Source organism: Hippoglossus stenolepis, chromosome 1 (genome assembly GCF_022539355.2).
Source record: "Hippoglossus stenolepis isolate QCI-W04-F060 chromosome 1, HSTE1.2, whole genome shotgun sequence".
NCBI classification, from domain to species: Eukaryota; Metazoa; Chordata; class Actinopteri; order Pleuronectiformes; family Pleuronectidae; genus Hippoglossus; species Hippoglossus stenolepis.
In genome coordinates, this window is record NC_061483.1 from 16,899,681 (window position 1) to 17,043,859 (window position 144,179).

General features: G+C 40.0%; 3 protein-coding genes across 3 annotated transcripts in view; all 3 read right to left on the minus strand.

Annotated features, from left to right (window-relative positions):
• The window catches only part of syt9a (synaptotagmin IXa), a 19,397-nt gene extending 14,666 nt beyond the window's left edge, over positions 1–4,731 (minus strand). The window contains exon 1 of the mRNA XM_035161766.2: positions 4,059–4,731. Within this exon, the coding sequence (XP_035017657.1) occupies positions 4,059–4,206 (148 nt within the window). The 5' untranslated portion in view covers positions 4,207–4,731. The remainder of the gene's footprint in view (positions 1–4,058) is intronic.
• Positions 4,732–9,777: 5,046 nt separating this feature from the next.
• Positions 9,778–21,354, minus strand: LOC124851957. Its single transcript, XM_047340212.1, has 4 exons — positions 21,159–21,354; positions 20,143–20,664; positions 19,327–19,356; positions 9,778–9,813 (listed from the first exon to the last, which is right to left on the minus strand). Exons 1-4 carry the CDS (start codon positions 21,186–21,188, stop codon positions 9,778–9,780), a joined length of 618 nt encoding a protein of 205 aa, XP_047196168.1. The 5' UTR covers positions 21,189–21,354.
• A 16,980-nt stretch (positions 21,355–38,334) lies between these two features.
• On the minus strand, positions 38,335–103,390 carry spon1a (spondin 1a). The gene is made up of 16 exons (XM_035151232.2): positions 102,745–103,390; positions 101,736–101,842; positions 97,167–97,300; positions 88,953–89,026; positions 88,361–88,483; positions 83,678–83,826; positions 56,105–56,169; positions 49,886–50,087; positions 47,040–47,180; positions 45,699–45,774; positions 45,225–45,407; positions 41,187–41,357; positions 40,925–41,092; positions 40,474–40,638; positions 39,342–39,608; positions 38,335–39,232 (listed from the first exon to the last, which is right to left on the minus strand). The coding sequence occupies exons 1-16, from the start codon at positions 102,974–102,976 to the stop codon at positions 39,069–39,071; spliced, it is 2,421 nt and encodes an 806-aa protein (XP_035007123.1). The 5' UTR covers positions 102,977–103,390; the 3' UTR covers positions 38,335–39,068.
• Between the last annotated feature and the right edge of the window lie 40,789 nt (positions 103,391–144,179).

A 144,179-nucleotide genomic window follows, 5' to 3' on the forward strand; every position in this document is an offset into this window, starting at 1 on the left:
AGCCATCAGGAGCAAAGGGCACAGGTCTTGATATCCATCACTAATTCAGTAAATGACATGTTATTAGAGCTGCTGATGTATCATGAGAGTCATACCTTGCATCCATCATGATGCTGTTTTCAAGTCGATCTCAATAATGATGATTCAGATACCTATATATTGACAGCATTACTGGTCCCCTCTGAACTGGCTGTTAACTGACTGCTAACCTTTCATTACTGGAACTGATGAGGGAGAAACAGTCGTCATTCTATGCAAAAATGCATACAAAATTTTGATAATTAAATTAGTATGATAAAGCGTTTTAGTGTTAAATATTTGGGACCAAATTTTGTTCTAAAAATAAATTTGGAAAGCAGCCACTCGCTTTGTCAAACTCCGATAATTAAAACATCACAGTTCTGAAAGATGTGATGCAGTTAATCCAGTTTAGATCCGATTTTTTTTAATGAAATCACATCATTGACCTTTCATAAAAATGTTGCTTCTTGTCTTACATACTGACTGTTTTTAATGAGGCAAAATAAACGTGTGTGTATTTTGAGGCAGCTGAATATGGTTTTACTATAATGTTAATCTGCATGTGCCGGAGTGAACTGTTGCCCAGCAACAACTGTTGTAGGAGAAGCTGGTTTGAAGGTGGGAGGACAGACATTGTAGGTGAAGATTATCCTGTTTTATTTGTAGAAAACCATGTCCACTGATGGTTTATACATGTTCATCTACTGAACCACCTCTTTAATTATTTCATATATTAGCTGTTGATTCAGTATATTTTCAGCTACAAGCCTCTGCTTAATGATCTGTGTCTAATACTGTGCTGATTAACTTCCATCCAGCTGCTGCACTGTTTACTTTCATTTGTTGTTTTGAAATATCTTCTGAGGTAAAACAAGTCCAGGCTCCTGCACAGTGTTGTTTTAACAGCATCGGCTTTATCCTCCTGACCATGGCATTTTGTGGCCGTACCTCATCCTCTGCAAGGGCAGTGATACCGACTTATCCAGTTTATGTGCTGACAGTGCAACATGCTATTAGGTGCCTATAGGATTAAAAAAAAAAATCTAAAGAAAAATGATTAGTGTATAATTAGTGCAATTACCTAATAATTGTAATGGGTAACATTATGCCATTTTGTTTTTTGAGACAGTAATAATTGCTCTTCTTGACTAACCTATCATTGTTGAGCACATTGCTGCTCTATGAGCCAAAACTCTTTGATTAGAAAAGAAAAGAATGTTGATGTGGTTCAAAGAAGAATTTCTCATAATGAATATCATAATAATAATCCTTAAATACACATTTCCTGATGAACTTCTTTCTTTTTGTTTGAGCTATTAAGCTTGTTGTGTATCTTTATTGTGACAGGTCGACTTAATGAAGAGCTTTGACTATTACGCAAAACAATCAGTGGCTCGAAGAAACAGCAGCAGTAGCCGATATTATGTATTTTGACAGTGTTTATTACTGCAGCAATAACACATACTGTATGTGTATAATTTGTAAATATGGTGAACATAGTAACAGTTTGATGCTATAGTCTAAATGTTGCATGGTTTTACTTGGCAATGCACAGGATTGCTTTGTGACAGAATATAAGTATTTAGTTTGTTACATAAAGACAATATTATCATCATGTGCTGTGGAGCTGCATGCTTGCATTTTAAATAATAATGTTTAATCCTTACATCTTTGTTTTATTGCATACATCAATGGAAAATCATGGTTATTGAGATATGCCATTTAAAGAGTTCTTTTGAGTTATGTTATTTAGTATTTACACATTTCTTAAAATATTCCAGAGCAGTTTGCTGGTATTTCTGTTTTCGGTCTTTGGTTGTGCCTCATTTAAATTATATGACAGACACAGGATTTCTCTTCTCTGAGAAATCCTGTGTCTGCCATATAAGAGAAGAAATCTTAAAAGAGAAAAATGTTTTTAAGAACTAAGAAACTAAAACATCTCAGAACTTCTCATGCAACCATGAATCATTTTGAACTGAATTCCATCAAGCAACACATCATATTTAAAGCTTTAACTTTTTGAAATATTTACTATTAGTAATGCTGTAAAACTTAAGTTTTTGATTTGGCTTAGATGTTTATGTGCATTTTAGAGTTAATGAGACAATACAGCTTATCACACCACTATTTTTTTTCAATACGTGGTGTGGGTAAGGTAACCCAACCTCCAAATTCAGCAGTACTGGCTAATACTAGACAGACTGTGTGTGTGTCTGGTGTGTGTGTGTGTGTGTGTGTGTGTGTGTGTGTGTGTGTGTGTGTGTGTGTGTGTGTGTGTGTGTGTGTGTGTGTGGGTGCTGTCAAGAGAGCGAGCACAGTAACTCAGACAAAGTGTCCTGATAACCAGAGTATGTGTGATTTGGGAGAATAATCTGGAGAAACCGAGGGACTTGCGATCTGAGGACACTGAGCCCACAGTCAACTTGGCAGGAGGCCTGAGCGCTGCCTGGTGGAGAGGACAGACATCTGGAAGGATCCAGAGACTGCATCACTACAAAGAGGCTGGACCACATTTAGAGTACAGGACCTTCAAAGGATCTGTAGTGTAGGAGGCAAGTAAAGTGCTGAAAAAGCTAAACATGGAACTACCTACGTACTGAGAGGTTGTTATTCATCTTAAATAGAACTAGTGTAAACTGTGAGTACAATTAATATCAATACAAATTACAGAACAGGGGGGGTGTGGCTCAAGAGGTAGAGTGGGTTGTCCACTACCCGGAGAGTCTGCGGTTCGATCGCTGTCACCCCCATTCCAAAGCTGGGCAACATACTGAACCCCAAACTGCCCCTGACAGCTGTGCCGGCAGTATATGATTGATCTATGATAGAGAAAGCATCCAGCACCCAGTTATACAGCTAGCCTAACCAAGGCTGGAAACAATGGGAAACAATTAGATTTCCTCTGTCCACAAGCACTATAATCAATTTTGTCATCGCTAATCAGTCATCTGTCATCCGGATTCTAGAAAGTCTGGCCAAGACATAATCCAGCAAATAATTGATCAGTTGATATATATAACCTTATATAGGCGAGCCATCCCAGCAGCTATAACCTCACTACAGCACTGTAACAATCCCACTTTTGAAACTGATAGAGTGCAATGGAAATAACAAGACAGGATCGGCCTCTGTGATGAATGAGGGGGGTGAGAAGAGAGCTGTGAGATTAGGGAACAGAGGGAGGGAGGAGGATGGATGGGAAAGGAGTGGAAATTCAAAAAAAGGGCTTTCATGTGGTGAATACTGATTATCAGTAGTAACGCAAACTAATGGGAGTGAATCGTGCAGGAATGTGGAGTAGTGCAGTTACTGTGCTTTCTCAAATGATCGTACACACACACACACACACACACACACACACACACACACACACACACACACACACACACACACACAACTACACATGACATTCAGATAAAGATGATGTTGATGAACAGTGGTCACATTTCTTCCTCTGACTGAATTTGCAAAGGTCTTCTTTATGCATATAGCAAATGTTTAAAGCAGCAGCATGTACAGGCTGTACTGCATATAGTGAGATGAAGAATTAAATCTAGGGTAAACTTCAAAGGCAGTAGGATACAGTAAGTGTGCCACCATAGTAATACCGGCACAAGCCGAACTCATGCAGAAAAGAATTATAAAACAATAATTTTATATGATGTATCATTATGTGACTACACGATATCATTGCCTGTATATGTTGTTAAGAATGAATTTAAGATCACATATTTAGACCCATGCAGATTATGGATGCAATACTACAATTGGCTATGAGATTTTAAATGTTAGACACTCAACATTTAACATTTGTTAGGTGTATTGATATAATTGAATTTTATGATTAGTGAGCCAATCAAATGTAAAATAAAAATCCGTGTGTGAGTGTGAAAACGCTCAAATCAACACCTCCGCTCCACATTTTGGATTTTTGACGCAGAATGTTCAATGAAAAAAAGTCACATGCCCGTTCACTTAATTCAGTCCAATACGACCCTCTGCCAGAATCAGGCGCTCATGACCGTGCCCCTCACCTGAATCCGTGTAGCGTGGCCTGGCGAGGTCTCGGAAATAGTAGATAAAATTCAGGCAGTTCTCGTTCTGCACTTCCCCCTTCGAACAAAGATCTGACAGGAGTTCAAGCGCCTTTTGACAAATCTCGTCATCTCTGTCTCCAGGCATTTCCCACCAGCATCCTTATAAATGGAGGGTCTCTTTAGGCACCACCACACCACTCCACTCCACTCCGCCCGGCTGACAGTCACCTACACTCCACGCTGCTTAGCGAGTTTTTTTTAGAGTCATCCAGAGGGGCACGCCTACCCGCACGATGGAACCGTCGTGTGCTACAAAGAGCGGAAAAACCCCACTAGTCCAAGTTATCCAGAGAGCAGGTGCTCCTCCTCGCATGTGGACACATGAGGAGTTTTACGCATCATTCAGTGGACGGTCCTCTCGCGCTGCTGCTCCGGATCAAAGCCACCGGTTGAATCCACGCTCCGCCACTGCGGCGCCGTGCGCTGTCCGAGGTGCTGAAATGTGTGCGCGCCTCAGAGACACGAGGCTGCTGCTGCTGCTTCTGTCGTGTAATGTCTTCACGGCTTCAAGCGGCAACAAGCTCAGAAAAAGTTTAGAATGATTTTCTGATGAATGGAGAAAGAACTGTATCTGATCGCAGCACTACCTGTAGCCGGCGATCACTCCTCTGCCAAGACGAATCTGGTGTGGTTTTACGTGCCTGCAAGTGGCCAATCAGAGGATGGCATGGTGTTCTCCCCCTTGTGTGAGTCAAGGAATTGTCTTTATTTTTTAAATACAACATGGGATATATCACAAAAGCCCCTCGTGTATGCCTATCTTGCATTTGTTAGTTTTGTATAAGCCGCAGCTATGGACTCAGCTGCAGTGACACCCATGATTGTGTTGCCATTCACAGTTAGAAATTAGAAACACGTGCACGCATACACAGAGAGGGTGTTTATTTGTCTTCCTGTCTTTATTTTTCTATTGTTCATTATCGTTTCTGGAGTGCTCAGGGCATAATTATAATCAACACCACCTCCATATATTTCTCGTGGGACAATCAATTTCAATACTCTAGATTGTGCCTTGTTTTGCTGCCATTCTTTCTATAAAGTAGTCTTTCCAAAGGCCCCACAGTCAATTTCACATTCACTGAGTTCATTTCAGTGATTGACACGGCCAGTAATTATGACAAAGATTCTCTGTGGTGATGAATACCATTGCTCTTGAGTGGAAAAAGTAATGGCCTGAGTGTGTGTTTCACGCCACAAGTAAAACCGGGCTCTCTGTGACATGCATCATACAAAGACACCTGCTGTAGGCTTAACTATGTAACTGAGAAAGAATCTGTGATGTAATGTGGTGATGTAATGGGGGAAGCATAGAAGCCCTTAATGAGGTTACTGGGGAAATATCAGTTCAAAGAAGAAGCCAAAAGAGGAAACAGAGTAACAAAATCCCCCTGTTTTTAATCAATATAACAGCTTCACATTTATCGGCAATTTCCAAAGGGACACACAGACCATAGGTGCTAAAAGAAAGAGATTAGGGAGATGAAAAAAGCGACAGATAAATGGGTTTGCTGTGTTCTGGGTGAGTTTCATGCTTATTCCAACAAGAACAAAGAGCCCAGCATTCCTCTCCCATCAGAGATAAACACAATTTCTAATGAGCTCTGCCCTGTGTGTTTTTATCTTGCTGCTCCTCTGTCTTACAAATGGTGTGTTGCAGCTACTCTCCTGCTATGTGATAATAAGAACCTATCAGTTACCTGAACGACTCTGTCTCCACACAGGGGAAGAACATGTGATCGTGGTTAGAATGTGATTAATTTGAGCAGTTATAGATGTAGCAGTTTGTGAGCCCAGAGATTAGATAATGGTAACTATAATGGTGGCTGTGTGTGTGTGTGTGTGTGTGTGTGTGTGTGTGTGTGTGTGTGTGTGAATTTTCCATTCAAAAATTGTTCACTTAGCAGTAAGTCAGCTTTCTTGGTGTCCATGGCAACTACCAAAGACAGAAGGCACACTTCACCTATTTCTTCTCTTCAACTCTCATTCTTTCAGCCTTTCTCCTCCACTATCAACTCTTCAGCATTTTTCTACTTCCCTCTTCTCTTTTTTAATGTGTTTTTCTTCTCTCATCTTTGTTGTGTGGTCCCTTATTGTGCTTCAAGGCTTCAGAGTGATAAAGGATCAATATGCAGAATACCTGCAGACACTCATATTTCTGAACTGCTACAACTCTTAACTCTATACGCTATTGTGATGAGGATGATGATTCACATGAGATGAAGGAAAAACAAAATGATCCTTTATACATTTTCATCAAACACTAATCACCAATTCCTGGTGTGCACAGAATTGCATTGAAAGAGTTCGTTCTTACTACGACAACAAGTCAGTCAATCAATATGTCATATTTAATCTATCAATACATCTCATCTGCTTTGCAGAACAAGGCTGTGGTTTCCTGAACTGAGATGGAGAGTTTATTGAAAGAACAGCCCTTTCTGGGGATAGGAAATAAATGCAGAGCCATCATCCAGTAATCAATCAACCTGTTAGCATCACAGGCACTTGCGATGCCTCTTGAGTTTCAAAATAAACTGTTTGAGCTTTATCGGTGTAAGGGTGGTCACATGGAAAGTCCCGTGACAGGATTACATCACCTAGAGATCTAAGCACTGAGCCCTGACACCAGCAGTGAGGTTGCACTGGGACTTTGTTTCCATATTACTTGTTATAAGCAACAAATGATGGAGTCTTTGTCCATTTCTGCCAGTACAGACAGGAAAAGTGCTTCAAAGGCTGCAGCGAGTTCAGGACAAGGGCCGAGAACAAGGCCAGCTGTTCCAAGGGGGGGAAGTATCTTAGTGACTGGCTGCTTCTATGAGTTTGCTGTTTTCAACTGGGATTGGTTTGGACCCCTGAGACTGGGGACTCAATATACAAAACACAAAAACAGAAGGAAGAGCCACTGAGACTACTGTGTATGTAAGACAGTTTGTAAGAGAGGCAGATTGGATTAAACTAAACACAACTCTTTGTTTAAATAGGGATTCAGTGACTTCTCCTCCACTTTACAATAGTGTTTGTTTCAATGCAAATGGTCCAGTTCCTTGGTTTATTACTACATAAATTCCAATTGATTTTTTGTTGGGTGAGGAGCTTCTGTAATGAGGGCTATTTATTGTTTTATGGATCAGTCTTTCATCCTGTGTTTCCTGTGGCCACAGAGGTGGTAAGAGATTACTTTGTATTACGGAGCAGATTATCGCAATAAAACTTTGACTTCCTCTATCGCTGCAGAGTTCGATTCATTTATTTCCAGGTCTTGGTGCCTTTGTCGTGATGATCCTTTGAACATGTGTTTCACACTGAGATGAAGATCTCAAAAATGTTTCATCTGGTTCTAATATGTTTTCAACATAAAGAGGATCATCATCAAGCTAAGAACAAAAAAAATCTCCCTGCACCACTATAATTACAGGCTTGTAAGCGAATGTGTGAAGAATAATTTTAGAAGACAACGTCAATAGTTTCCTAAGTGTGAGGAACACAGAGTTTCCTGAATGTTCTTTATAGCACAGATAAAAAAGAGCGAGAGCAGGAAGCTCTGCTTTGACAAACAGATCCATCAGCCACAGGAGAGCAGCGTATATGTGACTAGATGAGTCCCAAGGAGAATCAGTACTAGTTGTTTTCCGTGAAATCTCACATCTGCTGCCGAAGCCTCTCAGCATTCTTTGAGTCAAACAAAGTGTGGTTCGTAGCGGAGCTGTGCACAGAGGAGACGGGATGGAATTCTCTGTCTCTATTTTTCTCTCTATGGCTAAAAGAGATGCCTTGAGGGTTTGAAGAATGGGTCTCAAAAAACAAAGGCACAAAGCAAAGCCAATTCAAGATATTTCAGAGTGTGTGTGAAAAGGAGATAGACTGAGGGAGATGCTGTGTATATGAAGAACAGAATAACATAGGGTGTTAGGGGGGAAGGGAAAAGAAGGAAAACTGTAAGTAAGAGAAAAAAAACACTCAGGCAATACAGAGACGTCTTCACCATAAGACCACTAGAGGTTTTTCACGCTCGGATTTGTGTGCCATACATTTATCATCCATTGACGACATGGAGTTAAGTGGCAGAGTTTCCTTTATGAAATCAGCTCTTAAACCTCTAAGACTGAAATAATTTTTTTTAATTTCAGCACAAACTTTGTTGCTTGTGCAACAACTGATAATAATGTTTACCAGGTGTACTGAATGGGATATGGGAGGTTTCTAAGGGTCTGGAACTAGCAGGCAGCGATTGACTGATAATCATTTATCAACTATAACCTATCATCATTAATAGAATCCTTTATTTTCAATGTGCTAATAAGACGAGCAGATTTTCACTTGTTGTTTTAGGCAAAAGTTAAACACCCAGAGAGTCTGTGTAGACCTGACAGATGCAGCTTCAGACGCAGCAGGCCTGTCTCCCTGTCTCACTCCAAACACCTATCAGATGAACCAGCTGCATAATCTCATGGGTGCAATGGGAATACATTTTTTATATTATGAAAACAGAAATAATAATAAATTGATTCACAGTCATTATTTTCAACATATTGCTCACTATATTAACATAGTCTGTATTTGATGCGGGAGTTGGGGACCACTTCATCTTCTACATCTAGCGCCACCATCAGGACGTTTTATTTCCATTTTCAATTTTTACAACTGCTTATATTTTAAATGTTGCTATTATTATTCTTTTGTCTCTCATAACATTCCATAGATTATAATGTTAATTTATTTTAATTGAAGGGATATTATGTATATCTAAGTTACCAGATCGTTTGAGCTTATTTAGTAATGTTGAGGGAATTTTTTGTTGACTTTAAACTGTGAAGGATTGACTTTAGCATGTTTCTTTGAGAGGGTTTTAGGTCTGCATTAAATAGTGAAATCCACCATACGCAGAATGTTGCATGCATGTCTGCACAGTGTTGTATTATCAGGATTGGAATAGCTTGATAGCTGGGTGGTGGGACCCAATGTGATTGATAGCTCAGCACAGTTGCTCACTTTATATGGTGAAATCTGATTTATAAGACCATATGTAATGAAGGAAGTCCATTATTAAAGGAGAACCATTGTTGTCCTATTAAAAACCATAGGGCTGTATAGTAACAGTTATATATGCTGCATGCCTTCTCTCAATGGTTCAGTCAGATCAGAGGCCTTCTCTTGCACAGCTTCATTGACGTTTATATATTTGCATTTATATCTAGATGCAGTCTGACAGAAGAGGTTTGTTCACCTTCCAGAGTAACAAAAGATCCCAGCTGGGATTATGCCTGTGCTGTCTTCACTCCGTCCATTTTACAACCTTATTACACTATATCTTCACAAAAAATGTAGATCGTATTGACTGAGCAAATACACCAGAATCATAGTGCATTTTCTCACATGTACACAACTTATGTTAGAGCTGCTAAAGTGCTAAAGGGTCAGAACACAGGAATGTCTATCAACACAGGAAGCAAGCACTTGCATCCAGAAGCAGATTTACGAGACATGACAGATACAGAGCACTTTACTCGACTGTTAGTCACGCTCGTAGTGGGAAGGTTTTCAATCGATGGGTGGGCAGCATCAGACAAACAAATCGCATGAAAGCTGGACATGGACAACATACAATCACATTCGGTGATTACATATGAGGTAATGACAATGGCTCAGTAACCTCTTAGATGATGTGACACGTCCCTGCAGACGGCGATGCCTGTATATGGGCACAGGTGACATAATGAGCAGGTGAGGGCCGGCTGAGCAGGAAGGGAGCGGGTCACATGGGGAATCAGTGAATGGAAAGCAGGTGGGCAGGGGGTGGAAAAAACTTTCCAGAGGGACCTAGCGGGCAGATGAGATGTAGCCACGATAACACGAAATAACACACATCACAGACCTCAGCAAAGCAAAGTGGTTTTACGTGCCTGCAAGTGGCCAATCAGAGGATGGCATGGTGTTCTCCCCCTTGTGTGAATCAAGGAATTGTCTTTATTTTTTAAATACAATATGGGATATATCACAAAAGCCCCTCGTGTATGCCTATCTTGCATTTGTGAGTTTTGTATAAATGAACTTAAAGGAGCACAGCCAGTTAAACCAGTGTCGCCCTCCAATGGTCTTTTTGTCAGTGAGCTCTTCTGGTCTTGCCAAGACAGCCGCAGCTATGGACTCAGCTGCAGTGACACCCATGATTGTGTTGCCATTCACAGTTAGAAATTAGAAACACGTGCACGCACACACAGAGAGGGTGTTTATTTGTCTTCCTGTCTTTATTTTTCTATTGTTCATTATCATTTCTGGAGTGCTCAGGGCATAATTATAATTATATAATTATAATCACGATAACACAAAATAACACACATCACAGACCTCAGCAAAGCAAGTGTGTGCGCAGGTGTTGTCATAACATCCTGATATTTTGAACCTCAGCTAAATGGCAAGTGTCATTTCTCCTTTGTAACACAAGGAGTTCACAAATCAAGAGAAGCTGTGTAGTATTTGTCAACCTACAGTAAATTTGATCATCCCCAACTTACCTTTATTCCTGTAGAGTTCAACATCGTGTTTCCAGAAGTAAAAATCCGGTTCATTTTCTCACTAGAGATGTTGATAATCTACTGGGATATTTTAAACATCCGAGGTAGATTTACCAAAAGCTACGAGATTGTGAAACAGTGTTATAAGCTACTGTTGAAGCCACAAGTCCGTATGACATCAATTGCGTTTTAAAAACATCTTTTATTTGCAATGTGATGGAGAAGTACTTCACACTTTCATCTGTTTTCAATCAAATGTCTTGATTCATCTCGTATCTGGTTGTCTGAATTTTCTCTGCAACGTCAATTGAGAAATGGGAAATTTACTTCTGGCTGTTCTGAAAATGGGCAGACACTTCTACGCTATATAGCATTTCAATACTTTAGTTAAATTACGTACGGAAGTTATTCACATGTGTTCATTAGTGAGCTTTAGTAGCAGGCACAGTCTTTTACCTTAAATCATAGCCATGTTAGCTGTGCTAAGTTAACTAACCCGCTGGTTAGCCGGTGGCCTCATATTCACCATACAGTCATGACTGGTGGACAGAGTTTTTAACATCCTTAGTGTCTTCCCTTTTTAGTTTGACTGAGACCAGTCTATTTAAGCATTGCGGCTGTTTTCAAAGCGATTATTTCTTTTCTGTGCAGTTCAGACAACTTGTTCTGCAAATGCTAATAAATTCAGTCACACTTCAGCAGGAGCAGGTAGAAAAGCCCTGAACCATTTTTCTTTGTTAGAGAACAATTCACTCCATATCACTGGTTTATCTTCCCCTAACTCCAAATGTGAATTTAGGCATTGTAGAGAGAGGGGAAGAAGAACGTTTGAGGATATTGTAGGTCAACATTCAGTATTGATTATTAACTGGTTGTATTTAGCATTCTTTAAGTTCTGTGTTTAGCATGTGGCATGCACAGGTTTCATTGCTTTTGACCCAGTGTAAAATACATACCAGGCAAGGATCCATTGTGAGGAAGTCAAAGGCAACATGTTGAAAAGGTAATGCAAGAATTTAAGTTGTTCACCCTGATTATCTTGTTTGTCAGAAACTGATCGACATGTAATAATCACATTTTGATTTGGTGATATCTCTCAGTGGTATGTCGTGGCTGTATTGCTAGTTGCTTTGCAAATATACAGTATAACCCCACTTAAACTGTATTCTTAACAAGCCCTCCATCATCTGCTGTTAAATGATATGATCCCCCTGCCCTCAGCCCCCAGGTATGACTTACTATCCCGTGGCTTTGTTGCTGAGCTAAGACAAAAAGTCTGTGTTTCTCTCCTTATGTTTAGTGCCTCTCTCTGCCTGCAGAGAAAAAGAAAAAAATATAATGCTGAGCTCAGCTTCTTCCAGGTACTAACCCACTGTTAGTTGGTAATTATGCAGCTTACTTGTAAAGGTCAGAACACAAAGCCATACAGTTCTCTTTGAGGATTAAGTGTTGGAGCAGAGCACACTGTGCTGTGCCATATTAAAGTGACTCCTGTCAGGCATGAGCTTATTATGCTGCAGTGTTTGCCAAGTAAAATGAAGTGAATTTCAGTCCATTTCCTATCACTTATTCAGAGTCAGGTCACGGTGGCAGCAGGTTAAGCAGTGGGGTCCAGATGTCTTCTCTCTACAGCATCGAACACACCCTCCAGTTCCCCTTTTTTTAATATGGGAACCACAACCGCTCCACAGGCACTGATCCCTACCCACATGAGGCACTGAAGAAGCATGTCAGCAAAGAGAGAGAGAGAGAGAGAGAGATATCCTGAGCCTTCAGCATCTCAGGGCAAATCTTGAACATAGCCCACACAGAATCCATGTCCTCCCTATTTTAGGACAAAGGAGATCTTCCAGAGGTGTGAGTTGAAGACCTTGTTGACATGGGCCTCAGCTTACAGGTGTCCCCACGTCACCCTCACTAGATGATTTGTTTTGTCAGGTCAGCCGAGCAGCCTCCCCCACCAACAAAGCCTGCACCTCTCTTCAGGTCTGATAATACACACACCCACTCATCACACAATTGACATATGTAGAAAAGGAGAGTCCATCTCCTCTTCTGGAGTTTGGCTCCAGAGCCAGCGCCGTGCGAAGAGTTTAGTCCAACGATATCTAGTTGATGCTGCTCCACCTCATGCACCCAATACAGCTCCCTTACCCCAAAAGGTTCCTGAAAATGTGTCTACAATACCAGAAAATGTCCGACACAGGTCCCTATCCTTGCCTGCTGCCCACCTAGCATCACTCACATCCCCAATTTACTTGCCTTTACTTAGTTTGCCTTGGGAGACCCTACTGAGCACACAGCTCCCTGCAGGATCATGAGGACACACTAAGCTCCCCACCAAGTTAAGATGGCGACTCTCAATGGGAAAGTACATTGATTTAAATTTGGATTATTATGAGCAATAAATACAAATTTCAGCTGTGAGTTGTAGACAACTACTGTTTACTGTCATGAGACAGGTAGATTTATTCAAGTGATTTGAGTCTAGTCTATGAAAAGGATCAAAATAAATCGTAAAAAAAGAAGAAGTCCTTCTAGGAATTTGAATAAGCAAATATAACAGCAGTACAACTGATAGTTCAATACGTGGAAAATGCAGAGTAGTCAAAATGGCACCTACCACACCACTGATTCACGTCCCACCATTTCCACAGCTCTGAGCCATTATGTGAACAGCTATCAGACCTGTGTATTCCCAAGCGTGCAGCAAATTGCCCATTAAAAATTAAAAAAGAACAATCCAATCATCTGATCTGAGGATAAGTGGGGTCGGAGGGTGAAAGAATGTACAAAACAACTGCTAATTAAAAATATAGGCAATTAATATTAGCTACAAAGGCATTGAATATGAAACGTTAAATGTCACGAAACCTCTCTGCGGGGAATGAATATAAAATAATGTGTTACTGAAAAAAGCAACACATGCTAGACTCAGTAACTACACTGGATTTAATAGAATTAGATATTATTCTCACTCCATCTATATCTATTCTTCTTCTTCTGCTGAACAACCGCAGCCTCTGCAGCTACTAGTAGTCATTTATTCTGTTGGTTCCACATCCGAGCGGTGAAGCTGTTTTAATGCACAGTAAACAAAGCTTATCAATTGCTTCAAATGCATAGTCCCACCCACTGAAACACATTCGAACTGTGTATTCCTCATAACCCCCAGCTTTTCAAACCTAAAGTGCTGTTGTGTAACACACATGCCAAATTCTGTTTGGTATTCTTGATCAATTAAAGACACATACAGTGTTGTTCTTTCTGATTGGAGTTTGCATGTTCTCTCTGTGTTTGAGTTGGTTTTCTCTGGGTACATCAGCTTTCCACCACAGTCCAAAGACATGCAGGCTTAGGTTAATTGGAGACTTTAAATTGTCTGTAGATGTTAATGTGAATAGTTGTGTCTCTGTATGGACTGGCGACCTGCTCAGGGTGCACCCTGCCTCTCCCCTAATGTCAGCTGGGATCGGCTCCACCTCCCCAGGGACCCTAAAAAGGATAAAGCGGTATAGATAATGGATGGATATATGAATGATTTCCTTCTAAACACATTTAGTTTTTAATAACTTAACATCTGGGGCACAGACGAGGATTTAAACACACCTCTCTCCCTAATACAAGTCAGTGTGTCATTAAAGGTATAGTAGTCGTATAATGCTTTAACTGCTTGTGATCCATACTATCCATGCACACTAAGATTTGTTTTTGTTCTTTACTTCCAATAGGTTAATAATGTGACATTCACTAAGTTCAACAATATGTTGGCCCATGGTTTATGTCATCCACGTCAACAATATAGCTGATAATGAACACATTTATATGGCTCATGCTATAAATGTCTCACTGCATCGAGACAGAAGACATTCAGAAAGATGAATTGTATCTCAGGGACAGTCTGACTTCCCCTGGCTCTAGAATCTGAACTTCTTCCTCTAGTTCACATCTACTGCAGCCATTTTGATTCGTTCTTTATTACACTAAGGTATCACAGCAGCATGTATAGTGTGTGGGATGAGACATGCTTTGGGGCTTCATATTCTGCTCTCCAGCTCCCAAAGCAAATATTGTACCACTGCACGTTATCTGAACATAATGTCCCTCAACATATTTTTCCCTGTATGATGAAATGAGATCAGCTAATAAACTGAGAGAAAAGATGTTTCTTGGCTCTCCAGCAATGCTTCACAACATAACACAACATAGCACAATATTCCTTTAGTAAACTCGTCAAACCCTAAGAGACAAACAATTAAACATTCCATCAACACAGTAAATTAAGGCCTCAAATATGAATCTTGTCTTGTAAATATTTGGCCAAGAAGTTACAGCTTGTTTGAATAAAAAGCATCTCAATTAAAATGTTCCTCAATGGATCACACAGTGGCCTCTTTATTACAGCTGCAGAAATATGCACGCACTGTTTATAAGGCAATCTGCATGGGTCCGAATTTTGAACAAAATTTAACTGGCAATTGCCGGCAAAACTTTTCAATGATTACAAAACCCTTTTTATATGTTAATCAAGCTTTTTAAGTTCTGAACGTGCGAGAGAAGAGAAAAGAATCGAAAGCACGTCTGCAGCTGAATTATCTTCTGAATAAGTGAAGCTGTCGTGTAAAGTGAATGTGCATTTGTTTCCTGATTGGGAGCAGGAAGTGATATTACTTAGGGACTGAGGGAGACTCATCTGCCTGTCCATCATCGCTACCTGTGAGATTGGCAGACTGCAAACTGCTGCGCCACAAGACAGTGTTGCCTCAGGAGGGAGCCTCCCAGAGAGAGGTTAACACCTGGTAAACCCGCTGTGGCTCGTGGGAAGATGCTCCTATAAAAAGGATCCAGTTGGCAGAGAGAAAGATCAACACAGTAACACTCAGCTCCAGTTGATGTGTCGTCCATGTGGGAATGAAAATCTGGACACAGTTGTGTTTTGTGCCATAAGGTGTCTTTATTAGGGCCCGAGCACCGAACGGTGGGAGGCCCTATTGAAATTGTAAGGATTATTAGGGCCCGAGCACCTCTGGTGGGAGGCCCTATAGTATTTCGAAGGATTTGTATTTCCCTTTTGGGCTTTTTCAGGGCCTAGACATGCTCAAATTCATACCAAAGTTTGCAGGGAATTCAAAACCCCAAAAAGTAATTGTATTCTGGAGTAATTTGAAATGGGCGTGGAAAAATGGCTCAACAGCGCCATCTAAGGAAAAGCCCCTCAGTTAGCTTTCACCGATCTTCACAAAAATCGTAGCCCAGGTGTATCATGACAAGACAAACAAAAAAGGTCGGAGGTGCAATGGGAAAAAAGCAACAGGAAGCCCACCATTTTGACTTTAGTGGCCATATTGGCCATTTTCCACATTTTTACTTTGATGTACTTGTCCCAGGGCTTTCATCAGATCAACTTCATATGGAGATGCGTGTCATCACAACAAGATGGAGATAAAAACTAACTCAAAGATCGATTTTTCGTCACACGGTGTGACCGTGGCGTGGCATCAAAGTTTGATTACACGCCATCAAAACACGAGGTTCTGTATCTCTGACATATTTGTTCCAATCGAGTTCCAAACTAGACATGTAAGACAAGAGTCCCAGCCTGATGACATCTACACAGAAATCTTGACTTAAAATCACAGCGCCACCTGCTGGCTACAGGAAGTGACATGTTTTTACTTTGATGAACTGCTCCTGGCTGCTTTACAATATACAGCTCAAAAGAGCTCAGTCAAGTCATTGGATCATGGTCAGAATTGTGACATTTCCTCAAACCGTGTAAACATTGAGGTGCGGCGAAGGTTCATCCTTCGCCAAAGGAGACGATGTTGTCATAACTCCAGTGTGCATTGTCCTATCACCGCCAAACTGATGTCTCATGATCAGAGACCAAGCCTGAACAGCTCTATGTGTCAATATTTCCTCAGTGTCATAGCGCCACCTACTGATTCGCCATGAAACAGGAAGTACTTTGTAAATCCACTCTGCATTATCCAACCGGCTCCGAACTACTGACCTATGATCACAATCCTGACCTGAACACATCCATATATTAATATTAGTTCAGGGTCATAGCGCCACCTACGTTACGTTACTTTTCGTTACTTTTAGTTACTTTGTAACTTTTCGTTACTGTTAGTTACTTTTCGTTACTTTTAGTTACTTTGTAACTTTTCGTTACTTTGTTACTTTTAGTTACTTTCATACTTTTAATTACTTTCGTACTTTTAGTTACTTTTTAGTTACTTTCGTACTTTTTAGTTACTTTCGTACTTTTTAGTTACTTTCGTACTTTTAGTTACTTTTTAGTTACTTTTGTACTTTTAGTTACAAATATTGCTTTCACTCCGTTTTTATGGCATCAGCTGACTAAGACCAAACTTAAAGAAAAAAATGAACATTCGAAGATACATCAGTGGGATAAGAAATACCCAAAATTATGATCTTTGAGAAAAAAGAATTTTAACGTTTAATTTGACCTTTTAGTTTGGCCCATGTCCCATCCACTAACACGGAGGAAACAGTGTTTATCCCCTATTCTGCTGCTAGCCACCAGATGGCGGTTGAGATAATTTGGCTTCACTCTTGGAGAGCCGTCATGTCGTCCATGTTTATTTACAGTCTGTACTTTAGGCACAGTGGAGTTCAGCATCATTAGTGATTAAAGCTGGAGCTGTCTGGTTTTATTCTGTGTTTCAGGAGAGAAGTGGCTGGGACCTGTGCCTCACAAGTCTGCTGCCAAGCTGTGAGATGGAAACTGTCTTCAAACATGTGCTCGAAGATTCTTGAATTCTATCTGTCTTTAATGATGCCTTTAAACTTCAAAATTCACATTTTGTAAGCGGTGCCTTTTTAAACCAATCAGCAGATTTCCAATAACCAATAAATAGTGTGAATGATGTAACACACCATTGTGCTGTTTAATATGTGACAGTTAAAAAAGGGTGACTTCTCCTGGTGTTCTTCTCGCTGTGACCCTTCAGGGGCTCCGTACGTGAATGGGTTGTGTGGCTGAACACACACAAGAAACAAAACTCCCCGTAGGTATGAATGTTTGTGTGTGTTTGGTTTTCAGTTTGTCTGCCGGCCGGCCCCCTGGTCACTGTTATTTATTTTGCCCAGAGGTGACGGATCCGTCCACAGTCGTCAAAGTCGACCTCCAGGGGAGCACAAACATATCGTTTTTGTGGCAAGATTGCTTTTTTTGATTTGCACATTTTTGTTGCTATTCTCCAACACTATTAACACACAAGGATTTCTTATTATTTTATATTATATATTATAAATGGTTAACAATGCAGTGTGAATAAAATATGTGTTGTAATATTACAAATTATGTCTTTAAAGGAGAATTTAAAATTGTTGACAAATATGAGCACTTAAAATAGCTTTACAACGGCATCATAGCTTGACATAAACCATTTATTAATTTTTCTTATAAAGGATAAATATGGTGAATAGAATTAAACTAATTAGGGCCCGAGCACCGACAGTGGGAGGCCCTATTGAAATTGTAAGGATTATTAGGGCCCGAGCACCGACGGTGGGAGGCCCTATTGAAATTGTAAGGATTATTCTTTTTTATTTTACTTTTTTTTTTTTTTCAGGCAAATGAATTGGCTTTTTGAGGGCTTTAACATGCTCAAATCGTTACCAAAGTTTGCAAAAAATTAGAAAGTGGTGAAAATTTAAGTATTCTGGAGTAATTTTAAATTTGACGTTGTTACTTTTGTTTGTCCACGTTTTTACCCCTCTATTTTGAATGTAATAGTTTTAATAGATTAAAGTAGGCTTACCTTATGCTGCCACCAAATCAATCAATCAATCAATCAAATTGTATTTGTATAGCCCATATTCACAAATCACAATTTGTCTCATAGGGCTTTAACATGGTGTGACATCCTCTGCCCTTAACCCAGATGGCAGTCATAAACACCTCTTGACTCCATAAATAACTATGTTTCTCAACCATTGGGTTCAGACCCTCCAGAGGGTCACATGGTCAATCTGAGGGTCTGTGATATGAGACATTGAAACATATTTTCTGTGTTTGCAAATGAAGTATGAGGAGATGGTGTTAATTGGTAAATTTCCAGGTATCTGATGTGTTACATTTAGGATCAATATACTGTTTGTGTTTAGTGAAATGCAGTTTTGCATCGTGTTGCAGTGTTTTTCCATGTTGCTCTTTGTTGCTGCATATTGAAAAGCCAACTCACAGTGTGTGCTTGTCACCTGGAGTCAGAGCTTTCACTGTGGGCTCAAGTGTTTGTGGTAAGATTGATTAAAGAAATGCTTTATGAGTTGAATGGCAGATCTCTGTAAATGGCTATTTCAGTTGATCAGTTGAGTCGTCCTTGGCTTTGGCCCCAGCTGTTAAAAGGGATGGGCGATTCATTGCATTTCAATTACTGCTTCCAATGATTATGAAAACAAAGTAGTCAACATAAAACAATCATTTATTTCCAGCAGGGGAATATCTTCCAACTCACTCTCCCTTCCCCCTCCTCCTTCTCCTCCTTCTCCTTCTTCTTTCTCTCCATTTGCTCTTTCTTTTCCTGCTTATTCTTCTCTTTCTTCTCCCTCTTCTTCAGTTCTTTGCTCTCCTTCTTCTCCTTCTCTCTCTCCAGTTGCTCTTTCTTTTCCTGCTTCTTCTTCTCTTTCTTCTCCTTTTTCTCCTTTTTGACCTTCACCTTGTCCGAGTCGGTCTCAAAGGTGAGTTCCTGAAAAGACAGAGACAACATAAGTGTCAACACTTTCTTCCTCAAAGTCTAAACATGAAACAAACTTACAATCCATATAATTCAAATCTAAAATGATCTGATTTAACGTACCTGAAGCTCAATGTTCTTCAGTATCAGGGCCTCATGCTCCTTTATAGCTAGGTTCTCAGCAGCCAGCTTCTTCAGTGCAGTGTTTTCTTTGTCCAGAGCTGAGTTTTGAGCAGTCAGCTGCCTCTCTAGATCACCTTTCACTGCAGCCAGAGCAGCGTTCTCTGCAGCCACAGCAGTATTTTCGGCAGCCTGCTTCTTCAGAGCTGTATTCTCTTTGGCCAGAGCTGAGTTTTGAGCAGTCAGCTGCCTCTCTAGATCACCTTTCACTGCAGCCAGAGCAGCGTTCTCTGCAGCCACAGCAGTGTTTTCGGCAGCCTGCTTCTTCAGAGCTGTATTCTCTTTGGCCAGAGCTGAGTTTTCAGCAGTCAGCTGCCTCTCTAGAGCACCTTTCACTGCAGCCAGAGCAGCGTTCTCTGCAGCCACAGCAGTGTTTTCGGCAGCCTGCTTCTTCAGAGCTGTATTCTCTTTGACCAGAGCTGAGTTTTCAGCAGTCAGCTGCCTCTCTAGAGCACCTTTCACTGCAGCCAGAGCAGCGTTCTCTGCAGCCACAGCAGTGTTTTCGGCAGCCTGCTTCTTCAGAGCTGTATTCTCTTTGGCCAGAGCTGAGTTTTGAGCAGTCAGCTGCCTCTCTAGAGCACCTTTCACTGCAGCCAGAGCAGCGTTTTCTGCAGCCACAGCATTGTTTTCGGCAGCCTGCTTCTTCAGAGCTGTATTCTCTTTGGCCAGAGCTGAGTTTTGAGCAGTCAGCTGCCACTCTAGATCACTTTTCACTGCATCTTTTTCAGAGATGATGTGCTTCATCTTCTTGTCAAAGGAAAGCTCCATCGCCTTGACCTGGTTGCACTTGTCGCTCAGCTCCCTTTTCACCCTCTCGATCTGATCGTTTCTAGGACGAGAACTCAATTTATAGATGTACTTTTCTTTGTCCTTCAACACCAGCTTCAACTCCTTGAGCTCGTCCTCCAACTCTGTCTGCATGGCTCTTCCAGAGTCAAAGGCCTGCCCCTGTTTGGCGGAATCAATCTGATCCTGCATGGCCTGTTTGTCCCTCTTCCACCTAGCATCATTTGTGGACATCATGCACTTCAGTGCCGCATTTTCCTGAGCTAGCTCCATTCCCTCAAATTCCATTTCCTTGATCTCTCCATGGAGGAACTCAATTGTTTTGGTGGGAGATTCCACATGATGTACAACGGACTGAAAGACACAAACATACATATAACAGGTAAATACACAGTCCCATCATAAGTTTGGATACACAGAAAAAGACAAGAGGTCTTTCATCTTCATCTCTAATGATCCACACTGCTAAATGTAACTTTAACAGTTACATCACTTTCATCAATTCAGACGATTTCTCATCCATCCATTCATTATCTCTCTTAAAACATTGATCATCACATGAAATTGTTACGAGTTAATTTAAATGCAGTTTCTGCATTTCTCTTAAGTACAGTATCTCAACACTAAAGTGAAAGTGAATTATCCTAAACAGAAGCTGCATAATATCCACAGAGACTCATTTCATGGAAAGGACATACAGACACACTGTCAGTTCAGACTGAATGTCAGGTGACTGATGTGACGGGTTTATTGAAAATTCACAGACAAAACATGAAATAATGAAATAAAATGTAAGGTGGTCTGAATATGTGTAACACTAAAAGTGTCTCCTGATTAGAAAATCTTACCTCGTTTCTTAAGTTGTGTCCCTTCTTCATCTTGGCTGAACACAGGTACAGGGTAAGTGTTGTAGAGAAAAATGATCCGTTGTCTTCTAATAGTCTTGATGTTTCTTGGAGCTGTTGTCTTCTCCCTGTCTTGGACTGGTAGCAGTGTTGAATATGAAGGGTCAGGTTGGAGCTGTTATCCTGTCGCCGTCTCAAACTCAACTGACAAATTTCTCCTCCAGAGTTCAATAAATAGGATTTAAAGAGGGTTTCATACGTGACATCAAAGGAACAGTTGGCTACACAATACAGGCCCTCATGCCTGTGTTCAATAGGGCCTCCCACTGTCTCCTACTGTTCGGTGCTCGGGCCCTAACTAGAACACAGGCATGAGGGTTTCAAATGTGACATCAAAGGAACAGTTGGCTACATAAAAACAACATTGAATAAAATATCCGTAGGTCTTGAATTTCCTGCAAAGTTTCATGATCTTTTGAGTATGTCTAGTTAGGGCCCGAGCACCTCCGGTGGGAGGCCCTATTGTATTTCGAAGGATTTGTATTTCCCTTTTGGGGCTTTTTCAGGGCCTAGACATGCTCAAATTGTTACCAAAGTTTGCAGGGAATTCAAAACCCCAAAAAGTCATTGTATGCTGGAGTAATTTGAAATGGGCGTGGAAAAATGGCTCAACAGCGCCATCTAAGGAAAAGCCCCTCAGTTAGCTTTCACCGATCTTCACAAAAATCGTAGCCCAGGTGTATCATGACAAGACAAACAAAAATGGTCGGAGGTGCAATTGGAAAAAAGCAACAGGAAGCCCGCCATTTTGACTTTAGTGGCCATATTGGCCATTTTCCACATTTTTACTTTGACGAACTTGTCGTAGGACTTTCATCAGATCAACTTCATATTGAGATGAGTGTCATCACAACAAGATGGAGATAAAAACTAACTCAAAGATCGAAAAATCGATCTTTGAGTTAGTGTGACCGTGTTTGGTTACTTTCGTTACTTTTCGTTACTTTCGGTACTTTCGGTGCTTTTAGTTACTTTCGTACTTTTAGTTACTTTCGTACTTTTAGTTACTTTTTAGTTACTTTTGTACTTTTAGTTACTTTTGTACTTTTAGTTACTTTTGTACTTTTAGTTACTTTTTAGTTACTTTCGTACTTTTAGTTACTTTCGTACTTTTAGTTACTTTTTAGTTACTTTTGCACTTTTAGTTACTTTTTAGTTACTTTCGTACTTTTAGTTACTTTTTAGTTACTTTTGCACTTTTAGTTACTTTTGTACTTTTAGTTACTTTTTAGTTACTTTTGTACTTTTAGTTACTTTTTAGTTACTTTTGTACTTTTAGTTACTTTTTAGTTACTTTGTACTTTTAGTTACTTTTTAGTTACTTTTGCACTTTTAGTTACTTTTGTACTTTTAGTTACTTTTTAGTTACTTTTGTACTTTTAGTTACTTTTTAGTTACTTTCGTATTTTTAGTTACTTTTTAGTTACTTTTGTACTTTTAGTTACTTTTAGTTACTTTACTTTAGTTACTTTTAGTTACTTTTGCACTTTTAGGTTACTTTTGTACTTTTAGTTACTTTTAGTTACTTTTGTACTTTTAGTTACTTTTTAGTTACTTTTGCACTTTTAGTTACTTTTGTACTTTTAGTTACTTTTAGTTACTTTTGTACTTTTAGTTACTTTTGTACTTTGAGTTACTTTTGCACTTTTAGTTACTTTTGTTACTTTTCGCTACTTCACATTTTTCGGCACTTTACGCTACGCCACGTTACGCTACGTAACTTTACGCTACGCGTACTGCTACTGCTACTTATCGTTACTTAGTTACTTTTCGTCACTTTACGTAACTTTACGTGACGTAAGTTTACGTTACGTTACATTACGTTACATACTTTACATTACTTTTAGTTACTTTTCGTTACTCGGGGACTTGGAAGAAGCCAGAGAGAAACTGCCGCCTCCACTCAATGTTCCCTGTTTTTAATCTTCTGTCGTTACGTTACGTTACTTTTCGTTACTACGTCACTTTACGTTACTTTACGTTACTTTTCGTTACTTCGTCACTTTACGTTACTTTACGCTACGTTCTGTTACGTTACGTAACATTACGTTACGTTACTTTTCGTTACTTCGTCACTTTACGTTACTTTACGCTATGTTCTGTTACGTTACGTAACATTACGTTACGTTACGTAACATTACGTTACGTTACGTTACGTTACGTTACTGTAACGGATTTTCGTCCGTCTGTCTGTCCATATATATATTTGTTTTGGGACGGACAGACGGACAGAATTTTTTTTTTTACGTTACGTTACGTTACGTTACTCATTGAGGTGCGGCGAAGGTTCATCCTTCGCCAAAGGAGACGATGTTGTCATAAGTCCAGTGTGTTGTCATAAGTCCAGTGTGCATTGTCCTATTTTTTTTTGGGCGGACAGACGGACGGATTTTATTTAATTTTATAAATTTCAATTTCATTTTATTTAATTTTTTTTTTTTCGGACGGACAGACGGACACTCCATATATTAATATTAGTGCAGGGTCATAGCGCCACCTACTGATCAGTGTGATAATTATGTTGTTGTAACATTGTCCAATTGACACAAAATTGCTCACGCTACATCAGAGCCCCTACTTGAACAGATCTATTAGGCTGGCAACAGGAAGTAAGCTTTGTTTTACAACTATCATTCGATCTACATAAAATTTTCACAGTGTGATGTGCAATTGATAGCGTGGACCGTAATGAGCAATTAGCAGGCAAGGATCGACATCGCGTGACGGATGCAGGAAGTGAAGCGTTTGTCCTTGCCGCAGTGCGCAAAACGCATGCAACGCGGAGATGTGCGCTTGGTCATTGATCGCTCTCTCCACTAACCGCAACAGGCTTCAAAATGCGTGTGCTCGGGCCCGTTAGTGCTACAACGTAGCCCTAGTTATTATTATTATTATGACCCAAATGAATTGGCTTTTTGAGGGCTTTAACATGCTCAAATTCTTACCAAACTTTGCGTTGAAAATTTACGTATTCTGAAGTAATTTGAAATGGGCGTGGCAAAATGGCTCAACAGCGCCACCTGGAACGCAGCCCCTAGGTTTCCCTTTGACCGATCTTCACAAACATCTTAGCCCAGGTGTATCATGACCAGACAAATAAAAAAGTTTCAAGGGGCATTATGAAAAACGCAACAGGAAGCCCGCCATTTTGCATTTAGTGGCCATTTTGTCTGTATTATTATTATTTTCTTGGACGGACAGACGGACGGATTTTATTTTTGATTTAATTTTTTGTCTGTCTGTCCTTATTATTTTTGTTTTTGGACGGACAGATGGACGAACGGACGTCTGTCTGTCCGTATTATTTTTTTTTTGGACGGACAGACGGACGGATTTTATTTATTTTATTTTATTTTATTTCTTTTGGGACGTCCGTCTGTCCGTACAAAAAAATAATAATAATAATACGGACGTCTGTCCGTCTGTCTGTCCGTTGATTGCGTGGACCGTAATGCACAATTAGTAGACAAGGATCGACGTCGCGTGACAGACGCAGGAAGTGAAGCGTTTATCCTTCCCGCAGTGTGCAAAACACACCGTGTGCCCGGTCGCCGATCGCTCTCTCCACCAACCGCAACAGGTCCCGAGTTGCGTGTGCTCGGGCCCGTTCAGTGCTACAACGTAGCCCTAGTTATTAATGGTATTTAAGTTACTACCCTGATCACAGGGGTAACTAGTAAGAAATAAGTCTGGAAACCAGAACACATGTTGTTTTAGTGGATCTCTTGGCCTTAGTCTACAACATGTCTATGTATCATAGACTGTATATAAAGATGGACAAAGTGATGGCTCCACAAAAGTGAAGCCAAAGTATATTGTTCACCACCTGGTGGCTGGCTGCAGTATAGGTCATATATCCCACCCACTCTGTATTAGGAGCAAAGTCAAAAGTCAAAATACACATCAAACACATTTTTCTTTCATTTTAGGTAGTTGTTAATATACTGACAGGGGGGAAACATCCTGATTGACAGCTCAGACTGACTTACCTATGGTCAAGCACATCTTTCAGTGGAAGTGCACTTCTGAGGTTCCACCCCCGGACCACCACTGCGTAGACTCTTGCTCCAAATGCAGAAGATGGTGGCGTTGGGGTCAACATTGTTTTGGTTTCCTTTCTGGATAGTGGGAAGAAGTGGAGCTGCATCATTCATATACAGTCTTTCACCAGTGTATACACAGTATAAAAATCTGCACCTTGTTTTTCCATATGACAGCTGATGATTATAGAACAGAAAAATGTCTTTGCTCTGTCATCACCAAAGTATTTGATGCACACTCTGGCAAACAGTTTGTGTTGCTTCCACAGCTGAGCAGTAAAATGACTTGTAGACAATCGTTTGAATTAACATTTGAAAGGGGCCGTTTTGCAAAGCTCAGCTGCTCTCGGTTTCATTCAGCTACGAGGCGCTGGGGAACGTCGGTGCTCTGCTAATAATTATTGCAATTTGAATCACTTGAAAAATACGAGTCACAACAGTCTGTGGAAGACTCCCAGATGTCCCATATTTGGTCATGGAACATTATAGCAATTAGACAGAAAATAATTTGCCCAAACACAAGAAACAATGGAGCTGTCATGACCGCGGTTTGATGAAACAATCGAGGGATGATAAAAAGCTTCTCCATCAATATTTGAGAGAGAAGATGCTGACAGCTGTCATTTTATCTTGTTAATACCATATAAAACACACGATAATCCTATACAAGATATTTAAAATGCTGTAAAATGCAATGAAGGAGGATGGCTGCAAATCTCACTAGGGAGTACGGACAGTTGTTAACCACACATAATAATTTTGAAATGTTGTGTTTGTAGCAGCATTCCACTGATTGTCTCTGAGTGATATCGTTATCCTGAGGGCAGTTATCGGCATGAAAGATGTAACACCAATCTTCTCTGTTAGTCCGACATGTTCCCAGAGTGTCGGCAGGTCAACTACATCTTAGTGAGACAGTACTGCAAGTAGACTGAGGGGAGCAGAGACCAGCTAAGGTCCACAGTTGTGTGTGTGTGTGTGTGTGTGTGTGTGTGTGTGTGGTGTTTGTGTGTCCTAACATGTACTGTATAATGCATGTTTTTCTGAAATCAAATTATACAGAACATACAGTACTCACCTTGGGGACATTAAGACATCTCATTTTTGTGACTGTGTTACCGTGTCAGTAATAATTTATCAGATGGAATCTGTGAGGCAGGATGAGTGTAATTGCACATGTGTCCCCAAGATCCAGTGTGATGAGGGATACACGACAAACTGACTGAATGCTCCAGACACGACACTGGTGCTAATAAGGGACACACAATTCTCTGGAAGATGTGATGGTTATAAATATTTGATGTGTTCATCATCAAAAAAGATAAACTCAATCAGCTTTTCATGGGAAATTTACGCCAGAATGTGGTGAGATCCGAAGGTTTTATGCTGTACTAAATGAACAAGATGCTTCTTTAATGGTAAATTCTGTCACGGCTGTTGTGTAATGTTTGTTTCTTTTCAGGCTCAGTGTGATTATCCCAGGATTTCAAGAATCTGCTGCGGCTTCCACCAGATCAAGGTAGGGCTGAACTGCATCCAACTACCAATCTCAGGGAGTCAGTGATGATGCCCCCACCCCCAACTCTCTGTCTCCCCTCCACCCCACCCACCCCCACCCCCCTAAGATGGTTTGTTGCCTTGGTAACAGTGCAAGTACCTCCACAGCTCTTGTGTCTCCCGTTATGGCTGTCGGCTTCCATTCTTGGGTGGAGGGATTGATCACTATTCTGCTCACCAAGTGTCGAATCAGAGTGGCACTGGTGCAGAACAGCCGGTGATGGCCTGAACTGAGAGCGACTACCTGTTTCTGCTCTTGACACAACCACATATGAGGCAAAGCCTGATGAATCCACGGATTCTCACAGGGTGGAAAATGTGTTCCATCCACATGGAAATGGGCCGAGTGGACACGGGGGATACAGCTAACTGGTCTCTTTTACTGTTAAGTTAGAAATTCATGTTTTATTTTCTGTCCGAATATTTTGATATTAATTTTCCAGACGGAGAAAAACAGCATCTCAAATGAGCATGCTCCAGTGAGTTGATCTTTTGGAAAAGCTGCTGTCTTCTGTCGCCAAAAACTGTGCATGACTGAGGATCTACTGATTAACAGTGATTATTTTCTGGCTCCTGTAACTGCTGAATTGCTTAGCAACACAGAGGTAAGCTAATTAAGAAAGGCTGTGTTTGGGGTATGTCTATGAAACACAATGTTATCATATGATAACAGTGGTAGTAGAAGCTTAAAGATGCAAATAACCATGACAAACAGCACAACTGTGTTTACCAACAGGAAAAGAAAAGCTGCCACGATAAAGCATTTCATCACTGGGCTACATAAATAACATGATGTAAATACATCATGTTTTCTCTTTTACTTAAAGGGATAGTTCACCCAAAAATGAATATTCACTCATTATCTACTCACCACTATGGAGGGGTGGGTGACACTTTTGTAATTTCAGGGGTAAACAGCGTTGCAGCCAAATCCTATACAATTGAAGTAAATGGCAGCCACAAAACAACAGAAAAAAACAAACATTAAATGTCTCCATACTGCTCCTGTGGTGTCATCCAAGTGTCTGTAAGCACCGACATTCAAATTCAACTCGAAACTGTGTCATTTACACCATGTTTTTAGCCTAAATGTCTGCTGTGATCCTCCTCAGAGCGTGTGGATCACAGCAGACATTTAGGCTAGAAACACAAGTGTTTTGTGGACTCTTCCCCCAGACCTTCCCTCTGCATAGTGGTGAGTAGAAAATGAATGAAAATGAATTTTTATTTTTGGGTGAACTATCCCTTTAAGGTGGGCATATACTCACACCTCACACTGTACACGTTGCTGCTGTCTCCTCTGGACCAGCTCTTTACTGTTCTTGTGTAAGAAGAAGTCATCATTTGTTTGCTAACAAGGGAGAAATATGCGGCCTTGATCATCGTAGTCATTCTGTCTCAAAACCCCCAAAAAGCTACGGCATATGGACACACAGGTGGTTTGGAAGATGTGGACATTTTGGTTTTCACAGAAAAAAATCAAACTACACTCTGATTACTGCACTGTAAGAACCCCCTTCTCTTCCTCTTCCTATTTCTTGCAGTTCAATTGCTTCCAGCCATAAGGTACATTTAGTACCATTGTGTTTTGCCATTTCATGCATTTCGCAAAATCTGCTGCCCGGCTGTACAGCTTTATTTCACTCAATCCTCCTGCTTTGATGACTGCACATCAGCAAGGAGGTGTTATACATGCATCATCATGGAAGCCTCACTGTGGTGGTGATGATATTCAGAGACCACTCGCTGCTTCTGTTGATTACACTTGAAAATGCAGCTTTCAACACTATTTGTCATAAAGACAGAACGATCAGTTGTTGGAGTTGAGCCGCACGTTTCCAGCGAGCTCAGAAGATGCTACGTGTCTGAATAATTCATTCCATCAATTCTATGGAAACCGCTGGATCTGACACCGTGGTCTGTGACTACATTAAGTTCTCCTCACGCCTCATTTACATCTGCACACTCTAATTATCATCACAAAATACTTCCACGAGACAGAAAATTCAAAGCTACCCTTTGTGTGTGTGATATTTAACATAAATTGAACTTGCGTCCTTCTGTTTTTTTCTGCCACAGCATCATCCAAAGATCATCATATTGTTCAGTTAAAACGGTACGGCCATCAATAATGCAATGACCGGCATCGCTGTTTTGACATTTCTTATATTTTTCCGCTTTATTGAATATTGTGGGTTTGTGGTAATGCGTCTAGAATGTGCGTCTAGATTTACAGTCTCTTATTCACCCAGTTGCTGTATCTTTGAATCTGCTTACTCTGAATATGAAAAACTAAACAAACACTCGCTGTATAAACATGCATTTCATATGCAAGTCGACAATATCAAGTGATGACCAAGTCATAAAATAAAAATAGCCTGGATCTGTTTGGTTAAAGGGAATAACACTAGAGACAAACAAATAAGGAATAAACAGGATTTAAAGAAGTGAGAGTGATACTGCCTGCAATAAAGAAATCCTTTGGGGTGAGAGAGAGAGAGAGAGAGAGAGAGTGAGAGAGAGAGAGAGAGAGATTGAATGGTGTGATAAAACATTAGTAGGAACCATTACACGCTCTGCCGTTGCTCAGGGAGCCGTTAGCTTGTATAAACAGGTCATTCCTCCACTGAGCTTTGCTCATTGATTCACAGATATTCTGTCTCTGCTCCCACTGTTCACACTAACTGAGCACACAGTCCTGCCGGCTCCACAGTGCACGTCGGCACTGCCAAAAATATTGTGGCTGACCCTCTGTCGAATGATTTCAATCTTTGCACTGAATTCTTAGTGCTCCAGCATTGAGTGTGTTTTTATTTGCGAATGTTATAGCTATTGAAGACGATCAGTTCGGAAAATAAGTATCCCCTGGTGAGAATGATGTAAGCTGTTAAGAGCTTCCTCACTGCTGCAACCATAGCACCATCACAACACACCACTACATCTGAGGCCATTTCGTGAATGTTTCTTTACACCTCCAGGGCAGAAAAGCAAACAGGAAGATTAGATGATTTCAACATATTCCAAGATGCAGGTTATTGCAGGAGCTGGTTTAAAAACCATGGATGTTCTGATTGAGGTGATCCCCTCCCCCCCATACACACACATATGTTAGCTTATGTTCCTTTTACCGAGTGTAACCACAGATGGGAGCTTGAATTTTTGAAAGCGCCCGAGTAAGGAAGTGGGTTAGAGAGACAGCGAAACTTCACTTTGTCGCTATTTACAATACAATACAATACAACAATGCATGAAAAGACTACAGTGTCTTAAGATGCAGTTTCTGTACAAAATACACTTACAAGTATGTACTTTATTTATATTGCACTTTTCCAAAACAATAATGTCACAAAGGAGTATAAAAAATGTAAGAAATAAAAAGAATTAAAATGAAATATTGAAAAACAAGCCTAAATAAGCAGTTTCATCTCAAAAGTCCAGTCTCATATAGTTTTAAATCTCAGTCACAGAACAACCAAGAACACTCTAGAGACCTGAAGGTAAGTGGGTCTGGGTTAGAGCCCTAATGTCGGCAGGACCCTGACCATATAGGGCTCTATGGGTAAACACAATGGCTTTGAACTGGATTCTGATGAGCAATTAGAAACTGTAGCTGTGTCCTAATTCAGAGGCCGCCACCTTCACAGGCTGCATTTGAAGACTGATTGAATCACAGCAGCACAATTAGGCTGTCTCGTTTCTGGGGCACCTTCAGATGCCTCCGACAAACGCATCCTTTTATGTTTGAGTAACAAAGGCTCCAACAGGTGGATCCTTCTCACGCCGTTCCTATCCCAGCAACCATTGCGCTTCAGTTGAGAAATGTTTTTTTCAAAGAGATAAAAGGCAAGCGACGAAACTAAAACGTTACAATGCTAACACACGAAATGTATCAGGCTTCATCTCAATCGAACACTTAACTGTTCACATGTACAAAATGTACTCATCAAGTCCAACTGCAGCCCTGTTGCTAGGCGACAGTTGTAAGGGCGGGACAAGCTAGTGATGCCAATCATGGAAATCCTCCGTAGACCTGACCTTCTTATTTCAGTTCGGACTTCACGGTATATCTTAGTTAGGGTTAGCATGCTAGCGAAATTCGCGACGACTACTGCTGATGTATCAGCTTCTTGAAGGGCTGTTCCAATTCGTAGGGGAAGATTTCAACCACTACCTCTTGTGACTCCGTTTCAAGGGGCAAGATAACCCTCGAAAACAAGGGGAAGGGCCAAGGGGTGAAATGGGATTGGGCCTTAGAACCTTCAAACAGACAACATGGAATAAAACAATTTGGTCTACGCAAGTGTTTACATTGTGCTTTATAACCATATTTTCAGGGGTGTACAAAGTGAACACCATCTTGACTGGATACTTATTGTCCAAATACACTATTTAAATAAAATAACAGTAGCATTGACAGAATATATTTGGTAGTGGCTAGATGTTGCTGTATTGGAGAGCAGGTGTTTCTACATTATTGTAATATGTGTGCATGTCAACACCATTTTGACTAAAATGTGATGCAATTCTGTGTATTTCTGTTTTTAGCAGCTTGGAACTACAGAAGTGACAGCAGCCTCGCATACATGCCAGAGTGATACATCCTGAAGTGGTGCACACAGGGAGTCTGAACTGGATTTTTGGAGCATGTCGGTCTGGCATGTGCCAACATCTTTAGAAGAGGGAAGCAGAGCAGCTCTGACATAACCTTCGGGTCTCAGCTCTTGGCAACACTGAATCGAGCACCAGAGGATTACCGGCAGAATAAATTAGCTTACAATCAACCTTATAACTTCACAAATCCTTTTGTATCGCACGCACCCACCGAAATAATTAACTCTGCCGAGGAGGTCATGCTTTGTGTCTGATAGTCCGCGGAGTATCTCAAAAGTTGTGTACAGACTTCCATGAAATTCAGTAGACAGACAGTCCTCAGGCAAAAGAATAATTGATTCCATTTTGGTGTCGATCTGGATCTGGGATTTCTGTCTTAAGACAATTACCCTCTTTAGCCATGACTATCAAATCTGTTGTTTTCAGCCACAAAACTAACAGATATAGAGACATTAATCCAAATCCTGAGGGCACCAATCCAGGTTGAGCAAACTATTAAGGCCAATATTTTAAAAATAGGAATGCTCTCTATTAGTGCAGTCTTAAAGGGATAGTTCACAGAAAAATGAAAATTCCCTCATTATCTACTCACCACTATGTCGATGGAGGAGTCGGTGAAGTGTTTGAGTCCACAAAACTTCTGGACTCTTAGGGGTAAAAAGTGTTGCAGCCAAATCCAATACAATTGAAGTCAATTGTAACCTCTTCTTCAGACATAATAAAACAACAGAAAAAACACAACATGACTCCATACTGCTCGTGTGGTGTCATCCAAGTGTCCGTAAACCCCGACATTCATATAAGACTCGAAACGGCCTCATTTACACCATGTTTTTAGCCTCAATGTCCACTGATATCTTCCTACGAGATGCATTCACAGACCCTCAGACACACCATCGTGTGGCTACGTCCGCTAGCTTAGGAACTTCCAATGTACTTTTAGGCTTAAAACACGGTGAAAATTACCTAATTTTGAGTCTTATTTGAATGTCAGGGATTACAGACACTTGGATGACACCACAAGAGCAGTATGGAGGCATGTTAGGTTTTTCTGTTTTTTTATTACATCTGAAGAAGAGGTCGCATTTTACTTCAATTGTATCGAATTTGGCTGCAACCCCTGAGACTCCAGAAGTGTTTTGTTGACTCAAACACTTCACCCACCCTTCCATCAGCAAAGTGGTGACTATCCCTTTAAGTTAGAGAATTGTCCAGTGTTGGCTGAGTTCTTTTACTCTTGTTGTGTCTCGTAATTACCCAATTTTATGTTTGTAATACTTTGGCTGACAGCGATGAGAAAAGAGATGAGAACAAATGGAAGTGTGATGCTGGGTTTCTCTGTGATTCACTGCGACACAGAACAATCTGGATGGAGAGATTGAAGGAATCAAACCATCCTGTGAGAGCGGAGGGTTCACATTCTCTCTGAGTGTAGCCATAAAAACATTGTGTACACACACATATGGACACATATATAACAGTATGCTGCAGTGAGGATAAAGTCAAAACAAATATGGTCTGTTTAATTAGACACCACAGTGGATCACAGAGAGTCATCTCTAAAGAAAACAGCAGCGCTTTAATTACTGTGATGTAACACACAGCAGCAGTATATTTTAATGAACATTATACTGCACCATGATCTGCTGCTCAGTATATTCAGGGCTGATATTGCACATTTTTTAATTACCATAATAGAAATCCTGGTATCTTTTAGAGTCAATATATACAAGACTTTCAACATTCTTAATGTGGTTTGAGGCTCCAGGTCCAAATGCTTGGGAGCTTAATTTGAATTTGGAGTTGAAACTACACGGTTTGTTGTCAACCCCTTTACATCCTCTAACAGATTACGGACAGAAACACTAAACCCGACATTAAGCCCCCCGCAGAGAACACTGATCTTATTTTGAGGATGATTATCGACACTCAGCAGAGAAAATCCAGCGTTTGGCTCGAGGTCGTCTGTAGATGAGAGGAGGTCTGAACGGCAGAGGATTCATTGAGAAATGTGCGAGCTATGCCTTTAAAGATCATATGGTAATTTACAAGTTCGAACTATTGGGATGGCTGTGTTGTCATGGCAACAATGAGATCCTAAAGCAGGATTTTAACACTGCAACGCGCTCACAGTTGATATCTTGTGTGGCACGGGAGTACAAGCCCCTTGTAGCCCCTTAAAAATGTTATGAATATTTGATATATTGATTGATGTGTTTTAAACAGAAATAGAAGTAATTGGATGAGTGGGCAGTTGCTAATTTAAATGTAATCTGGCAGTTAACTTGAACAAAAAAATTAAATGTTCTACATAGTTTTATAGGATGTGTTTCTGGTTCACTGTCAAATGACAGTGACAGACGCGTTAGTAGGTGTGCCACCACAAAGTGTATTGTTTATACACAGGCCAAGTATGTGTGCATGGGTCAGGTGTAATGGGCAGTTATTGGTTGTGCTAAGTATGAGATTCCCATCAGTGCAGAAGAAATCTCAAAATCCACCACACTGAACCCGCAAGCTAATAAAGATTCTAGCAAGCAAAGTGTGAAAAACCATCCACTTACATGTGTTTTCAACACGACCCATCTTCAACCTGGATGAACTTATATCTCACAAAGACAAAGGTATTAGAGTAAATCCAGAGTAGCTGCAGGGATAAGTAATTTGGAATTAAAATGCCTCAACTATTTAGCATACTGTATATGATGACAATTTTACATAATTCAATGCTCTGTCTAGTCATTTGTTCTGTCACCAACTGCAGCTTAAATTCACAATGATAATTAGGCTCTGCAGAAGCCACATAGTGAGACATTATAGCCTTACCGTGGAATACCAGGCAATTTCAGATTACTGCTCCGCAAATCCCTGCAAAATGTGTTTCCCCAGCAACGGCAAGATAACATGACAGGAAAATCATCGTGTGCCATCACTGTGAAGAGGTTTTACCACTCTTTTACCGTCACTTGACAAGGAGGGTAAAATGAGATATAGAGAGAGAAATATGAGCAGGACAATGCAGAATTGCCATTTCAGTTTGAAAATTAAACATACACATAATGTAGGAGCCGGATAATGAGCTATACCCTCAGGGAGGCTGTCTCCACACAGAAAAACCCAGGGTCTGCTGTACACACTATAATTGTTTATTCGATGAAATATTCTGAATTTGCTTTAAAGCTAACTGTCGCTTCACAAATTCCTCCTGTTCCAAGTTGGTACAGGTTAAAAAGCGAGGACATTGATTGTTGCAGTGGTGTATAAATTTGTGGAAAATAGCCTTTGCTAGTCTGGCCACCATATTGATTTCCCCTCTGAGGTTTATTAGTTTATGAAATCCTATATTTCTTCTGTTTCTCTGTCCAAGTTGCAGAAGTGCCTGTGAGGCCAATAAAAAAGGAAGCTACATGTATTTTCTTCCTTGTTAAAAAAATTAAATAACAACCTGGATGGCTGCTCAAATTGTTTTTATTTGCCCCTTCTTTTTGTATGTTTGGTCAATTATATAGACTGACCCTTTCCCATTCAAAGAGCCCTCAGAGGAAAATCAAACCAGAGCAAGAAGGATTTGCCAACTCAATTACCCACCATCCTACTGTTACTGTGCATTTCCCTCTCATGCCTCACTGCCTTCACAAAGCTAAACAAAAAGTCAGCTGTCAAAATAACAGGTAGCAACAACTGTCCACTTTACATAACCAAACCCCCACGCTGTTATCCACAATCATCAAATGTGACAGATGATTGTTTAAACCAAGAATTACAGCTCGTCACATAATGAGACAGATGTCAAAGCAGTGTGGGACCTGTCATCAACAATATAGAGACTTTGTTTTTATAGACAAGGATTCAGGAGAAAAGTTGAGCGTCGTTTACATGTATATTATCATGTAGATTACCAAAGTGGGAAAGGGGCAATTATGCTAAACCTAAATTAAACCTTTTTATTTTTTAGATTTAGATTCAAGATGATCACAGAGTTCCTTCACCCTCCATGTTGTCACGTGAATTGAAAGCCCTACAGCAAAGTCTATGTAAGTGATAGCTGTAAAATACTATCTCAACATCTGATCAATGAATTTTCCTTATGTAACTATAACATTAGATAATGAACTTTTCACATATTGAAATAAAAGGAAGGCGCTACCTGCAGGGTAGGAAATTAAAATAATGGTCTCAGTAATGTGGGAATATAGATTTGTAGCTCCTGTAAAGGGTTAAAACATTCAGAAATCCGCTACAGTGTACTGGGGTGGGGGTGTTACACCCTGAGGTGGGGTACACCCTGGACAGGTCTAGTCTGTCACAAGCTAAAACCACAGTATGTTTCAGTGACAACATGCAATATGTTTCCTTCAGGGTTTACCTCAAACATCTCTGAGGACATAATGAAACTAGAATCACCGCCTTGTGGTTTTACACCTCTCAAATCTCCCCTTCTGTTACTGAGTTATGGCGTTGAATAGCAGCCACGGAAATATTTCTGCTGAACATTATGTCATAGTGAAGTTGAGCCTAAACAGTTTGGATATAATGTGTAATCACGTCATTATTTGTATCCAATTATATATTTGAGTTATATGTTTAGTGTAATGAAATAAATGTATATAAAGATGGTTGGTGAGGCTCCACTTACTCTTCAAAAATTAAGGCATATTGAAAGACTATCAAAGTGATAAGAGCAAGAAATACAGAAACCATGTTTGTGGAAAACTTGTTTGGCGTGTACTTTGACTTATAGGTTGGCCATTGTCCCGTCCCCTAACATGGAGGGGGCAAGGATTATGACCTATGCTGCAGCCAGCCACCAGGGGGTCCATCAATGGTCAGAGCCAAAAACATGTTTCCTTTCACCTTTGATCACTAAATTCTTATCAGTTCACCCTTGAGTCCATGTAAGTGTTTTGAGAAAATTGTAAAAGAAATGCAAGAGAAATTCCCTCAGCGTGTTCCTGAAATATCGTGTTTTAAAGAATGGGGGTCACTGAGAGACAATGCCTCCATACTGCTGCTGTGGTGTCATCCAAGTGTCCGTTAGCCCCGACATTCAAATTCAACTCAAAATGGCTTCATTTACACCACGTCTTTAGCCTAAATTACCTCTGTGATCCTCCTCTGGAACCACATAGGTGCGTGGATCACAGTGGACATTTATGCTAAAAACATTTAAGGTGTGTATATCATTTATGTATTTTATATATTATTGGAGGGTTGTAGTTGCCTAATAGCCTTTATTCGTTTTCAGGTGTATCCACTAAACTGGTCAGTATGGCTGTAGATTCTGAGTCTTGTCAAAGCTTATATAAAAATGTCTCAGGGCTCCAACCAGGTTCACGTGTGTTTCTTGTTCCCACCTTCTATCCATCATTACATCTGCACATAGACATTTATAGATGAAAAGCTTTGCTAACTCTCTGTTACAGTTACAGTTTCCTGTGTGGTCATCAGTGGTCTGATCAGTATTTGTGACTTGAAGGCAAGATGCAAAATCTGAATTCATACAAACATATTAGAGGGCGATGAGTGTTTGATGAGTTTACTCTAAAAGATTTCATACATAACCCCACCGTACACTGCCTCCACTGTACCGTGTTGTGCCAGGGGCTTTGTGTAGCACTAACCTACAGCACATGAAACGTATTGAGGTGATAAAATAAAACCAGTTTATTCAAAGTTGATGGATCAGCTGAGTAACACGAAAAGATGCTGCCTCTCTGTTGTATCAGAGATGCTCGAGTCACTTTATCCCCTTATCACAGACCTGATCTGTTTTTATTTCTCCCAGTAACCGAAACCTCGGTGAGAAACAGGCTCAATGAGGAATCTGAGGGTTCGGCCGAGTGGAATATAAATATTCATCACCGTGTCCACAGACAGAGGAAGCTCATTATAATATCACAGAGACATGGACGGTCTACTTGCATAACTGCATCTCTGAGATGTTTTTCCAGTCTGATCTTTAGAGCTGCAGCTGGTCTACACAACTGCTCTGCACTCGACTGGATGAGGTCCAGAGGGGCCTCCAGTCCGATTACACAGGAAGATAAACAAACACACGTCCTTCATCCATTCCTTTTCTATTTTAAAACCAATGCAGCTCTCATCCCAGTCTCCACAGATACTTGGAGTTTTAACTGCCCAGTCGAGCCTGTAATAACCACCCTCCTGCCATGTTTCCATCGCCTATGAGTGTGTTGTCAGCTTCCCCCATGTGTAGTTGTGTTGGCATGGAAACAGAAATGGCATTGTGACAAAATTATTGGATTTTTCACCCTTGTCCCATCAGCTCCACGGTGAGGAGAGAGTGACACTGACCCCTCCCCCACGTTTTACACCAGAGAGGAGTGGTGGTGGTGGTGGTGGGGGGTCAGAGTTAGATACTTTCATGCTTTCAGTCAGCGCATTAATAAAACCCTCAATGATCTGCAGACTGTGTGAATGAGAAGTGTGTTAATCAGCTCTGGCAGTTTTTTCAAGTATCATTAAAATCCCAGGTCATCACGAATCAATCTCATATTTCTGAATGTATCTTCCATTGGTCACACTGCCCCCTGGTGGCTGGTGTGTATCAATGGAGAGAGATACAGGAGCAAATGGAACAAGAAGGCAAAGGTTTGAAGGTCGTTACTGCCATCTAGTGGCAGTGAGAGTGAAAACCATCAACGTAATTTTATTTAATGTATTCTTTCATTTTTGTATGTTTTCTTGTTTTTACTCTCTCATCTTTAAAGGTTTTTTTATTCCTGTATCTCCATAGCTGTGGGATCTTTTCAAATGTTTCATATTCGGTCAAATTTTAATTTTTAACTTATAAAGCACCTTGTAACTGTGTTATGAAAGGTGCTATATAAATTGTAGTATTTGATTATCATTTTTATCCCCCCCGGAATAACAACGACAGATCCAGGTGACAAGTTGTCACGTTTACTTTTATTGTAAAGGTGATATTATTCCAAAATATGAATATGTTAGAGGAACAGAGATAAAGAAAAGGAAGGAAAGACATCTAGAAAACATCTACACGAGACTTTGGTAAGAATCTTGGGGCACATTCTTATCAAAAAATAACAACATTTTCTAATAGTGCTCCAAATCATATATCGGACAATTTGATCATGGTGAGTGTACTTGTACAACAGTATAGCTGGGTAGAAAGTCAACTGGGCGTTTTGTGTCCTAGAAACAACTGAACGATTGAAGGCATAGAAAACACTGGAATGGTCGGGCACCTGTGCTTTGAAAGTCTGGAAAATACTGTACTACTGAGGGATACCACGAGATATAGCAGTTCTTTATATTATCAATAAATCAATTTATAGTTCATAATCATATTGTTTAAGATATATTCATTTTACCACAACAAGTTTACAGTAATCTTGCAAAAGAGTTGTATGTGTATCAGAGCTCCTTTGAAAGCACAGAAGAATCAGCATAGTGTAAATCCAGAGGGATCTTTAAACTCATTTCTCTTGACGAGGACTAATCTGAGCTCTGGATTTAACCGATACAGATTGGAGTATGTGCCGTTTCAGCCCTAAGCAGAGTGCATTGGATCATTGTATAACGGTGTGCCATGCCCCACTCTGTAGCCAGCCTCCCCCAATCCCGCCCACCGTCCACATCAACCCTGATCCCCTACTCCTTCCTAGCAGGGGTGCACGTTACAAGCCCTGATCTCCTTCCTGTCCTTGCAGCTGGACAGCTGGGCCGTCTTAAACCTCTGCTTCACTGTCATGAGCCGTTCTTGAATACCGCCACCGCACAGCTTGGTGCATTCTGTCCAACTCGACCACGGCCTCATTTTACAACCTACACATGAATAACAGGAAAAAGGAAAGAGGAGAATGTCAGAATAATGTGTGCTTCTCTCTGATTTAAAAAAAAAAGAGTTCTGACTGAAATGAGAGTGGATGCCGACCTGGATGATCAGAGGTGGTCTCAACTCTGCCCTGTTTGCTCCTCCTCTTCTCACGCTGTTCCTTGCGTTGTTTCTTCTCGTCGCTGTTGGCTTGTCCTCGGCTGCACTTCCTGATCTTACACTTCTTCCTCTGGATAGTTTCCTGACACGAGTTTCCGCCAAACTGTGGCTCCAGCTTCAACATGCGTGTGCGGATCGTATGACCCTTCCCACAGGACTTGTTGCACTCAGACCACTCGGTCCACTCCGACATGACGCAGTCTATGGCTGAGGAGGCAGAAATGGACAGAAAGAGATTGTGGCAGGGTAGAAAACTGACATAAGGGCTGTAATTGATGAGATAGGAGGAGACACAGTGAAGAGAAAGTAATGTGTAAAATATTATGTATTATTATGATATATTATAATTGTTATATAATATTATATATGAATCCATGTGTAGGGAATATGCTGTGTTTTATCTTGAAGTATATTGTAGCACCACAGAGAAAACTACTTGTGTCAGTTCCACATAGTGCGACTTATTTACACATAACCACGAGCTTCACCAACTCAACTCATAAACACTGACATGAAGAAGAAAAGATTATATTCAGATTCTACGGATTGACACAGTTTATCATATAAATCCATTCTAGAGAAAAAAGAGATGGTGCATAAAAAGTATATCCAAACCAAAACTGGACTGAATTTGAGATGCAGTTTTAAAAAAAATCTTTTTTTAACAAAAGCATACAGAATCTTTTTTTTTTTTAATTAGATTTGATAAAAATGTGGGTGGATCATTTTACAGTTAAAGTTTTTTGATTATTTTAATATTTGATGCATTCCCTATCAGGCCTCTCACCTAAAATTATGTATATCTGTTGTGTTGTTTGCTGAATGCAACAGGAGTTTTAAATGGATCTAAAGACGTTAATTCTGCACATGGACTCACTGGTCAACAACAGCCATCTCTGCATCACTGTCATTTAGATACACAGCACAGTGGCTGTTTCTTCCTTTCCCTTACCTATATGTGTGTGTGCATCAAGACACCACTTTGCATAATGCAGCTGAAATTACCATTCATTTACATGCATTTACATACATACAGTATGAGGTTGTGTTGACTAGGACGTTTATTACTTACGACACTCTGGCAGCATGCACTTCTCCACCTGTTCTAAATCTTCCGTGCACTCTCCCAGTTCCACGGGGGACTTGAGCACGCGCTGTCTCGTCCTCATCCCCTTGCCGCACGTCACACTGCAGTCGCTCCAGTCAGACCATGGAGTCAGCATGCAGGGGATTGTGTCTGTAGAGCAGGAGTCACTCAGTGACACACACATACAGCCAATTACAGATAACATGAGGTGGTCATATCAAACTAACACATTTAGATTAACAGGAAATGGATCAGGTCAAGTTTGTGCTTAAATTTACTGCCGGAAAGAAGAATATGAAAAAAAAAAAAACATGTTCTCCTTGATTTTGGAGAGTTTACAATAACACAACTTTGCTTAAATGCTACTACTTTGCTTTACAGGACTATTGTCAGTAGTGTCAGGAGAGATGTGCTCCTGAAAAATGCTCCTACTCACGACATTCTGGCATCATGCAGTTCTCCACTTCTAGCACCTCTGCCCCACAAATGGAACCGTCTTGAGGAGGCATCTTCACCCTGCGCTCTCTTCTCTTCTTGCCGAGACCACAAGTGGCACTGCAGACGTCCCACTCTCCCCACTCTGTAACCAGGCAACTGCTGGGAGCTAAGGCCAAAAGGGAGAGGCGGGGTCAAGCCTCGGTGCCGTCTACATTAGATCTATAGCATTATACTGTGTCCATGCAGAAGAGACAACCTACAGCATTCCTCATTGACCACACAGTTGTCAGTTTCCTCTGTGGGCAGCGTGCAGAGTGAGCCGTCATCGGGAAACTGTTTGACGTAACGCTCCCTGGAACGTGTGCCCATTCCGCAGGACAAGCTGCACGGGGACCAGGTGAGCCACTCGGACATCATACAGGTGGAAGAATCTAAAGAGTCAAAGGGAATGATGTCGGCAAACGTCAGGAAACATTTGGTTGACTGACAAAGGGATTTAAAGGCACAGGGAACTCCTAATTGATTTGAACTTGTATCAAAACTACTCCACTGATTTTGATGACATTTTTTGCAGATGAGGGGGCAGATGAACATGATTTTTTTCAATTTTGCATTCAGGCATTTTTAACGATTTCTCAGAGAATAATTCATGAATCTTGATGAAAGAAATCAGGTATTTTAAGGGGACTGATATTTATGAGTGTGTGCAATTTGGTGCAGATCCCCCCAAAACTAGTACATTTGGTTAGTTATTACGATGAAGTCGATCCAGCTGCACTGGACTGATTTCAGTTCAGTTTGTTCAGAACTAACCAGAGTGTAATATTCAGTCAGTGGCTGTGAGACGTCTCTGTTACCTTTATAGTATGTGCCCATGTTGTGTATTACCATAGCAGCTTACAAAATGAAATGTTGCTTATTATTATTTGTCTTTTTAGTCGTTATTTAATGGTTTTCTCAAACGTGACATGCTTTTCACAGTAAACCACACAATTTTGAATCAAGAAACTATTAAATTTAAGATCCATATGAGAATGAATTACCTTGTGATTAATCGTTTTACACCAACGGCATTCATTTCTCTTCCAAAACCATAAAGGATGCCCCGCTTAATGTTATAGATATAGGTTTAGGCATAAACACACACCTCATTGACTAAGGTTTCTTGTGTCATTATATGGGCCTCTGCATTTTATTTGACTATATAATAAAATGTAGAGGCTCATTTGAAAAGGAGCAAAAGGTCAAGTAGGGACACAGGTTCTGCTCAATAAACTAAACTGAAAACAGTGGCTGTAGTGTTTGATCTAAGAGCACAAGGAATGAAACGTTATAATTAACAGGGAAATTAATTTTCTTAGTGAATTTTAAAAAGTACAGAAAAGAATTCTGGGTTCTATGATGCCGTTGATTCTGAGGAAACTTTTCTAGTTGTGCAGTAGGCATGAACATAAAACAACACAGTGTAAGTTTTAAACATACAATGGATTTGTCGACTGACTGCATGTGTTCCTGCTACAGGCTTCAGATCTTTCCTCGCACTGCTCAGTGTGTGACATCTACAGATCAGTATAGTAAACAACACCGTCATTCCAATCCACTGCCTTAATTATTCTACTACATTCCAAGTTACTAAGCACTTGCTTTATGCTGATATGATCATATATACTATGGACTGTTTAAGGTGTCTGTGATGCCTTATTGCAAATCTTTATTTGTTACTTTTCCCACTGTTCTTATCACCATATGTTTGATCATGATCAAAACAACTCTCACAGCTACAAGACGGCAGGAATGCAGTTAATGTAGGCTCATTAAAAATGCCCAGGTTCCGCAGCATAAAAACAAACAGATTTTCTTTCTTGTCAGCATAAATGTAGGGAACAGACGGGGAAGGGGAAAAAAAGAAAAAGTTTTAGATGTTGGGGGATTATCTGATTTCATTTACGCCTGTTATCTTAGATTAGAGAACACATGCAACTGATGAATCACTGCCAGCTCTTCTCCACATTCCTCTCTAGCTCCACCTGCAAGAATGATGATAGTGTAATCATAAATTATTATTCAAGCTTAGCTAACGAAACAGATTAAGTGATTTCTCTTTTTGGAAAGTTGTCATACTCACTAATGAAAAGTAAATTTAAATAGTAATGCAGGAAGTTGCTGCTGCTTTATCTAACCAATAATCAGTAGTTGTTTGAGGCTCAACAGTTACAGTTTAACAATTAACTTAATCATAAATAATTACAAACAAAACACAAATATATGGAAAGTGAATTTAACAAATAAACATTTATTTTATGTTAAACATAAATGCACATCTTTGCAATAATAATATCAGCGCATATTGTGAACATGAAGGCTGAAATCGATATGACTGTAAAAGGCTCATATTGACTATCAGCCGACTGATTTACAGTCAGGCACTAATATTATCATTAAAATGTTGCGGCTGTGGTTCACGAGCTACAGTGGTTGCTTACCTAATTGTAAGGTCGTACCTCAAAGAGCCTCTGATGGTTTGACAATCAGTGAGTGAGTGTGTGTGTGACTTTGAGCACAAAGCCCTTTGAGTGGTCGATTAGAGTGAAGTGCTGCATAACTGCCGTCCAGTTATCATTTTGAGACAAACTGTGATCTAACAGCACATCAAAAATATTGTCATGATTTTACCATCATTAAATCGGTCTAACAACATTCTGCAGACAGCAATCAAACAAATCAAACTTTCAAATGATTGTTGTAACCATCAACACCAAACAACAACAAATTGTGATGATGTGAGTATATAAACATCAGTGTGTCCAAATGATGTTCCTAATCCACCGACTGTGCTTACTGGTTACTGATTTATAAAGATCAATAAGCTCTATTTTTTGAGAATGTTATTCATGGTCTGGTAAGATTTGAGCTTGAGTATGCTCATAAATACGAAGACAGTGGCATTATTTGTTTTGTTGGCTCTTCACTCCAGCTCACTGAACTCATAATGAAACTTTAGAGACTGTTATGGTGAAGTTAAAATGCAAACAATCTTCTTTATTTTTATCCTTTTTGGGAGCATTCATTCATTGACAGGACAGTTCGAGCGTAAAATGGGGAGAGAGACTCGAGGAAGACGTGCAGCAAAGAGCCGGGTCAGAACCGAATTTAGAAATCAGATAAAATGAACCGTGTAGTAACTACAGCCCATTTTAGACACAGATATCAATAGCTGTGCCGAGGGGTGCTTTTAGTCCTGTTGATATGTGAGGGCAGTCTGCCAAACTACACTGAGCAAAGACACCAGTGTGCATGTGTTCTGCTCAGTAACTTTCTCAGCGAGTGTAATTGGAATCAATGAGCATTAGGGTTTGCAAATAGACAAATACATTGATCAATGAGACTGAATCTAAGGCCACGGTTATTTTTGGCTCATTCCAACACAGTTTATCCGACTCTTCCTTTAGTCAAATTTTATTGTGGTTGTTTATTCTAATTCATTTTCTGTACATTTATACGTCAGATTTTATTCTACTCTAGTGATGAAATGTTTGAAAAGATGCTGTATAGGCTAAAAAGTTATCATATAACTATATAAAGTTTTTTATGATTGTATTAATATTCCCGCATGATCAGCATTCAAAGTATAAACATGACCCAAATAATTAACCTCCAGGAAAAACAATCTGTGTGCCATTAAACAGGCGATAAAATTATTATTTCATTGACAGGATCATTTAATTTAATCATCTATTTTAAACGATTCCTATAAAACATTTATATTTGAGTCACAGACTGACTGACCCACACGGACGCCCAACACGCTGCCTCTGGCAAATATGTACGAGCCGAAAACATAGAGGAAATGAAAAAATTTAAAGAAAATAAACCTTGAACAAGCAGCAGACAACATTTCCTGAGTGAGTCACTCTCAGCATTTCCAAAAATATAATTAACAGCCTTAGGTAATTAAACCTGACCTGCTGTAATATTCAAAATGCTTTCATACAATCAGAACATCTTCTTCACCTCTATTCTGCTGCAGTTAAATTCTTGAAGGTGAACAGCACATTGAACGTTATCGATACAAAACAGGCTGGTTTTAAAACATGCCCTCATTTTTTAGGTTGTCATATTATGGACCTAATAACCCTAAAACTTTAAATGAAAATATGAAAGAGATTAAAAATTCTGATACAGGTCCTTCAGTTGATGCTGAGTCTTTAGGAAACTAAACTTATTGAGATCATTTTTTATAGAAGTTCATTGTTTTCATGGCGAACACAGCGACCTTTAGTCTTTGGAGCGATACTCACCCTCATCACTGCATCCAGGACCCATGCAAGGCTCAAAATCCTGAGTGTGTGGGCAGGAAACACTGAGGTCCAACTGGGCCTTCAGCATCCTCTGCCTCATCCGCTTGCCCTTTTCACAAGTAGCGGAGCTGCAGGCAGACCATGGAGACCAGTTGGAGTAGATGCACGTCTCAGGGGTATCATCTGCACAATGGTAAAGGGTAAAGCAAGGTTATTTATACTCAGACACAAGGCTATTCCGCTGCCCCTGAGTAAGTATGGAAATATATTATCAATCAGACTTAAGAAGACATCAAAATATAATTTAAGACAATTAAAACAAGAAAATAATAGATGGAATGATTAATGATACAATTACAATCTGCCTCTGTTAAATATGTTTAAATGTTGTGCAAGAGAGAGAGAGAGAGAGAGAGAGAGAGAGAGAGAGAGAGAGAGAGAGAGAGAGAGAGAAAAGTAAAACAGGATCCTGACCTTCCTCTTTCTCCTCCTGGGCAATATCTGCTACAATGTCGTCCACATTGTCCGGCACAATGTTGCACTGTTCACCCTGTGACACACATACACATACAGACAGTGATATTGCTGCAAACCTCCACCACTCTGCAGTTGTTTCAGTTTGCTCTGTCTGAATCCTTCTTCAGTGAAACAGATGCAACATGCAGGTAACGGGAGGTCAGCACAGAATAGAACTGAAAGTGTAAACTGAGTGTGTTAGTGTGTGTGTGCATATGTGGGTTATGTATAGTCCTGGAAATAGAAAAAGTAGAAACATGTTATATTTTATTTTTAAAAAAGAAAGCACCAAGCCCCGACATCTGCCTCTAGATGTCACTGAAGTACCGCTGACCTTTTATCCTTCTCTGGTTTACAGCCAGATTCCCCAGACAACATGTCTAACTTCCCATCAAACTAGATTTAGAGAAAAAATATCAGTGAAATATCATGACTTTTGAGTTTTGATAGAATACAATTTTCTTGATATTTGACTAGATTTGATCAAAATATTGCTCTTAAATAGTGATATATCATGTACGAATATATCTATCCGTCAGTCAGTCAGTCTGTCTGTCTGTCTGTCTGTCTGTCTGTCTGTCTGTCTGTCTGTCTGTCTATTCTTAAAACTGGACATATGATTTTAATAGTTTGGAAATCAGCATAATTGTTAAGAGTCCCAAAGGATGAGATCAGCAGTTTCTCCGTTGATGGAAAGGATTGAACTCATCGTCGTATCTGCTGAGCTGTGGCAAAGTGATAAAGATGTAGAGAATGTCTCACTCCCTCTGTTTCTACTTCTGAAAACATCTAAAGGCATCTATACTTCTCAATAACGGTGTGTGACATACTAAAAGATCTAGTACCGTTAAATGTATTCCGATTTTACGTCAGTCAAACTCGGCTTGTTCATCAGTGTAGCAGAGAATCAATAAAGACAGAGTGACTGCATAAACAGGAGGCTCAGAGCTGAGATGAAAGTAGACGAAGATCATTTCAAAACACAAATAAAGCCAGGGAATCTGTGACTGGTACCAGACAGAATAAAAAAAAAGGAAAAAATTGAACAGAAAATGAAACAGAAAATACTAACTAATTTTAAAGAATAGTTACAGGTCTGTGCTGTAATGTGCACAATACATGCAAAATCACATACAAGGGTTATACAGTACATTGTAAATACTGTACAGTCTGAAGATTTACCTCATCTGATGTAATTTGCTGCCATAACATCATCGCCTGCTTTTTAAATCATTATCCAATCAAATCTACCAAGTATTTTTATTTTCGCCAAGAGCTGACGGATGAAAACAGACTGACCTTTCTTGCAATGCGTTCCACCACCACCCTGGCCACAGGAGTGATAGCGCCCCCCTCAGGATCATAAAACGGGCTCTGTGGATGATCCAGACTGGTCAGGGGACGGATCTTATGTGGAGGCACAGTGAGCTTGTTGGGAGACTGAAAGAAGAACACAAAAATACAAAACAAGAGGTAAAAGCATGTGGGCCACAAAGCGGTGGATCTTTGGGGTCGAGATTCATTTGAAAAAGTACAATGAGTACAAAGTCGCTCAAAGTTACACAAGTCACACAGAGGACAAGACTCAAAGTCGGAAAGCAGCTGTGGAGAGGTGCTATGGTTTATATGGGAGACGCTCTTATTAGTCAACAGTAAAGGTCTGCCAGCATGTGGTTGATAAAGGCACCACCGCCAGAGGCTGTCTGGAGGCAGAAGACCAGATCATCCTTCACCCCCCCACTGTGGCCAGCCAGAAAACACAGAGAGAGAGCAGTGCTGCTTGTTTTTGTGAGAGCCAGAGGGAAATAGGGAGAGGAGTAATGAGTGGCCACTAATTAAAAGATACAGTAAAAGTAATGATACAAAGGACGGATCTCATTACTCTGTCACAGGCCTGTGCCTTTAACAACTTTGTAACAGGGAGCCAAAGTCCCACTCCACCACCAGAATAGCCACAGTTTCACCATCCTCTGCTGCACCATGTTTCCTTTTCTTTCACTGATCTTTCTCCAAAGCTTTAACGGGCTACTTGTGTGTTCTGTCCTCGTTCTCAGCTGGTTTGTGTCATTTGAGCAAGTCCTTCCAACATCTATACCGCTTATCATTTGAGGGTAATTGGGCTCCATGCAAACTCCACAGCAACTGTGCTAACCTTGAATTTACCTTCACTTTACTCATCGCTGTTGTTAAGGATTATGGATTTTATCCAAAAATGAATGCATCAGACTCCAGATGCTGTAGCACCACCCTTTCAGCAAGTTGTCATCTTATAAAGATTTGTCTATTTATTTAACCTCTTCATTTTACTAAAAATCGTGCATTTGGGAAAACTGAGCAATAGAGCTTTTACCTGGGATTTGGATTGACATATACCAGGTGTTACAGACAACTATCCCTGGATTAGGTTCATGTTGAAAAATACTTGCGATGAAAGTGATCATTCTCAGTTCACAGCGTTTCAAAGTGCTTCAATTAGCTGCGTCATGGCGACTGCTCCAACTGCTCACTGTGTTGATGAATGAGTCAAATTAATGTGTCAAAGGACAATAATTAACTTCCCGTTGATCACTTTCACCTCACGCAGTGTCTTTGCTCTACGTGACTTCTTGCGACTTGCCTCACAAACACCAGCTGTATACTGAACTTTCAATTACTAAGACTACCTGTAGTACATTTTTTCTGTTGTTAAGGATTAGGGAGTTATCCGAAAGTAAATGTATCAGACTACACAGTTGATGGGTTGAGAATAATACTAAAAATTCGAGATGGCTGGCAGAAGTAAGAACAGACACCAGTAGTTCTTAACAGTTTAATTTAGGTTTCTATTAGAAGACATAGTCAGTCTATTCATAATAGTCAGAGTTAAGGAGAACCAAATATATATATATATTCTAAATATCCCTGCTGCCCTAACAGCACAGCTTGATTTAATCCATGTAGGCCTCAAAGTGTCTGTAAGCAAAGACAGGTGTGCTGTAGAAAGGAGTGTAGCTGTGTGTGGGAGGGTGAAAGAGACAAAAAAAAAAAGAGGGAGAGAGGAAGAAAAAGGAGAGTGAAATTATTCCTGGAGCCAGCCAAACCAAGCAAGAGAGCACAGTTCATTGGGTTCATCTGGGAGCTCTGAGGGATCAGGCAGAGGTTCCACACATGGAGTCGACAGAGTTTGGTCAAACGCGCACACGCGCACAGCCTAATCTATTTGAGGCGACTGGAGACTCTTAGCACGCAGCAGACACCACCTCAGGGTGAGGGCGGGAGGGGACGAAGTTCGAGGCCTTTAAGGGAGAATTGGATGGCTGATGACACTTGAATTGTTGCAGACTGGCAGTGTGTGAAGAGGTGAGACAGGGAGCAAAAGTGAATGTAAGCAGACAGGCAGATGAAGATGTAGAGGTCGGTAAAATGACAAGATGAAAATGTGAGCGTGAAGAGTACACTCAGCTGAAGATGGGAGTGAAGAGAAAGGTTCTCCAGGGGTAAGAAGGTGGAGAGAATAACAATTTGCAAAAGTCTGTGATTGCTACGGGACTGTGGGGTTGTGCCCTGAGTCATCTTTCATGTTTATAACATGAGGGACACTGACGTTGTTTCTGCAGGATAATGACATAGAGTTCCTTTCCCCACCATTATAATGAATTATGAAAGTTGTTGACTTAATACTTTTAAGTCAGTTGATAATTGTAATGTGTAAAATCTACATTTCAGTAATTGAAGACAGTTTTAAGCTTTTCTAATGAGTCTACAGTTTTAAGTTTCCTGTTTTCATTAAATGGTAAAGGGATATTTCAGTGTTTGGATTATTGGATTATTATACCTTATTCACTAAGATGCACATTTAAGTCATTCCTTGTTTACTGTTAGCTCTATAGTTGTATAGCTTTGTGCAAAGCCACAAATCATTTAATATATTCGTGAAAATAGTTTCTTGTTTCCATCGTGTTCCTCAAAAAAGCGTAGAAAATGGAAATCCTTAACAAATTGTAATATGTATTGTTTGTATTGGTAAAAGAGAATGTAAATGCAATGCAATTACAATGCAATGTACATTTTTATAGTCAGTATGCATGCTGAGGAGCAAATTACAGAGGTGACATGAAGCTTTCATTTAGTAATAACATAAAAATGTGTGATGTTCTTATACTGACCTCATATGTCACCCCGCTGTCAGTGCCTGCATCCCAGGGGATCAGGTCCTGGACCACCCTCTGGGACCAACCACACTCCTTGGTGCACAAGTCCTCAGCAGACAGACCCACATTCCAGTCCGGACTGGGCCCCAGCATGGTCAGGAAGGACATGAGGTGACGGGTCCGGTCCACTGAGAATTCAGCTGAAGGAGCGGCCCGTCTGGGGGGAGAGCAAACAGTTCATAGGTGTGAGTGAAGATGAGAAATGGTGATAGATGAGTAGAAACACCTCAAGCATGTGACCCATAAAATGCAACACAGCACCTGCTCTTCCTTAAATGAGACATCCAGCCTGAATCAAACATATTGATGCATCTGGTCATTAGTCACATTAGTAATCACATATCCAATTTTGTCATTTATGAAATTGTTAATACACAAAAACTGTGGACATAAGTGGGAATTTAGGTCCCATTTCTGAGAACCATCTTTATGACATTTAGCGGGCAGTTTATCAGGTCAATGATAAAGGACAAGAAACCCAGGATGTTGAAATCCCATTCAGAGAGTGAATGCACAAGGGATATACAGATCAAGTATTTTGGAACCTATCCCAGTCAGAGTGCTTTAACACTGAGTGAATGCCAACACCAAGGCCAGTCCAGGAGTGCTGGTAAGTACTGTCCCCTCAGGTTCCTGGTTTGAATCCCAGTTTGGCCGGGGTCTTTTTGTGAGTTGATGTTCTCCCTGTGTTCGTGTGGGTTTTCTCTGGGTACTCTGGCCTCCTCCCACAGTTCAAACACATGCAGACTGGGTTTAGGTTAATTGGAGACTCTAAATTGATTGTAAGTGTCCATAGTGGTTTGTCTCTGTATGTTGGCCCTCCGATGCCCTGGTGACCTGTCTCCAGTGCACCCTGCCTTGCGCCCATGTCAGCTGGGATTGGCTCCCGCTTCCCCTGCTACTGTTAAGTGGTATAGAAAATGAATGGATGGGCGGATGGAAAGCCAGTTAAGTAATTACTGTATATGTACTGTTAAAAATACAGTAAAAAAAATAATCCAGGTACATTTTAGCCAATTTCATCCATTAAAACTGACATGGTCCAGCCCAGGTGTCGAACCTTGTTGTTTTTAGCAAAGATATAAGCGGTACTCATGTTAACGTCCAGCAACTACATTATAGCCTTAGACAGAGCAGCTGTGTCCCTGACTCAAGGGACCTGCAGTTGTGTAGTTGACGTCCAGTATTGAAGACAACATCACACTTGCTCAGTTCCAGCACACGAGACAAACACACCTCTGACCACCATCTGTCTCGACCAGTGACTGACAGCTTAACCAATTACTAGAACTTTCCCAGCCAATACGAGATTAATTGGGGGTGGAAAGATTCTTGTCGACGCGCCGACAATTAGCCAGTGATTCCTTTTCAGCTGTCATCATGCCCGTATGAATCCATTTGACTCCAGCCAACCCGGCCCCTCCACTAATGATGGACTCTGAGGATGTCAAAGTGGCCCTTATCCACTGGGAACACACAACTGGACTCTCACACACAACTCTCCTGGGCCTCTGCAGGTCTGGGGTTTATCTCACACAGCCACCTGGGCACTACACATAAGGAAAGCATAACTGACAGAAAAGGAGACACGAGCTAGACTGGTAAAAAAAAAGAAAATTAGAAAGATATTAAAAACTTTTAATACATTAACCCCGGTGAATATGTTTGTTATTCCAAAATGTCAATGAAATTAATGTAAGCAGGTGTCAGGATATTTGGCACTTTGACTGTTCCAAAAATAATTTGTGTGGCTGAAAAAATTACAGTGCTTGATTAACGTAAGAGCGAAATCAGTGGCTGTGGAGTGTCCATCTATTACCAAGACCTGGTTTATTTAAATAGTCAGCAAATATTTGAATTTAAATTTGTTTTAATTAATTGCCCATGAGGAAGACTTGCTAAGCAGTGCTTGGGATTGTTTGAGTGTTTCATTGTGTACTCAACAGTACTTTGTTTCTAGTATGCAAAATACTTGGCTGCACAATTGCTACTAGAACACAGGTTAGTCAAGATGAAGCAAGCCTGGTTACCACAATGTTAACTAATTTAAACCACTGCTATGGACCTCAAAACTAGTCGTGGGGAAGACAAAACTAAAGATGGCAGCTTATTAACAACAGTATTCATGTCTTCACACCACTTGCTTTATTTTATTTCATCATATTGCTCTGGAAATGGGAAGACAACAAGGAGTGAGCTGAGCGTTGTTGAAGCAACCATTTTAATCTGGTGTAAAGTGGGATGCAGAGGGGGGGAACTAATGAAGAGACATTTAGTGAGAGAGCTAAACAAGGAAGATACAGCAGTGTGGTGTATGTAGAGGGATCTGGTTGAGAGAGAAACAGAGTCAGAGGTAGAATCTGTGTGAATGCTAATGTTTGAAATAGATTGAGTAATTGCGGTGAATGTGTTTTTGTGTTTTGTTGCACTGTTGTTCGATGGGGAGAGGATGTTATTTGTATGTTAGAATAATGAGCAGCAGAGTAGAGTCTCTCTATTCGAGACAATGTTGAAAACAGAAGTGAAATGGTAAAAAAAAAAAAATAATAAAAGATTGCAGTATCCAGTGTTCACACCAAAGCTACAGCAGCTGAATTATTAGTCCGTACCTGCTGCCTCAGTGGCTTCCTGCTGATACTCTCATTCAGTCACAACTGTCAGGTTCTGAATAAAAAATTCTGTCCCCCTGTTTTTTGCTGCACGTCCAGGTCCTCTGTGTTCAGAGGATGAAGAAATGAATCCATGCCAGCCTCTCTTCATCTCCACAGATTCTAATTTAGACGGACTTAATAACACACCATGTGTTGTGTCCAATTAAGTGCAGGTTGTGTTGAGCTAAAGCCGAGTAACTGCACTGCCCTGACTTTCAATGAGGTTCCAACTGAGTCTGGTCAAAAAAAGGATGTATAATGTAATTCATCTGTGGTTCATTCATCTGAAGTTTTCCAGTTTTAATGACTTCTTAGTTGACATTTGTTTTCAGACACTTGTCTGTGGCATGATAAGTCAGTCCTTGTGCCTTAAAGTTTGAATTGCCCTGGGAATATTTTCTGTTACTTTCAGTGATAGATTCTATGAAAAGATGGACGACACGCCTCCACTTCCTCCCTCTATCATCCAGAATTGAAGCCAAAATATCTCAGATACAAACTCTGGCATCTCATGCAGTCTGCACAGTTATCGGGGGACAGAGTCGTAGTAGAAAGGTCCAAGTCAGTCTCAGCTGTCAACCATGACATTTCACCCATGTTTTTATAGCATCAAATAAACTTATTAAAACAAAACTTGCTGGAATAATTAACATTTGAACAAACAGTTTGATAAGAACTATATCTAAAATGACAAACCATCTTTGAGAAAAAAAACTACTTGACACGTCCTTGCCCCATCCCCTAACATGGAGGAGGCAGGATTTAATACAGCCAGTCACAAGGTGGCGATCGAGACGCTTTGGCTTTACTTTTCATGTCGTCCATCTTTATAACAGTAATTTCAGTAGAAATAACTTTAATATTTTTGCTACTTTAGTCAAACTGCCATTCCTGAGTCTGACTTAATCCCACATGTAGCCAAAAGCATTATTTTCAGTCCATGAGGAGATGGAAAGGAACAATGATCGCCACAGACACGTGTTTAGGAAGCTGTGACTGATCATGACATTTACTACTATTAACTATTTATTCTAGGATTACTGGCTTTTATAACACCAAAGGTTGAGCAATTTGTGTGGGACAGATATCACACAGAAAATAGAGTTTATAAAATACAGGAGTATGGCATCGGTTTTTAAATTCTGTGCATCTTTGCTGCCAAATGTAGTAAAAAAGTGCAAAATATAGTGAGAGGTCTATTAAGTCATGAACATGAAATGGATTTAGGTTTGTCAACAACTGGTCTGGTACAACTACACACTGTGCGACAGGATTGCCTAATAATAATAATAACAACAATAGTTCTGTCAATATGCAGCTTAATGCGAAAGTGTTAATAGTTTTAATGCACTATATGAAATCGTGACAGTTTGGAAAGACACAAGTAAAATGTTAATTAAAATGTACACAAAACCTCTTAAATTTAACATGTTGTCGTTCAGTTGTATTGATTGACTACAGACCATTTATTAAAATGTATTTATATTTGCAAGAAAAAGAACCGAACCTGAGGACTCAAGCCTTTGCATGTGGTGCGCCCCCATAGGTGAGCCAGCAGGGGCCCAAGTATAACATTTCTGTTCTTTTCTGGAAAATACATTCTTCCCCTTTCCTTGATCCTGTTACAGCATGTAAGGGGCCATGATAATGGACATCAGCCCTTCAGCTTCCTTCTTCTCTCGATCTCTCTGCTCTAGTCTCAGTCTTCATCTCTACTGCTTTACTATTTGTTCTAGAAATCAATATAGTCAAAGGAAACTGAAAGCTTGTTTTAAGAGGGGCAACTTCATTTTACAGAATAAAGCTGCAGTACATATACCTGCTCAATACCCTATGGTTGACCTAGAAATAGCCATCACAGATGTAATTGCACCCAAGTCCTCTGACTATTAAAGTGAGGAGCATGGAAACACATAAACATGCATATTTACATTGCATTACTGCAACTGTGACACACAAACACACATCTAGCTATGAAACATGCTGAAACTGCATTTTTCATGCTGCTCATATGTAAAGCTAATGAGCTCTCTGCAGACTCTTAAAGCTTAACAAGGTGCATCTTTCATTTGGTTGAGTAAAACCTACTTAATTCTAAACTTCCACAGTGAGGACACTTCTACGTTGCTACTTGCTATAAACACAAAACCTCCCCTTCCGTTTCTGCTGCAAACCAGTGTTGTTGCTGTGACACACCCGTGCATGTGCTGTACACAATCGGCATGTGAAACAATTAACTGGTTGGATCTACAGCACAGAACAAGCTAATTGGCCCTGGTGGATATCACAACTTTTTTCCCTGGCTGTGTTCTCCCTCTTTGGAGATTGAACGTGGCCCTCGATCGAGGCCTGTGGTTGAGAAAACAACACAGAACTGGACTTTACGACTGAATTTCTTCTGTACAAACTTGTTGTTCTCATGAATAAGAGATGAGATGGCCCCTGTGAATTTAGCGGTAAATGAGCATTCACACTGTAAGCATGGTCGAGCTGGCAGTTTCAGGGCACCTTTGAGCTGAGTTTTCACTGATCAGCAGACTCTGAAACCAACTTTGGAAATTAACATCCTGCTGCATGTTCTGACATCGTAAGCTTTAAAGCTTTAAAGCTTTGGAGCCTGTGGTATCATATATATATGTGAGTTAATTCCTTTTAAGTGGTCCTACTGGTGGCTGAAGATGTTTCAGCTCCTTCACTACAATTTGTGGATGCTTAACATGCACCACTTTTAAAGGCCATAATATTGATTTCCCGCCTTGCAGGGAAAGGTTCCTTCACCATTATTTTAATTCGTTATAAAAATCAGCTTGCAGAGAAAATTTCTCGAAAGAGGTAATCCATCACAGTAGACATGTAGTATAGTGTGTTGCAATTAGAAGAGCACATCATCTTGATGATAAGTGACAGTGGAGACATGTATATACCAGTGATCCATTACAGACCCTACAGAGATCTTGAGAATTATCAAAGTTTAGCCTCATACAAAATCTGCTGCAGGGGTTAGAAAAGTACAGCGAGTACACATTCTGGTACAGCCAGGTGATGGAGGAGAAGAGGTTGTAATCTACTCATCTACTCTTTACTTTATTATTCACATGATGCTTCTACAAAGATGAGTGTTTTACCTTTAAAAAGCTTTTGATGCATTTGGAGCTATAGAGTCTGCACAGTATTGATAGTGAGATGAAGCCACGGTATCAAAAGGCCCCCTGATTGGTTCTTTCCATATTCAATTGAGATGCAAAATCAGAAAATGAAAAAAAAAGATTTGTTAATTCGTTATTAGTTTATTATTCCGACACCAAAAAACAAATACCGGTTTGTGACTTTGTGACTCCTGGCTCTCAGGGGGCAATCAAGAGGATTTGCCCTAACTTTTGGGGGAGCTGGCATATTGTCCATCTTCACAGGGTGTACACACTATACAAAGCTGGAACATTTCTCATTATATCTCAAAATACTTGAACAGATGGTGAGATGAACTATTTCTTAGGCATTTATTTAGATATTTCATATTACTTACATATTTAATGGTTGCCAGGCCGGCCACTGTGCTTTCATTTTAATGACTGTCAGGACATCATCACCCTACAGGACAGAGAGAGACAAAAAGACAAAAACTCAATCTCAGTCCCACATAATAATCAACACTTCGCTACTGAACCATCATGCATCACAAGTCAGTGATAAAAACAAAAGATCAAACAGTTTTTCTTCCATTTCCACACATATTTAATGCATTAAATCATTTTGTTCAGTGAATGAAGAGGCTGTGTTTGGTCAACGGAGCGGAAAAAAACACACCTCCAACCGGAGCTGGAGGAAAATGAACACATAAATTGAAATATGGCCGAGAGGATTACAGAGAACTTGATAGTAAATGTTCTCAAAAGAAGACGAGTGAAGACTTTACGAAAGAATCCTTACATAAATGTCAGAGTTATGTCAAAAATGATGGCACCATTGTGGAACTAAAGAAAGGCATTTGGTTTCTGCTACAAAACTCAAGATACAAATTCTAAATAACAAACTGAGAACATTTTACTACAAGACCACAAATACACTTTGCTTTAGACGGATAACGCTGATCTAAAAACAGGAAAAATTACTCCGGATGCTCTAAAGTTGACAAATCAATGACTGCCACTGATGTTGATGGTGATAAACACTGTAAACGTCTCTTTTTCATTTGTCAATCATGGCCCTTAAACAAAGAATTCCAAATGTATGTATTCCAGTCTTAAGAACTCATCCATTCATACTTTGGTGGAACAGGCCTCTGGGCAGATATGAGGTCAGTGTCTTGCCCAAGGACACATTCCGTTGAGTCTGGGGTCGAACCACCGACCTTCCAATTAGTGGACGACCCGCTCTAAACTCCTGAGCTGCAGCCGCCCTCAGCTTCCAGCATAGCGGATTAATCCTGTTTCTCAAGGATGCTACTGATGGGCTGTGCCTGCAGGGGCAGTGCATGAATTAAAATGTTATAAACTTATCCGCTTTGTGGGTGTTTTCACAACCTGACTCAGAACTGAATGCATCTGGAAGCTTTACACTTTCACGTGAAGACTTTGGTCAAGTCTTAATCATACGAGGGAGGCTTTCGCAAACGTAAAATGAAAAGTATGCGGACCAGTGAGAAAATAACGTCAAGGTGATATGTTTGGTTCAGGGTCTCACGTGAATTGAAGTATTAAAAAAAAAATATATATATATATGTTTGTTCTTATATCCTTTTGATTTTCACGATAGACTATTAAAGTATAGTTTGTATTAAAAAAGCTTACTCGAGGTAAATATATATTTACTTTATATTGATTTTGTGTTGAACATCACTCTTAAATGTGATGAATGCTCCAGAGGTTTTCACTCTCCGAGCTTCCCGACAGCAGGTGAGGACAGAGGAGAGAGGATGTACAGGTCTGATGAGGAATAGAGCCAGCAACTATTACTGCAAGACCTTTAAAAACAGATATATCACAACCACCAATGTCCAAGACGGTGAACAGGATCGCTTTAGCAAGTGAGCCAAAAAAAGACCATCGCGCGCAATTTAGTCTTTTGGCAGGCTTTTGCAGAACAAATTGAACTGTCAAACTGTGACTCATAACTACTGAAAAGGGCACATTTCATGTTCTACACCTGCAAACCCAGAAAATAACTGTCTTCTCAGTCTCTCTTTCCTTTTTCATACCTATTTTTCTCTTGAACATCTAAAAGTAAATATACCTGAATGGCCATACATACAATGGACATATTTCCTGGGAAAAGGCTTCGTATAAATCAACCTAGCCTTCTGAAACTTTGTAAAAGTTGTATGATTCTGCTTTGAAGGTGAGGATAATGTGTTACTCCACCATAACATGATTATAACATATCAAAGTAGGGAGCAGTATGTGGATGTTAAAGTGGTGCAACTCTGTCCCTCTCTGATAAGAATGTGTGTTTCTTCTCAGGTCTGGACTTTGCACTCCTTTTCCCAGTGTCAGTAAGTCTTGCCGCTGAGGGCACCGCTTTTAACAGGATCAGAGGAGCTGATATGATTGAAGCCAGTTTTTAACCATTCATAAGCTATCAGTGGGCACACTGTGTGCATCTGCTCATGAAAATATCAAGAGAACCCTGCAAAATATACAGCCCAAAAACTTGTTAAAGTTACATTTTCACATCACTAGGAAATGTAGAAGTGTTATTTTGTATAGATAGATTATAAAGATGGATGACACGTTTCCACTTCCCCTCACTATCCAGAATTGCAGCCAAACTACTACATACACTGCCATCTTGTTCATTTAGAGCCAGAGTTGGTGCTGTAGCGATGCAGGGATGGAGCCACGGTATTGTGATCCTGCGGATATACATGCACAACCAATGGTGAGTCAGTCTCAGCTGTCAATATTAATGTTTTATTTTATAGCATCCAATTATTTATCAAAACCAAACGAACACTTGAACATACATTAATTTGAAAAGAACTAGCAAAAATGACAAAAATCATCTTTGAAACAAATTTATTGAGGTGTACTTTTTAGCTTAGCGGATGTCCCAAATGCTAACATGGGGAGGTAGGATTAATGGCCTCTACTGCAGCCAGCCAGCAGGTGACAATTAACAGGGTTTGGCTTCACTGTCATGTCGTCCATCTTTATATACACTCTGTTATCTATAATGAAACATATTTCCTTAAATAACACAAACTTTCCTTTCATAGTCTGATAGTCTCAAACTATTACGTTCATCATTTGCTACTCAGTCTTTCAATCAGCCCTAAAACCTCCCACACAAACAAATACAGTGATACTTGACTGATGTATGTCAGTAAAAGAATAGGGTGTAGAGTAGAATCTCATTCCCTTCGACCTTAACTGAGTCTTCAGAAAGTCTCTGCAGGAATATTTCTCATTATCACTTACTAATTTCCACAGACTCAACACTTAGTCCTAGACAACTCCCCAGACATTTTTTAATGAAGCGAACAGGTTTAATAATTAAATGCTAACTTGTCAAAATGGCGTCCGCAAGCTTTGGAGTAGCCAGAGGCACATCTGCCCCCGGGTAGAATACTATTCATTTTTTATTTCCTTATAGTAGAGATAATCCATGACTTCCTCCTCTGTCGAAGATGAATTTAAAGCGTTAAAGGTTCATGTACAGTTGCATAGTTTTACACACAGACACAAGATAACTTCTGATAAATGAAGTCCAGTTACACTACGTTTATGTTTCAAGGGCAATTTGCATTTATTTACTTCAAATGTTTCGTACCTCTCTTGATTGAGCTCAGAGCTTTCATCTTAGTCACTGCAAATTCATGCAAATCGAGAGCATTACACAAGCAAATAGCCTCCTTCATCACCAAAAGCACAACTTGCAAGCTTCAGCTGGAATATTCATCTGCCAAGTGAGGGACCCTCACACCCTAATGGACTCCCTCTGACACACATATGAATCGCTTGGTGTGTCATACAAATCATCCAGCATTCCCCCTGCTTCCGTTGCACTGTCCTGATAGAAAACATTTATGATGTTTACTGTCATATTGCTTCCATTTAAAAAAACAAATCACATGAGATAAAACAAAATGGAAACAATTTCCTGGGATTAATTAAGCATCCCTGATATACATCTATAATATATTCCAACAAATGTACTGTATTTCCTGTGTTTACACAGTTCATGTATGGTAATTCCTCCTGCCCTCCTTGAAGGCCTGAAGATGTGCACAAAGCCAGGCTAAAGCTGAGCTGAGATGATATTATTAATAACAACACAAGTATCAAATAACAGAGATGGGTAGAGGCGATCCCCTATGTCCCTTGTGCTACACTACCATCCAAATATTGTTGATTTTGTGTAAGGAATCTGGTGGAGTCTTCTGTAATTGTGGAAATAATTACCAACGAAAGGTGCAACTATTAACATTAGGAAGGTAAACACGTGATTGGTAAAGTCCAAATGTGAGAGAGTTACAGTATAAAATGCCCATGACAGTAACAGTGTTATAAAGAGAAAGATGCTGTGGACAATGATCCAACATTCTTAAAGCTACATGGAACTCAGGTGTATAGTAGAAAATGAAAAAAATAAACATAAATATATATCAAACTATTTACACTATTCAGCTACATGTAGGCACGTTCGCCCTTTTTTCCAGGTTAGAGCGAAAGCACCTCTGTGTACGACCCTGCCTGTAACATTTGTGTATCTGAGCAAAAATATAGTAAGTTAACAACTAACCAGATTGACATGACATAGGTGAAGACACTCAATGACCGCAGTGGATGTTTCCTAATGAATATGGTGCCTACTGACCTTTTATGTGACAACGTGTCAGGTCAGAGCTTCTCTTAGATCATTGATTTGGGGAAAACTTCCCAGGGACAATGAAAAGTATTGTTTTTAACTCTAAAAACAGGCATTTAACTGCCATGTAAGTGTTCAAATAAACCTGAAAACATAAAATCGAGGTATTGCTTAATGTTACAATTTGACTTAAATTAAGTTATTAAAAAGTATATTTCTCAGAAAAATTATATTGGCAAAAACAATTAACATTTGTAATCGCTATCAAAAAATTTGAAAATACTAAATTCTCCTCCTCAGTGTTCGATATTTGCACTCCGACATACTTTCTGATTCAAGAGAGAAAGCAGCCGACTTTGGTTTTGTCCATCCATTAGAGACCATTATTGAAGTATGTAGCCACAATTAACTCAGTTTTCTCGCTTCGCACAACTTTGCCCTCAGGTTTAATGACGTAAAGCACAAAGATTTATTAGCTTAATGACTAAATGTGTAACACATCATTACCATGGCACAGAATCCCCAAACTCTGACATTTCTCAATTAACAAATATAACTGTGTCTGTATCCAGTTTTTCACTACACACCGTTAGTATGTCGACCTGAAATGTCAAATTAATGTCAACTAATGTCACTGACAACTGAAACTTTATTGTTATCTTTTTAGGGTTTTGTAAAGGTGAACACTCAAGAACATTTAAGAGAAATGCTCAAGGGTCTCATGTTCCCTAGCAGTAGATGAGTGTCTTTCTGTTTTCTTAACAGTAACTGAAGGATACACCTCTTAGCCGTTACCTGAACAACCACTTATTAAAGTCATTCCAGTGGCAGAAAGCACTCCCTACTTCTCTTCATGTGAATGTCAAAGGCAGCCAGGAGAGGGACAGTATTTCAAAGCTGAAGTCTAAGCACAAGTTCTGCTGCTCAAACAGAGTGCATTTCCACCGGTGACAAGGATGTCTAAAGCCGAACCCTATTAGCGATGTAAAGTGTCCCCTGCTTATCCGCCGAACACATACAGCCGTTAGCTTCTCAGAGAGCCTGTCATCCCCCTCTGCTAATTTAATATTGAGAAGAAACAAATCTATGATTCGGTTGAATCCTGTATGATGGCAGCTCAGGGACAGCCTCGCAGGAACTCATTAGAAAGGGCTCAAGAAGTGTCTTTTCAATTTATACGCTTTAGTAAAGAAAGGCATTAGTTACCCATAAACCCACACACAGCACAGCTTTTCACTGTTTGTACATTTCCTGTGTTATTGTTTCTTCGTTTTAATTGAATTATCCATTTATGTTATTGTTTCAGAGTTTCATGACCCATCAAGCTCCATCAAAACCCCCGCTGCTTCAAAATAATATTGCAATCAGTCGAAGAGTAATGCTGATTTATTTCATTGATGAATAGATGCATTAAGGAAATGCTGTGTTTTCCTTTCACTTGTGCAGCACCATTGTGACTGAATACATGAAACCAATCGCTCTTACAGTTTCCATGAGCGTATCCAACAGGAATGCAAATCTGTTTTTGTTATCAATCATATTGTGTTGGATTATGATGTTGTGCATCTCACTCCTCCTGTCATCGATCACTGTCAGACCACAGCAGCCAGGCACATCTGCCCAACTGGACAAACACTGTGGTATACATCAAAGTGTGGCTTATTAAAAGAAATTATCTAACTGATTAAAATATTTACAATAATCAAACATCTGTTTCAAGACAATTATCTCACCATAGTCCAGAGAAGGAGGCCACATTAATCATCATCACGAGTGTCATGCGAGATGATTTTAATCCAAATGTTAATGGAGAATGTTGCCTAGTTAGATTGCATATAAAGATGGACGAGATGTCACCACTTCCTCCCACTGTCCAGAAATGAAGCCAAAATATAATAAATTAACGCTGCCATCCTGAACATTTGGAGCTGGAGTTAGGGATGGAGCTGCAGTATCCAGGTCAACCAATGGTGAGTCAGTCTCAGCTGTCAATCTCACCTCAAAACATCAATTAAGTAGTTAAAATCAAATGTACCGGAAAAGTTGGCATTTGAGGAAACCATCTTTCAGATGAAATTATTTAATGTGTCATTACTGTCCACTAACATGGAGGAGGCTTAGTTTATGATCTATGTTACAGCCAGCCACCAGGGGGCAATCGAGAAGCTTTGGCTTCACTTTTAAATCATATACACATTTTATATGTTATACATGCAATACCTTGTTTAGCAGCCATATTAGAAGTCTTAAGCTCTTACAAATAATTTCTCAGCACATTTTATAAATTTATGAGCCACAGGTGAAAAAATGGTAAATGTCACAGCCGTTTTTGACTTTGAATTGGAATCGACTCAATCTTTATCAAGCCCAACCTGTCTGCTGTCTTCTAGGATACAAACACATTTTCATTGTTTCACTGTCATCTCTATTCAGTCACAAGTGAAGCTGGAAATCCAGGTGAATGGCTACAAACAAGACTTTGATGTGAAATATTTATGATAATAATAATGGCATTTGAAAGGGTTCATGTTCGATTTGTTTGTTTCCTTATTCATTTGTCTTATATTTTTATTTTGTGATGGACACTCACTGAGCATTTTATTAGGAACACATTAATAATATCAGCTAAAGCCTCCCTTTGCTCTCAAAGCAGTCTACTTTCTTTGTGGAATTCTACAAGATGGTTCTCGTCCATGTTGACATGACTGTATGACATCATTTCTGCAGATTTATCAGCTGCACATTAAAGCTGCAGATTATTCGTTCCATCAAAACTCGGATAGGCTGTAGCATTCAGACGATGATTGATTGGTATTAACGACCAAGAATGCTCCAAGAAAACACTCCCCACAAAACCACTCCACCACCAGCAGCAGCAGGCTGGACTGTTTACACAAGACATGCTGGATCGCTGGATTCACGTTGTTGACGCCAAATTCTGACACCACCATCTGCATGTCTTCGCTGAAATTTGGAATATCAGACCAGGCTACATTTCTTCATTCCTCCATCGTCCAGTGTCGATGAACCTGTGCCCACTGCAGCCTCAGATTCCTGTTGACGGCTGACAGGAGTCGAACCTGATATGTTTTTCTGATGTTGTATCTCATTTGCCTCAAGGTGCTCTGACCACTTTAACATGTACACAGAGCTGCCACTCACCATGTTTTTTCTTGGTGGTTTCAGACAGAAAAAGCTGACTGTCAGGTGATCAAGCTTTGCCTTTGTCATCAGAAACTGACTAAGGTAAACGTAGATGCTCTTAAGGGATTTGGATGAACCCTGCGGGTCATTTGCATAGAGGCTAAATTAAATGAATTTCATCTGAACACCAAGCACAATTTTGATACCTGCTTATTTACAATGACAATTCAGAATATTTAAAAGCAGCATCATGATGGATGACTGCCATTTGCTTTAGAATTTGATCAATGGATGAAATCATTATCAAACCACAAAGTGTCTTTTAGCCATCCAACTGGGATCAAGTTGATTTGCAGTTTCTTGGAAATACAAGATATTATGAAGGTATTGTGAGTTATAATTCCAAACCTCGAAAGTAATGGTTTAATCTAAACTTCAAGTGGGTTAATATTTAAGTTTTAATAATACTTAATATTTAGGATTTAGTATTTAGTTTTTTTTCTTATTTAATCTTTAAGACTGCAGTTCTGGAATTGCTCTCAATTATGCAGACAACTCACCAGGAAACTAATTAATATTTAAATGGATGTAACCAGTGTATTAATGCATAATAGCTTTCTACTTAAATTGTATTTGATTTTGCTCTTGACCCATTAAATAGCAACACATTGTGCTGGAAGTGAGATCATTGTCAGAGGGCGCAGATCCTCACCGGCCGAGTCCATCGTGTTGCGGTGGAATTGACCTGTCAGAATCCCTCACACAAAGGAGATCAGCCATAAAATTGGCTCAAGGCAGGCCGAGGGTACAGTCTTTAAATACTGCATCAGCAAGGTAATACCAAGCGAGCAATGTGAGCGGTTCTCACATTGGCATAAAAAAATCTTAGCAAACCGATTGTCTTTTCCTTCTTTTCCATTACCAGGACAACTGGCTGTTCTTCATGCCCACAGGGGGGCTTTTGTGCTTGTCAGGCAATTCATTGCTTCAGTGATGAGGTGGAACATCTTAATGTAGAGTTTAATACAGGATTCTTGTATCATCTAAGGGTCATCTAAGGTGTTATCTCTTAATTTACTTCTGAGTGCTGGAATCACGTTTTTTTGAATTTAATCAGGTAGCCAACCCAAAAAGATTTGTTTGAACTTCGATTTAATTATTAAGGATTTTTTTTTTTTCAAACATTGCAATAATGTCCTCAGGTGACATATTTCACAGCTTCAACCTTTGAGGGCACGCTGTTACACATGTTGTGTCTGGGAAGAGCAGAAGGCTTTGTAGCTTCTTGTCTGTTTCTGTAACAACGGGTGCAGGCAAACACATGGACCCAAAGGGCAGATGTCCAGACAGATTCAGTTTTTAGTTATGTAATAAAACATTAAGGGACGAGGCTTATGGAGGGTTGGGGCATGCGAGAATAGAAAACTAGGTAGAACAGTCCAAAAAGCAAAAATAATCCACGAGGGGGGCACAGAAATCTGAAATCCAGAGAATACAGTTGGAAAGTCCAAACGCGGGTAAGAAGGGAAGGCACAGTAAGCTCAGACATGATGCACTGGATTAGCAAAACAAACAAATTATAACTAAGAACAGAAAGAGGGAAACTAAAAAGTGTAAATACACTAAGGACTGACATGCATGCAACAAAAAATAGGTCAAAATACAACAGGAAGTCCACGTAGAAAGTTCACAAAGGCAGCAGATCATGACCGTGTAAGGCAAAGTGGGTGTATGATATATATCTGATGTGTTTATTGACGGGTTGGAGTCATTACACGCTTGATCATGCGTTGATTGGCATATTGCCAAGCTGGCTTCACACTGTGATTCTGAACATCTGTGCATGTCTATGTTTGCGTGTGTGTGTGTGTGTGTGTCAAGAGAAACACTAAGGCAAGTTCTCTGTGCAGTGTCAATTACTGTCGTGGATCACAGAAGACTGGCAGCTGTTGTCAGGCTAATAGTCTCATCTCAATCACACTTTCGGGATGAAGAATAGCCGCTGCAGTCTTCACCTCATCGTCTGGCACCACGTGACCATTTGATCATTTATTGGTTCACATTAAGTCACGATTAAAAGCTTATCTAAATTCAAGCAAAACATAATTTGAATTGTTTTAAATTATTTTGTTTATCTAGTAAACTTGTTTAGCCCTGTCTGCACCAATGCAACAGCCCTGTATTCAATCTTATCTTTGTGAAGTTTATAAGGTTCAAATGTAGCTAAATGGTTTGTTCACCTGTTGATGCCACCACTTTTCTAGGGTAATGAATCAGCAGATGTTAATGCATTTTTTATGTTATTTTATTCCTTTTACTTTTCACTACAAAATTCAACAAAATATGTCTTTTGCCCACAAGGTCCCAAACTTTTGCATAAAACTACACAAGAGGGACAAAACAATCGTCATAGCTCTTGTGCAGTTTTTTGTAACTTCTGCGTTGGAGGTGCAGCATCCTTTAAAGCTGCTCATCCAGGCCTCTAGCCCGATGTTATAAGGATTCAGTCTTCTTGTAAAGAATATAAAGTTAAAGGTTCATAAAGCTCATACATATACATAAAGCTGTTATTTTACACATTCTGTCAATCATCTATGAAAGTAAATCAGCATTAAGAAAGATCAGTTATTGATTGTTCATGTCTTTCTGCTTCTCTGTAAACCTTTGTTACTGTCTTGATTTGAAAATACTGCATACTTGCTTTTCACACATCCTCAGCACCTTCCTGAGAAGGAGATCCCAGGATTGATGTCATGTCCCAGTGACCATAAAGGTTGATGTTGAATTCAACCTTTCTGGGGTTGAGCATCTTTCCATTGGATGATTATCTTATATAAACAACAGAGGGCCAATCATGTGTGAACTTGCTCTTGCTAGAATACTATAAATATTGAAATATGCACCATTAAAACTAGACATGCAGAAGTGAAAATTGCTTTCAACAGTTTTGCTGTTGACACTCAGAATGGCTTTAGCAGATCTATTAGGAGAAATCATTACTGACTATACCAGAGAGCTCCCCTTTGTGGATTAGTTTTCTATGTGTGAATGTACAGGGACTACAAATAGAGTGAATATGCTGTAAATGAAAGAGAACATGCTGTAAAAGTACATGCTGCCATAATATCACAGCTCCGAGTGTTAAAAGAAGCAGTATTCTCCTTCTGAGGTGATGTCTCTCCATGAGGTGGAGGGTGTCACAGGTTTGTGATTAATTACATTTTGGCTTTAGAAGAAGAAGAAGAAATGGTATTGTTAATGCACATTTATTTTCACTTATCTGTGTTTGGTTTAATATTAATCCTTAACACGGTTTTCAGTTTTTTTTCTTTACTCAGTTAATCAACTGTAGAAAAGCAAATGAGAGAAAATAACTATTTGTGATGTGCACTATAGAATATGAAAAGCCAAACTAAAGGATTTATTTGAAAGCTTAGAATTCCTGAAACAAATTCCTCTCATACATCAACACCTGCCCGAGCTTTAGACCAGACTGACCAATAGAAAGATGAATATTTATGGCAGATAAACCTTAGCCACTCGACATAGAATTTGAAATTTGTCTCTTGTCCTTCTTTCCTTCAGGTTGACTTCACATTGAATGCACTACTGAAAAAAATGCAATTAAAGTGCAGATTCATTACCCATCTAAAGTCAATGTCACATTTTATATATAATGTGACAACATTAAACTTTTCTACTCTTCAAACACCCTCTTCAAAACCTCTCTCCTTCAATTACTAACCCTACAGACTGTCAGTCAAATTCTCAGCAAATAGATTTCCCAGTGTCTCTGAATGTGATGGTGAATAACACTGAGGAAAAGGGTGGACTATTAAAGAAGAGAGTGGCAAAAGTCATTAGTGTGGACGATCACTGGAATTAGTGAAATTATATTTCACCCTCCTGAAAAAGAGAATCTGTGGAGTCATATTGAATTCCACTCTGACCCCTCCCTTTTCTGTTCCCAAACAAATGCATATTAGTTTAGTGCATGGATGAGATGAGTACAGAGCAGTAGAGCAGAGGAAAATGAAGATTGTAAGTTTTATTTACCAATAGTAATTACTGGTGAGAGAAAACACAGACCTGCAGAGAGACTGATGCTTTTAAATGCCTTTTGGCAGAAATCGATTAGATAAAGTCAGACATAGATCATAGGGATTATTAACAATACAGTCGCCTACAGTACATGCATATTTAAGATGGCCTTGCTTCAGTTGACAGGTCTCAGATAATTGTACGTCTTAGTCATGTGCATTTTTACAGACACTAGTATAAACACAGCACCTCCATCAGAACCTATATTTAATGTAGATCTATTAGGAGTCATAATGTCAATGCTGTATAAAAGAGTTGTACATACATACTTGATACAAATACAAATATTAATTCGGTTTTACTAGGAAACAATTTCTGTTTTCTAGGAAACACCCGTCTTTGACATAAATTACTGTTACAAGTCGCACCACAAAATTACCACACAGTTTCTTTTCAAGTTCAATGGAGAGACTCCACTCTGAGGACTCTCGTCAACAGTCAAGGCAGATGCTTGTCCCTAAGCAGCCCTTCACGTGGTTTTATACGGCTAATAAGACTTGTTAAGTGCGTTACAAATGAGCAGACATTAGAAAAGGAGATAAAGCATGAACATTAAAGCTAAAATTAAGGCGTAAGGTTAAAAACTGAGCAATAAAAGTTACATTTAAGAGCAATACTCTGCATTTCAGACACTGAACATCGCATGAAAAAGTGGGCTCTTTAAGGCTATTTTTAAAAATGGAAAAAAGAAAGGGAAAAAAGTGCAGCCACAGCAAAAGCTTAATCATACATCAGTCTTAACCTCTGCCGTTTCAGTATCTAAGGGAGCTTATGGTAAATTACTGAGGGGGATTTGGAGTTCAGAAATGTACCTGGAAACACATCTGCATACACTTCATCTGTAAAAATTAAGGCGTGACAAGAAGAGACTGCAGAGAAAGTGTCTGTGTGCAACCAAATTATTCCCTACTTATAAAATCACTCCATGCACTATGTGAAGGCAAAACTGATTCACGTGTCACTTATTCATACAGCTTCACATCTCACAAATCTGACATTTACGACAGGTAATATATTTAATAATTTAGTTTTTAAGATGTAAAAAATATTTTTGCATGGTTTTGTATAACTGCAAATATGTAAAGTTTTGGGGCATTTTCTTTCCAAAATAATGAAACATTTTCTAAAGGGAAAATTATAAAGTAATATGTGCAGACGTTGGGCAAATGTATTTGCAGGCGTGTAAACATTTAGAAATGTGCTGCTTGCTGTTATTGTGCATTAGCTATGATACTCTCACAGCACTTTGCACAAAGCAAAGGCTAAAATCACAACACATTCAGTTCCAGTGATGAAGGAGCAAACCGGTGTGCACTGATGACAAACGTGCATGAATTTACAATCTGTTAATGAATGTAACAGCCAAGTCAATCACTAACTGTAACGGAACAGAATACGTTAGAGTTTCAGGATACAGTGCACAGATAGACATTTTCTAATCTAAACAACACATACTGTCATGTCTGACATGACATCTTTCATTTATGTGATTGTATATGAATGTAGGAAAAATTAACACATTTAAATCTAAGCTCCATGTTTACAAGAGAACAAGAAAAATTCATGGAGCTTAGCTAAAACCATAGGTCAATTAAGACTAAGGCCTAAAATCTCTTTGTAGGAGAATGTGAACATGCTGAAAAGTTATAGCTTCAGAGTATGAATAGGTTTCTTTCCCAAGTGTTAATCTTGGAAGCCGGCAAATTCAGGCTTCTCAGCATCAATACATATACATTTGTATTTATGGCTCATGCGGAGTCGAGCTTCCTTTTTAAAGATGTGTGCTCACTCTAATAAACCAGCTCATGTTGTAAAAAGCTCAGTGGAGTAGTTTTCCGGAACAGAAGACCGTTTCTATCCGTTAGAGAAGACACATCACGCAGTGTAGATGACATAGTCTCTTGTCTTGGAGGGAAAATATTCATATTGCATGAATAATTTCCATCTAGTTCTGACAAGCGCACTGAACCTTCATTTGCAATGCTTGATTTAGCATTCGTAATTCCCTGTTAGGCAATAAACGGCATTTAAACTGGCACCATTGCAAATGCAATGGTTAGAGAAAGAGTCACAGTGTTAATATGGTTTAATATTGCCTGCTTGCTACACTGACTTTGGGGACGGTTAATATGAATACGAGTCGGGAGGCAGTCATATAGATGTCTGTGTGCCTTCACACTGCAGAATGAACAAAATCTGTCAAAAGCCTGCCTCAACCATATCAGCACCATTTTAGAGGTCCCATTCCGGAGTAAAGGGAGATTTCCATGTTCTTTTTGATTATAAAGCAGGTCTCTGTGCTATATTAATACTGTTAAAGTCTTGAAACTCTCAATCCAAATTTATTTCCAACACAAAACCCAGCTGACCTATTTCTAAGATATTAAGCTACAAGACAAGTCAATATACAATTTTACTGTCTTCCCATGGATAGTAATTTTCGTGAAAAGTGGCTACAGTTTATTCTTTGTGAAATATTGGAGCATTTTAGTCTGAGTTTAACCACGTGCTTGGCTCATCATCAGTGCTGGGTGACCATCACCATTTGCATTCACCAGTGAGGTTTACCAGGTCACAGCAGGTAACAATCTGTAGTGTGTTCTCAGAAAACTGTCAGTCAATCAGAACAGCAACCAAATGCTCTGTTCTTACATCTAGCTACACAGAGAGAATGAGAGGGATGTAATGAGATAGAGATGTGAACCTTTATTGAAAAGGTTTTTAGTACTTGTTAGTACCTTATAACAACAACCTGACTTGCTCCTGTGCACATGATTATTATGGCCACTACAAGGCTTGATTACATACAGTATGCCATTTTAAGGGGACTGAGATGACAGATTCTGTTTTTCCAGGGAGGACAATCATGGTTATCACAGCACTCCGGATAGGTGCTTGATCATTACAAAGCAAAATGAAAACCAGCAAACAGATTCCCGACACGCCAACGTCCAGCATAGACTCTTTTATGAGGATCCTCAAGAACTTTGATGTAGATATAACATCACAATAAAGCTTGTGAGACCTTCTTATATACAAAATCCCGTGCTGGAGAACACCTCAAAAGAAAGAACAAACAGGAAAAACTCCAAAAGCCAATATCACATAGTCTCCAGAGCATCACAGTGCATCTCTAGTGGAGGAAAACATTGCTGATCCATCTGTAAGCCCTTAGAGACTAAATGCAGCATGTTACTGTCAGGACACCGCTAACAACTATCATGATGAAAGCAGAAAGAAGTGTCACATCATTTGTCATTTACAAGTACTGAACTTGGGATAATTACCAGTGGAAACGATTGTTGTGAGTTCTGCTTGTTGCGTGATTATATGTTTGATGTTTGACGGCCTCACACCGTGTCTTTTGTTTGCATTTTAAATATTTACTGTTTTATGCAACTCGTATATTGTGTACAGCAAATTGTATAAAATCAGGATGCATAACAGCCATAAGTAAAGACAATCTGACAGCCCATCATGTGTTAATTATCCCCCAGCTGTGTACTAAAAGCAAGAGCCGAGCTACTATCAATTTCTGTGTGCATGTGTGTGTCTGTGTGGGGATTTAGAAATTGTGCATTTAAATTTTGATCAGCGTTAACAAGGTCCCTGGAATGCATCTGCTAGCTATGAAATATTTATTTTACACAGAGACTCTTTGGGGTTGAGCTTTCATTAAACAGTGATGATGATAATGTTTCCCTTTGCTTTGCTTCAGAAAACAGACGAGGTAGCGCAGAAAACCGGTTTCCCAGTACAAATAAAAGTGTTTTAGCATCCTTCATGCCAAGAAACCTGCAGCCTGGCACAGAAGCAAAACCAGAGGGGAGACTGCTACGGAAACTACCTATATCATTCAGTTGCTGGTGAAAAATTATAGTAATGGCTATTACCAGCCTCTGGTGGCTATGCTTACAACATGAGGGAGATAACATCCCCCCTCACTCAATGCAACAGCAAGAAGACCTGCTAGTGACGCAGTAACAGCCGGAGCTTCTGCCTCTTCAGAGCCCTTTGGAATATCAGCCACGGCACATCCTCGTATAATCATCATGCTAAAAAGATCATTACAGCTAATTATCATGCAAATACCTGTTTTCATCTCATTAATATTATCAGGAAACTATATTTCCTCCGAGCGCAGAGCCCTTCAGATAATTCATTCAAATGCTCTATCGACGCCACAAGATATCAAAACAAGCCGACACTGAAGGTTGTGGCATGGAACCATGCTAAATGTAGAAGAAGGAGAATGACAGAGTTTCTGCTTTATGTATCTGGTAACTTTAAGGTAGGGCTGATAAGTTCTTTCTAAAACACTTTTTATCTTGTTTGTGAAAATCCTCATCCCGATAGCAATAAATAAGTCTTATGGAAAAAAGAAAAAGAAAAAATGGTGTGTGTAATAAACAAACCCAGAATGAAATGATTCGTTGGTGCACCCATTCTGTCACTAACCGACCTGCCTGCATACACCCCTGAAGCAGAGATGCGCAAGAGGTTAGCGAGCAAGTTACGGAAAAGTCGGCTTCTAGCAGTGGCTTCTTGCTAGCTTTTCCAGGATTAGCAGGATGTATTGTTAAAACGGAATGTGAGATGCTGTACAAAATTTGTTCTAAACACAAAAGATAAACACTTTAAAACTACTAAATAGTCCCTTGCTTATTTTATAATTCCATAACTTTGTTAGTGTTTAGTTATGTGTTAGAGAGAATCTACTCAGCCTAATGAAGCTGGTATACTCAAAAGGATCAAACTATTCCCCAGCACATGAGCATTATGTGAAAATAAGAGCTGTTTTCTACCCTGCAAGCCAAAGCCCTGCTTGTCTGAAGGAGCCTGTACCCTGGGTGAGATAGGAGCTCCTCTGATGTTGTAATCAAAGGTACGCTCAGGAATCTCTGATCTTTCTGTCCCAGCACATACTACAATCTATTAATAGACACAAAAAATTGCTTCAAAAATTCCAATGGGATGCAAGCTGGCTGTTATCAGCACATAGCGTAAAGGCTTACACAGCCTTCAGGTATTAATTAAATCTCCACTGACATTCCCATATCCTGCCCTGCAGAATAAGCCACAGTTCAGATACTGCATAGGTGAAGTTGCCCCAGTCAAACCAATCTTGCTGGGAAACGGGACAGGAGAACATCTCGCCAGCGAGCGGAGGAAACATGGTGACAAGAGAACCTTCCGCGCTTACGGCAGACGAGTTTGTAAGCGCCGACTGATCCTCCAGAGAGTTGTGAATTGATTTGCTGACCGTGGCTCTCCGCGGTGGCAATCTCTGCGCCTTGCAGTGCAGCCTTACAGTGCGTATAGCGCGGGCCCGGCACACTCATTCATCAAGCAGCCCGAGCCATCATCATACAGGCAACTCCGGCAGACCTGGGCCCAGGGTGAGGGGATATTATTAGAGATGAATTGAGGTAAGTGCTTTTGATGACCCAGTTCAGGCTGCCTGTCGCTTTCTAGGCTTCTCTTACACTTTACCAACTTGCATTCTTACTTCCAGAGTGCATGCACTGTAAGAAGGTCAGTGGTCATTGAGGCTAAGACGTACTGCATCGGAGCGTGTGATGATCCTGAAACTGACACGACCACTAAGAAAACTCAACTCTACCGACTCGGGTTGAGGTTTGCGGTTTCAAATTAAATCCAGATATAGTCCATATATATATGACAGCATCCTTATTGAAGCACTGCATCACACGGCGAGGCACAAGAATACATAATTCAGTCCAAAACTCACAGGAGACGTTAACTCAGTGTTACCTCCAAGGGGGAAAAGAAACAAAACACAAAAACATGCTAAAGGCAAAACATTACTTTGCATAGATACACAGTATGGCAAGACTAAAGAAACTGGCAGAGCTATATCTGTATGCAGAATATTTAATGTGTATTCAGTTGCCCCAACAGAGAAGTACATAAGGGATTAATCATCATTAATAATGATATGATCAGCTAGCACAGATATCCTAAAAGTTAAATAAGGAACACCACAATGTACAGTGTATAGAAGCATTACATAGTTACGACAGCAACACCATGGTTGCAGCTGACTTTTAAATACGCTGCTACAGGGGCCAGACAGTTTCACTGCCCTGTGAGTCCACCGTCCAATTTGAAGGCAGCCTAAGCTGATAACAAATGTTAAGTCTTTGTTAGTTCTCTCTTCAGGCAGAGAAGAATCATACCCACAGAGTATCTATGATTACTGTTTGTGTACAGAACCCCCCCCACACACACACACACACAAAGTAATTCGGTTCTTAATGAGTTTGAGGAAAAATAAGGCAACATTAGAAATGAAAGACGCTGCATTAAAAGTAATGGAATAAACAACAACCTTAGCAAGACTTAGCACAAGCTGTAGCAGTAGAAGAACTGATTCTGGATAATAAATCACTGCATTCTCCCCAACACTTATGAAAAGCTATTGTGGACTAATAATGATGATGGTAACAGATGATTATAGTGTTTACCATGGACAAGCGTAATGTGGGTGAGAATATGCTTACACGCTGCATCAGGCTACAATATTGAGGAAAAATGAAAATGAGATATTGAGCCTCGCTGCTCTTGTGTTTGATTTGTGTGAGAGAATCATTTGCGTGGTCATGTCTTAACTGCCGATCAGGCTCCGAGTCTGGGAAGACGGACATTAGGTCCCCAACCCACCAAATGATATGGAGATTGCAGTGAATGAGGGACCCTCAGAGCCATGGTCTCATTAACATAGGCCAACACAACAGGTATAAGAGCCAATGCTGAAAACAGATTTGTCAAAGCCACCTCATGAATAAAAGATCCCACAGATAACGAGGGTTTATTATATTTAGCTGGCCTTGGTTGTATGATTATCTATAAAAGAATAAGTGTCTATTTCATATCACCAAAGTTCATACAGGAGAATCTGCTTTAGAAAAATTGGAAGATCCTATGTGGGTTCTGTTAAGGGGAGTAAATCCTCATGCAATTTGCAATGACCACACCAAATGTTAACCATGTTAATGTGCAGTAAACCACACTGGCTGCAGATGCTTACAGATGAGATGGAAAATAAATACTTTCCTTCAGCTTACACTGATTTACAGCCGAGTAAGCAGTTTAGAGGCATGTATGCTCTCAGACAAATTACTCTTTAACCATGGCTGCACAATTGTGCAAGTAGGGTAGGTTTTTACCCCTATCCATTGTTTGGGATTGTGAGCACGGAAACAAAAAAACTGCTGGATGGATTACCATGAAATTTAGTGGAAAGATGCGGCATGGGTCAGGAAAGAACCCATTAAATAATGGTGCCGATCTGGATAGGTTGGCAAATTCAGGATTTTTTCTTTGTTTTATTATCATTAACATTGCGAGAGGGGGCAATTTTCAACATTTTTGTTGATGTCTCAAGTTTCAGAACATGACAATTAGCTTTTAACACATTTCTGGAGACATTCTTAAGACATTTCTTTTCTTTCTGTTTGTTTTTTTCCTTTTTACATTTGTCTCGCTCGCTGTGAATCCAGTGGGGGATCCCCTCCTGTGTTCTCATATCGGATTCTCCAACTTTCTGCTGACGCTACATTAGGGGGGGGCCAGGCGCAGAAAGTCTGCAAATAATCCGGAGGCTCTTGTGTTAACACATGCACCTCAAATGTGCAGCTTCAGAGAAAGATTCATGGATCTTGATGAAAAAAATCAGACATGTTTAGGGGACTGATATTGACCGATTTGGTACAGACCAAAAATAATAATCTGGATCGAGTGAATTTAAATGTGGTTTTATATGGGGACTGGTGGAGTGCCATTCTAGATGTTATAAGTGCTCAGCACAAACTGGTTCTCTCATTGTCTTTGACCAATGTCTCTCCACATGTTTTTCACTTCTGACTTCAAGCTGTAGCAATTTTGGCAACAAACATATTCGCAAACCAGCAACACACACACATACAAACAAACAGATAGAAACACATAGATTTGAACTCTGATGTTAACTACAAAGCACATGCAGCTTAACACATGAAACACAGCATGAAAGGTATTAATAGCCTTGATTTATAACTGATCCAAAACGATAACGATTTCTCTAAGAGACCACAGATACTAACTCAAAACATCACACTGTTTAGCATAAATTTAATTTTCAATTTCCCTAAACCGTGTCATCTCGCACTTCGGGAACACTCAAACAGTCAAAGAAACGTTCTGGCATATTCAAACAAGACAAATAAAGGAAATATTTAATCTCTGATTGCTATGAAGCAAGATGGACTGGAGCAGTAGTTTCTGTGCCCCTCTGCTTTGCATGCTACCACTCTCTTATTCCAGTCAGCTCTCTGGACACTACGATGGCTTTATCAAAGGCGCCTCCGGCCAAGATGTCTGAGATTCCAGAATAATCCGGCTTTTATCCCTGTGACTGTGTTTGTAGCTCTAAGTTGGCTGCACCAAGGTCTGGTTGAGTCAACATTAAGGCAAGCAGGCAGGCAAACACGCACACGCACACGCACACGCACACACACACACACACACGTAATATATGTGCATGAAAATGCACATAATCATATAGCAGCCAGAGACACATGCCATCTACATGAAAACACCTGCATGGGAGGCATTTGTGCTTTGTGTCGTCTTTATGATAAAGTCACACATTTCTCTGACTTGTTCATTACGAGAAGAAGAAAAAAAGGACTCCCTCATATGCCCACAGTGCTTGCAAATGCACACTCAGACAAACACACAGACACACAAAGCACATATTGGCTAACCCCCACTGCATTTCAAAATGTGCTTGCCTCTGGCTGTACTGCTCAATTTTGGCAATCATAATAACAGTCCTGGGAACCAAGGCAGACATTAAGAAGTTTTTGAGAGCTTTGTTTTCCCAAACAGGAATATCTCTCCTATAGCCTCACAGAGCTGACTTGACAGGCCATGAGTGGACTGCCAGCCAAAATTAAAGAATTATTCCCTCCTAAACACTGGTGTTTGCTTTTTTTTAAACAGGGAACAGAGAAGACACACAGAAAACAAAACAGAAAAGCGGTCTAACAAGGGAGAAGTGGCCATGGGGGGTTGGTGGCGAGCGGGGAGAATGTCTGCATGCTCTCACATTCACTGGGGTTTGGCATGGTCCACCATGGCTTGGCAAGGTTGGATGCAAACACATGGGTCAAGACTTCCTCCCTCTGGGAGGTCTCTTTATAGCTAATTACTATACCACTGGGGCAAATCTGAACTCATGCACCAGCACGCACACAGAACAATACACAAGGAATAAGAGGAACATGACAAATGGTGTGCTGAGGGAAATGAGAATGAAGACAATACAGCTCCCAAAAACAACTCCGATGTGTCCTGAGGGCTAAAGTAGCCTACATGAGTTGTGTAGAAAGAGTTCCCTTGTGGAATTTGTCATTGAATGCAGACAAATGACACACATAGTTTTACTGTACATGCCTCTGCGATGTATCATTTATAACAACAGTAAAACAAAACTCAAATCGTGTAGGCATTGTGGTTGGGTACCGACCTCGACCGTTTAGCTTTAGGCATTTTGTTAGCGAGTGGACTCAAGTTTGAGGTAGATACAAGCTAACTGTAGGCTAACGTTGCATACTGCCAGAGCCATGTGTCTGTCAGAGTTTTAATGTAATGTTAACTAGGCATATGTGGTAATGTTTATGTTGTGAAGAAAGGTAGCTATCTCAGTACAAAGCCTGCACCGAAATCTGCGTCGTGATTTGATTCACTGGGTAGGAACCAGTGTCTGGGTTTCGTTAGCAATCCCAGCTGTCATATGCATGCCCAAAAGGAAAATCTAAAAGGAAGTATCAACATGTATATTTTTTGTGCATTAAAAAACGCTTGTGAAGTAAAGATAATACATCACAATTTCAGCATGTTTTAAATTTCTTTATCTACATTAAATTAAAAAATTGGCCACACCTCTGGCAAATATTAAGTACATGGCTTCCTTCAGGACTGCATGATGAATTTCCTCACTGTGTGCTTCATTATACTGTAACATGGCTGAGACAGGATTTGAGGCACTCAAGAGGAAAAGCCTGAATCACTGTGAATCCAAACAGCATTTAACCCCCTCAGCTCCAACCCAACTGGAACCTGTTCAACAGGCCACTACAGAAAATGAGTGCATTATCGTATAATCAAATTTCCACGATCATGTCAGATACAGTTACAGCTGCCATTAAAACCGAGGGCCGTATTTTCAGTAATCATGAATGAGATCCTCTCATGGAACATAAAAGGTTTCATTCCATTGATGTATCATACGTACTTGCACGCTGCTGAGACCACCTGATATTCTTGTATAAACCCAGGCTGGAGATATTTAGCTGACCAAGGAATTAATCAAATGAGGGGGTTGAAACACCAATTGTGAATGACGTCAAGGTGAAGAACAGTGTGATCTCTCGCTGTTTGATGAAAGATGGGTTCTTAAAAAGACATTACGAAACTTAATGGTGCAAGAAAATAACTGAGCCCGTCGTTCAGTCCTCTGATCTGCAGGCCCTTACACGGGTCTGATAGGAGGCATGTGCAGTGGGATGAAAAGGAGATTTACACTTGCTCATTATGAAAATGTCAACTATTACTTAGTCAGGAGACTGTGTGCTTTTGTAAAGTGAGTTGTGCTCAAAAAAATGTTTTCTCATTTGAGCACAGACTGGAGCAAAGGAGGTAAATGTGTGCATGCATCACATGAGCACACTTTTGAGAAATAACCACTTCTCTCCAAGACTTGTGTTAAGTGTGTCATTGTGATTTGTTGAAAAACAGCTATGACAAATAGATGGCTGCAAAGCACCACAGGATGTGTTCCTCAGACAGCAATAACAAAACAAAAACATTGACTGGTGTAATTAAATAATATTGTTTTATTTGAAATCTCGTCCGCCTTCTCTATCTCATTAGATCAATGCAACACACAGAGACTCTTGTCCCCGATGCCACAAACTCTGGTGAGGATTTTGACTAGTCAATGTTGCCTCAGGAGGAAATAAAAAGTGGACAAAAAACACACAGGGAATACAGATCTCGCTGCTATGAATGTAGATGTGAAGTTATTCTCTCAATACAAAGAGAAACACACATAAACACCTGCTCATTCAGAGAGTCAAGGAACCAAAGGAATCTGCATATCTATTATTCTCAAGCCATGCTCCCGACTGCAGGCCTCCCACTTACGGATGGCAGACCTTGCTGTTCTCATGACAACTGAACTACCTACTAAATTACTGTTTGAATTTCTGCAAGGTGCACAGAAAAAAGGGGCAACGGGAGGAACACTAACAACAAACTGAAATCTTATTCCATCACACCTGTTGTTCATGCGCTCACCTTGCAAACTAAATGTGCAAGTCAGCCCTGAAGCTCCTTGTACGCTGAGAAAAGGCTTTCATCAACGTGGTAGTTTGACTGTGACAAAATATCTACCACACTGTTTCAGAAAATGTGAATCCTGCACAGGGAAATCCTGTATTGATTTCTAGCAATCAGAAAGGAATCTAGAGGCATCCCATGAGGCACTTAGATGTTCCATGAAAGTATCACCTGCACTTGTATCCTTGTATAAACGATACAAGGACCGCAGCTGTATCAATTGACATGGGTCGGTATTTCCTGTGACTAATCTGTGATGTCTCTTTTTGACTCCATCCTTGGAGGCGTTGTCTCTGCTCGGTGGCACAGCTGCGGAGCTGAGTTTAATAAAGGATTCCGTAAGCGTCCGTACTGTGCAATAATGAAAAACGCCCCATGCTGCTAAAGGAAATGGGAGATTTCATAATCCGTCTGAGGCCTTGGCCCCGGTCGCTGGTCCATAGAGACAGTCTCATTAAACTTCTCATTAGTGACACACTGAGCTTCTGTAATGACTGAATGCATATACAAATCACCTCAGACATGAAAAGAGGGACAACAACGGACTGCGGATGAATCCCTGTGCTGCCAAGTCCTCTGATAGGAGCATTTGTACTCAGTAAATGAGACAGAATTGCACATCTGTTTACAGTCTGTCGTGACAATTTGTAAAAAAAAATTTAAAAAAAGGCTCCTTGATTACTTTCTGTCACTAACCTTCTCACACTGTATCCACTAAAACTCACACTTCAAACCAGGAGGTAAACAAACACAAATTTGATCTGCATCTTTGGTGGCAAGCTATCATAAATCATATCAAAGCACCCTCTCCTGTGAGCGAGAATTGCAATTTGATGCCGTTCATTTCCATACATGAATTCTTAAAAGGGTAGTAATGGTCACACTTATAATCTCAGGCCATTTCTTTGTGATGATTGCTTGAGTGCGGTGCACAGGTCCTGACTCTGTGTGGGTGGAAGCTGTTTTTGAGGAGGCTCTGACATGCAATCATATTTTTTTATTCCCAGTCAGATAAGTAGGCAGTCAGAGCAGCATTCTTACATGGGATGGGCAAGTTGTGCACGGCCATATACATACTCCTCATTTTAATCTACGTTAATTGTCTTTTAAGAAGCCTAAGAAAGATACAAAGTACTACTATTGTTGTTTTAAGTTCTGCAGTGTCATATACAGGGTTGCTGCAGGTTTCAACATGAATGAAATGTAAGACCTATGTCAAGTATGACAACTATGAAAGAATAGCGGAGTCCCAAAATTAGGCTACCTACATTTCCCCATGAATTAAGATAAGATAAAGTAGCCTAGTAGAGAATACCCCTCAAATGCTTTGTTAGTGCTGTGCTAATATCTGTTTTGTTGAGACTTTACAAACTATACGTGCCGCTAAAACACAGAAGAAAAAATACTCATTTTAAAGCATGACGGTAGTAGCATTAAATGATTATCAACATAATTGAAACCTAACATATTGTGGAGATTTTAAGAGTTTTGAATATTGAAGAAATCCTTTTTCACTCATGACAATGCCTTTATTCCCAGAGGAAAAGTCATTTTTTAACCTTTACATCTGATGAGCAGTAGCAGCAAGACAAATGGTACAATACACCCATGTCCCAACTCTTAAAGGATAACATATTCTGATATAAAACAAAGCCATCACACTGTGACTGGACATGAGCAAGATAAAGAGGGGCTCTGGGTGTCGGTGTGCGCCCACATGCCTGCGCGGTCTGCATACCTGCTTGGCTCTGCAAATTGAACTTTGTATGAACACTCTGATCGGCGAGCCTCTTGGCTGGAGTGGAGCCTGGCTATGAATATCAATTTTTGCATTCATCGCTAGTTGCTCCCCTCGATGCCCCACCTGACATAAAAGCGAATCAGCTTTCTGTTTGTGTCAGCGTTTACCAAGAAGCCCTGCATGGCTCAAAAGAGGAGGCCTCCTCACCCCAAGGGCATCGACAGACTCTCGGTGCTGCTCGAGTTGTAGAAAAGTGGATACAAAGAGAATGTGCCAAAGTTGTCGAAGGCAATAAAACATTGTTTAGCTTCTAGTTGTCAAAGCAGCTGTGAATGTCAAGCACAAATAACCCATGTCTTGAGAGGGAAAATTACATTACGAAAGCACAGTGCGATCACCTACTTACAGCACCATCACACACATGAGCAAACAACACGCTAAGGGCCGCTGCACACTAGAGGATTTTCCACTCTTGACCAATTTTAAAAACATGGGCGACCACAGACATAATCACAGACTTAACAGATTTTTTATCTTGTAATCTTCTGAATGCAAACACTGGACGATTTGGCCAGAACCTCAGACCACACACTTGCTGGTTGTAGGAAAAGATTAACACAGTTGGGATTGCAGAGACCTGAAATCTCACAATCTTGCGATATCTTCTTCTTCAGTTGTTTATGGCGGATGGCAAACAACTTTGAGGTACATTACCGTCACCTTCTGAACTGGAGTGTGGAACACTTGTGTGATTCATTGAACGCGACTTCATAAGAAAAACAAACAGGGTGGACGACTGATATTGTGTGTTCTGTTTGCAGCAAATAAAAAAAAAAAATTAAAAACTATGGATGGAGTCATTGCTGAGAAGGCGTACAGATTTTTCATTTTGCGAGCTGGTGGTGAGTTGGAAATGTATTGTATTGTACATCCAGTTGGTGACGCTTCTCGGTCAGCTCCGACTCAATTGGTAGCATTAAGCATATTTTGTAAACCCTCACACTTCAGGATTATTTGGGCATATAATCGGCACAGAGTGACCTCCAGTCGGGAACGCCCCCACGATTGTCCGAAGGGGCCAATCAGGTCTAACATTGGCCTGATTATCCTCTAGTGTGCAGCCGCCTTAAAACAAACATAAATTGCACTGCTTTGGCCATGTACCGAGTATTGAAAAATGCTGATTATCCATTGGCTTTTTCCAGGCAGTGAATAATTCCATGCAGCTCAGTATCGGACCAATCAAGGTTTATATTGATCACTTGTGTAATCACCACCCTGTATTTATTCCTGCTCAGAGATTTCACTGATTCTGCTGATATGAGGAGGGACTTATATTGTTCAATCCAACTATTTTCTTTCCTGATAGTCATGTACAATTCTCAACCTACCTAGGGTGATATCTCTATGTTTATGATCTGTAGGAAGGCATTTTCACCGATCAGCAACTGATAGGTTTATGATTGTGTGTGTAAATGATTTATTGTATCATGCAAACACATTAACTGGCAAAATTGATACTTTTTTCAGTGGTCAATCAAATCTCCCACACTTTCACTCTCACTTCAAAGCTTAAGAGAAACTCATCTAATGGTCCAAGCCTAGAGATATATGAAAAGAAAAAGAAAAAGTGTATGCTGTAATAGGAGTGAGAAAGCAGCAATGACACAGAGACCCCATTGTTCACGCTATGCTCTCATTATCTGCTGTGACTCCAGGTCTTATATTAACCAACAAAAAGCACTCTGCAGGAACAACTGCTCTGCCAGCATGGGTTATTTTAAGGCTGAGAGAGACAGCAAAGACGAAAGATATACCAAGTTATTTGTGGAATAAATGAAGAGGGGACGGGCATAGGGGGGAGAAAGATCAAGAGAAATCGAGGACAACAATTGCTCAAAAACTACAATTTAATTTGTGACATAAATGTCCCTAAGGCACAACAGGTAAGACAACTCATCCAAGGTGGAGTCAATTACAATTTAAGCAAGTTACGGAGGAAAAGAACGGCTACCTCCTGAATGCAACTAGAGCTGCACGATTAATCGTAATGAAATCATGATCTCAATTCACACCTTTATGCATTTCTGCAGCATTTAATTAGGGACATCAGCTGAATCAAAACAAGCGCTCCTACCTTCTTCCAAAGAATCGACTGTGCCCCATAATGCTGCATTATCTTGGCTTCCTCGATCAATGACAACGTGACGTTCCCCCACATGAGGCAAAGTAACAGAAAATGAATAGTGAATAGGAGCGAGTGAGAGATAGCGCAAATGAGTGAAAAGAGATGACAAAATGAGAAAAAAAAAAATCTAGAAGAAACCCCCGCTTATAATGGGAGAGAATCGTGATATCAATTCTCAGCTAGAAAATCTCATCTTCTCTCGAGCACTATGTGGGTCGTGTCAAGACCCAATCAAAGATGATCAAAGATGATCGAAGATGAACTGATATGTAAGAATTTAATGTTGAGCTTTTTAGTGATACAAGGCACACCGCAAAAGCTCCTTCTTTCCACTTCTTTTAACATCTAAACCAGGTCCTAGAGACGTACGCCCCCACAGATCTTGAATATTGCTGAAGTGCACACAGCACAAGTACAGAAAAGGCTAAGAATAGCATTGATGCTTGAAAGCCCTAATCAAGCCGGACAACAATGTCAAAGCAATTCATCCCTTGCTGAACTTAGGTGTGCACACCCTGGAACACCCTCCGAGGCCCCTGTGGTGTTATACAACTCACTTCTTACCACTTTTATTCAAGGCAATAAAGGAAGCTGAACGTTTGTGAATTTTGCAAATATCATGACCACGTTTCTTGCAAAATCAGATGCATCACTGACTCTGTGGCACTCTACTTCATACAAAACGTGAGTCAGTCGGCGGAGGACAATCTTACCTTCTGTCTGATCTCCTCCTCCATTTTGACGGGCGAGCCCAGCTCAGCTACCTGCTTAACTCCATCACTGGAAAGGCCACCGTACTCCCACAGCACATAATTCTTAGAGTGGGACGAACCGATTATGGCTGACCAGTGATTGGCACGACCTGATGAAGTCAGACAAAAAAACAATCAATTACTTCCACACTCTCAGCCTGTACCTTGAAGTTACAGTGTCTTAACATCATTCAGCTTTCAAATATGTTTCCCCCCTGGCAGCTCTAGAGATGGAAATGAGTATACATCAGTTGACTGGTCCATCAGTCATAATAACTAATGGAGTACAGCTGTCCTTCTAGCACTAATGGACTCCCTGTTGGTGTTTGCAGGTGAGAGAGAGAGTCTCATACGCCTTTATTACCCTCCTTTACTTTCATATTATCCCCCTGCCCAGTGTGTTATAATGTACATGGGCTGGAATCACTTCCACTTCCCTAAAAGCACCATGATGATTTTATAGCCACAATCAACAAACAATTTATGGTTGCCCTTCGAGTCTACCATGCCTAGTTTCTGAAGACATAAAATGCATGCACCAAGTGGAAAGATTATTGCTGTTGTGCGTAATTAATCCTTTACATTAACAACTTCTCCATTATACACTGTTACACCACCTATTTAGTCAATGTGAGGCTCAATCAAATAGGCCATAGGGTTGGTATGGGAGGTCAGTGGGGGTTGATTAATTACACTCGCTGCTGTGTGCTACTTTTGCAATAGGCTTGATTGTAAACTCGTATAAGAGGGCCAGTAAAGAGACATACAGGGCCAATAAAATCTTTGACACTTAATTGGTCCACTGATTGTCCCAGCAAGCCCAGAGCTGGTCCTGCCATCCTCAACAGAATTCTGACCCTCGAGCCATGAAACCATTTCCAGTGCCTACACTCCGACCTGAAACCACAGAGCTCCTACCACAGTCCTCTCTCCTTTTGTTTGCTCTATCTGTCGGCCTGAGAATAAGCAGACCTTTACAGGACAGAATAAGACACAATATTAAAATCAAGTATATACTTGAGTGTGGATTGTTGTGTATAAGAATTCTATTATTATTCGATTTTTAGTATTAGCTGCATCAGGCCCATTTAATAAAATAATTTATAAAAATAAAATATTTATACTGTGGCTTGGCTGAATACTTGATGGTTATTATCTACTAAGAGATGTACGTGCATATGTCCATACATTAACTGGGCATATTGTCCATATTGTCCAATATGTCCCACCAAGAAATGTTTTAAAGTCAATATCTACTCAATAGCTAATATCAGTCTATTTCTAACTGTAGCTCAACAGCTATATATTATCCCATATATTTTCTGAACTAGTCCCCACAGAGGCTGCTGCTCATTCGGTAGCCGGGTATGTTCATGGCGCTGTTATCTTTTCCAAGTTAAAGTTTCTAAACTCTGTTGCCTGTTCACACCATAATATTTTCCTCACTTTTTGAGAGAAAAATGTTTAGTTTAGTTGTACTTTAGTTGGTCAGATGATGTTTAAAGAAAGTGAAACAGCAGGGCTGAGAGGAGAACCTTGGAAACACCCTCTCTAGCTTGGTGGGTTGGGATAAATGGCCCTTAATCTTTATTTGATCCTGTGGGGGATGTGTGTATTGATCTAATGAATTGTACTGATGTCTCATTGAAACCTAATTGCTCTACTCCAACTGAATCAAATGGCTTTTCTGCATCTAGACACATCACCACCTTACTGGTATTTTCCTCACCTCACATGGAGTGTTTGCCTATATTCGCCTATTGTTTGCTTTATATTATATTATGTGCTTGTTTTTCATGTACTGGGTCTACTAATTCAGAGACAATGTTGAATTGTTTGGTGATAATCAAAATAATATTGATAGTCTGTATTTAAAATAGATATTGGCAGTCTCTATTGCTGTTGTCCTCTTTATGGTTAATTGATATTACTGCTTTATTTCATGACTGAGGCTTCTGTCCCTATTCTAGGATGAAGTTAAAGCATCACTTCAGGCTTGAAGGTTTTGTATGATTCACTGATGACACCATCTGATCCAAGTGCTTTGTTTGCTTTCAGTCAGGAGATAGCATTGTCTGGTTCTGTGATGGTTACCCCCTTCAGTAAGAGCCCTATTCTGGTGGTCTACTCCTGAGGGAAGATTCAGAGATTTCAAGAATTGATCAATCATTGAGATATCAGCTTTATCAGGTTGGGTCATTATAGTTATCGTCGGCCTGGAGGATTGCTGAATTTCTTATAATCTGGGACACGTTACTTTCTTGGATGTCTTATTTTGTAAATATTCCTCTCTGTTATTTTTTAGTCTCCATGACAGAAGCTTCAAAGTCTGAAGACCAGTTTCATGGTGTTTTTAATTAGTGATTAGTAATTCTTTTTGTTCATGATTGAATGTATTTGTTCCTGCTGGATGCATTTTATTTAGTTTAAGTTTTAAGTGTTGAGTTTCTAGGTTCCTCATTCTGGACTGCTGGTTCTAGAGTGCAGTGTAAACAGTGAAAGCTATGTGTTTGCTAAACTGGTATTCAGTTGTCATAGAATATCGTTTTTTTTTCTTCCCAAAAACAAACAAACATGCATGTTTCCTTTTTCATTATCCAACTTTGCCCTTGGATATTGCAACCCATTCACACTGAGTGTTATTACCCCAGATTCCTGCTAGCACATTTACTTTATTCCTCTGTGATGACCCATTGAAACCTAAAACACATTAAGTATATATAGTGTGGAAAAGTATGGCTCTCGAAGGATTTTACAAGAATTTAAATTGTCCTTGATAGGAAAAGGATTCCCCACTCATCTCTTAGGGCCTGATCTGATTGTGTTTTTAGCATGAAGTGTGACCTTTTCGAATTGCTGTCAATGGTAAATGGTTGAATGATTCTGTGCTATAGGTGAACTGCATTTATGTACCTAGAGGTTGATATGGAAACAACTTGAGTTTCTGTGTCAAGTTTGTTAGAAAGTATTTGGTAATTTGGATCTGCTTCTCTCTCTCTTTCTCTCTCGGTCTGTCTCTCTCTCACTAATCTCATTAAATAGCAGTTCAGGTTGAATAGCCATGCACTGCATGAAATACAAAAGGGACAAAAGAGAGAAAGAAAAAAAAAACTGTCAAGGTTATCATATCGGCAGTTTTAAAAAAAAGTTCCTGTTGGCCTGTTTCACAGTGAATTTTTGGTCTCTGAATGTGTGTCACCTAATTGGTCTATGGCTCCTGCTCATGAAGGACACATGTTAAAAATAGAAAGATGTGACGAAGTGGCATCGGTCAGGAACTAAAAACCCTAAAAACTACTAACGCAAAGTCAGGCTAAAGGTAAGAACACAAATAACATTGTCCAGTTCAATATGTGCAGTGTCATAACAACTAGCTACCTAGGATATGACTTTGTGCAAGGAGAAATCCAACTGTGGTCTCCTAAGAGTCGGGATGAAACAGAAAGCACACGGCTTGCCCTGTTCTCTTTTAAGTTGATCCACTGTGTGTGTGTGTGTGTGTGTGTATGTGTGTCAGTTTATAGGTGTGTGTGAGTGTGTCACAAACCAACTGCTCCCTACATAACACAGTAATTTAGGGCCCTGTTCGATTTCAGGGTTTATCTTACTCCACTCTAATCAGTATATTGATCCGACCGGCGAGAGCCTGATTTAGACAAGAGAGCTTGTGTAATCCTTGAGTTTATTCAGATCTTGATAGTGCATCTCAAGGTTATATGCACATCACACCCAAGTGTAGTATCGTAGCTCACCGCCCACATGATCACCAAGAGCCCCATAACAGGTCTACACCACCCACATGTGGGAAACATATCCAGGAGTTTTTGGTGGCTACAAGATTAAGGCAAAAGACTGTTAATATCCTGATGGTCTCTGCCCACAAATCTGTGTATATGAGAACAATTAATTAGTCCATCGCTCAACTCTTTGCAACCATAGACTGTATATATAGACGGATGGCATAAAGCCAAAGCATCTCCATTGCACCCTGGTAGCTGGCTACTTTTTTTAGATGTCTACTATCATTTTATTTGAGTTTGATTTTATTTTGTTATTTGATGTTAGAAAAAACACGGTGAAGAGTTATGAATGACAGCAGAGACTGTGGCTCCATCCCCCACTGCTATTGTGCAGGCTCTGACTCTCAATAGCATCATCAGTGCAAGATGGCATTATTCATATCCTGAATAATTTATTTTATTTATAGGCATAAGTAAATAATAAAGACGATGGGTCCTGTAGTTTCTAGCAACGGTTACTCAAACTAGAAAATGCTGCTAATTGCGACTGCAGTTGTGGCCAGTTAGGTTTTAAAGCAGCAATGTGCATGTGCAGATTTAACTGAAGATAAATAATGCTCATGTTCATTATTATGAACATTTAATGTCAACATGTGTAGAGGCCATTCTCACGTGGGATTTATTGGTATTTGGAAAACAGTGGTGGACAATGGCATGATTGTCTTTGGAATTAACTACAACAGCTTTGCTTAACTTAGGCAAGACTTATTAGTGAGACCAATTCACTGATGGTGATTGGATCGGATTTTATGACAAAAAAGAAAACAGTATTTTCCCGACTCATCCCCAACATGTGTGATAAAGCTAAGGTGACGTGAAGGACAGCAGAGGAGTTTGTGCTTACGGGGATAGTCTTTGGGATGAATCTTCTCTGACCAGTTCCCAAAGAAGGTGACTCTGTACTTTGCTGTTCCGCAGGCACAGCAGTTGAGCAGAGGTTTATCTGTAGAATCTCCGTACAGGGATTCTGTTCAGAAATGAGGGAGGGGAGAGGGGTGAAAAACATAAGAAGCCGGAGAGAGAAATACAGAACACAATGAGATAGGCATTGAGAGATTGCTCATTAGTTTAAGGAGTAGATGAAAGTGGTATCCATTATACAGGAGATGGGAGGCTGAAGAAAGTGGGGAGCCGAAAAGAGGGAGGGCATCAGGAAAAGCGAGGATGTGCAGCCCGCTTCTTTTGATCTGTTTCTCAGCGTGGCATCCAATGTCATGCACAGCCAGGGGGTCACACTCATTTACAATCATTCACATGTCAGAGTAAAATAGCAGAGGGGAATGTCCCTGCATCAAAATCAAGAATGAGAGAAAATAGAGAAAAAGTGGACAAACAAAAAGAGACAGTGGGGAGAGGAATAGATTACCAGCAAGGAGATTTAAGGAACAGGAAATTCATTGTAAATTATTTATTCCAAGTCAATTATGGACACCTACCTTTCACACACATCCGCTTGGTGAGTAAGCCTTCATCCTGGAAGTTGATTATCCTCTTCTGCACAATGCTGGCCCTGCACAGAGTGAACAAGAAGAGAGGGAGGCAGTGAGAAGTGAGAAGTGAGGGTTCAGATGTAGGCATAATGGGGAAAATGTGAACGTGAACGTCACAACTGGAAAAGACTTGAAAATATGCATTTGGAGAAGCTATTTGGTTTTAAAAAGAAAGAAAACAACAGAACAGACAGGAGGAAAATCTTTACTTTTAAGATCTGATGGGCGTCTGAGGAGTGGCAGATGGAACAGGTACAGATTAATGCAAAATCATCTTCCTGCTTTTTTTTCCTTCTAAAAGTAGGTAACAGAGCCCACAGGGAAATTGCTAAATCAGGCTGTCATTCAATCAGACAGTGGCATTCAATGTCTCATACAAACTCTACAAACAAGAGGTTGAAAAGCTGAGGGGAAACTGAACGAGAGAAAGACTAAAAGGGTAATTTATAATTGAAGAAATCCCCTCGAGCACTCTGAAAGCATACACAGAAATGCACAGACCCACTATAGATTAAGCTATATGTACTGAATCGATAACAACTGATTCCCAGGCCAACAGACATCCTTCCAAAAATGTGAGGCAGGAGGAAGCTCCTCTAGATTCAGAAATCATATTCACTTCCCAACAAAAACAACATGTGAATGTAACTGCAGCGGCTCCTTCTTCTGGGTGGTGGGACCACAGGGGCCTTGACATGTAAATCACTTACACATAAACCTTTTCAGAGGCCAGCAGACTCAAGAAAACAACAACAGAAAACAAGCCCCCAGGCTCCAAACACACAAACACCAGCTTTTTTACACCAGCTATGATTGTAGGAGGGTTTCCATGGGAATAAAACCAACAAAGAGGTGCTGGATGGAGGCTGGGAAGTCTGATCCAAACAGGCCCAATCCACTTGGACTGTCTGGATACCATTTATTCTGTAATATCAAATTTAGCTAAGCCGTGTTGCGCTGAACTGATACCAGAATAGTCTCACGAGGACAGAAAATGTGGATTAACCCGTTAGGATTGCCATACACTTTACTTAATTTGCAGTTGTGTTGGGAAATATAGACAAGCCAGCTTGGACAGTGGACCCCATACATTTCCCCTAACTGGCTTTTAGAACATATAAGTGATGCTTTATTTTATTTGGGGTAATTCTTTACATTCTGCATCTTAACATTATCAGAACAGTGAACTACATGTTTGAACACGAGAACATTTTCATATTCTTTCATAAAACGTTATTTTTCTCTGTAAGTTTTCTCAGGCGAGTATTCAAGTCAGATTCACTCATGTTGTTTCATGCTGTTCATTTCAGCTTATGAAAGCCAACTGTTCATGCGCTGCCTCCTGAAAGTCAATCATTAAAACACCAGTCTCCGCAGTCAACTGAGATTTTTCAAGTTGAGCATTAATTCATCTTTTGTCCGTCACACTGCTCTCTGGGGTAAAATCATTACAGTAAGTTGTCCCATCAACTTGTTAAGGATGTCTGTGATGGGGACAGGCAGCTGTGGAGTCTGTCCCTGGGTGAGTCTGAGTGAGACGGAGGCGGCTGCCCAGAAAAAGATAGTGCTACTTGTACGTGGCACAATGAATGTGCTTGTATGAGTGGTTCGCGCATGAGGCAAATTATGAATGATGATTAATTGGTGTGGTTAAAGGTATTTGTGCTAATCACCATGGTAACAGTGAATGACACACCACACCACTCTTCTCTTTGTACCTCTAGGCTTCATTTGGCCTTTAAATGAAAGAGGTGTGTGACAGAGATGGACAGACAGGGAAATAACAAAAGATCAGAGAATCGGCCTTCTACAAAACAAAAAACAAACAGGAGGTTATCATCGCAAAAAAAGTCCTGTTTCTCACAGAGCTGCTCAGGGCAGGTAATATCCTGTACAATGAGCCGAGGAACAGGATGGACTTAAATCCCAGTCCACAGAGGTGATTCTCTCTCAATAATGAGAGGCCATTTAGGTCATAAATCATGTTTATGACTGTTTGCAATCTTGTAAAATCACCACCAACCAATCTCTACACAGCCCTCTACCCAAACACAAATCCCTATACTTAATATACACTAAATATATTCTCCCATTGCAGCATACCACATGTGTGAGAGAACAACATGAAATTATAGAATACAGAATAAAAGTAAAAAAAACCTGCATGATTTACGGATACATGATTTTAAGATCAACGCACCATCTTGAGATAAATGCTCCTCCATTTAACTTTTCAACATATTATCAGCACTGCCATAGAGCAGACATAGGCTTTAATTCCAAGAGGCCAAAATTTCCTTATTTTTAAGTTAAACAATCTGACTTAAAGTTCAACCCACATTCATGTCACTATTCTCCAGCACATGAAAATCATTCTCACTGTGAAACACACATTATACTTTTTAACACAGGCTTCTATACTCTCCCACAAACATCATCTATCTAAATTGGACACACTATAAATCCAGTTCCACTCAAAATACTTTTTTTTTAATATTTTACTCACAAATGACCTTTTCTCATGCATATCACTATTGTGTGTCACATTTGTACATGTAAAATTATGATGGTGGCGTGGGACCAAGTGTGATTTATGTCCTAAAGGGCCTCTCGTAACATGGATGAAACGATTCAAGGTAAGCGACACCACCCGCACATCTCTAATTGTTCACGCTTTAATTCAATCTCACCCCAATTTCACATATCTCTCTGCAAGAGCGGAGCACACTGCCTCGCTGCTTGCCCACTTTCCTGGGCTGGCCAGACAATCAAGTAGAGTAATGCTTATTTAACATCCAATTTAAATTCTATCTCACTTCGCCGGATCCACACCACCGTCGATCCCAATCAGCCCAAGAGTGCACTGATTTGAGAGAGTGTGTGTGTGTGTGTGTGTATTTATATCTCTGTGTGTGAAAGAATACAAAAAAACAGAAGTAAAAAAAAAATGTAATAAAAGAGTGAGATAGATTTTCTCCGACACTTTCTGTTTCTATGTTAAAGATGTGTTAACTAAGAAAACAAATTCTCATTTGGTTCTACCTGCTCTTACTACAACCAAAGATTAAATAATTTTCATTTCCTTCTATCAGCTCCTGCGACAACCAGAGATTAAATTAATTCATTTTGGTCCATCTGCTCCTGCTGCAGACAGAATTTACAAAGAGACAGCACATAAAAAAAATCACTGCACAAAAGCAAATGTGTTTACATTTAATATCTATGGACCGGCTTGTCTATGGTGTCCTGAAGTCCTCCTTGATCTGTCCTATCATTATGCTGACATAAATAAACAGGTTCTGACAGCGACGCGAGGTTGTGACATTCATCTGATCACTGATACACTGTGTCACTCAGACAGCCCATCAAAACACATTGCACTACCCTCCATATCGCAAGCCAGAGGGAGATGACAAATAAATTGCTTCCCACCTACAAATGGAAAGATAAAAGATAGAGGCAGCGATGGTGACCGCAATATATGGATTACATTCTGATATGACTTACTCTGTGGGGAACAACCAGGATGTGGCCAACCACAATGATTCATTCTGTGAGAATAGCTCCTGACTTTCCCCTTTTCGTCATTGCACAACTGCAGATCGAGCAAGATTTTATCATTAAGTGGCCCCTGGTGAGCAGAAAGGAAGCCAATTATTTTAGTTCATTTCCAAATAAAGCTAAACATCTGATTTAGAATGGAAGCCAGTGAAAACATCAAAGAAAAGTCCATCATTGTTAAACCTGCAACCTTGGAAGTTCTGCTTTGACTGTGAAAATCATTTGTGAAACAAAGACAGAGAGATTAAATTAGAGAGATTAAATTAGCAAGGTCGAAAAAGACATTTTTGTGGTAAGTAATTTACTATTTTGAATCAAATAACAAAAGCCTTGTTACATGCAACAGCAACAAGCTGTATAACAAGTCAAAACAAAACTGCAATAAAAATTGATAGTTTGGCTGCTTGCAGGCTTGACATGCTCTGTGCAGGCTGGGTATTGACGAGGGTTCTCATACCATTATAAAACTGCAGAGCAATAATGCCTAGGCCCAAGTTTTACAGCTCGTGTGTCTAAACCGATCAGAAAAGTATTGGCCTGAACATAAGACCTCGTACACACCTGGTGTTAACGTGTGATGTTTGTGTTCCAATCTCAAGTGGACAGCTCTAAGTACAGGTGTGAACGCACTCAGATCAGAAATAGATCAGCTGACGTCCTCTGACCCGCTACAATGTCACCATGAATGGAACACATTTTTCTCTTCTCATTGATTTGTTTGTGACCACCAGCACCACAACAAACACGTCACCATATAATGATTGATACTTTCCTTAAATTGGTAAAATCTAGAAACGAGATTCATTCAGACGTTGAACACTATGCAGCTGCAGCCACATCTCAACATGAGAGGGAGAGGGGGGAAGAGGAGAAAATGACAGAAGAGCCAGAAAGGTAGATTTAACCAGGTAACCTTCACTAAACATTAGTTTAGTTGTTGCATATGAGAAAGCTGAAAATAACTGGATTGGACTTTCACAGTCAGTGCTCCGAGTTCAGGAGTTTATACAAGCATCCTTGCCTGACCCTGTCATCACAGACCAACCTTTCATGGAACCAAACCACAGAGCTCAGTCTTTCCATCTAAAAGACAGCAACTGCCCATCAATTATACTGCAGCTAACCACTTGAGCAAGATTCCTGGGACAAAATGTGAGTCACAAGAGCTTTCTAACAGGAACACACGTCCGTCATCTGTCTAATTTCAAGGACAGACATTGTGTTTTCTTAAATTACCGTGATTGCTCAGAGGAGGGCAGACTAAAGGGTAGCGATCGAGCGTTTCTAAAATGAAAATAGAAAAACAACATATACCTTCTCTCTTTGCTAATACAACGTTTCAGCAATCATTTATTTATGCTTTCTGTGCATATTCTTGGACTGTATAGTGTGTGTGTGTGTGTGTGTGTGTGTGTGTGTGTGTGTGTGTGTGTGTGTGTGTGTGTGTGTGTGTGTGTGTGTGTGTGTGTGTGTGTTTGTTTACTGCCACTATGGACTATATGATAACAGAGACGTAGTGCACAAGTCTGTTTCTGCCTCTGAACAGTTTTCATATAACAGGAGTCACATTCCCCACGGCACCAACAAAACTTGAAAGAGCAGATCATTCGGTGCTATCACAGTTACCTGAAGTCGTAATATTTCCCTCTGTCATAAAGAACAGAAAAACACACACACACACAAAAGAAGAAAGGTACACATCAAAGGCGCATAACATTTTGACATAATTTTAAACGAGAATAAATCATAAATACAAGAAGGCATGGCTTACAAAAAACAACTGAGAGCTGCCCACAAGATTTTTTGGTCACTCCAATACACTTCACGGCTGCCACAGTGAATGGCGTCAAGAGGTAAATTGCTATACACATGATCTATAACAGTTGTACTCGGGCAGGAGAGACAAAGGACTCTTCTTTTTAAGGATAATTATGAGTTAATATCAGCAATAACAAGAGCATATGAAGTGTTGATAGAGTTCAACAGCCTGTTCAACAGTTAGTTCACAGGTGTCAAGTATTGACTGATTCTGTAATTCAGTGCCAGAGATAACAAGTTAATCCCTTCATACCCCTGTAAACAGAACTCCGCTGTGTGGTATCTTCCTGTTGGTGAATATCAAGGCAGCATTTCACTACATCATTAATATAACTGTAAAGTTTCCTATTTATTAAAAATCACACGGTTTTTGAGTTTTTCTCAAGAAACAAAACATCTCTCAGTCAATGAAAGAAAAAATAAACCCCAAATATCAAAAAGAATGAAGTTCTGCTTTGGAAACTAAATGATTAAAGATGGACAGACACACGGATGAACAGACATATTGATCAGTGTATCCCCACATTATATGCCGGGGGATAAAGAGCCCTGAACCTTTCAAGTAGTTACAAGAGTTCCTCCACTTAAATCAATAAGACTTTATTAAAAGTGCTGTATCGCAGCGCTGAGGCATATAAAAACCGTGTCATCTTTATGACTGTCAGGTACAGGGAAGAGCGGGACCCACTCCCTGCCTGTAATCCTGATTTTCAGAGGCATCGCTTTTGAACTTCAAGCTCCTTGTTCTCTCCCTCCACCATTGTCTGTGCAATGGCATTACAGCCACATCTCTGCTCTTTCAAGTATCTCTTTCTAGACCATGCACTCTGTCGTGCTTTCAACTTTCTCCTCTATCCATGCGTTTGTAGCTGAATACAATCCTGCCACCATACCACTGGTCTCTATGGAGGAGAGCAGACGTGAAGTAAGACATTATCTGCTGTGCAAAAAAACTGCAGCACCACGGTGAAAACCAAGAGGAGGGGGATAAAAACGAGGGGAGGAGAAAGTGAGGAGCTGAAAGAGAGAATGACAGACAGAGTGAATGGAAGCTCAGAGGTTACAGAAAGGGCAGGTCAGCGAAGATGCTCCAGACAGATAAGGACAAGGGAGATGGAAAGTGCAGGGATTTAGAAAAGGGAAACGTACATCACTCTGGAACAGTCACTTAATAACATGCATTTCTGAAATAAATGCAACCTTTCTTTGCAGAGATGTAGTCCATGCAAGAGAGAAACCGACTGGGTATGCAAACCGTCAAATAGAGCATTGATCAGAAGGCCTCGTGAGTCACAGGTCCTCAGTATCTCTCCACCTGTTCTGTACTTTCATCATTTCCCAACAGATTTGGTCCATGATCTGTCTTCAGCTGAACATGACTACACCTCTGTATGAGCAAGCCCAGAGGACACACGCCAGAAGAATTGATTGGTGTCAGTCAGTTGTATAACTAATAAAGGTAATGAATAGTTTATGAAGCCAAGTGGGAATGAAAAATTGATAATACATTATGAATTTAACTGTGCGTAGCTTCAGGGGAGGGGTGTAATGAAACAGAGCTACTGTACACATGGACTTTATATATAATGGTAGAATAGCTCACAACTCCGGAGTGATGTAGCACTATACATTAAATGATTAACACTCGGGATAAGCCAGAGTCCTTGGAAAATGTTTAATTAAAAAGGATTTAATTAAAAAGTTAAAAACCAAACGCTTAGAAACATCCTACTTTGTCAACCTCTCCTTTTATATTGAAACTGACTGATAGCACCAACAATGTTCTAAAACTTCAGCATAAATTTAATAACTGTATAAAATGTTCAATGTCCATCAACCAACACTCCAACACAGTGACTGAGTTTCTCTCCAAATTAATTGAATTATGTGGAGGCCAAAGGACTTGAAATCGAGATAGGACAACTTGTAACAGAAAATTACAGATTATCAGAACATAGTTATTAAGCTTATCACATCACTACAATAATTATTAGAACACTGCTATGAACAGAGAGCTACACATATTGAATTTAAATGACTGCATCTATCACGTTTCTTTGCTTGTCCATTTTTATTTTTCGTTCTGCTTGAGAAGAACTACATGGAAATTTAAAGCCAGCTTCCTCTATTTTTGACAATTTCATCTATTTGGATTACACAATAATCATTTCCCCTCATTGCTCAATGAAGTCAAATCAACTTCATTGTTGGTCTTAAGTTTACCACGGTTGGAGCAGGACACTGGAAACTGCCATGATGTTTCCCAGGGAGAATACCAGACACTTTTATGTTAATGAAACGTTTTTTTTCTGCACCACCAAAACAAACTTATAACAAAGCTTAACTCAAACAATAGTCCCCTAGGAAATATATTAATATGCAATACTGAATTTAGTAGACATGCTCTTGGCTAATAGAAAGGTAGAAAAAAAGTATATTTATAGTTCAGCAGGAGTCAATCACGAATCTAATCTGCCTAATCTGTGGTAAAAATGGACTTTAAGATTAAGCTTGTATCTTGTTTCCTCCATTGATCTGAAGGCAGTGGTGCAAGATGTACAAATGTAATCCAAGAGTCTGATAGAAAGGGTCAGCCCTTCTCTACACATTACCAGACCTCTTTTCAAATAACGACTTAAAGTTCACAGAGTGCAAGGACCCATTTATCCAAAATAAAAAGTATATTTTATGAATTAACCCTCCGTCGAAAGGGATGTAGTGCATCTCTTATCGCCTCTGCTGGCACAGGCTCAGAATCAATTTGTGTTTACAGTTACATACTTGAGGAGGACACAGCCGGAGCCACTCGAGGGAGCCGTCCAAAACACCTGGATGCTGGTGCGTCTGCGAGGAGTGCTCTCTGTCACTGCAGGGGGGCAGTTGGTCATGAATTGTGTTTCCTCCTCATCAATTATCTGTAAAGCATGAACACACACACACACACACATATTAGAGAGAGCACTTGAAAGATCTTAGCAGCTGACACTGACAATAATTGCACATTTTCAGGACACATCAAGGACAAAGAAAACATTTAAAAGCTGAGGATGAAGTAATTATTGTAAATTACAGTTATGATAGATATAAATCACATTATAGTCTTAAACCATGTGTGGCTTTCAGCAGTTTAACGCTGTTACAACCCCTGATAGCTATTCACTTGACATGAAGAGACGTGTCACGTATCGGTGATTCAAACATCTGCAAGTGTATTTGTGTGAATATTAAAGTGGAAGTTCCCATCCTCTGGGTTGGAAGCCCTGTAGTTGTGTCTGTAAATAAATCTGATAGGTAGTGAGATGATTAACGGGAGGAAAGAAGAAAAAAACAGTTCAGCTGAATAAAAGTTAATTGGCTCATTTTGATATTCGGCAATGATTTCTTATGAAACTACATTAAAGTCCTGTAGTTTTACAATTTCTTGTCTTGTTAAAATAAAACAGAATGAAAGTATATCGGGAAAAGCACTCAGATTCATGTAGCTTTTGACAAGATGTCACAGTGGGTTCGTGAGCCAAAATGGTTGTGAACCACAGTGAGAGAAATAGAAAGAAGTCAGTTGTCGGATGGTTGTGGCTGGAAGTCCTTGTGAATCACTGTCATTGTCATTGTATTGGAAACACAGGCACAGGCTTCTTCAGACCTTCCAGCACAGTCTAATAGACATGGTTCAGACATTTAACGGCAAACAGCAAGGCGATAAACCCAGTGTAGTGAATGGATGACACATGGCCCTCTTTGGCCACTTTCCATATTGTCAGCCTCGTGAGCACAACTTGGCATCTAACTGCAGCTGGAAGACACATGAAAAAGTCTCAGGGGAAAGCAATACCGGTGAAATAAAGTCAATTAAAATAAAATCATCAATACCTAGATCAATTAGAAAGTTAGCACCCACATTTTTGGACATCACACTAGTGCTGTAAACAACATACAGAAAGACTTTGAATACTTTGGGTCAAACTGAAGCGTCCAGATGCTGCCCTCTCCACTCAGGTGCCCAGCTGAGATACTGAGCGTCTCATTGATTTGAACTGGACAGAAAGTTCGTGGAGTAGGTTGCTGCCAGGGAGAGAATATTCACTGCCCAGAAACCAAGGATCTGTTTGATAGGAAGTGACACAGTAAAGACGGGGAACTTTCTCACTCCATAAAGCTGTCAGCAGAGAATTTCCTTTGTCATACAATGTTATGAATGAGTTCCTTCTGAAAGTGGATTGTGTGGGGATGTGCGTGCCTCTGTATGTGTGTCCGTGTGTTAGTCAGTGAAAAGTACGACGGATGTGTCTGTGTGTGTGTGCATTAAACCTATCTCTGTTTGACGGATTATACCCACCCCCTCTTCCGTGTTCCCATGGTTTCTAACAGCCTGGCCTGACTGGACTGCAACATATGTTAAAACCAGTGAGGTCTCGTGGGAACGCACTAAGGTCCATCTGCAGAAGAAAGCAACCGATTTGCTTCAAAATGACCCAAGAGCCTTTTCTTCTTGTACGTGTCCAATTCTAAGTTTTCTTATCTACAAATAGACAGATCGGCTGTAAGAAAAATGAGAGAAAAGGTGACGAAACAAGTTTTTGTTTCGTCACCTTTTCTCTATAAATAATAACTTGTTTAGTTCTGCCCAGAGAACCAGACAATAAATTGTGTCAGACTTCTTAGTTGTCCGAGTATCAGATCATCTTTGTGGGAGGATAATACACTCATGATGTCTGCTGAGTCTGCGATTATGTAGTATTTAGCTCTCAAGTGGATTTCTCCCCTCACATATCACGTAACAATTTGCCTTTTCTGGTTCCACCGCCGCACCCTGCTGAGAGGTAATGTCTCATCAGACATCACCGGCACTGCTGGTTTACCATCCTCCCAACAAACGCACGCATGCACACACACACGAACACAGAGGCAGCTGACCTCCCCAGAGAGCTCAATAAAAGTGCTTTTCATCAAGTGGGAGCTGTCCTGAGACGGCTGAGATGTAGCACACCAGCAGATTTCAAATGAGCTGTATGTTAAATAAAGCCAGACGTCTTCTGTTGCAGCTTCTTTTCTCTTTCTATTCTCTCAATGCCTGGAGGCCGGCCCACCCAGAGCTCTTTCAGAATGGAGGAAGTGTGTGTGTGTGTGTGTGTGTGTGTGTGTGTGTGTGTGTGTGTGTGTGTGTGTGTGTGTGTGTGTGTGTGTGTGTGTGTGTGTGTGCGCCCATGCATGCGTGCATGTGTCTATGTGTCCGTGTGTGTTTGGACTTAAAAGAAAACTGAAACATGAAAGACTAACGGAACAGGTGATGATAGAGGGATATCTCCATGGACAGCAGTTTATTTTTACTACACTGTCGCATGCTGCTTATAAACTAGACAGGTGACCATCTGCAGCTGCAAAAGAGACCTTCAACTTCTTCAAACCAGGCAGGAGACAGGCAAAGGCAAAACCCTGGTGATGACAAATCCATTCTTTTTACTTTTGATGCTTAACTTCTAAAGGCTCACGGATCTATCCATCACAACTTTTTGTGTGCACCTCACACTCTTTCTCATCGTTTCTCATCCATGTTTGGAGCAAAGTGACTTAACGTGACTAAATGATGTAGGGTCTCCCCTCTGCCTCCGGACGTTTAGCGCCCTGTCACACCATACCAAGCACCGCCGTATGGCTGGGGATCACGCTCAAGGCTAGCACTAAATAACAACAGCATGAAATCAATTGCAAGGACAAATAAAACAGAGAAAGCCTTGCCGGTGCTAACACTGGGTAATGAGATGTGAGGTGCACGCAGGACAAAATAAAGTGTTCCTGTTTTTTATGTCCTCCCATATTCAAGGCTCAGGTTCACAGAGAGTGCCAGCATGGCAATAACTGTGATCAGGGTAGCCTGAGGGGTGCTCGTCAAACCTTCCCATGTACTGTACACTACAGGTTCAATAAAATAATGGGTTTATGTGGGAAGCAACTGAAACCCACGGGTTCACAAGATTCTGAAAAAGAGAACGACACACATGTTAAACCCATTTAACTACTGGTCCTTTACTGGGTCTACTCTAGGAAACATATGATTTCAAGTCCTGGGAAGGTACAGTCATTTGGCTCATGGGCTAAAACCAGCTGCCTATATGTGTGCCTTTCTTTTTCCTATTTGGAATACACTATCTTTACTGTTGTTCACTACATTCAAGTAAATCAAATACTTCAGAACTTGACAAAGCTAAAAGATGTTCCTCAGTTTCTCAGTTCTTTCAAAATTCTATTGAAAACAGGATGTCATCGTGTGCACTGTAAGCTCTATGAATATCTGGAAACTGCAGCTTTGACTTGGATGGAAGAAGCATTGGCAGGACACAGTGAGCTAAAAGGCATGAGAGCAGAACAAGAATCAGTGGAGAGGAATGAATTTAAAGGTTATGAATGTAAAATAAAGTTTAGGGTTCATAGATTCTTTTTCACATTACATTGTAGTTCTACTGTCATTGTGTTCTAATGGAATATACGGACATTAACTTGTACTGTATGCGTAATAAAATCAGTGAATTGCATTTATCTTTGTAGTACATGATTGTTATCCCTCCTCTCTGCGCTCACACACATATCACCAAGCTTCTCCTTCTCTCCACCAGTCAGCTCCTCACACTGCATTACAATTACAAAAGACCTCACATATTTGGCCGCGATCACATGTGCGTAACAGCACCAGTTTCCTTGCCTTCTCTCTCTCTCTCTCTCTCTCTTCCTTTCGCACTCTCAGCCTTGCTCCCTTCTCTCTCTCTCTCGCCCTTAGTACTCCAGTTGGACCTCTCTCTATACAATGCAAATTAGCCCCTTACCACCAACTGTACACTTCCTTCATCCATGAACTGCACGTCTGCCTGTGAGAGCACAACTCCTCAAGTACTTTCGCAGCCCGGCAGAGCACACACAGCTACATGGAGCTGAGCTGAGAGTATGCTCTTTTCATATGCTATATCAAGTCGATTAGAGGAGGTGAGGTGAGAAAAATAACACCTTGACATGTGAACACAGGAAGGCTGTGCACATAAAAAAAAAAAAGGGCCCACCCCCCTCCCCCAAGCTAATGTAAGATCTGTCTCTATTTGTTGTTTTGGCACACTTCTTCTTGCACAGTGCTTGTGCTGGAGTCCAGAGGAAGGATGGTATTGAAATGAACTGTGCTAAGTCATAAATTCAAATGTATTATATCACCCGATATAAAGGATGGATATTAAATACCAGGGTTCAACTAAAGGTGTGTCAAACTGTAATAAGGGGCGGATAATTCATTCCCATCTACGGGAACTGTCTTAATTGGGGGTTTTCTTCCGGACAATATCAGTATTGATATCTTCAGCACTGCCTCACCTGGAAATTTCCAACGTAGTCCTCGTCCCTGTCTCCTACTGTGCCCTCCTTCAGGGCTATAAGGATGAACCCTCTGAAGTAGGAGGGGCTGGATGCGCTCACAGTCACTAGATGGGAGCAAACAAAAGAGACAGCCACTATCAACACAGATAAAACCTCAACTGCAATTACCATTCCAAACAGGAGGCAAAAAATGGGCCTCGCTACCTGCCTGCCTGAGAAGTGTTGCCTTTAGAAATGACTCTACATGTTTTGGAGCTCTGATGGATACAAGTGTAAAATGTTCTGATAAAGCCCTGTTTTTAAACATCAAACATTTCACCTATTCTCGAGGATGTAGCTTAGATAACAGCAATTATAATGACTCATTCTCAGCTTTGCAGTTATTTCTTGCCTACAAGATGCTTAAGATAGGGTTTTGTTCACTCTACAATCCAGCAGACCATACAAATTACTGTTCATTCTACTTTAGAGAAAATTTTATTTGGTGCACTTGATAACTTTCTCAGCATCTTGAAATAAGTCTTTAACAAAATTACTCATTCCTGTTGTATGTAATAGGTTTTCATTAAGACCCCAGTTCGAGTTAACACTATCTTACTATTTGGATAATATAAAATATAGCCTATGTGATTAAAAAGAATCAGAAAGAAAAAACCTAGGTAGGAACCAGAAGCCTTTGACATTCACTGAGCAACTGGCCAGTGCAAGTTGTGGTATAAAGGTTTAGCTAAATAAAACAAAAATGCCATAAAGGATAGGCCCTTTTAAAAGGCTAAATTTGGGTTATGAAATTTCAAGATTAGACATTACTGTCCCATTTGACTTTCAATTGTTAAAAAGCAATTACTCTGAACTAAAGTTCCATTTTTCATAGGTCAAAAGCAGCCTCTGTTGAAACTTATTTGGAGTTTGCACAGCCTGGTGTCCCCGGACTAGTGCGTATTTGACAATGCGCACCAAGTGCCAGCCAAAGCACTGCGCGTAAATCTGCCAGACAAACACCAACCTCCGTATGTGCTCCCCGGCTGATAGTTCTCGGGGTCTCCTTCAACGCGGAGGCGAAACTCGTTGTTGTCCTCTTTCCGATTGCCCTGAGCCCGTAATATCCGACTACAGTAGCCGTCCGCCTTCCCGACTCTTTCAGAGGGCTCCTCGGTGAACGCAAACATATTGCACGCTGTGCCGGAGACGAAGCAGAGCAGGAGCAGAACGCGTGGATGGAGCCCGGTTGGTGTCATCGCTGTAGGTCTCCGACAGCCGGGGCTGATGCGCGGAGGTGGGGGGAAAAAATCCTTGTCAGAGGTGGAGGAGAAACGTGTTGTTCAGCTCCTGCTTCACTTCTGAACGAGGAAACAAGTTGCCAACTGCTGAAGTAGACTTGTGCTATGAGGGTAGATCCATCCTGGTGGGAATGAAATAGAGAGAGAGAGAGAGAGAGAGAGAGAGAGAGAGAGAGAGAGAGAGAGAGAGAGAGAGAGAGAGAGGAGGAAGAAGAGGAGGAGGACTGGCTGACCGGGATGTGCTGCTGTGCAGTCACTCTCCGACAACTGCACCGTGCGCGCAGCTGGTCACACTGAACAGGGTAGCAGGGGTCCGGGGAGAGAGGACTGAGCGGTGTGGGTCTGTCTCCAGGGACACAGCTATTCACAAAGCCACAAAGTGAACGGGACTCTGAACCAACAGACTGAGAACACACACACACACACACCAACATTCCTAGGAGAGGTGGGGGCAACGAGACAGGGCTGAAATCAGTGTGTGTGTCATCATTCAAGTGCCCTAAGAAAGACAAACACACACAAACACACAGACATTCTTGTACTTCTATCTTAGTGAGCACACCAGTTGGCACAATGCATTCCCAAGCCCCTTAACCTTACTTTAACGATCACAACCGAATTTCTGAACCCTAAACCTGATCCTAACGCTAACAGCCCTTTGAAAAAGCGGGGACCTGTCAAAATGTCCTCACTCTGTAAAGTCTATATGCTCAAAATGGCCAAGATATATGTATATATATATATATACACACACACACGCACACAAATGAATTAATAAAGCTTGCTAAATGGTTGTCTTGGTGACTAATCAAACAAGCCTTAGTCACATGACAGTGTTGAACTCATCTGCTGCCGGGTGACTGCTTTGCTCAATGTTTTCCTGGTGCACAAACGTCAACTGATGAAATGTCAACATATGCACAGGGATGTGATGTCAGTATGTGAGCATCCACCTGATTTAACACATCAGTAGCATCTATATATCAAGATAACAAGATATATGCCTATTAGTTGCATTCATAAACTAGTTGGAAATAAATAGAAAATGCTGTACTGTCATTATCAACGCATTGAGATTTCACATACATTTAGTACACTTAGATAATATCGATCTATCTCAGTATCTTTTACCAAGGCCCACAAGCGCCCTTCAATTAAATGAAGACACACCAAATTGCAAACACTCATAGATATCAGTCCCCAAAATATAATTTTTTTTTCATCAAAATCCATATAGTTTACCATTAGAAATCAGTGAAAATGTCAGACAAGTGGGAACTGTTGGGTTTCTCTAAGATTTTAAGGTCTCAACCTCACTATGTAAAGTACAAATAAAATTGAATTGCCTGAACAGCAAAAAAACATGTTTTTCCATGTCTCGCATGCTGTGCTGAACCTGCATGAAACTAATAAAGCTGTTGTGAAAGCAATATAACATGGCCTGACACTGTATACTATGCTATCGCGTTTAAATTTGTTGACATTACAACTGCATGTTTCTAGAAGTGGTTATGACAGTCAGTCCAGCACTTTGTTCCAGACTAAAAAAAAGCAGCTACTGAATGGATTTCCATAACACTCTATACAAACCTTCATGCTCCCCAGAGGATGGAGCCCTCTGACTGCTGATCCCAAAGGAATCTCCTCCTCTAGTGCCACCATGAGGTTCACATCTGTGGTTTTCAGTTGCATGTGTCAACAACCACTGGATGGACAATGATGAAGTTCGGTGCATGCATTCATGTCCTCCCTTAGAATGAAGCCTACAGACTTTGGTGATCCCCTGACTTTTTATCTAGCAGGTCATGTTAGAAATGGAGAACAGCATTGAAACATCATTACTTGTTACTCAGTATCAACTGTTTTACAACAACGTTACATATTATCTATAGATTACATTATGTACAGTTGTGATCCATACATTTAGCAGAACATTTTGTACAGAGAACATACTGACTATACTCAGTCAATACTCTCTAATGCTCTAATTGACCTGACTATCCCTTAATGCTTGATAGGGATAGACTTCGGACCAGACATTAATAACATCTAATGCTTGGTATTAACGTAAAATAATCTGTGTGATATACTATGTGTGAGTACTATGCTGCAAGTAAAAACAAAAAGCATGTGGCATTATTCAGGATGGAACTGGTTCTGAATTTGAGCAGAACATCCATTTGGACGAAATGATCCTCTCTGAACATTGCAGGATACACACAATACATTGCATTCATATTATATCAGAGTAACCATCATTATCCAACCACACAAAGGCCTTGAGTCGTCTGATGGCGTCAAAGCTCACATTGTGTCAACCAAACAGTTCCACAGAGGTTGCACTAACTATACTCCCATATGATTGCCATGTCACTCATATGGTTTCACTTTCGCCAGCTGAATATCCTCCACATTGTTGGTGGAGTATTGAGGAAAACACTTGTGATTTCCCAAAGCACCTTATCTGAAACTCAATTGTGACTGATCCCTTACTCAGTTTTCTTTCTGAATGATTCGATCTTGAGGTTTTGGGAAGAGAGCTGGGTTTTTAGGGTGTTTATTCTATGAACACAGTTGAACTATTTAATTAGTTTTATAATAAAAAAATGTCAGATGAATTTGAATTATTGTTGATATCAAACACCTGGAAAGCAACAAATGCTCCACTTGAATAGGTTTTCTGTGAATTTTGGATAAAATGTCTTCTCTTTGGTTTTTCTCTACTTATTATCCCTTTTCACTCACATACTAGTTCACACATACTCAACACATCCATCATCTTTATACTTCTTAAATTAGAATGAGCAATCAGAGTTCAACTTCTATACTCATCATCATGACCAAGTGCTCTCCATCACAGGAAGTGTCCGGAGTCGTCAAGTATAAATTATGAAGTGTTTCAGAGTACATTTGGCTGTGTTTCAGAAATTTACAGCTCCTAAAATCAGCCCTGCATTGTGAAGCCCTGTATTAACAAAATGGTGATTTAGTGTGGAATTCAAAAGCTGGACTTCACCCAACTTTGCCCATTTAAAGCCTTACAAGTTATATTACAACTAGTCTGAAAATCACAAGAGGGTGTAAGGAAAAAATAAACAACAATACAGGAGAGCAATGACTTCTTCATGTGTCTCGTGGTTTGCTTTATTTTGACTTTGCATGCCTCATTGACAGGCTGAGAAATACTGTCATACTTACCCAATCACTTACCACCTTCCCTTTTCCTACCTCCTCACCTTCTCTCTTTTCCTTTTTCTTCCAAAGTATCAGCAGTGACAACCGTCTGTTCTCCACGAGCTCTCCATTCAATTAAAGACAAGTAAAAAAATAAAAATCAAGACACAGTACACAACAAAGACGGAACACTGGGGATGAAGTGCATGATGAACGGACACACATTGATGTAATCCCTCTCAAATCTTGGCTTCTTAATCATGCTCAGGTGGTAGGCTGCATTTGATCCTTTGTGAGGTTTTCTCGCCACAGCCCGAGTTTATTTCAGTCTTCAAAAGCGTCGGCAGGCACATAATGAGAATGTAACCACTTCTGATGGGCACTGACAAATGGAGAGTGGCTGTGCTTTGTGCACCTACCGCTGGGATGATGGATGATATGATGCAGGAGAAAAGGAACAGAGTCTGGCTAGCAGAACACTACACCAGCAGGTGTCATGAAAGCATTTTATCTCACTGCCCTGCTGAGATGAATCTCCTCACCACCTTTGGACCTCAGGTTACTCCCTGCCTCTTGCAAAGTATGCGACGGTATACATCAAAACAATATCAGCAAGAGCTTCACATCCCCTGGTCGCAATGGAAGGGAAGTAGCAGAGAAAAGATGTTGACTTGTGTATCACTCAACATAAGATCATTTTCAAAGACATTTACGTGATGGCATTAGAAGGTTTTCACACCCCTTCAGCTTTCGCACTGATCACAGTTGAAAAATGTATTTAAGATAGGTACAATCACACCCACACTCAATTACACAGTTTTTTTCCCAAGCAGCTTTAGACCAGTAGATTTCTGCCTTGAATTTCCAAGCCAGTCAATAAAATCTAAGCAACTATTCTCAAGCCGCCTTTGAGTGATGCACTTAGCCCCCAACAACCCCAGGGGAGCTACTCAGAGGAAACAGTAGGAGACTGGGTGAACGTACTGCTTAAGTAGGGATGTCAAAGACAGGAATAATGAAAAAAGGAATTCACTTTAAGAAGACTTTCTGACCATTTTAAATGTATTCCATTTGATGACACAAAGGTAACTATGGAATGTAAAAAGATGAGAACATTTTACTAAAATGCTTTGACCTCACTCACTAAATTTTCCAGAGTGAAATCTATCACAGCTTCAAACCATGACAGTTTGTCAATGGGTAAAATGGATGAATAGAGACAGTTCAGTTTTTAAAAAATATTGGATTTTTGTGGTCAAAGTTGATAATGATTCTAGAGAGTAAATAAGTTGTATATTGATAAAACACTATTTGTAAATTTCCCAAAGCATCATCATCCTGTGATACGTTTCATATTGCTGCATATTGGACAACATATATAGCACTGACAGTATATACGAAATCAGGCTCTGCAAAAAAATTGAAGTTTAAGATTTCATGTCTGCGTTAAAAGGCGGACGTCTTTCACTCTGTCGACATCAGATGGACACAACACATGTGCCTTTTTGATGTGGTGGTATCGGCACATGATGTTATTACGGTTGGTCTAGACACCCGCTGTGTGTGTTCCTCTGTAGTGACGTCATGGTTTCCTCTGAAGTGTTTTTTTTGTAACTGCCACATGTCAAATCAAAAGATGGGCTTCAAATATGAGCTCTGCTAGAAAGTACTCTTTTTAATCCCTACCACACTACCTGCTTCCTTCCAGCCGTCATGTAACACAAGAGTTTTGACTTATCTGATTTGGTTTTTATTACTGAGCACAACATGGAATGCATGTAATAGTTCACACAACAGTTCAACAAAAATAGGCTTGTAAAATAGGCTTGTCACAGGGTCCACTCGTGCCCTGTAAAGTATATATTGCACTGTAGCCACTTTCATTAATAATGAAAATTGAACCTATTTTACGGTGTCGGTGTTGTAGGATAAGCATTGTGGGATTTCACATTTTCATCTGTTAACGTCAGGAGGTCTGCCAACAAAGCTTTTTTTTCTTGTTGGGTAATTGTGTAACAAAATTCACAATGTATTTCAAAATAAGAAATGGACTGGAAACATCTTAACTTGGTAAAAGTGTTAAATAAAAAGAGAATGAAGTGTGAGTTACCTATTTATTCTCTGCTGTGCTTATGCTCCTCTGCAGGGTACCAACATTTAAAGGGGTATTTACTTATTTACAAATATGTGTCTTGTCGCAAATTTTCATTTTCAAGAGTTATATGAAAAGATTGATACCACTCTGATGTCTGTCTGTTGGTTTACCTTAGTGCAGACACTGGAAACGGGGGAAGAGCTAGCGTGGCTCTTTCCAAAGGTAGTAAAATATACCAATAACAACATTATTGTTTCTTTAAATTCCATCATTCTTCAATTCTTTAAAAGCTTAAGTGGAAAATTAACATTTCACCATCATAAAGGGATTATGTGCTGAAGTATTTCTTGGGACTTAGCAGTCACCATGTCTCCTCCATATAGAAACTGTGTCTGGCCATTAAGTGGTCCTTTACATAAACCACTACACTCTAAAAACAAAAACACTATTATATATATATATATATATATGGACAAATATCATGGTATTTCTATTATTTTCCTTTAATTCTCAGCCAACGCGAATAAGCATACCCAACATGTCAATCTATTCCTTTCAACATGCTGCTTGATACTAATTATGCACTTGAAACCTGTCAGCGGATGCATGTGTCACATAATCTGATAATTATCCTCCCTTTCTCCATTCGCCTTTAGATTCTCAACTCCTGCACAAGCCTTTGAAAACTACCTTGAGCTCTGTTGCTTTCTTAGAGGAATAGAGGTCAAGCAGGAAAATCAAATTAGGCTCCCATTTGATCGTGGGGGAGCAGGAAAGCCTGCTCATTAGACAGTCGAGCCCCCTGGTGCCGAGTCATTAAGGCCATATTTACCATGCAAAATCACTACATGCCGAGAACTGCATTATATCTACTATACAGAAATAAAAAGAGGAAGAAAACGTATTTGACTACTGTCAGACTGAGCATTAATCCCAATGTGAGGTCTTCACATCATATGTAGTTATTCATGCCAGCCAGGATGTGCACAAATCATCTTTATCATCATGTATAACCCAAAAAGCTCCAGTTCAGAGAGGATTAGACAACATAGTTATCGAGTAAAATACTTCTAATAGCTATTGTGAAATATGGGATGATAAGGAAAGAATATATGCTCAAGAAAAAACGATAAAGCCTACTCCTGTCTAATGGGCTTTAACAGCAATCATTAAATCCAACCACTGTCACCATCATGTCCACAAAAATGCAGCTATAACTACACTACAGTGTTCAGTTGTTGAAGATTTAGTCTGACATTCAGAATTGAAATTGTTTTTTTAAATGAAAGGTGGTGTTGACAGTACTATATGTCATTCTGATTCAATTTAGGATTAGGTGCAACCACAAGGGTGCTGACCAGAGAGTAAGGGTGAGAGCAGTAAGTGTCAGGCTACATATGAGCATGATAATGGTCGAGAGTGGGAGAGTTTCTGATTTAAAAGGGCTGTGATAGTAACAGTGGGAAAGAGATGCTGTGGATAATAATACTGTATTCTTAAAGCTACATCATGGAAGTTATGGAGAATTATAAAACATATATAAACAAATATCACAATGTTTGAAGTAACAATGTAAAAATCATACTTCACACCATTAAGGTGTAGGCACTTGGCAGGTTAGAGCAACAGCCCGTCAAGATGTCTGAGCACATCCATGTATTTCAAATGGGCATATTTTTTTTCAGATCAGCAGATTGAAAGCAATAAGGAAGAATAAATGACACATCCTGAACTTTAGTGTGTTAATGATCCTGGATGTGTATGTATAACAGGCTCTGATGTCACTACCTTGGTCTGCAGACAGAGCTAATGTCTTTATTTGCAACTTGGCTTCACACATCCAGCCCCCATCTAGTGCTTTGGAGGAAATGCATTTTGATGTCCATCTAAAAGCCTGAGTGAAACGTGCTGTTGGGAGGCCAGCAAGCGTATGGGTGCTATCACAAATGATTACAGTCAGCCAGAGGGTGACGGGATTGCCAGGTGCTGGGGCCTGCTGAGGCATTACTTACTGAATCCTGTTTTTAGCTCTTAGGAGACCTGGGCCATATCTAAATGGCTTTGAGGAAATCACACACCCTGTCAGAAACTATTAAGTTTCTGTCTCAGAAAAAGACTACCTCAGCCAAGGACTGCCAATAGTCTTTGGGAGGCAAAATCTAGTCTAGCTTAGTAAGGCCTTTGCCTAATGTGTTAAGACAATGATACATAAATGTGGGCATTAACACGGAAAATTCAACTTGTCTATTATGAGTGTATTCACAAGTGAGTCAAAGAAATACTAAATGCGTCATGTGGTGTAATAGTTTCATTATATCAATTTGTCAGAAATTATATCTAAAAAAAGGTGCCGTTTATTTTGTAAATGTACCCAGTTATGTAACTGGGTACAGGATAAAGTACATTTCCAGTTTATATATATTCAATTATTGCATCTACATCTTACTGAATAATTAAGTGACAACTGTGAATTTAATTAAACTCACTCCAAGGGATCCTTATTAAAAATATAAATACTGGATGTGTAACTGAATTTTAATCATTGATATGCAAATATTGATCATGGGAGGTAATCCTTGTGACAGCATGCTGTACATTTAGTTGTCCATGTCCACATTCGGAGTTAAAGGCCAAGGCATCAAACTGTGTGGTCTAGTTTAAATGTTACATTAACATCTATAATGTCCGTGACATAAATGCTTTAACCTTCTCCAACACTGGTCTGGGCAACAGCCTCTCATCATGATTCATTATACTGTACAATATATCTGTCAATCGATCAATTCTCAATTGCCAATCTATTATGTTTAAAATTTTTTTTTAAAAAGAATGGAATTCCACTTGTTTATTATTCTTACAATTTTGTTCGCAACATTTTCAAAAAGGCTTTGACCTTTTCTCAATCTCAGCCCTCCACTTACAGATGACCTTTAGCTAGTAAACGGCACGCATTGGCTAAGGATGCTCTTAGTCTCTCTCTTCTTGAATGTCATGCCTGCAAGCACTATAGGTCCTGTATCTCACATCTAAAACACATACCACTCTAATACCTCTCAAAACCCTATCAGAACACCAGCACATTTAGAAGCCCACGTAACCGCCTGGTAAAATTTACTTATTATAGAATTATCCCCATTTTACTTTGTGAGACGTAAACACTGATGCCATGTTTGACCAACAAAAACAGACCATAACACGCATAATATACCCTAGATACAGTTTGCATCCATGTGAGCACATAATACACTATGCTGGAAAAAACTCTGCACAGGTACCAGTCCTTGTAGCTATTTATAGAAAGTCTATGGTAGCAGTTACAAACACATTAATAAAAGTGTAATTGAAGCTGAATACATGTTTTATCATTTTCACTACATTTTACATAAAACTGTCCATGACAAATATAGAATATCATGATGAGCAACAGGCATCATAATTATTATTTCTAAGTACAATATAACTGTGGTTAGCACTGCCGCTTCACAGCAAAAAGGTTCCCGGTTCGAATCCAGGCTTGTCGCCTGGAGCTTGCATGTTTTTCCAGGGTCTGTGTAGGTTTTCTCAGAGTACTCCGGCTTCCTCACACAGTCTAAAGACAGGTTAGAAAGGTTAGGCTAAATGGAGACTCTAATTTGACAATGGGTGTGAATTGTTGTTTGTCTGTCAATGCGATGTGCTGGCGACCTGTCCAGGGTGCACCCCACGTCCGTTCAGTGTCAGCTGGGATTGGCTCCAGGATGGATGGAAAATAAAATCTCTTCATTTTTTTATTTCTGCAGATCCAGGGTCGCGGCTGCGGCCAGATCGTGGATTATGATTGGGGATTGCGTATCAGAGATCGTGATCGTAATGGCGGATCCTGTATGGCGGATTCTTTATCGTGCTGGCTGATCGTGATAATAATGGCGGATCCTGTATCGTGTTGGCATCTGATAGTGGGGGTGGACCACGATTGAGGTGGCCGCTGATGGTGGATCCTGATGGCGGCAGTGGACAATGATTGTGGACTATGGTGGCATCCGATCGTGATGGTGGATCGTGATCATGGTGGCTGTTGACCATGGACTATGATTACAACAAGACTGCTTGATATATAATATATACTCAGATATTTTACTATTACTGACAATAATCCATCAATTCATTTACCTTCCATTATGCTACAAAGTGTTTATTCTAATCAATGCTGCAAATACCCTATCTTTCTGATGTTCTCCATTACACATCTATTGCACTTCTGTCCATCCTGGCAGAGGGAACCCTCACATGTGGCTCTCTCTGAGGTTTCCACGTTCTTTTTACCCTGTTAAAAGTTTTTTTTTTTGTAGTTTTTCCTGACTCTTGTTGAGGGTTAAGGGCAGAGGATGTCACACCTTGTTAAAGCCTTATGAGACAAATTGTGATTTGTGAATATGGGCGATACAAATAAAATTTGATCGATTGATTGATATTTCATAATTTTTCCGTCCATTGCTGCACACAGAAAAACGCAGAATAGTTTTCTTGAACACACCTTTTTATAATCGTGACATGATTATATGTAGTTTGGTTTCAGCTCTATGGTGTTTCAAATAATGGAAGATGGACTGGATTTATGAAGCACTTTTCTAGTCTTGACAATCACTGAAAGCGCTTTACACTTCAAGTCAAATGTACCAATTAACACAAATATTCATACAGCACACTCAACTTTCAGGGGTAATTTAGGGTTCAACACTACCAACGCACTGGAATAAAGAACTGAAATATTGTCTGAAAGTTAAAATCTATACAAATTTCCATTTATTGCAGAACCTTTGTATCCGACATATTATATAGCGACAGGGTTGTGTATAAGGCTTTGAGGGATACTTTGAGGGATGAATTATAAATCGTATTTTTCAAGGCTAACTAAAAGTACATGGTACATGGTGCTTCAGCTCAGAATGAAATTGTACTTGTGGATGTTTCAATGCATGAATTCAACAAAGGGAACCTGCTCACAGATATATATGGGCACTGTCTGCACTGAAGGATGTGATGTTTTGTACATGAATCATTCCTAAGAGTTTCCAGAAATAGTATGTGTTATGTATTAAGCACTTAGGCAGGTTAGGTTTGGATTAAAGTTTAGAAATAATTTGATACAATCTGAAATACATAGATCAAGTGTAAGTACTGCCAAAGAATCCTAAAACACGGACAAGAAGCCTCTTAGGTCACAACACCTTTGAGAAGTTTGTACTCTAAAGAGTGGTGTCATTTCAGACAGTTTCCTGTAGTTTGAATACTTATCTACTGAGGCTTGATTGGGTCTCTATTCAACAACTGACTGGTTTCGACCAAATATCAATACATATCACCTACTATACATGAAGCAAGTTTGTAGCTGGCTTAACTCGACTTGTTTCATCAAAGAGTCTTGTGTGTTTTCTCATTCTTGAGTCAGCACATTTTCTCACGTTGTGTATATAGGAGTAAAGGTTTCATTCATTTAATTTTCACCTGGGAAAAACAGTAAGTTCACTGCAGGAATTGTACATCTATTACTATCATACACTGATTGTGCATATGCTTACATGTTGAGCCTAGGAATGTGCATCTAAAATGCTACGTTTTCCCCAACCACTCTGCCACTCACTTAGCAGATTTTACATTTAAGCGAAAGTGTTTTTGAATCAGTATTAAACCCTGAAAGGATTTGAGATCTTACTGTATATAATGTCCCTTAAAGCACTTTAGTGCACATTTCCAAGTCTTCCTAAACATTGATTTATGCCACAGACGTCCAGGTTTTAAATATTCAATTGGTATAGAAATGTGGCACGTTGTATCGTCTCCACTTTAAGAGATATCAAAACCCTCTTGCGGAACTGAGCATTTTGCAGAAGACAGAGAAAAAGAAACAGAGCTAAAAGCCAAATAATTGCACCTTTCTAGGTGAAGTGCCTTTGAAATAGACCTGCCTCTGACAACACAGTTTCCTCTGGGGCTAGAAAATATCCAATACTCACACATCATGTCAGCACATGCTGATACAGTTTCAATCACATCACACTGTAGTTGAAAAAAAAGGTGTTGGAGAAAAAGACTTGAAAATATATTTTATTTTTAAAGTTTGTGAAGATGAGCTGAATCACACTGAGTAACTAGCTTTCGGTTAACGGTAGACTTCAGTCAGATTGGGTGCATGAGTCCAACTGTACCCACAGCCCAGCACCCACAAACTACCATTACTCTACCAAGTCACTTAAAGCTGGTTTGCTTTGGAAACGTATGTCATGCTTCTGAATCTTGTGATCTTCATATTGCAGATAGGATTTTGTTCTAATTTAAAACTAGGACAGTGGTGACTGCAGCGGTTCTGTATTTTTTCTTCTTACGTTGAATCATTATCATCATAAAATCATAGGGCATTAACTTAGATAACCTTGTATTTAAGTTTATATCGACAGTGCTGACTTTCCTAATTAAAAATAACTTTAATACATCTTGCATCAAAAGATTACTTCATTTTCTCTCCCCTCTTCATGATATCTACCACACCTGTACAACTCCTATTCCTTCATGTGTCATCATGTGTATAGTATTCAAAATTTAAAAGGCAACCTCTTGATTCCCTCATGATCCCTAAACCTAAAACTAACTTTAAATCATCCGATGATGTAAACCTAATGCGGTTGTCTGCTGATTCTATTGTGTACATCATCATCTATCCACCTCCTTCCCCAATCCACCATCTTGACTGCATCCATTTTAATAGTGGGGGCGTATGTTGCTGGCATAAAACACTGAGCGAGTCTGCTTCAAACTCTAATCTCTTTTTTTTTATTGCTTCCATCTGTAAAATGTCCTAAAATTCGACCTAAAAAAATTATTGTATGGGTTTCAAAACTTTCCAGAAAATGGAAACATGCCAGTGTTGCCTTAGAGAAATTAAAGATAGAGAAATATCTTCACCTCTTTTTTCCTGCTGGCAACAATGAAGATGGAAATGTAATCCTTGTGGAAGTCAGCAGTCAGTTTCCAATACAGAATACATTGTTGGACACAGAAAAGCTATCAGGCTTTGTGCACTTTCTGCTCTGAGCGTACACCCATCTATTCAACACATCTTCCCACACATACACATTTCATAGGCTTTCACACCAACCTCCAGGCAATAAACTCATGTTTTTCTCTCTAACATGTAAGTTCTATTATCCGTGGGGGATAGCTCTTATTCTCAGAGATCATCACGACAGCAGGGCACTATCTCCCTCTGTCTCTCCATCACACCATCCACTCCCCCAAATACCAATATCTGCACATGATACTATTCTTCCCTTCCCTCTTTCCTGATATAATCTCTGCTGGGGGCATTACTCATTTTTTCCCAGCACGTTGGGAGGTGTGTTTCAATTGACTATGGACATAAGAAGCACAAGGCGTGTGCGTGCATCTCAACAGTGTGTCGACAGCCCTGCAGCTTTTCACTTTACCTTTACTTCAAAAACAGACTCTCCGTGATTATAATTGATGAATCACAAGAGGGAGTGTGGTAAAGCCCAGAAGGGCATAGACAGTACAACCCACAATAAACTGAGACACTATGTGTCTATCAATTAGCAAAAAGCCCGAAATTTACACAGGGAGTTCCCCTGAGACATGAAAAATTATAATTTTGAAGGAAGGAAGGAAGACGGTAACAGAAAAACCTGGGCTGAGCTTATCGCCTGCATAAGAACAACATTACAGGTTAACTTATCCATCCAAAAATGAGGCAATAAAAGGCAGACTCTTTTAAGTCACATCACATTAACTGCCCTCAGTGGCTGCAATTTATCAGAGCAGAAATATGCAGTTTGTTGCTCATGAGGATAAGACTGGAAGCAAGAAAACAAAGTCCATATCTTTATTTATTTGTCCAACTATTTCCATAGCCGGAGGTCAGTTTTACTCAGGGAGAGGGAGAGAGGACTCTTAAGATCTCATGTTATTTATTTTATGATGTAGTAAGAGAGCGATAAGAAAAGAAAGTATAGAAAGACGGACTTAGGAGGACATTTCTATTCCAGGCATCATTAGTTTGAAATGACTGTCCTGGGTAAAGATGTTTTAGAGAGACTGTAGAGGAAATCAGGGTGTCTGGGAAGAGGGGAATAAAAGGAAAGTAGTGAAGGAGAATCTCAGAGATGGCAGCAGATGTAAGAGTCGCCTCACGAAAGATTTATTTGTTAATACAGTGCGGCTCTACTGGCTCTCTCAGCTCCTGACTGCTGTACCATGTAGGGATAGGGGACAAGGGAGTGCTAAGAAAAATTACATACAATAAAGCAGAGAATGAAAACCTACTATGTGCTCCAGATCAAGATGAAATGAAGGCAATGAAACCAAGAGTCAGCTTATGGAGAAAGACACACAGATATGAATATAATGTGTGCTTCCTTTGCATGGCTATTAACCTGACCCAGTATGGATTTTGCCTTCATAGCAATTTTACTACTATAATCTCTCATTTTGTCTACCTTTTTTTACATTGACCAACAAGTATTATTATTATTATTATTATTATTATTAATAATAATAATATATATAGTGTGAGGCATCTTTGTTTGGATTGTATCTGTCCATGTGCTGCTGTTAAAAGGGTCAGTTAACCACTTTTCCACTTATTGGGAATTTGAGTCACGCAAAATAGTTCTGAGATATACCTCTTTGAGCTTTCACCATCCACAATAGGGAGTGAATGGAATTGCATTTGTGTTGCTATAAGCATGGAAAAAGACTATCCACATATTTATCCATGGAGTGAGGGAGACGAAATTCATATATATATATATATATAGTGAGGGAGCGCAAAAGTAATACTCAAAAACATTCTTGCTGTGATCCTTTCGAGACTACGTATGATCTGGCGATTTAAACTGGTAAAAGAAGTATTTTACTTGGAACTTACAAAAATAATGCTCTGTTCCTCTGAGGGGGATTGGGGGGGTGGACATAAAGTATGGTGATTATGTCAAATTGTCCACTGGCCCTAAGGCATACTGCAGGGTTAACAAGGGCTGCAAGAATAAAACAAATATATGACAGACTGCCACTCGGGTGAGTGATGTATTGGGATGCTTGCTGCTTCCCTTTTCAATAGCTTTTTGTTTGCGTCACAAGTTGAGGCCCACTAAGCTCCAAAGAACTCCCCTACACCTGAATACTAATGAAGAGCTTATGATCTTAACCTGACTTTGGCAACAGCGAGGAGGAGACAATGTCAAGCACTCTGCTGGTCTGAGACAGAGACACGCAGAGGTGTTACACTGCGCTGTCCAGGAACAACAGGAGAAATAGTTTGAGGGCAGAGTGAGGTGATGTGAGCAGGTGGAGAATGTCAATGTGCCATGTTACCTTGTGTATTAACACATCTGTTCTCTGGTCAGTTTACACAGCATTTTATCGTTCGGAACAGTCTTATGTTCACTTTCATTATCTTTATGTCAATGCACTGGCTGATGAACGTCCTCAATTCTCTATGTATTCCAACAGCAATAAAAGTAAGTGGGAGGGAGGGGAGTTTGGAAAGTGCTAGATACTGAACTGAAAGTGTAGACTGATCCCCCTGAGACTGGAGGCGTAGGGTTCTGTGGGGAGCATTAGAGATGTTTTGTAGCTGGAAACAGAGAAATGGAGGATGATCAGGGATCAGAGGAGGATGAAATACACTGTGCGAAAAAACATCTCCCACTCTTGGTTGGACCTGTGTATGTGTGTGTTGCTTAGAAACATGCGGGCAACTCTTTTAGCAGTCTTTTGACGTGGATGCGATTGTCGATCACACTGACTCCCACTCACTCTCACTGCAGTGTAAAGTACGTTTTTATACTCATCATTTGAATATGCAGGTAATATCTCGATTAAAGATTAGACCTGGTATTTCCCAACGTGTCCAACATTTTACAACTAATACTTATTTTAGTATGTAAATAAGAATCTTGCTTTAAATCAGGGTGCATAAACAAGTGCACAGTGCATCTTGATGTGTGTTTTTTTAGCTGCAGTAATGTGTGGATTTAAAACCACTTAACTGTGTCTGAACCATGGGCTGCATATACAGATGGACAACGCTTCTCCAATTTTTTCCATTATTCAGAAATCAAGCCAAAATATCCTCGGTACGAACGCTGCCATAATGTGCTGTATAAGTAATTTGGAGCGAGAGTCTGCGTATTAGTGATCAGGGGATGGAGTTGTGGGGTCTGCGGATACATTCTCTCGACTAGGGATGTCACAAGAACCAACACCTCCGTACCAAGTCGAGGCTAAAATTATAGAAACAGTTCTCTTTTTTCAACTGTATTATCTTGCTGCATGTCCTCACTCCCTCGCTGCCCTGGGCTCGCTTTGCACGTTGATGGTGGACACCGTCACAGGTCAGAGGTTATTGGCAAACCCCAAGCACTGCAGCTTGGGGTTTGCTTTATATTAGTTTGGTTCAACTGGAGTTTATGAGACACTTACTTAAACAGCACGACCGAGACGAGCAGACACACACACATGGCTCCAGTGGACGGGAAAGAGGTTCTTCCCGCAGATTGTGACGCAATTGTTTCAGAAGAGGTGACACCCCCTTTATCCAGGGACATGGATATGAGTTCAGCGGTATTGCATGTGGGTGACTGGAGAGGAGCAGAGGAACAGAATCACTTGTTGACTGGCACTAGGGGAGGGGGTTAGGGTTGCTACAAAAAAATCCAAGAGGATGTTTCTATGAATTGTCACTACTGTAATAACCTACTGCTTGCAGCATTGTGTGTGTGTGTTAGTAGATTAATTCTGTAGCCCCTGCTGTTTTCTTAGTCATTGAGCTATACCTGATAACTGAAATCTCAGAATTTTCCTACATGCTACTTTTCTATTTTATAATATTAATAGTCTTCTTTTTTTGTTATTAGCAGAAGGCTACATAGCCACTGTTGGTTTTTGTATGTTGAAGTATTTTCATAAAGGAGTACGTGTTCATGTAAATGGGATTTATTGTTTTGGTTTTTGCCGTGGTATCAAATTGGGTATCGAGAATCATGGAAATTTCATGGTATCAGTATCGACTACAACATTTTTGGTATCGTGACATCCCTCCTCTCGACCAATCGTGAGATACTTTCAACGTCAATCATGTTGCTTCATTTCTGTTTTATAGCATCAAAGAGATAATTAAAACCAGAGTAAATGCTTACAGACGCTGTTGGACCAGTGATATCCTCTGTATCTCTTTTTTGAGATCTTAAACTAAGGAGATGTCTATTTTTATAGAGTGGTTCATACTGCTTAATGACACTTCTGCATAAGCCAATGAAAATTTGCTTGAAAAGGGAAATTTCTTTTAGGCCAAATGGTGTGTCTTAGAGTTCAGACACTGCAGTTGGAAACATGCACAGGTTCACTAAGATCCACTGATAATAATCACTAGCAAATCCATGCATGTTTGTGTGTCATTGTTGCTGCACAGTGCTGTCGGTGCGTGTCAAAGTTAGTTTATAAGAGCTGCCATTGTAGCATCATTATACAACCACAAGTCAACTTGATTTCTTCCATACAACAAATCCAACAGAGTGACACATCTACATCTTGCATGAACCCAAGTTGGACCCTACAAAAGACAGTACCTTGGGGAAGTGAGTCAACCCACTTATAAATCGTGCATTTACACCACAAAATGTTTAATTGCAGTCAAACCGATATTTGAGAGTGACTGATAAACCTTCCACAAAAAGGCAGGATAAGAGGTAGAACAGCATATCAAGTGATGGAATTGTCTGCCCTGCTGAAGAGAAGCCATTCTCTTCAATCTTAAGGAGGCTGAATAGTGTAAGAGAACACGTCACAATGTCACACAAAGTGAAACTGACTGCTATGTTTACCATTTAAATAACAAATAAGGTTCAAAAAGCACCTAAACCACATTTCACATTCAGAAAATACACATGGTTCTTAATGTAGCTGTAGGCAAACAGAGAAACAAAAATCCACATGAATCTTGATTGCAGTTAAACCAGGTAGGATGAACAACAAAATGTCTAGCTTCACTCTATGCTGTATATAAAAAGCTCTGCACTCTGCAAACATCCAGCATGCAAACAATAACAAAGTGACAGTATATTGTAGATCTGTTTGATGAGGCTTCACTAATAACAAGGAATAATTCTGAAGTAGACTCTGGAGCATTAACACAGGCCAAGCAAACAGACATGTGTAGAACAGGCACTGCACTAGTTCCCTTCAATATGAGCTCATCAGTGCCCATCTTACAGTGCCTTGCATAAGTATTCACCCCCCTTGGACTTTTTCCCATTATGTACTGTTACTAACTGGAATTCAAATAGACTTAAATAAACTTTTCCCGTTTGATCAACAAAACATGCATAGTACTTTGGAGGTGCAAAATAAATTTTATTGTGACACAAACAATAATGAGAACAAAAAAGTTGACATCTGTTGGGTGCATAAGTATTCACCCCCCTGTGTCAATACTTGGTAGAACCCCCTTTCGCTGCAATTACAGCTGCAAGTCTTTTGGGGTATGTCTCTACCAGCTTTGCACATCTAGAGATGGAAAGGTTTGTCCATTCTTCTTGGCAAAAAAGATGAAGCTCAGTCAGATTGGATGGAGACCGTCTGTGAACCGCAATCTTCAAGTCTTGCCATAGATTCTCTATTGGATTGAGGTCTGGGCTTTGACTGGGCCATTTTAAGACATTAACATTCTTTAATCCAAACCATTCCTTTGTAGCTCTGGCTGTATGTTTAGGGTCATTGTCCTGCTGGAAGATGAACCTCCGCCCCAGTCTCAAGTCTTTTGCAGACTGCATCAGATTTTCTTCAAGGATTTCCTGTATTTGGCTCCATCCATCTTTCCTCTATTCTGACCAGTTTCCCTGTACCTGCTGAAGAGAAGCATCCCCACAGCATGATGCTACCACCACCATATTTCACTGTTGGGATGGTGTGCTCAGGGTGATGGGCAGTGTTGGGTTTTCGCCACACATAGCGTTTGCATTGAGGCCAAAAGTTCAATTTTGGTCTCATCTGACCGAGCACCTTCTTCCACATGTTTGCTGTGTCTCCCACATGGCTTCTGGCAAACTCCAAACGGGATTTTTATGGATCCCTTTCAACAATGGCTTTCTTCTTGCCACTCTTCCATAAAGGCCAGATTTGTGGAGTAGACGACTAATAGTTGTCCTGTGGACAGATTCTCCCACCTCAGCTGTGGATCTCTGCAACTCCTCCAGAGTAACCATGGGCCTCTGGTTGCTTCTCTGATTAATTTTCTCCTTGTCCGACTCTTCAGTTTGGGTGGGCGACGGCCTCCTCTTGGTAGGTTTGCGGTTGTGCCATATTCTTTCCATTTTCTTATGATGGATTTTATGGTGCTCAGAGAGATGTTCAAAGCTCTGGATATTTTTATAACCTAACCCTGCTTCATATTTCTCCACAACTTTATTCCTGACCTGTTTGGTGAGCTCCTTGGTCTTCATGATGCTGTTTGTTCAGTAATGATCTCCAACAAACTCTGAGTCCGTCACAGAACAGGTGTATTTATACTGAGATTAAATTGCAGACAGGTGGACCCTATTTACTAATTATGTGACTTGCAAATGTGACTTGTGAATGCAATTGGTCGCACCAGATCTTTGATGGGGTTTCACAGTAAAGGGTGAATACATATGCACTCAACACTTTTCCGATTTTTATTTGTAAATAATTGTGAAATCCATGTAATATTTCCCCACTTCCAAATGATGCACTATTTTGTGTTGGTCCATTACATAAACTCACGATGAAATAAATTTTAATCTGTGGTTATACCATGACAAAATGTAGAAAAGTCAAGGGGGTGAATACTTATGCAAGGCACTGTATATGATACATTATTTGTTTACATTTATTCAGTCCCATCTGATGGACTCTAACCCTCTCACTAGAAAGCAGCGGTATATACTCAGCATGTGGAACGAGGGATGGGTCAGTTTCTTTCCATTAGGCCTGCCTTGGGGTTGTCTGTTCATGAGTAGACTGCGGGGGCGTGTGCTGTTGAACCCCCACAATCTTACATGGAGTCTGCAGTCAGACCAGTTTGGAGTTCAGCTGCACAGAGAGGTTACCAAAACAATCATGACCAAGGAGGCAATGAATAAAATCAACCATGTAAACTGGCCATGGGAATGTAACAAATCAAAAAGGGACTAAAGGTTGAAACTGTGAGATATTGCTGGTATTCAGGGGAAGCAATTCATGCCTGAATATAGACTTCCATCCTCAAATTAGCAGGAATTATCACTTTGTGCTTTTACAGGAATTCTTATTATTTATAACTATTAATGATGCACAAGTTGCAACTTTTTTTTTCAGATGTGGGATTAAAATCACATTTACATTTTGTTCCGGGCTACATGTGATAAAGTTCGACAAGAGCAGTAATTTAACATGAATACTTTGCCAAATGCACAGAATATAAAAATATAATACCCATACATATACATCACATTATCTTTTATCCAAAGCAACTTACAATTCGTGCATTCAACATAACATTAATTATGTAGACCAAGATAAGCAGACCTACGAGCAGTTAGAATAAGAATCGAACAAATAAACTGTCTGGCAGCTTGACAAAACTGTAAATTGTGAGAGCAACTGAACACCCTGAGGGTTTAACATGGAGGAGCTTTAGTAACCTATAAATTACCCTGTAGCTACGTTGCCTATACCACAAGGACAGCAGCAGTAAATCACAATCATTAGGAAACCTAAGTTCCAGAAAGTGCCAGAAATCTCAACTCGTAAGACAAAAATATAATAAAACTCTAAAGAAAATCCACTAAAAGCTAAATGTTTCAGCAGTGAGTAGCACTGTTTGATCAAGTCAAGAAAATACATCATTAGAAAGAAACAAGTTACAATGTCCACATTTTTTTTTTTAAATGGCCTGGATTTACATTTGAAATTACTGGCACAGAAACACTGGAAGACATACACCATCTTTGTTCATGTCAGGTCATTTACTGTTATATTACTGTAAGTGTAAAATTTTGTTATCAGTGGTTAACAAAGCCGATATGCAGCAGTTAAATTAACTGGCAGACAGACGGTGCATTTGACCACTTGATCCACCATCAAGTGTGTTCTGTAAAACAACTGCTGTTGTAGCTCTTAGCTCGTGATGTGACACACTTGAATTCAAGGCTCAGAGTTGGGGGCTTACCGAGCACGAGGAGTCATACCCGACCAGCTCATTTTGACGATTGTGTCGTTTCTCAGAAAACCATGTGACCTTTGACTAATGAGGCCCCACACTGCAGAAGAAACCTCACAGGTTTGAGTTTCTTGATAAAAGCATCCTACTAAGACAATTAATATATTATTGAAGGTGATGGTTTGGTTTGTGTGTCGTAAGTGTGGAAGAGTTTGTATCAAAGTTTGTGTTCACAATGCGTTCTTATTTTTATGACCCTACTCTTAGTTGTTGCCATCTCGATTATGTAACATTCAAATTTCCTTCACGTCCTCATTTAGTTTACCTTTTCTTTAGTTATTGTATTCAAATTGGAATAAAGTTTCAAGCAATCTGTCATTAGCATATTAGCAATAGCAAAGATGAGAATTTTAGCAATAGCAAACAATAGCAAATGTCTTTCTATCTACACTTTGTTATATCATTCTTATATAAACTGTATATAGCACACCAATTGCTCCCATTAACCCAGGATCATAACGCATTACAGGCAGTGTACATTTTCAATGTCCAAGAACACACTCTCCTCTACTTGTGATGGATTTTGGTGAATAATTTAAGGCAGAACTAATTACTTTGAACAAATTCAGTGGGGTTACCATGCAATGCATTTAAGAGCACTAATGAGTTTCAGAGCATGCCTTACAAGGCATTCATCTAGGCCAGAACACACAGCTTCACATCAGTGCTCTTCTTTAGCCACCGCACTGACTGCAATGAGTTTTATAAATGTTCCACCTGTGATTTAATTTTAGACATAGCCAATAACTGTGATAAATTGATTAACATTAAACTCTAGTGTGGAGTTGAAACGAAATATTTGATTGTGGAATGATTTTTTGCCTTTTGGCAGTCCAGCTATTTCTGAAAAATAGGACTTTAACAATCTCTGGTTGTGAACTGATATAATTTCCCTTTTACCTTCAAGCTATCTGCAATGCTACATCCATCAATAACGTTTTATGCTTTCCTCTAATTTAAAAAACATTGAAATACACATTCATTATCGCCAGCATATTCTATTTTCCATAAATAGGACTGATGGCTGAAGGGCAAAATGTTAGAAAAGCAGAGCAAGGCAGCGCTCATGGAAGAACTTGCAGAGTCAAGGAAGTGGCCAATGGCATCCTGATGACCAAGGCTGTTTTTGACAGGTAGGTGTAGGTAAGCTATATATTACCTACACTAAAACCTCAACTTATCTTGCATTTCATTATAAATGACATAACATTACAAAATATGATCCACATTTGTGTTGCAGGTTTTCCTTGAAAAAGAAAGCTTATTTTCAGCCCTCTATGATAAACATACTTTATCCAATCTTTTACTAAGACGAGAGTCTGTTTATTCTAACCAACATCTAATTTAGGTGATTGAATGTGTTACCTTAAAACAACAAAAATAAATGAAAATGGTAATGGTGTCTGCAAAGTGCAGCTATTGCATCCCATCATATTACTAATACTACATGAAGTAACAATCCAGACCCTGATGCTGCTAATTCTCATCAGCATCTTCTTCATTATCGCTGGGAGCAGGAGGAGAGAAAGTAGGGGAACTCGGTATGTCTACATTTCTGGACTTCCCCGAAGGAAGTTTGCGTCCCTCGGTTCACCTTTGTAAATTAATCTGAAAGTGTTTTTTCTTCAAAGGCACATCCCTGACACTTGAGATGGTGGTAATGAGAGAAATTACAGGGCTTCATTTGCTTTTTTCCCCTCTTTAACCTAGTGTGTGGAAGCAACTGTGACACTTTCAGAGAATGGATAACCTCTTTGTTGTGGAGGAGAGTATAATAATGTGGTGCAGGGGAACATATTCAGTAAAGACACGCTTGGCTTCACCCACATATTCAGACATTTTCTAATCAGTCTGTAATGATTCAGGTTTTTTCTGATGGGAATCTTTCAGACTCAATTGACTGTACAATTATGCAGTATACTTGCATGTGTAGTTTTTAATAGATATATTCTTAAATAATTATCCAGAACCTTAATAAAAGTATGAATCTGTCAGCTAAAAAACTAAATGTTATTAAATCGTAGTCAAAATTATTTCCTTGTAAATGTTTTTCAATTCCAAAAACCTCAGAGGTAATAAGCACAAAGATGTTTCCCCGAAGTGTCGAACAGTCAGCTCTTTCTGCAGAGGTTGTTAGACACTGTCTTGCCTGGGTCGACTTATTTTCATTATCATGCCAGCTACCTTTATCCATATTCATTAGGAACAGTACCTCCTTGTAATGACGCTGATAAATTAAGAACTGATTTTAGATTATCATGACGGCGACATTATATTTTACTTTTTCCTCTGTGCTGATTAGCAGGGGTGTCACTTTGGCTCGAACATTTGGGGGGTTGAGGCTAAATTTTGTACTCTAGTACCTGTATATAGAGTACACAATACTATTCCCCAGAACCTCACTCTCCAAAATAAATACACCGTAAAATAGTGATCTAGACTTTACATTATGCCGTGTCTTTAAAACAAATACCAACTAGCTGGTTGCCAAGATAGCTACGATAAAATTCTTCATATTCTATGATGGCTATCATCAACATCAACAGGAGTTTAGCTAACATTCCACCAGCACAATACAATCAAATCAGACTTTTATTCAATTATTTTTTAATTACATGAGAACTAGGTCTTACAGCAACATATCACAGACCAAGACCAACAACTTAAAATTGCCACATGGCCTTTTGGGGATCCCCTTTTCATTACGTCACTTACTACTGCACTTGCACCAGCTCTGTACCCACAGCTGTGAGTAGACTTCGGGAGAGGATGGATTGGGTGCAACCAAGTCTCCTACAGGGATGTTGGAGTGGGGAGGCGTATTCTTTGTGTGCTCGAAAATAAATTCAATCAAGAAAAACCAACCACTCTTTTTCATTCAGCATTGCAGTAGGATTATTGGGGGGTTACAATAACCTGTAAATCATGTATCAATTTATGATGAAAATACTTTACTCAGTGTTAACATCACAGACAAACATTCCCTGACTTTTCTTAGGTAAATGTTGAACAATCTGCCACAGGTACTCAGACACACTGCCCCAGCTGAATATGAACAAGCACAAAGAAATCACACAGGGAGACGTAACAGAGGAGGATGACTTGAAACACAGCACAGTTACTCATATGGCATTTGAGACTTTGATTGTGAAGGCAAAGACAAAAAGGAAAGACAGAAGAGTGTAATGAAAATCTGCCTCATGTTCACCTTCATGATCTGTGCTTTATGTTCTCACGTGTGTGTATCTGTGTTCTTGCACTTATATCTTTGAGGACCATTTTAAGCATAGTCCTTACAGAGTGAGGACATTTTTGGAAAGTCACAACATTTTGCCCAGTCCTCACTTTTTCAATGGGCTGTTTGAGGGTTAGGACTTGGTTTAAGGGTTAGGGTTCAATGAACGGCGTTCATATTTTTCGTGAACAATGAACTAAACGAATCAGTTTTCGAGCGTTCATCATCTTATCAGGCCATCATGTGAAATACCAGGAGCGAGAGACACAAGCAGTGAGATCAGAGCTTGTTCACGTGAAGCAGCCAGTCACTGACTTTGTTGAAGAACAGTGGAAACAGTCTCTGTTCACAGCTGCTCAGCAATCAGAGCAGAAGCTGCAGTTGGTTTGTACCGAGCTGGAGTTTCTGTTTCCTCCTCCACTCTGCTCTCACTTTAACTTATAAACACTCATCACTAGTTATCATGAGTACTGATCAGTACATGAAGTAACTTAGTGTTTGTTTGATATGCTCCAGAGTTTATGAGACTGCAGTTAAACATCATGAAAAGGACTCGTCAACATTTTGTGCTCAGTAAAACAACACGAGACGCACAGTCAGGACTCAGTGTTAAAATGAGCAGAGCGACATGCAGACATGATCCGACACCATCGATTCATAACTAAACACATGATCGTAAGTTTGTCACCTAAACCATCCCAATAAAAAATGGAACAAATGAACGTGAACTAGTTAATTTTAAGTGTGAACTGGCACAACACTGAGTATAACTATATATATAAGCTGTGTTATCAAATATGTTTTGCGGCTCCAGGCGAATTGTATTTGGTGGAAGAGGGGGCAAAATGGCTCTTTTGATAGTAAAGGTTGCCGACCCCTGGGCTAGGGAATGCATTATGTCTATGAGTGTCCTCACTAAGATAGAAGTACAAACTTCTATAAGAGGAAAGACGAGCCTCAGCTTTCATCAGTCTCAGCTGTGATTATCTCATTTAACATGTTGGCGTGTTAGAGGGCAACATGTGTCCTCGTCAACCAGATGATAGTCAGCTCAGCCATGACAGTCCAACCTGAAATATCCTACTGATGGCAAACATCCAAAGTGTTTACAATGTGTGTGTGTGTGTGTGTGTGTGTGTGTGTGTGTGTGTGTGTGTGTGTGTGTGTGTTCTACAGCAGAAACATAACATTTCCAGACTTATCTAGCATCTTCTCTCCATGGTTGAACATAAAGGGTTCATAATAAGCGTATACAGATAAGCTAGCACAATAATGGCTCCAAGAATAAATATGGTCTTTCACATTTGTTCGCAAAACATGTTTGGGTTATTCAATCACTCTGTGTTTATCTGATAGATTGGACTTTTAAGAATAGTATTCACTTCAAAAAACTCTAAGCAGTGAACAGAATTAAAACAGCACTCACAAAACATCCATCAATTAATTTCACGTACAAAAAAGGTTTATTTTAAAATATTTGTGAATGCATTTGGCTGGCTGCAGAAGCAGCAGCAGATTAACTAAGGGTTTTTTTGCAGTACTAAGTGGTCATTAGAAACCCTTATTTTAATGCAAGGCTTGGTTTTCCTGCTGGGTTTGCAGTTGGCAAAGCTCATTCAAACATCAGGGAGGCTGCAGTCAGAGGGAGTGAAATGTAATGACCTGTTTGGTTTACATGAAACCATGGGAGCAAGTTGGCAAGAGTAGTTTTCTTTAACTAGAATCATATGCACAACTTCGAGTACTTTTAGTTTTTTTGTTTCGTTCTTTTTAAATTGTTACCTCCACAGCGAGTCTAAGACAACATAAAAACATACAGTAACTTCAGCTCTGCTGCAGTAAAATGGGAATTTGATTACTCATTTATCTGTGATCATTCAAATCCTTTCAGAAAGTAGCCATGCTTCACATACGTGGGCAGGGCTTTATAGACAAACACACAGGGCAAGTAATCTCTACACAGTGATTGTGATAATAAATAACATCAAGAGAAATATTTTCAGTAATCAGCCATTCATCACTGCACACAAGTCACCGAAGGTATACAATTAATAAACTGGTTTTGTTGCTGCAACAATTTAAATGCATCATAGGTTAGAAAGAACATTCATAGTCTTTGCACACATAAAGCTCACCAGGGAATAAAGAATGAAATTGAATGAACCAACACCCATAAACATGTTTGTGAAAAGTAGTGGTCTGAGTACACATTTGGACAGATATCCCTATAATCCATCAATTTCATGTCAAATCTGGCACCAAATGCTAATTCATTGGACAGAAATCATGTGCTGCAGAATCGTCCAGATTCAGATTTGTCCAACAGATTTACTCCGGATTCTGGGCTGGTATTCAATACCAAAAATAATTTAGGGGAGTATTCCATAATCTGTTATTTGCTCCAGTTCATAACAGGCACTGGTGAGTATACATTTTGATAGAAAACTGCACTGAAAACTAGTTTCTAGTGGTCTTGTTGTCAATCACGACATGACACAGGGTCACAGAAGCCCATTATTTTCTGTCAACAGACAGAGCTGGGTTGTCACTGTTGTCAACAAAAGCAGTGATGGAAAAGCAAGAGGAGAGGCACTTCATTCAGCTACTGTGGTGGTGCAATATTCATTGGTGCTTATCAACCGGAGACAGAGAGTGTGTGTAAGTAAGCCTAGAACCAGCATTGTGTGGGTCTGTTGGGTCTTCAAACCAGACACCCAAAGTCTGGGGGGTTGACAAAGAGCATGAATGTCAGTTTAGCCATCATGTCATCAATAACCCCCTTCAATTTGAATTTTGTTTCTTTGAACTTACAATGCAAAAGGACACAGTCAGTTGTGAGAACGATTAGCTGTCAATAAAAATTGTTTTACTTCAACACAGATGTTCTCTCTGTCCATCTCTCTATTTATTTCAAAGCTCATAAAAAGCATATTCACCTCAATAGACCCATTACTGTGAACTGTCATCCACAACCTCCTCCTCACCTCTGAGATACTAAATTAGATTCATGAGAAAATGAGCACAGAGGACAAAGCAATCAAAGACACCAGCTGTTCCATACTAAAAAGGGGATCTATGTACTGTATGTCTCGAGTAAATGTGTGGATCACAGCTCGGTCATATTGAAAGAAGATGATGGGTATGCCAATCATCCAATGACCTTGATTAAAGTCGAGTTAATTTAAAAAGTTTTCACTGTGGCGCAGAGTAAGTTTTCAATACTGCAGTATTTCAGGACAATCAAATGCAGTCAAAATGGAATGCAGATTTTTAAGATTATTTCCCCCCTTGGTTCAACAGAGATGAGCGATGTGGATATAGAGGAGGATAGGCCACACTCAGCACTGTATGCTTTCATCAAAATGTTTAGTATTTTTTAATTGGATACAAAAATGTTGAACACTTAGCTGACGTTTCAACTGGCAGAATGACAAACAGCTCACAAACACACTGACAACTGACCAGTCTGTCGTGATCTGACTGGTTAAAGCGAAACTGGTTAAATTTGGTCTTTAAAAGCAGCAAGGATGTGCGTGTTAATTTGTATATAGACCGGGGAAGTGAGATGTTAATGCCAGGTATTAACAGGGCCGTAGACTGATGAGTAATTATGCAATTACAATTTCATTAGAAATTGACATTACCAACAGAAAATAGATTAATGAAACAAGCACAATGCAAGATTTCTGAAAGAAAAGGAGTTAATGTCAAAAACAAATACAACCACCCACATACTGCATTTAAAAAATGCAATAGGTTTTGACAGGTTGTTAGTATACAACATGCACAAACAGGCCATAGGTCAGGCTGGTCCCTGATATGTGGGCATTAATGGAGCGAAGCCTGCGAGCTAGTTCAGGCAACCAACTCGCGCTGCGCTGCGCTGCTCCAATCATGTGACATACATCATGTGACATACATCATGTGGCATACATCACTCTCCACAACCATCTATAATACACACCCACCTTATCAGGTGGTCTATTTAAGCAGAGAGAAATGTTCCATCATCCCCTTTGCTCGCACTGCTGTTGCAGTATTGCTACCAGTTGCTTCAGCCCCACCCCAGCATCCACCTGTAGGCTCCAACGGGGGGTTACACGTATTTGCTCATCACTCCCTTCATTCCTGTGTAATCATATGGGGGAGTGATTAAGTTGGAGCCTGGACGCCAAACACTAAACCTGTTCTACTGCTGCAATAAACGTTTGAACGTGAGTGGTCTGACTGAATTGTAGTTGTGTGTTTGACTGATCATCGACAAATCTCTTTGAAAGGGCAGTGTGATTTATGGGATGCCTAGAATCATTTAAAATGTCTATGAAAAAAACAGTTTAACAGCATAAAACAGATTGTCCTGCACACTGACCGTGTAAATTTATCTCAAATGTACCCTAGTGTAGAAAGTGAGATTTCATTTTGAATGTCTTTTTAAAGCAGGTCTAGGCGCTCTATGAATACTGTGAAAGTAACTAAGTGCTCAATTCATGCAGAAATGCAAACAGATCTTATTCAGAAAATGTGCCTTAAAATGAGCCATCTGGACTTGCATGAATTTGTGATGTAATGAATGTATCTGTTCAACCTCGAAGGCTTTAGTTTCTCTAAACATTTACCCGAAATCTTTGTGTGTGTTTTTTTATCTTTATTAAGGAGTCTTATTTGTGCTTTGTTTGGCCTCTTCAATCGATAAAATTGTATTTGTATAGCAAATAACAATTTGTCTCGTAGGGCTTAACAATGTGCGACATCCTTTGTCCTTAACCCTCAACAAGAGTAGGGGCAATTAATTAATTTTCGTATAACTTTTCAATGTTATTCTTTAACTGATTGTTGGTTACTTTTATTTTGTTGTTTTAGGTCACCCATTTTTATCAATCGCGTTGTTTCACTTCACCAACAGCCGTTATTAGAGTGTGTGGACTGTAACCTGTGTACTCTGTTTTAAGAGATGATATCCACTGCCAGGAGTCAGAGCTCAGAAAAAAGAATAAGCCGTTTCACAGTTTCGTTTCCTTAGCTGCTGCCCAGGCAAAGCATATTTCCCCCATAATCCCCCAACACTCCCTCCATGCACTCACCTTAACATCACCGCCAGTCCCTCGTCTGCAGTAAGTAAATCCCATTCTAAACTCTACATGGTTCAGTGGCAGTGGAAAGGTACACTGCTCCTTCTCATGGTAATCCTCTTGCCATATTTCCAATCTGGCTGTACAAGTAACCCAATCACCCACCTCCCTGATGTTCCTGAAGGTATTGGATTCTATGGCCTGGCTGGCCTCGATGCACACTGGTCGGGGCAGCAAATTCTACTCCCATATTGGAAAGTCAACACCATGGCACAGATGGTCATGGATATTAAAACTTCAAATAAAACAACAGAGGTGTTAAATATGGGACCTTCTAAAAGATGTCACATTTATAATGTTTTAGATACAGTAAAGCGTTTAAAAATGCACATTATGTGCAACAATAACACTGCACAGACTGTGAATCATTCTGTCTTGGTTGTTGTTTGTATTTATCTATATTAAAATGTACCAAACTGAGACTTAAATTTCTAACTAAAGCAGGACATTTCACTAGTTTGCAATGTGCCACTACATTTGAGCATCAATAAAAATGGTGTCATGCTCCTGACTTTAAGTACTCCACATGCAGCAGTTTAGGCCTAATCTGACATCTAGCTATTTGGGACAATATGCTCACTCAGTGGCTGAAGGGGACTTCAAAACTTGGATAAAAAGTGACAGCATATAAGGAGCCAGCACCCGGGTGGGCTGGATGATTAAGGGGCAATGATATCTAATATGTAGTCCTTAGGAGCTCCACAAGGACACAGCAGTGTCCTCCCCTTTGATACAACAGTGTACAACAAATCTTTCACATCTACATCCCCCTCTCTCCACACTATTCAGCAACGTCAGTTTGCCTGAGTGTAAGATATGGGCTTGTCAGTATTCACCAGTGAGGGTGCTGGTGTGACAAAACTGCAATTTCCAAGCTGTAGGCTCTCTGGAAATTAGAAATCATTCCTCCCCATATGGAAAGAGGCCACCGATTGTACAAATCATTCAACAAACCTGGGCTGGCTGAAAAGCTTTTGTACAAAGAGAGGATGGATATTTTAAAAGTATTGAGACAGGAACACAGTATCCCTGCTGCTAAGATCAGATAGTTGTTCCTCAATAGAGCAAAAAAGGAACAGAATAGAAAGAATTAGAGTGAAATGAATATAATGTGCTCATGTGGGATGAAAGCTATCTCTTACTTTGGTTCAGTTGAGATGGAGGGCAAGCATGAAAGAGAGGCAGCCAGCCATGCATAGAATTGCCTCTTATATCGCATCTCTTACATGGCAAACTAACATTAACATAATGGTAAAAAAACATTTACACATATGGCAATCAATAGAATGCCATTACGACACTACGAGGAGGATATAGCGCGGTCAGCTAGAAACGTTGCCCCTACTAATTTACCGTTTTACTCAAAGACCACAACGACACAATTAAAGAGGTATACAACATATAAGATTAAATATATAAGAACCACTCATTTTACAAGCAAGTCCACCGACTCAACAAGATGCTGTAACTTTTTTAATCCTCTGCAAATCTATAGGATGTATTTTAATTACATAATAAGGTTAGCCAGTTGATTAGAATGTGGGGGCATGTTTTAAAGGCCCCACTCCAGGCATTCATTATTAACTCCTAAAAACGTAGCTTCATTTAGCATTCACAGATATATTTTTGTTAGCTACTGCACTAGAAAATGGTATAGGACTGATTCGGATACCAACTCCAAAGATAAAGAAGAGTGAACTGTACAGGGTCTAAAAGGTCCATGTATCAAAATTGATTTACTTATTGCTCTCTTTTTTGTTAAACATGACAGTGATGGATAACCTGAGCCCTCCACGTGACTATATAAAACAGCTAAAATGTTTTGCTAATGTTAGATACACATTCTTCCTGTTCCCATACGTAACTTTGGTTGAAAAACACTGATACATGATTATCTCTGCATATCACTGCAAAGCAAAATGAAAAGCTCCAAAATGCAAATTGATGGGAATGATGGAGTTCCTTAGAGTGACGTATGAAACCGTGGCTTTCACAATCCATATTCTTTATCCAAGAGCCCTATAGAGCTGAATTTCTTTCCCAATCCGAGCATCATGTCACTGCTTTAAAAAGGCGCATGATAGATGGCAAAGGATCACTTTGAAGGCTCACTTAACTAAAGTGAAAATAGGTTGCAAAAAGAAATGTGTTCTATCTGAGGGGGTTGGCAAAACACAATGTGGTTAAAGAATCTTAGTAGTGGATGAAGCATTAGTAACTTTCTAAGCCTCCTACTTCATTACTGACAACCTTCTATATGGTCAGCTCCCCCTTCAATTGCATGTTTGTGGCTTGCTTATCAGTTTATCCCTGGATATGTCTGAGTAAAATAAAAAACAGCCTCAGTTAATGCTAGAACACCTCACCTTGCAAATCACAAGGTCTGAAGGTTTTTCACTCCTTGTGAGGACTGCTTGCACATAAATCGCATCAACAGTTAAAACATCTCACAAAAACAAACATTATTTCAGTATGACTCTGCATAAGCCTTTCAGGATATCTCCTTTCATATATCCTTGATGGTCACATAACTTGCAGCTAAAGACCACAATTACCTTCACATTCCCCTTTCTTCTAACAGAGAAAAGTCTCAATGACATCAGGAAGTGCCCCTTTCTTATGTAACCACGATCCACAGGAGGAGTAGGAAGAGTGATGTCCAAGGTGAAGAGAGTTGAAGGGTTGATAAGTAGTGTAAATTAGGAGTGAAGGCACCACGCCAGATGTGGACGTAGGGTGAGAGTTCATTAACTATCTCCTCCTTCTAATTAAGCTTTTTTTCGGCTGAGGGATTCTCTCAATTGCTGCAGTAAGGTTGGTGAAGCATGAGGAGTCAGGAGTCAGGAGCACAAAGCCAAAGTCACCCCTCACAGAGAGCAGACAGATTGGGTCAGTATAAATGTCAACCTTTAAAAAGGAGCAGGCAGGGTCTACGAACATCTAATGGAATCGGACTCATTATTTTAAAACCGTTATTGCAGTGACAACCATGAGCTAATTAAACAAAAAAATGTTGGTCATTCGAAAAGGTTATGAAAATCTCTGCCTCTCTAGACGTCTGTAAAGAATTGGGGTCAAGAAAACAGAGTCACAGATCACAATTAGAGCTTAAAGTGATTTACATGGCGGATGAAAAAATATATTCAGTAGATGATAAATGATCGCAGTTGAAAGTTAATGCTGTAGGAAATCATGAAGAGTAACTTACCCTCTATGGGTTTCAATTTTGACCTTGTTGCAGTAATGTAAATGTCTACTCCAGGGGGTGTCAGTACACTGTGACATGCATCATTGTTAGATGTGGTCAGAGGAGCAACAAACTAAAAATCAAGGGCGTCTTTTATCTACGTCCTTGTTTGGTCTGAACTTTGTGACTTTTCAGTTTAGTCCAAACCAAAATAACAGGTGTGAAAGGTGCTTCGGACCATGGTCCAGAGCAACAGCCCAAAACTGTATCTGACAAAAAGAGGTCTACAAACAAATCAATGTCAAGTACAGTATAAACACAGCCCATGTAGGTTATGACAACAGCATACAACGCATGTCATACAAAATGCACTCCCCTAATTGCAGTGAACATGGACCGTGGTTCGGACCTTGCTTTGCTGAACACACTCATAATTTACTTGTCAGTATTCACCAGCGAAGGTCATCTCCTTTTTTTAACTTTCCTATATGCTGTGATATCTAATTCGTGTTCCTTATTCCAACAGATTAATTCGCCCCAAAAAAGGATGCTCAAATTTCAGCTCACTATTGATTCAAGCGAAATGCAAACATTAAATTAAAAATAAAAAAATCAATTGGCAGTGACATTTTATTGTGTTTTATTCACTAAAATAGATTTTGAATGAGTTATACTATTATACTTGTAATAGTAAACGCTTGGCATCCCTATATTTAATGCATGAGATAACACTCATAACACTTGGAGCTGATTATGTTTGGTCATGTAAAGCTTGTCCCGAGTGCTGTAAGCAAAGCTGCCAAAATAAATAGTCACTTCAGAAATCCAACATACTCTTTGGGTCCTTATGCTCAAGTCTTCAGCTCCTTTGGTTCGAATAGAGGCCGACTGAATGTGCTGCAGTTCTTGTTACCAGCCCTGCAGTGCAACCCACAACTATCTGCAATTGTTTTTATATGATGTTTTGAAGCCCTTGTTATTTTATCACAATGCCACCTTGATTACATTAACATACAAAAGAAACACCCTTGTGGCACCTGGACTTCAATCATAAAAAACTGAGAGGCCTTATAGTGTTTTTAGTGATGACATTTTCTGCCTGAGCTAAACACTCATTTGGAAAATAACATAAGTTAGATGTGGTTTCCCACATTTTTAAGAAATAATACACAAGGACAGTCTGGACATCATGTCTGCCTGGTCAGGTATGAACTTTTGGTGACTTTGCTCAGCGCGGGGATTAATGCCACTCCCACATCCCTACTGAGCTGACTAAGTGCCCCTTTGCCCAGAGAGAGGAAGGAGGGGTGAGAGCATAACCTAAATACTGCTTGTATTGCAATTCTGTGAGAACCCCAATCCCTGCAAGAGAAGAACGGGAGGAAAGGAAAAAAAACTAAATAGAAAGCAACAGAGTAATGTCTTTTCTCTTTGCCGACATAGGAGTCCTGCCTCTGAGTGGTACTACATCTGGTCGTGTGTATGGTGATTTACGGAGCAGTGGCAGAGATCCATTAGCAATGAAACAACATACCCTCTATCCAGGAAGTGATTTATGTATTCAATAAGCCTCTCCGGCGCTCACTCGCTCCTTCCCCTTTCACGGACTTATTCTTGATAGCGGCAGTAAGAAAAGCCACAGCCTAGAAAGTAGAATCTGCCAAGGAAGCAGTGCTACATAGGTAAGTATACAACTGCACCATGTACCCACTGTAATGGCAGGTTTCCCTAACAGGCTGCATCCTTGCAAAAAGCTCCAGCAATGTCGTTGTTAATTTAAAAAGGGCACAAGGCAGCAATGCTTCAATGTGACAGATCTGAACTAAAAACAGAACGCATCAGGAAAAGGATGGTGCAACGTCTATAATTGTGGCAACAACAAAGAATTTATCGACCTCTTCAGACTGCTGTGGGCTACATGAGGGGTTGTTAAAAGGTTTAGCATTCAAACATTCTTCACAACGGCTTTTTACAGGAACAAAAGCTGCAAAGAATAAATTTACATGGTCTGACATGTAAATCGTATATTGTAGAAAGTTTCGACGTCACAACAAATTCAGATGACCAGTGGTAAGTCATGCAGCACTTCATTAAACCTGATGTCTTTATACTCTGGTGTCACAGAGAGCTCACAAAGTGTAAATCCTTGTTATGAAAAACGATGCATAGGTAATAACAGGACAAAAGACAGGTGTCAATATTACTGAAGAATAATAACTGTGTGGTCCAAACTTTTCACTTACAAAACACAACTGTTATATCTTATTTAATTTGCTACCGTATCAAGCAATGCAAAAGTAAATACATGATCTGCATTTGACTTTTATGCACTTTCTTGACAGATCACAGGTCAGGTATCGACTTTAGAATTGCTGCTACAAAAACAAGTTTCCCATCAGAAAATTCTATTGTTGGTCCACTTTGTTTTTCACACCACAAATTATGGTCCAGACCTTATTTTTTGGCAGTCTCCGATCTATTGTTGGGTTCGCATCAGGGTGTGATTGACGGCTTCCACACGAGGCTGAAGGTGACCAACCAAATAAAAAATGCTTCAGTGACGACATCCGCACTGCGATCTTTCAGTTTGAAAAAGCATCATGCTGCTCTGTTTACACCTCCCGTCCAAACTAACTCTGGGGTGTTTTGAGCCCCTAAAACAATGAACTTTGGGAGATGCTGCTAGCCCCATTTTAGTTTGACAACTACAGGGCTGCATTTTAGAATGGACGGTCAAAAACGGAGACAGTCATGACTCATGTACCAGCAGGGAATGCAAAGCGTTGCTAACTCTTACTCTCAGCAACAGGGCCTTTTTGCCTTCAGTCCAAGAAAATAAATACTTGCTCTTACTTTTTACCGTGGTTCTTTGTCTGTAGTGTAAGCAACCAACTGATGAGTAGACAATCTGCTTCCTGTTTACACCAGTAGGCTAATGCCCATTGAACATGAATGGTCACCTGATATGCGTTTACAGGTGTGTATGTATGGACGGAGATTACCTCTGATACAAAGCTTAAATGCTCAACTGAACTGGGATGGTTTTAAAATGCTGTTAATAGAAGGAATTTGTATGGATGTAGCCTAAACTGAACCAAACAGGTAAGTTGTGAGCATCTTTGCAGTAAAACGGTTATACAGCAGAGAATTTCATCCCTTGTCCATTAAACATGTTAACATTGAAGAAACTAAACTCTTATTTTGGCTAATATTTCAAAACTTACAACAACTGTTGAACAAAAACCACAAAAATAGCAATGATAAAAACTAAAGTTCTCCACGTCATGACAGTGCCAGCTGGGGAAATTGCACCAGAACTCAGCAGATAAAGAGGGTAAAGGACAAGTGGAGGGGGCCTGGAAGGAGAACTGTATAAGGGGGCTTAAGAGGTGGCAAGTGAGGAGTCAAATCCTGCTGACTGCTCCGTTTTCAAACAGCTGGGTAGGGAAACTCGCAGCAGTCTTTAACATACAGTATCACTGAGCAATTAATCTACAGAGGGAAGGTATGGGAAGGACAACAGAGAGAGGGAGAAAGAGCTGGCAGATGGGGTCAGGAAAGTAAAAAATCAGCACAAAAAAAAGGTTTGAGGAAGAAAGAAAGCTGCTTACAGTAACACCCATTAATTTCCCCAAAGACAGGTGTTGGGGATATTAATTCAAATGAGAGAGCTAAGCTTTGCCAGCTTCTCTGCTCCTGCTCCAGCCAAAGTCTTCCAGATGCTTTCAATTACTAAGACAGAGTTGTAATTTAATGGCCATGTTACAAGGGAGGAACCCAGCCTGCTATTCACCGCAAAAAAGCTTCCGACCTAGCTCTATGATTAAAACCAAAATCTAACCTCGCTGTCTATGGTGTATAGATCTATGCCTAATTATAACTATAAGCAGAGACACTAATTATGGTCATTAGTTTTCAAAAGATATATAAAATAGTCTTCTGTCATTGTTTGCAGGCCAGCCAAATGGTTAAAAACCCAAAAGGAGGAAGAAGTCATAAAGACACGAGTCGAATGATGGAGAATATAACCGATCAGAGTTCTGAGTCGAGACAATTACATTTTAGTCTCACCAGGGGGAGCTTTATAATACACCCAAGCTCATCTGTCTCACTGTCTGCTGAGCCAAATCAGACACTTGACATACTCATTCAGCAGTCATCATTGGAGAGAGGGTTGAACTGGTTCCATAGAATCCATGGAAGGAAAGAATTTGAAATTCTGTGGCTTTGCCTCATCGTCTCTTTAGAAGAGCAGACTGGTTTTGTTCTGCCAATGTGAAGTGGTAACACGACAGAGACCTTTTACATCTGAGACAGTGCATAGTTAATGGTTAATCAGCTTCCTCCCACTTGAGGCTTAAAGCACAATAAGCTCACAATTTGACTGCACACTTGAGGTACTTGTAAAAACATTTGGAAAGAAACATGATTTTTAGAGTATTAACAGGAGGCCAGTTCATTTACAAGTATACCTGATATAAGACTAAATGATTCATTCACATGGAAATGTGTGAGGTTTGACTTACAGTGTTCTATTTACTGGAGGATACACACAATGGAGTAGTCATTGTGCCATATACGGCTCAGAGGCTGAAGATTTCCCAGCCCTAATCAAAATTGTATTTTGTCATATTATGGTAAAATGATCTGCATCAGAAGTATCTTGGGTTTGCCAAAAGGAATGGCCCCAAAATGTATATTAATGTCTTTGATGCTTGTATATTGAATGTTTACATTTGTTTTCCCATATATCCACAAATCAACTTGCATGATGCACAGGTAAACATGAATGAGATTTGAGGGGGGTGGGGGGGGTCTCAGTCTGTCAGCTCCTCAGTGAGCCTTCATGAGTAAACATAGGTGTTAGGCTGGAGTTTTCTTTTAAGATGCCAAAGCCACATAGTAATCATACCAGATTTTCTTAGACACATAAAGGATCAGCCTTTATTCCCTTTTCAGTCCTGATGAAGAAATGTTTCAGTTTTCTCATTAAACACAATGAGGTCTTTTTGATAGGTGGTAATGAATTTTTAAAAATTGTGGACAGGTGAAGTATACATTTATGAACCAATTCCAAAATATTGTCTTCAGTCAGTTGGGTTTTCTACAGGCAGGAGATTTAAGGGGAAGAAATCATATTTGTTGTCAAAGAATTCCATCTGCAACAACTTAATCAGAGCATAAATATCAGACTTTGTAAGATACACCTCATCATTCTGTGTTTATTTGCATTTACTGAGGAGGATGACTCTACTCTTTCTTCAGCAGTAATGTGGCACTGAGGTGCAGATGTTACATCTTGGATGACCCCTAGTGTCAAAAAGAGTGTGAGGGGGGGGGGGCAATCAGGGACATGCTGTTCTCCTGCGGTTACGCTGTACTGGCAATCTGCATCTGCAGTTTACACTTATAGTAACCAGGTCATGGAAGCAGTCTGATAATTTTTTGAGGAGGTGGAAAACTTTTTGGCCTGGAATGTGCTCTGATACATTGACAAGAGTTTAGGCTGCAAAATAATCACTTACTTGAAAACTACAGGCTAAACCACACAGAACTGTGGTTATGAAAACCCTAGAGATTTGTCCATTTACGGTTCAACTGCACTGACACAGAAAAAGTTGAAAATAATTATTTACTGTATATTTGATTCAATTGAAACTAGAGCATCTGTTGCAGAAGCACAAAAGGCAGTCATATCATTTCCATGTTTTTATCTCAGTGAATAGTTCAGAGGAGCCTCAATTAGTGAGAATCTGTGTAGTTTTGTGTCTGACTTTCAATCAACCACCCACACATTCAAATTCACATTATGTTCACACCACTGGGAAACAGTTAAATCATTGGAAAACAATGTGAGTCTCTTCCAAATGTTATCCATTACCCAGAAGTAATGAATCATTTATTTCATCAAGACCGTCTGACTCATTAATACGAGAGAATCTGTGGCTTGGTTTTGCAAACCCTGCATGTTTTTCCAGGTTTCCCAGCAACGCCTCAGTCTGAATCCAGTTTGAGTGTGTCGTGAAATCTCAGGCACGGCTGAGTATTAGAAGATGTAAGTGTCACTTTAAGTGTCATAGAAGATTTGTTCAATGACTTACTTTCAACTCTTTTTGTCCTCCTCTGACCTGTCCTTGCACTGACCATTGTGGTAATTATCGAAACTGTGTGCTGATGTCAGCTCAGAAGGCTGTAATGTAATAACTTAAAGTAGCCTTTATTAGAGATAATGGAGCTGCAGAGTTAGATCACAGCTTTCAAATTAGGCTCTAACTACACTACACTCTACCTGAGAGGAACAACTTGATGAAATAAAATGGGAGCTTAAAATGAAAAAGATAAAAATGGAGCACAAAGTTTGGATACAAGTGATCCTTCACTAAACCACAGACATTTCAAAAGCTATCTTGCAATACTTGTGCATTATTTCCCTTGACAACAGACACAAATTCTCAATAGACCTGCAACATCTCCTTCTTATTATTATTTGAGGAATAACATGCAGGGTTTTCTGAGGGCTTGGTGGCGCTGGTCAGAGAATCTGAAATGATTGTACATTTTTCGAGGAGTTTGAACCTTGAATCGCAGCTTATGATTCAAATTCATTCAGAGGGCTGCAATATAATAAATTCAGAACATGAATAGATTTGATTCATTTTTTAAATATAAAAAAAATGTTGTTTCTGGAACTGCAACTGTTAAGTTTCCTACAGCAAGGTCACTATAAACACTAAATATCTAACTGGAAATAAATTTTAAATGTCAGTAAAATAAAGAGAGAACAACGCACACCGACATCAGCCAGTAGACCTTCCTCTTGGCATCATGCAGACATATATTGTGAACAGTGTGCAACATTAGGAGCTAATTGCCACCATTATCAGAAAAAACACAAAAAAGTCATCAAACCTTTAGCATTGTTAAGTTTAAAAAAGGTGAGATTCCATTCAAGGCTAAACTACATCATCAGTATGCACAAGTTTGTTTGTTGTTTTTTCCATGTCATGTAATGCTTCATGCAACACTGTACAGCACAGGTCACTTTCTCCAGAACCATGTTCTGACTTGGAAAATTTCCCATTTAGATAAGGACATGCCTCTCTTCCTGAATGAGAACATTTGTTAACATGGCTTTAGGCTGAACCCTGGTGGGACAATGCTGAACTACAGATCCACTGCACAATTGTACACAGACAAAAACACACACGAGAGACAAACAAAGGCTCTGTTCAGACCTGGTGATTTGATCACAAGTGGACAGCTCTAAGTGCAGGTGTGAACACACCCAAGACACATTGAGGACACAGTTAAGATCCAACCACTCAGACCATATTCACAGGTGGTCTGGGATACGTGTTGGACACACCGAAGGTCCCCAAACTCAGCTAACGTCCTATGGTTTGCTACAGTTTCATAATAAATAAAACATAGATATCTGGTAGATAAGTAGACATTCTGTTCTTTATGAAAGTGGAGCAGGACAAATTATACCGCAGCAGTCCGCCACCAGTCTAAGTTATTAATGGAAGACACTGACTCACCTTGAGACCTTACAAAAGATGACCCGGGCAAGACCACAGCAGCGGCAAGCTGAAGGTTATCGGCAGGAACACTGGCAAGTAGTCATGTTATTTTTTCCTATTAGAAGTCCAAGAAAAATACATTTTAAGTGAGAGGTTAAATAAAATCAAACCTAGACAAACTCTAAATATGCTACTTCTCACATTGATTGCAACTGTTAACTATAAGAAAATGAATGTAAATTACAACTCCATGTGTCTTCTGAAGTTGAAATGATTCAGTAGGTTACCTGTCAGCATGCATGGCACTACCAGCCAGATGATGATGGTATCTTGGGTCATCCTCCTGCATGTCTTCTCCAGCTATTGCTTTATGACGCCCTGATGGCTGCTTCTGTCCTTGTGTCATAGCTGACACTTTTATGTGGGGGCCTGAGTTGTTAGGAAACACAAAGTGCAAACTGAGAGTGTTTCTGTCATATGCTTTTGTGCCATGCAGCTAAGTTACTTGTCAACACAGTCTCTCTGACTCTCGGAGTACACAGAGATTGCTTGTTCTTGCTTGGGTTGACTCGTGTCACAGGCCAACCAGAGCAGTAAGAGTTTGAACAATGATGATCTCGCTTTCTACCAGTGTCAGACAACAGTGTTTACAGATGTCATAACATTCAAGCTCCAATAACAATAAGTGAAGACCAACAGATCAGCCACTCAACTCAACTGTCTTAAATGCATCAGTGACCCTCTGAATCAGTCAGAGATAGAGGACTGGAATATGTCCAAATGTCCAAATGTCCACAGTCAAGTTCTCCTGGGACAAGAGAAAGACAAATAACTTGATGAGCCCCTGACTGGACTAGACCAACTAAAACCTGAATACTGACGCTAATGGCTGAAAACATTTTAACCCCTCACATTTTAAGTACATTTCTTTGCTCTTTGTTTCTCCTTTTCTTGACTTAAACTATGTCCACATCAACCAAAGCATTCGTACAGACACACAATGCCAATACTATAGCGAGGAGCAGTTAGAGCCACTGACACAAACTTCTCATACAACTTCCTCGACTGTCACTGTATTCAGTTGATGCCGACCGACCTGAAAGAGACCTGACATTTAAACTTGTTTATCACCAGAGGAAAGTCAGAGGTACTTTGACACCTACCAGAGGAAAAAAAATCGACGTTATGTGGTTTTAAAGGTTTAAATCAATGACCTAAAGAGAAAAGTGCATCTGGAGAGACAGAACAGGTGCTGCCATCAAACATGGGGCAGGGATTCTTCTTCTCTCTTCGATAAGAAAGCTCCCCATCTGCATTGCGCCCAGTGCTGCCACCAGTGGTTGGGCAGTGAATAACAACAGTCAGAACTCCTGAGGATGTATTGTATCCTCAGCCCTACGTAACATCCTCGATATGTGTGTACACATCTATTATAGGCCCCAATATCGTATTTTGTTTGTTTTATACTGTACTGTAAGCAATGCGGTATTACAAGAAAACACATTTTTAAAATTATGTTTTTGTCCACACTTTTCTCCCTGTTTTAAGTG

What these genes read in the sequence shown, in the direction of transcription:
- LOC124851957 (XM_047340212.1), bottom strand. Translation starts at nt 21,188, where the DNA reads ATGAAGAAGGGACACAACTTAAGAAACGAG. An exon ending in GACACAACTTAAGAAACGAG is followed by an intron (nt 20,665 to 21,158) that starts GTAAGATTTTCT and finishes TGTGTCTTTCAG; the next exon opens with TCCGTTGTACATCATGTGGA. An exon ending in AGGCTGCCGAAAACAATGCT is followed by an intron (nt 19,357 to 20,142) that starts GTGGCTGCAGAA and finishes CTGTCTTTTCAG; the next exon opens with GAACTCACCTTTGAGACCGA.
- spon1a (XM_035151232.2), bottom strand. Translation starts at nt 102,976, where the DNA reads ATGACACCAACCGGGCTCCATCCACGCGTTCTGCTCCTGCTCTGCTTC. An exon ending in CAAGCGGATGTGTGTGAAAG is followed by an intron (nt 88,484 to 88,952) that starts GTAGGTGTCCAT and finishes ATTTCTGAACAG; the next exon opens with AATCCCTGTACGGAGATTCT. An exon ending in TGGAACGCATTGCAAGAAAG is followed by an intron (nt 45,775 to 47,039) that starts GTCAGTCTGTTT and finishes TGTGTGTCACAG; the next exon opens with GGTGAACAGTGCAACATTGT.